The following is a 144,179-nucleotide window of genomic DNA, read 5'->3' as shown; positions in this document are numbered from 1 at the left end:
TCTAGGAAAAGGAGACACTTGGAGGAAAGTTTCTAAAACTATCTTTTCATGTAACCTCCAACTGCTAAAAATATCTCCCTAAAATCTAGGGATGTTTTTTGCATGTTTCTTTTTTCTATTTTGAGAAAAAGCAGCCCATGCATGTAAGTCAAGTTTTCTCGGTCCCGGGTGGAACCGGTCAACCTGAAGGCACATGCAACAACCTGCTTGACTGAGGGAGATTTTTGCGCAATTTCTGGGAGGAAGTTGGGCTAGTTGTCCAGGGGGATTGTGCAATTTTTGGGAGGAGATGTTGACTGCTGCCCAGAATTGCGCAATTTATGGGCTGAGATGCACTGCTAAGCTAAATTGTACAATTTTCCAGAAGAAGGTTGTTTGACAGGATTGCGCAGTTCCTGGGCCAAGAAGGCTGCCAGTCAGATTTGCACAATTTATGGAGGGAAGGATGGTTCCCCTCTAGAATTGCAAAGTTTTTTGAGGGAGCTACTCAGCTAGCAGTTGACCCAAGTCTAGGATGGAAGCCTGTGAGGGGAGTGAAGAAAACAATCATGCATAGGCTAGCAAGCTACTAAAGGACTACTGAAGCTGATGTACTTGATAGTGCAAGCCATGTTGCTAGGATGGTTGGTAGGGAGGCTCCAAAATGAAGCTAAGGCAAAATTTTGGAGGGTGGTTGTAGCTGTTACAACACTTGGCAACACACTGGTATAACTCCAGCTCTCCAAATGGACCTTGTTCATGAAAAGCTAGTCTAACACCTCTGGAAGTATTGTCCAATTCTCTGTTCATCATGGTTTCCACACTTTCTTGATTGTAAGATGTAGCATCTACCAAGCCCTTGGTCGGTTGACACACATTCCAAGCCAAGTCAAAAGAGTTGTTTCGATTGGGGATGAGGGTATATTGGTACACAAACTTTATAGTCGTCAGAGTTTTAGTTTCATCTCTGGTGTTGCTCCGCTGCCAGTAGGCCTGGACAGTACCCCGACGGAGTCACGCTAGAACACAAGCATCGTTCCGCTGCCAGTGAGCCTAGTCAATGCCCCGACAGAGTTACTTGTATCACCTCTCTATGCAGGAAGCCTTTCTCTTCTTTTGCCCTATTCATTTTCATTTTTTTGAAATTTTTCACTTTTCATTTTTTTTGAAATTTTTCATAATTGTGCATAGCACTTATTCATTTTAGAGGTGGAAGAGGGATCCCAACTTATTGAAAGCAGAAGAGGTTGTTCCTTTAGAGAAGTAGTTTATATATACCTCTAACGTGCTTGTTAAGGTTTCCCCCCTCACCTTACTCTACTTGACTGAGTTGACAAGGGTTAACCCAAAACAACCGACTAGAGTAGGTGACACTAGTTAGCGCACGAGCATTGTGTTTTCACCAAGGTTCACTTTGAACAGTACGTATTTTCCATTGGCGTATCATGGACTAAAGATAACAAGTTCTTCATACAGAGGCAAGACAATAGATAACCAAGTATTGATAACTGCACAAGTCCTCTTGTACTTTACCAAGCTTGTTTCAAGAGTCACACATGGTTTCATGCAAAACTAACCTACGGACACAAACAAGAAAAAGAACAACAAAACAAAGAAAAAGCAGAAGTGATTGCGTAAGAAAAGTGAATAAGAAAACTAGCATGCAAACAAACAAACATGCAAGGTAAGAAGCAAACATGCATGCAATCAAACAAACCAAAATAAAACACTACTCCTACTCCTAAGCTAACGGTGCATGGGTCTTCTCACATGAAGCGATACTTCCAATGTAGCCACCTGTGCATTGGTCAAGCCATGTTGGTGAAGACATGGTTCACGAACAACACAACTATGCAAACTATCAAGCATGAAAGATATAACAATGAATACAAACAAACTCCAAGTTTAAATGTGTCCACAAAACATAAGTGAGTGCAAGTGCATGACATGCAATCCGTGGACTTATCATGGTGTTGTGTGACACTGCGTGTAGCTGTTAAGCATACACATACTCTTGACTGTGACATGCAATAAAATGAAATAAACAAACACAACTTGCGTCATGCACGTGTGCTTGATATGTACGATTCCTCCAATGCATGAGTGATGGGATTTTGTAGTTTGAGTGGAGGAAGCATAATCTGTGTGTGAAATTGATATTTAATGCATATAGATGAGTGATGAAGAGCCTTGGGTGTTTCAACAATTTCCTGATCATAAGTGAAACCAACCTTAGGATAGTGAGGGCCTGACATAACCATCAACTCGGGTTAAAGTGCTTCGACAGTTTGTGAGGTTTCGATTTCATTGACAGATAGATCATCATAAACAGGTGGTTTGGAAAAATCAACTACGATGGAACCATCATCATGATTGCATACATGGGTAAATAGATCACGATAGTTACGATCAAAAATCAATGATTTCATCAGCATCCTCATGATCTGATGAATCAATCAGAGGGGTAGATGAGAAGTGGAAAAATTCACCCTCTGTGTTTCCAGAAAAAGCAGATGAAAAATCAAGTGGATTTTCAATGAATAATTTATCCTCTCCGTTGTCAGCTGATGGACTATCGGTGTGTTCTGTGAATGATCAACAATGGGTGCATTCGTAGACGGAGATACACATGAGAAATCATGGATGGCAGGATCACCAAAGATGTCAGGAAAAAACATAGGAGGCTTGGATAGAAGAAAGTCATCCTTCACCAAGAATTGATGCTCAAGCTCCCAGTCATACTCTTCATGAATAACAACATAGGTTGGTTGTGCAACACCAACTTCGTCGATATCTTGATCCTCGATCACAACAAGTGTAGAGTCTGAAATGGAAGAAAACAAGGCAATGCAATCCGGAGGATCAGAAGAACACAAAGACAAAGGTTGAGGTAAAACATACATGTGACAACCCATGGGCTTCACAACCAAATCTGCGCGAAAATTTAGAGAAGTGATGTTGGGAGGATGTGAGAGTTGAATGGGTGTATGTTCCTATTTTCCCACATCACTCTGTAGTGATGGAGCTATTTTATGAGGGAATGACAAAAAGTCACTTGTGACAATGACCGTGTCTGTCTGTGATTGCGCAGCTCCATCACCAAAGTATGCTGAGCAGGGCTTGGGCTTGAACTTTATTTTAGGATTAACAGATTTGGTAAGACAATACTCAAATATTTTCATGAGATACTGGAATTTCATCTAAATTTTTGGAGCTTAAAACTGCAACACACGTAAATGGTCCAAAAATTCAATAGGAGATTCATGCGGGGTCTTCCATTGTTGTAACAGTTTTTTCTCAAGAGGTTTTGGATCAAAATGATGGAAAGTAAATTCAATGAGATAACAAAACTGGTCAAGTGAGTGCATGCTGCCAAGAGGTAGACTCTAGCACCACTGTTGTGGGGATTCACGAAGTGTGTATGAGGTTAGTAGGCTGATGTCTTCTACATAAAACTCATCTGCATTCTCAAGGAATACATAGAATACTTCTAAGTACTCAGACCAGGCTGCTTCGCCTTCACCATCATACGTGAATTCAGACAAGAGATCAAAAAAATCCCTCATGATGTTGAGAGGTTTGACATGCGAAAGACATCATGGAGGGATGAGTATGATAGAATCCATGATAGATGTGCAAAGGTTCAAAATAGGATGAGAGGACACATCTTGTCATCTGGACCTCCTTCTAGCACCAGAAATGTTGACGGTGCTGGACCCGCCAACATGTCAGGGGATCTCCCCAGTAAGAAGTCCCAACTAGACCTCAGACCGTTTGGTGTAGGAGTCCCAGCAGTGGGTTGTATGGTATCACCTTGACCGCGGTTGCGCATAGAGGCAAGTAAGATATCCCTGTTGGTAGCAAGGGTGTGACATATGAAGCAAGTCAAGGAAGGTGCATGAACGGTTCTAACACACAGAGGGTGATGTGAGTGCCCCCCTTGGAAACTTGTGAAAGCACATGGCTAAGAAGGGAACACACGAGAAAATATGCATCAAAAAGTGGAAAGAAAGTAAGCTAACAATCCAAAGTGATGGTTAAACCAACAACACATCTCAATAAGATTCATACATACTTATACAAAAAAGTCCATATATGCATGCGTAAGCAAACAGATACATATATCATTAGAGTAAACAAGTTAACTGAAACACAATAAAAACATATGCATGAAACATGATGGCTCTGTTATATTAAGAAGTGAAAGTTCCAATCATACAATACAACCATGACCAACCACTAGTCCCGATAGCGGAATTTTACAGTCACTGTTGTGTGCTACTCCAAGGAGATGTACTAGCTCTGCACAGTGGAGAAGCCAAGGCTCATTACAATACTCTCCAATATTTCTCTAAGATACTCCTATCGAAAGCTTGGCTGACCAAAAACCTATACAATGAGTTATGAGGGACTATGTATAGCAAAGGGTGGGGTGACCCTTGACATTCCCCTTTGTGAATGTTCATATACCCTCGTGAATCTTCAACTACTCTATGACTGTTACATTCAACTATCGACACTTGAACTTCCACTTGAAAAGACATTACATACAATCTACACATGTACCCATGTGAGACCAAATAGGCTTGAGCAAGCCATGCAAGACATCAAGATGACTCGGACAACTATGGTAAGAACATCTTTTCGACATCCTCACGATGGTCGATGGTGGCGAACTGATGCCAAGCCTGATAGTCTGCAATGGTGTCCATGTACTCTGTGGTGACATGTTTCTGGAAACGAACTCTTGCCTTCATTGCATCTGGGTACACTTCTCTCGCTCCTCTGTCCAACTCATATAATAACATGTGCATCATTGTCTTGAGTGTAGTCAGACCAGCGACATATTGATGCATGGTGTCTGCACTAATCGCTAAGTCTACATTGGTGGCTATGTGCATCAACTCGTCAAAGTACGAGTCAAGCTCCAGTCGGACGTGTGCCTTTGTCTTTGCCTTGGTGAGTGTCCCAATAGATGGGATTGCATGTGTGTGTACAACAACATCCTTTCTTATGAATACCCGTGCAAGGGAACCTTGTAAACTAGTGATGAGCTGTGGGAGTTATTCATAGTTCTGGATTTGACTCCGGATGCGTGCCTTCAACTCAACCACTCTGGGCTTCATCATCTTGGGCAAGTGTAACGGGGATCCCTTGTATCTCATTGTCCATGTTTGCATATAGTCAACAACAGTATGCATGTTTGAAAATATACGCTCTCTCCTAGCACATCACTGCTGCCAACCGTTGAGATGGACAACTACCTTATGCACGATACCAAAATTGGAATACAACACCTGCATGACTATCTCAAGGGACAATACTTCATCCAGTATAGCCTTCTTCAACTCTGCTTGGGTGGATGCTTAACCATTCCTTCATTCTCAGCTATCAAGAAGTGAACACTCGAGCTAGTGGCTTCAGCATATGCTCTGGTAGCATCAGCCAATGCTGCTGGATGCTTGTGCACGTCAGACACGATCACTCATTCTTCAAACTACGCAGGATATATGTTGTCATTCAGAGTAGACACTTTGCGTGATTTCACAACTCTATGCTACGACTCATCGAATGATATGTTGTGCATCTCTTCTTCTGGATTGTCTCCAAGGATCTCAGTGTCTCCTTGGTCGCTTGGGACTTGCTCTGCTTTTGTATTCGGTGAAGCTGGTGGGTCGACCTCTTGGTGGTAAGGCATGAGGTCAATGTCTTGCTCTAACTCTTGCTCCTCCATATCTGTATCCATCTGCTTAAGTGCTCATTCAATCTCTTGAGCGAAGTCTTGCTCTTGCGACTGCTCACCCTGTCTGCTTTGTGCTAGATGCTCGGATGAGTCTACTACATGTACGAGTGCAATTTCATCTGTCTATGCATGTTGCGTGCCCTAATGTTCCTGTCCTTGCTGTGCTTCATTCTCCTATTTGCACAACTCCTGTTCCTTCCAGAGTTACTCCTTCAACTCATGCAACTCCTTCATTGTTTCCTCCATCCTCTATTTTTCTCTCTGCGTTTTGCAGCCTTCCCGTCGCAATGTTGCCTATTTGCCTCTATTGCTAAAGCTTCTTTCTACACAAGTGGGTCTACTCTGAACTTGTAGCTTTGTTTTGCCTCACCGTTGTCCACAATATTTACTTGCCTTTGTCATGCACTGGTATGTTTACCTCTGTTGTTGGTGCTCTCCTGGATGCTACTTTGCTAGCCATTCCACAACAATGTCGATCACTTCATTGGGCCTGGAGAATCTGTGACAATATCTCCATGGGTCTTCCTCTGCCTAGTGACATGCCCCGTGGATCCACAAAACTGTACTCTTGTGTAGTGATCCTTCACCAAACAATGCAAGCCATATGGATTAAAGCTTCGGGGGTCAAAAGGATATTTCTTGATCCCTTCTGTTTCGACATCCACATGCTTGAGGTTCTGTATATCGTACAACCCTATCGACAATGGAAGAGTGGGAAAAGGTGCCTTCTTCTTTCAGTGCATCCCAGCTGACAGTCCTACTAAGATGTGGTATGATACTTCTTGCATGACGAGCTTGTCCATGGAAAAATTCAGCAAAACATGCAGAGGCTTCTTCGTGAAGTACATCCATATGAAGGTGCTAGATGGTGAGGCATACCAATATGCTATGTCGATCAGTGCCTCCATTTCTGCCTTCAACATGCAAGGTGGATCCTGCTCAAATATCATCTTGTACACCAAGGTGACAAAATGATCTGATAACTATGTGATAACTCCTCTGAAGCTGCATTTGGAAAATAGTTTACAATAAGTATTGACAGAGGTTTCTGCTGGTGTCCATGCCCACTTCAAGCCCAAGGACTCCTGATGGGCACAGATTGCATCCAAGATGTAGGAGGACATGTAGATTTCTATTTTCTAAGGTTTGGGTAGTTGCCGAGCTTCTGTTACATGTTCCTTCAGCCTATGATCCAACATGTCAGACCAGTTGCATGCTTTTCCTTCACTGGCCAGTTGGTCCAACACGATCACCCAACTCTGTGGGAAGGTCTCGGTGTTCTCTTAGCCATACAAGTGACATGAAAATATGACCAAGTACTGATACACCTTCCGCAGTATCTTCATCTTATAAATATGGTTGGGTGTCATCCTGAATTTTGCTGGCTGCTTCACCCCGTTCTCCACGACATCCCTAGATTTGGAATTGTTGTTAGGTATGTTGAAGGGTATCTCCATGGTGATCACTGGATTCAGAAAGTGGTACATCTGCTGATAATCTTGCGCCTTGAAGGTAGAAATCTATTTCCCGCTGACACTTCTCAATGTCATCATCTCGAGATCAGTGTGCGAGAATATCCAATGTATCAAGTCCGCGCATGGGAACACAGGTTACCTACATGCAATCTGGTACAAGCCAGACTTGTGAATGTTCACATAGACTTGGTGGTCTTCGAGATCTTCCCCAAATGTGCTTGAGAATGCATCGTTGACCTCTTGCCATTTCAGCTTGATGTCTTTTTCTACAATCAACTTGGTGTCTTCATAGATCGGCAAACTCGTAGACACTTACTCAACTGTTGCTCCAGTTGCGCTTCCGTCAGTGTCCTTTCATCCTGCTCTCTTGGAGGCCATTGATCCTGAACCGTTGAGAGATAGACAAACACCTACTATAAACTCGTAGACACTTACTCAACTGTTGCTCCAGTTGCGCTTCCGTCAGTGTCCTTTGACCCTGCTCTCTTGGAGGCCATTGATCTTGAACCGTTGAGAGATAGACAAACACCTACTATATATGGAGACATGGTGACATGCATGGCAAGAAATCTATTAATGAAAAACAAAGAAAACTTTAGGGTTGACATGCAAGATACCTAGAGAACTGCTGGCAAGGATTGCACAATTTTCACTGGGAGGCCAAGAGACTGACTATCGGAACTGTGCAAAAGGCAGTCCAGACTATCGGGAGGCTGCTTGACTGCTAGAATTGCATAATGTGCAATCTAGACTGGCTTGTTGGGTGCTGAGATTACGCAATGCGCAATTTTAGCTGGCAAGTGATGCAAGCCCATGGGACTGCATTGTTCAATTTTCTGGGCTAGCAGTCACTGCCTCTCATAATTGTGTAAAGCAAGACCAGAGGGCACTGATTGGCTAGATTTTCACATTTTCTGGGAGGAAGGCAGAGCCTTCCCCCTCAGAATTGCACAATGTTGTCTGGGTAAGGCAGAGTCGGGGCCAAGGTTGCCCATACCTGCCGACGGGAAACTAAAAGCAAATGAAGATGTGAATGCATGGCGATATTGAGTGGAAGTAGGAATGAATGATCATGCATGCAAACAGTGAATGCAATATTTATAAAATGGAACAACATGCATGTGTGTGAAATGAGTCGCCGAAATGGTGATCGTTCGTGCAAAACAGTGTCATGCATGCAATATCAGTGAGATGCAAACAAAAACTGAAACAGTGCTTTTATAATCTAACATGCATGCAAACGATAATAAGAGTTCATAAAAATCAAGTAGACAACACTCACACAACCTAAAACACAAAAGGTGATAGAAATGTTGCAAAAGACAAGTAAAGCAGACTTACCTGAAAATAGTTGAGCTAGATGTGTCGAACACTATTAGATGTGTTGTGGGATTTCAAAGCTCCAATATCGATGTAAAGAATGAGTTCTAAAGCATTGAATAAATAAGTTTGATGCTCATGACGTGCATGCCACAAATCTAGGAAAAGGTGACACTTGGAGGAAAGTTTCTAAAATGATCTTTGCATGTAACCTCCAATTGCTAAAAATAGATCCCTAAAATCTAGGGATGTTTTTTTCATGTTTTGTTTTTCTATTTCGGGGAAAATCAACCCGTGCATGCAAGTCAAGTTTTCTTGGTCCCGGTTGGAACCGGTCAACCTAAAGGCACATGCAACAGCTTGCTTAACTGAGAGAGATGTTTGCGCAATTTCAGGGAGGAAGTTAGGCTAGTTGTCTAGAGGGATTGCACAATTTCTGGGAGGAGCAACTGACTGTTGCCTAGAATTGTGCAATTTCTGGGCTAAGCTCCACTGTTGGGCCAGATTGCGTAATTTTCTAGAGGAAGGTTGTTTGACAGGATTGCGCAGTTTCTGAGCCATGCAGGCTGCCATTAAGATTTTCGCAATTTATGGAGGGAAGGCTAGTTCCTCACCAGAATTACACAATTTTCTGAGGGAGATGCTCAGCCAATAGCTAACCCAAGTCTAGGGTGGCAGCATGTTAAAGGAGTGAAGCAAATAATCATGCACAGGTTCGCAAGTTGCTAAAAGAGAAATGAAGCTGATTTACTTGACAGTGCAAGACATGCTGCTAGGATGGTTGGTAGGGAGGCTCCAAAACGAAGCTAAGGCAAAATTTTGGAGGGTGGTGTTGTGCTATTCAAAAAACCTCCATTTATTAATATAATAGCTAATATTCTATCAATAAATGGGGACCCTTAAAAATCCTTCCAAAAAACAAATTTAGCATTTAGACACTTTCTTTTAAATTTTTGGAATAAACCAAGATATCAAGTCAAAACCCTTTGGAAGCTAACAATACTCGCCTTTTCGCATACCGCTGAACCTAGTGTGTCATTAGGCTTTTTAACAAGAAAAACTTGCAAAATGCGATCTAAAGGAATCACTGCGCTTAACCTAGCTATCATTAGGATTTTCATTAAAAACTAGGTCCTAAGGAATTTCCTATTAAAACAAAAACCTATATCGCAATTCACAAAGGGCGCACTCTCACAAAGCATGTTGAAACATGCGAAATGCGATATTGTGATGAGGCAGTCAACCTTATCGCATCGCGTTGGAAATACTTAAGAAAGGTTTGAAATCTTACAAACCACGTGATGTTGTGAAATGCGATAAAATCCCAGACCTGATTGAAACCTATGTTATAAAGTAACACTTAAGTCCGCTACGCAAATGAAAAATTCTTTATAAGGTAAAATCCTGTTAAACAAGCTACGCTTTAAAAGACAAATAAAGAATGTCCCGCATCTCACATCCCGCAGAAACAAAAGAAAATTTAAAGAAAACGCACAACCAAAATGTGATAATGTGATTTGTGATATTGCATCACAATCGCAAAATCGACATTTTCGCAAATCAAAGCTCGTAACTTTAAAATGTTTTCTTCCCATTTTAAGATGTGGAACATTAATTAGCAATAAAGGTAGTGACTACAAAGCATTAGTGGGCATTTAGTATGGGTTAATGGCATTTATGTTTGAAAAGTGACTCGATGTGATACACTATCTTGTCATCTGCGTTTAACTAAAACTCCTTTCTTTTCACCTTTTTAAGGTTATCTGTATCATTCATTCTTATTTTCATTCTCGCTTGTGTTTATTTGATAGCTTCCACTTTTCTCCATTTAAGAAAAAATGCAGAGGAAGAGTAGTTAGGAGCAATGGTGAAGAAGGGAAAGGAAGCCACGTCTGAAAAGTCAGAAATGATCCCTCTATTCTCTGATACTACCTGCAGTAGATACGGAGGAACTTCAACATGGGAATCCATGTATGATTTTTTAGAAGAGGTGAAACCAAGGCCTCTAGTAGCAAAGGCCACAATCGATGCTAATGTTTCCTCTGATGTCCTACTTCGAGATAGCATGCTCATTTCTACACCGCATATCCGCAAGGCTGAAGATAATCCCATACACAGATATGGTCAAGTGGATAATTGATGGGGTGGACATTTCAGACAGAGAGTTCAAGAATAACAGGTAGGAGGTTATGGGATCTTTTTTAGCAAATAGCCTACATCTTATGTACAAACTACCAGAGCCACAAAATCTCTACAATAAACAGTTCCTAGAGAAATTTGCTAAGAATAATGAAGAATGAGCAAACATTATGTGGACCTAGATGGAAAACGAAAGCAATATCAAATGGGATAACATGGGTATGTATTCTACGACATCTATTTCTCCCCCTTATAGTTTTGCAGCATCCATGCTATGTAGATTGTTTGGTAAGCCCGATAGTACCAAATTTTCCTTGGAGTGGCTACCATTAATAGATGCAGCTGTGAACGCAACAATAATGAATTGGGCTCAAATTTTGTCTGATAATTTAGCAAAGGCCATTATGGATTATAGGAGAAAGAGGAGTCCCTCTTTAAGGGTTTATCCCCCATTTTTCATGAGTGCCTTTGTAATGGACGCAATCTGTTTTAGCTCTAAATTTCCTATTATGGGATGGAAGTGACTGTGAAAGACCCGCTTCCTATCCATTTGTCCCATAAGAGTTTGTGGGAGTCTCAGTTTTACCCCAATATTTACAATATTTGTCAAGGCATTATGCTGCCCATCCATAAACAAGTCTACAACACAACTACCCCTATGTTTTCCAAAGAAGTTGAAGTGGATATTTTACCTGTAGCCAGATGGTTTGGGGAGGATACATTTACCTATATCAGAGTATTTGGGAGCATTGCTTCACTGCATGTCCTCCCATACTATGTCCCCAACAAGTTAATGGCAAGGGAGATAGCCTACCAAACGATAGGGGAAGGTGGGTTGAGTAGAGAGTTGAAAGAATAGAAAAAGGCCATTTGGCCTACATCTCCATTACAATGTGGTGCATTTGCACTACATGATTTTGGACATGAGGTAGAGATTATGAAATCTCTCAGATTAGCTACATTCACGGGAAGGAAATATGACCCAAATGGCACTATCAAGGACTTCACTACTATGGTGAAAGTGAAACCATTCCTACAAAAAGAAACGTTTTCATATGTGATGCATGTGGCATCACTACTTTTTGCCCCAAATGATGTTGAAGTTTTCCATGTGTACAGAAAGAGGAAATTATTGAAGGTCCCATTGGACCTACTACAAATTGAACCAATAAGGGAGCCAAATCCCAGTGTAAGCTTGGAGGACAGCTCTAAAGAAAATTCTGAAGCAGAGACCCAAGAAAGATCTACTCATGAGTCAAAGCACTCAGAGCAACAGTCTCAAAATGGGGGAGGCAATAAAAATAAAGAGTCTAAAAGGGACACAGCCGAAACTACAGAAGAAACAGCTGAGAAAACCTCGGCAAAGAAACAGGCAGAAATTCACTCTACTTCCACTCAGTCAGCAAAAACCCCAGTTATTGATTTGGAAAAGGAATGGGAGCATTTCAACAAGAAGCTTCATACAGATGAACAAACATCTGAGATACAGACTCCACAGCACAAGTCAACTCAAGAAATAACAGTGGAGAAAATTGTAGGCACTCAGGATGTTGAGCTCATTCCTGCCACCCCCACTTCAAAAATTATTTTGAGAATTGAGGAAATTCCTCCATTATATGTGTTTTATAGTCCTACCCATAATGTTTTCGTTAAGAGACAGAGGAAGAAGAGGAAGCTATATTTTTTAGCTCTTACGACTCCTGACAATGAACCAATGGACATTGTATGGAAAGACTCGCCCATGGACCCATCTGAAAACCTCACAAGACTGTCAAAATTTGTAGGAGCCTATGCTACAACAACTATTGACAAAGCGACAGAAGTCCAAATGCTGCTTAGAGATAAGGAACAAAAGATTCTGATGTTGGAACAACAATTAGCTCAGGAGAAATCCAATCAACAAGCAGAGTTACAAGTAGCCCAGCTCCAGCAGGAATTTGAACAGATGCAAATACAACATTAGGCCAGCCTAGCGGAAAGAGATGCACAAATACAAGCCATGATAGATAAGTATAAATACAATCCGCAAATCGATGAGTTCATAAAGGAAGCACTCAGTCTTAACTCCCAAATAATACAACAAAAGGAATTTTTATGCCATAAAATCTCGCAAATAAGTCCTTATTGCGAGATCAATGATAAGCTAACAAGCCAAGTTGTCGACATGAGACTTGAGTATGACGAAATCCATAAAACGATTTATGAGTTTATCACTTGGCAAGAATCAAAAGAAGGGAGAAAGGTTGATTTTCCAAAGCTGGAGGAATCACATAAATACATCTTTTTCACATATTGGGATTCTCGGCTCAAACAAGCAGAAAGGGAAACGATGGTCGCGGTAGCAGCAGCAAAAAACAACATCATAGAATCCATCAATGAAAATCTGCATGGCGCCAACCTAGTTGCAGAGTCTATACCAGGATTTCTTCCAAATGCCAAACAGTTAGAGCAGCAGTGGAGGCAGGAGGCAAAAGAAAAGGAGGTGATCAGACAAATGGGCAAGCTAAATTGGGAAGCATACTGGAAGTTCTTAGTGAAACAATACAGCCAATGGATGACCTTGCAACATTTAACTACCTCCACACAAAAAATGGTGCTAGCGCTGACAAACACTATATTTGTTGGGCAATTGAAATCAACGATCGGCCAATGATATATATTTGGATATCTCAAAGATTGAATGAAAAGGAGTTAGTCACTTAGTTTTATTTTTATTTTAGTTTTATTTTTTCATAATCTGAGGCAAGTCGTTTAAACCTGCTCAACTATTTTTGTAATAATCTATTTTAGGACCTATTGTTTGTATTTAAACCCCTCTCATGCATTTAGAGAGGGGTCCATAAATTTTATCAGAAACATTCTTCAAAACATGCACTTATGTAACTTTGAGGAGGTTATGATTGAATGGATGGAATAGGATCTATTTTCTCTTAAATGTTTAACATGCTCTACTGAAATGCATTTTTGTACTCTTATAATATGTTGGATTGATTGGAATTAGTTCAATATTGCTGAAGCACATGAGCAAGACTCGTCATATATGGTATTTTTATCTTATGTTCTTGTTTTATTTATGTATCAGGCAATAGTTCTTCTTTCAATTGTTTTATGTGTGAAAGTCTGAATTATAGTTAGCATTATTGCACTTTTGTATGATGTTGGCTTTGACTTTATTCTGAATACATGAACGATTTATATGCGATATATCTTTCACAATCGTTTTGGCTAACTATTTATCCAAAACGATTATTGTTAAACGATTTCACTTCTTATTGCAGTTGAATGATATTTATTACCAATTTCTATAGGACATTATTGTAGATCACATACTTTATTTAATTCTCGAGTATATTTATATTCAAATAGTGTTTAAACTAGGATATATGCATGTGTTTAGTAGTTTAGATTAGATTACACTTAGCTTAATCATTCCCCTGTTACATCATATATCACCCCATCAACACTATCAAAATCTCTTTTGGGAAACTGGTCCCATTATCCCCAGTCAGAGCCACTACACCAAACGAAAAAGGAGCTGCTAACCAAGGTACGGACCGAGTGGTTTTCCCCCATGTTGTAGCAACGATTTTCAAGGCTTCAATATTTTGGCACTAGAAGGAGGGCATAACTATGAATAGCAAGTAAATTCAAATCACTAGGCCATTCTAAGAGTAAAACTCCCTCACCCTCACCTCCAACTTCTCGATCGCATTCTAAATCTCCGAATCCTAAGCGAGAAGTTGTAAAGAACCCTTTAGAATCCACTACTGTGATTTCAAAAAATTCAGATCAATATTCTTCTATAGAGACTCCTGAATTCTAGTCTTTGATCCATAAGCTACAGGGAATTTCAATATATCAAGAAGAATTTGAGTTATCCAAAGCTAGTGTTACTTCTTAGTTCCCCTCATCTCAAAGGTTAACTAGAGCATAGTGTGAAAATCTTGGGATCCCCCATTTTAATTTCCTCTACCAAACTGTAAGAGAGCTAAGAAGACACAATCTAAATCCCATAGTGAGGTTCTCTCATCATCACCTCAAACATCTTCATTCATTCCATCCATTTCATCACAAAATCAACCATCCACCTCACAACTCCAGATCGTGGTTTACACAGGTACTGGAGCACAAGCCTCCTCTACCCAATCACCTTCAACCACTGGAACATCTTCCTCTACACAGATACCTATGATGGCTCAAAACCCTCAAAGGCCATGGACAAATCTAGGAGTTGTACAGATGGCAGGACCCTTACATCAATTGCCAGCCCATCCGGAAAAATGGTTACCAAAGTTCAATCCTGATGATGGCCTACCAGCTGAGGAACACATAAACAATTTTATGTTGTCCATAAACCTAAACGAAGTGGTGGAAGAAGATGCAGTTGTAAGATTATTCCCTTATACCTTACAAGGATCAGCAGGATCATGGTACTTTTCATTACCATCAGGTTCTATTAATAGTTGGGATGCCTTTCAAGAGCAGTTCCTAACCAAGTTCGGAGATGATAGATCAACGGCTACTCTTATCAATGATCTCTCCAACTTGAAAGCCGAACCTAGAGAACCGATAAAAGACTTCAATTCTCGTTTCAATAAGTTATTGAATAAAATTCCAATGGCATCCAAGCCCAACGATGAAGTCCAAAATGAATGGTACATTTATGCTCTCCCTTCAAACACAACTATTTTCATCAATAGAGCTGCCAAACCAACTTTGGCAGAAAACATGAAAGAAGCCATAGCTGTAGAAAAATTAATTCTATCCTTAGATAAGAAAAATGCATTAGAAGAATGAAAATCCAAGAAAGTGACTTTTAAGGACGAACCTAAGAAAAAACCACCTAAAGATCCTTTTGATCTTGAAGGTTTAAAAAAAGTCCTTAAAACCATGTCCAATGAAATGGTTGATATTAAGAAATAGGTAGCAGAGACCATAGAAAATTTTAGGGGCGAATGTTCGCCCTTTGGCTAAATTAAGGGGTTTTAAATTTTTAGTGGGCGAATATCTTGTATCATAGTACATTTTTACAAATCACCTAAAATAGCCCACCTTATTTTAAGGGAGAGGGTAAAAAAGGTAAATTTAGCCCTTGAAATTAGGAGTTACAACCTTCCATTCGCCCATTTTCAAGAATAGGTTTTATTTAAGTGAATCCTATGGGCCATAGGCCCAAATACCATATTTATAAAAGAGGTATGGTAAATAAATAAAACATTTTTTATATTTACTCCATAAGTCACCTTATATACATGCAAGGGTGTAAACAAATAAAAATATAAGTAAAGTGGAGGTATGGTAAATAAATAAAACGTCTTTTTATACTTACTCAAAAGGTATGGTAAATAAATAAAAAAAATATATAAACTAGATGCATGGTAAATAAATAAAACATTTTTTTATATTTAGTCCATAACCCTCGTTCTATTTATGAAGGCTCAAGAAAGAGGTTTTATTTAAGTGAATCCTATGGGCCAAATACCATATTTGTAAAAGAGGAATGGTAAATTAATAAAAATATAAATAAACAAGGGGTATGGTAAACAAATAAAACATTTTTTTATATTTACTCCATAAGTCACCTTATATTTACGAAAACTCAAAAAATGCGTTATATTTAGGTGAAACCTATGGGAAAAATACTATGGGACAAATACCATGGACTAGATTGTTATTAATACCATGCAAAAAAACATTATTAACCCTAATATTAGTATTAATAAAAATAAAAATGGCACATGGTATTGACCCATGGTATTCACCAAAATGGCACATGGTATTGACCCATGGTATTCACCTCGAATGTAGCCTATTTAAATGGGGGAATTAAACCAGCATAGATTCATCTTCACTCTGGATCTACTAACCCCCGAGAGGTATCAAATATCGTGATATGCAAACTAGCATAGAGTGAAAAAATATTTGATCCGATCAAGAGTAAAAATGGATGTTGTAATTTAATGTATGTTAAACATTTTAGCTTGGTTAAAATAAAAAATAAAATAAAAATCAACTATTAATTTTATTAATTTTTATAAATTACTAATAGCAATTTTTAAGCTTCAGGTTTATGATAACCCATGGCATTGACCCATGGTAATACCATGGTATTCATGTGAGCATAGACTATTTAAAGGGAAATTCTATCATCTTAGATCCATCTTAATTCTGGGTCTACCGAGTGCTCAGAGGGATAAATAGATTTCATCCCCCCAAGAGTGGTAGATGTGGAGTTAAGATGGATATAGGTTGGTTTTTATGATAATGAAGATATTAAATAGACTTAGGAAATTATATTGTAAAAACATCTTAAGGTGAATGGTTAAAGCATAGACATTGGACAAGTATATTTATATACTTCTGTTTTAAACTGAAACAAATCCAGGGCTAAAAGGAATGGATTGATTGCACTAGTAATCCTTCTATAACTTTCCAACATATGCTGGAGTAAACAGATTGTAATTTGGGTAATTTTTCTAATTGCAAACAGGAACATACTTGTGTATTGGCAGGGTGGTTACGAGGTCCCTAGAAGTGATGAATTTGAATTCTTCTTGGTTTTATATATAGTATTAGGTTTTTTTCTCATGCTTTTTGTGAATGGCACGGGTGAATTTTATCCTACACCCACTAGGTTGGTAATTTTGATTTCAAAAGATATTTTAAAGAAATGCAATGATTTCATTTGTGTATTCAATAAACACAAGATTTTATAATTGAGTAAAATATTCGCTATGCCTGGTGAGAGATTCGCCAAAAAATTATATATACATATCATATTATTGATAAAATCGCCCTCCATTTTTCCTATATACCATGGAGATTCGCCCATTTATTATACATGTAAATTTAGGGGGGGTTCTTAAAATTTTCCCTGGCAGAGACTTCCTCAAAGAAACCTTTCATACCATACAAAGAAATCCCCCCTCTTATACTAAGCCTCCAAGCACCATATCAAATGCTGAATCGGACGTGGAAAAAGATGAAGTCTCAAAAGCTGAAGAGAAAAGAGATGATGAAGAGGTAGTCGAGTTACAAGGAATGTGGGATTTTATCCTCCCCAATGAAGAAACACAAGAAGCATTACCTGTTGCAACCAGGAGTAGAAGCCTTGTTGATTTTCCACAAACAAATTCAAAGCAGAAGGTATCAACTCTAGCTCCCAAAGACAAAACAATAGGTAAGAAATCTTCATCTAAATCCACTCAAATCGCTCCTCCTCAATCAAATGCTCCATCTCTAGCTAAAACCCTGATAGTCTCCGATGAAATGGAATATAACATAGTGGAAGATATGAAAAAGACTAGGGCGAACATTACCTTTCATGAGCTTAGCAAGCTGAAACATCAGCAAAAGCTATTACTCAAAGAACTAAAAGCAGTCCCTACTTCTCCTCTTCCTGCTGTTGTAATCTCGCAAGCTGCCCAAGAGATGGGAAGGCCTCCTAATACCTCATTAGACAGAATCGATCCTATCGATATTGCTCTAATTGGAGGAAGATCTAAATCCCATACTCCTCCATTTATTTTGACTTTTGAAGTTTTCAACAAAAATCTACACAACTATTTAGTTGACTCTGGAGCTTCATCTAACATTCTACCACAAATAGTTTGTGCCAAATTGAATGTTGAACCCCAAAAATCTATTGTACGCATTGTGCAATTAGACCGATCCCAAGTCGAAGTTATAGGAGAGCTCAATCAAGTCACTATCAGACTCTCATCAAACCCTAAAGTCTGTCAAGTCATTGACATTCTTGTGGCTGATATCCCCGAGTTCTACGGTTTAATCCTTAGCAGAGACTGGTCGGAAAAGCTTCATGGCTATTTTGCAACTGACTAGTCCCACATGTGGCTTCCCTATAATGGCAAGCCAAATCAAATAAGGGTTGACCATGAAAAACATCAAAAGTACATTGTTACAGAACTAGAAGGAGAGAATGAGCCAGTTGTGTATAGCAGCAATATCATCGGAAACTACTTAGTTGAATCATTTCTAGGAAATTTTAATGCAAATACTTCACCTTTCTTGGAAAATTCTGTTGTATCCCAAGTTGAAATTTTTTCTCAAACAGATACTTCTAAGTGTGTAAATTTTGTAGATAAGCTTGTAGTTAGCTCTTTATTTTGGAAATTATTTTTTGATGGATCCAAATCTAACGGTGGAGCCATAGCAAGATGCATATTAGTTAGCCCAGAAGGGGAAAAATCTATGTTAGCATGCAGACTTGAATTCAAATGCACGAACAACACTTCCAAATATGAAGCATTGGTTCAAGGGTTGTATAAGGCTATCGACCTTAATATCAAACATCTGCAAGTGTTTGGAGATTCGGAAATTGTGATAAAATAGGTAAGAAATACCATACACTGTTTGTCTAGACATTTGAAACATTATCAATCATTAGTCCAGGACCTTACTTCTCACTTTACAACGTTTAATATTTCCCCTATCCCAAGACTCCAAAATGTGAGTGTCGATCTGCTGGCTAATGTTGCATCCAATCTTATTCCACTAGGAGGTTATAGTCCCTATCACTTTTCTATTAAATTAATTTTGAGGCCTTCCATTCCTGACAATATCACCAAATGGTGAGTCTTTAATAATGATCCGGATATCATAAGTTTTCTGACATCTGAAGGCTCGTATGATGACCAGATAATTGATGAAGATCAGCATGACAGCTAGCTTAAGCAAGAAGCAACTATAAATTCCATACCTAAGTTTGTGGTTAAGTTAGAAGACTTATATAATCTTAAGGACAGATTCAAGAAGCCCACCAACTCAAAACTTCAAAGTTCAACTTTGAGATTTGAATTAGTTAATCTTGGAACTGACCTTAAACCTAAAAATATCAATCTAGGTCTAGATCTTACTCCGAATGAAAAATCAACCTTCATTCATTTGTTGAAGAAATACAAGAATATTTTTGCTTGGAACTATGAAGATCTGAATACATATGACACTTCTATAATTCAACATACCATCCCCATTATATCTGATGAAAAACCCGTGCAGTAGAAGCTAAGAAAGATTCACCCAAATCTAGAAAATCAGGTCAAATCTAAATTGAATAAGCTACTTAAAGCCAAGATAATTTTCCCTGTCAAACATTCAAGGTGGGTCTCCAACCTTGTCCCAGTTAGAAGAAAGAATGGTGATATTCAAATATGTATAGACTTTCGCAATCTCAACAAAGCTTGTTAGAAGGACAACTTTCCATTACCTCCTATGGAACAGATACTACAATCAGTTGGAGGCTCAGAACTAATATCTTTTCTGGATGTGTTGTGGGGGAAAGTATCCAACTCGGAATGACCCTAACCCACTCTAAGGGTGACAGTTCCTTAGCAACAGCTGAAAGCAAAGCTATCTAAAGTTTCTTCTTTATGACATGCAAGAGATAAAAGGAAGAGATCCACTTACCGATGTCTTGCGCAAATGGTCGATCCAATCTCCTTTGATTGCCGCTTGCTCCCAGCTCCAAGTCTTTTCACGGGCCCAGCTACACGAGATCCTGCAAACAAGACAAAGAAAGGAAACTACAAGAAGCATGCATTCATAATCGATTCAAGGATTAGCATAAATCAAAGACGCAAGTAAGACAATACACCATTGAAACACATGCGAATAGAAGAACCTCAAAAGCTTTATTAATATATGGAAGTAAGGTTCAGGCGGTGATACAACCATGAGAGGTCCAATCCAGCATCACCTTCCCGACGGAGAGAAATCTCTTCTTCACCTCCCTCAAGCAATCACCCAATGCTCACAACTGTAAACCAACAGCAATTCTTTGCACTAAATTCCGGCCTCCTAGATCCCATGGGATGAGATCCTTATATAGAGTTTTGGAGTGAAGATAAGTCAGCTTGATGTGTGACTTGTTGTCCTCTTCAACTCCAGTTGTTCTTCAGTTCTTCACTTGGAGTTTCTGTCTTCCACTTGGAGTTTTAGAAGCTCTTAACTCATCATTAGGCGAATCTTATCATCAAGTGTCTTTTTAGAAGCTTCCTGGGCACTGGCACTTTGAGAAAAAGATTCCTCCACATGTCCAAGTACGCCCAACGCAGGTAGCCTTTGTTCTACTTGCTATGCAACGCAGGTAGCCTTTGTTGTACCTGCTATGCAGCGCAAATGCCTAGTGGAGCAGCTGCAATGATCCAAAACTGACCTGTTTTTGAGTGTTTTTCAGTGGAGAACTGACTTGCAGTGCTGTGGTTTGCTGACCTTGTTCCTCTAAGGGTAAGAACAACTTGTTTAGGGACTTTGGATCCCTTAGATTATTGACATTTCATGCTCTATGCTGTAAGGCACAAAAATGTCTATAACAGTTGCCCCCTAAAGTATGAGGTCGTTTATCGGGTGAAATGCTTTATTAGGAGGATCCGAAGTTCATTCAATCACCGGGAGGTGACCTGTAACAAAATACAATACAATACATTATCTTTTCATACTTTCTTTTCATGATCTAGCTGATGTGGGCATTTCCCATGCTCAGCTTTATAAATACATTTGTTGTACATAAACAGACGATCGTCTGATAGTAGACTGATAATTCTCTGCTTTTAATTATCATCCTTTTAGTAGGATGATCATCTGCTGCACATGTCTATGTTTTTATCTCCTGAATATATATCGCAGCCCGGATGGATGAAACTAGATCCGGGGTCTTCAAACTTCCGATCTTCACACTAAGTACAAGTCGATCCATGTGAGAATTTCTTGGAGTCGAACATGGAAAGACATCGCTTGATTACCAGTCAATAATGTAAACTGTTAACAAGCGCGAGAGGAATCACCGATAATGATGATGACCCTCAAGGTACTGCAGCACAATTCACGTGGCGTGAATATAGGATCTGATGTCGAACACCACGCAAAGTCTCCCAGTCGAAGGTCATTAATGTATACCTATCGCCGGAAGTGAGAAACTTGCCATTGAGGCATGCAAGCTTCAAAGTACTGAGGGGGTGTTCCTAGATCAACTTCTTGGATAGTGAGCTGATGTCGACAAGAAGCGATTCGTCAAAGGAGGGCCTTAATGGATCCCACATCAGTGACACGGAACGGAACTAGTGATGATGGTGAAAACGATCTGTGAAATATGATCCAGGGTGGCGGTCATGGAAGGATGAAAGATGATGTATGGTAGTGGATGGGACCCGGTTGACACTTTCTGAATGACATCTCTTGAACATATCTCGACACTGATGTGATGGATCGGTAGCATTACCCCATTTGGATGGTATGGCGAGACCATGGTGAAGGGACCGATGAATGATAATAACCCAACCCGATATTTACGGAGGCAAAAGTGTCATGTTCAAGAGCGACTTGCTACCATTAAGCTTTGAGGTTCTTCCCAATTTTCCCCAGTCATTTCTGACCAGTACCTCTTTATTTTTGTCAAGCTTGAGGAGGATAACATATGCTTGTTCTATAACCTGCCCTTCGGGCAAGCCCATCGCTATGTTTTAACGAGCCTAACGATGGGGAAACTCGTTCTCGTCTAAAGACAAGTTTGTCGCTATCTAATATTTTTAACGAGCCCAGCGACAAAGACAACTCGGTCCTTTTCATTTTTAGAGAGTCTGAAAAGGGTACATAAAGTGGACTCCAGGGGTCCTTTTTCGTCATCTAATCCCTTAAGTCCGAAAAAGTATAAAACAATACAGAAGGGATGAATATTCGATATCTTTATCGAGCCGAACTTGACAAGCGCTCGATCTTTTTGTGCAATAATCCCTCAGGTCCAAAAAGATTAAAATCTAGAGGAGGGATAGCTCTTCCGGTCCTTTTAACGAGCTGGAAGGCCAAAACTCGGCAAACTTTTCATTTTTTACGAGTCAGTGAAAGGAGCTCAAAGAAGACTCGTATTTTGAGGAACGAGTGATAAACAGGGATAGCAGCAGATTCCAGGTACAGGTTGGAATTTTCCAATCACAGCAGTATTACAAGGATGGCTAAGTGGGATCACTCTTCGCAGCTGTTCCTCAAAATAGGTAAACAATCAAGTGGATGTGAATGATCGGCCAAATGAAAAGTGGAGGTGACGGTACACAAACACGACCAAGGCTTTTATGGCTGATGAATTTACGGTCTCAAATGGTTATTTACCGGTTCATTTTTTCTGAATGAGCTTGAACACTGGGGGAAGCCTGCTCACAAGCTTATGTTTATTTTTTAACGAGCATGAATTTCCGCATCAAAACTGCTCGGATCTTGCGTTTATTTTTTAACGAGCATGAACTTTGCCAAAACTGCTCGTTCTTTTGCATGCCCCCAGCATCATAATAACGCATGTCAAAGGAGGGTGCCCCCCAAGCTTCATTGCATTCAACTTGGTGGTTGGAATGAAGGTTTACCTTTGAATTTTGAAAAGGGGATTTGTTTCATTTTTTAATGAGGTTGACATAGTAAAAGAACTATCCTCGTGACTCCTTGTTTCATTTTTTAACGAGGTTGACATGAGATAAGAACCGTCCTCGGAGCCCACTGTATTTACAGTATTTCCATTAGGGCGATGATCCATGCTGACAAAATATTTAGGAATCTTCTGAATCCGTTGGATATAGAAGATTTCATATTGTAGGTTTCCACTGTGGCTACTTCCGCCAGATTACTCGCCGGCGGTAGGGCAAAAGTACCCATTAAGGCAGGGTCTTTTAGGAGACCTACTCCAATATTTTGGAGCGATTGATTACTTTCATGGATCATTGTGTTGCTTCCCGTAACTTGAGAACTGTTGGGGAGAAATGTTTTTTGGTCGACGATTGTAATTTTTCCTTGGAAAGGAAATACAATCCTCCTGAAGTAGGTCGACACAACTGCAGCCATGGCATATATCCAAGGCCTTCCCAGTAGGATGTTGTAATCGATGTTTCCGTCGATTACTTCAACATCAACTTCTACTGTTTTGCCCCCCAGTTCAACTTGCAAGTTACTTAAAATCCCGTATGGAGTGTATGATCGTCCATCAAATGCTTTTAAGGTCGTTGACGATTTCGACAAGGGTGGTGAGCCTAAATTTTTCCAGCAACTCATCGACATAAGACATGTAGATGCCCCCTCATCAATAATTGTTCGATGAAAAGTTTTGTTGAGGGCTTTCATTGAATAAGGAAAGCTAGTTGAGCTGGTATCTGAGGGTCACATCCTTTATGATCAAAGGCCACAAGATTGGAATCCATTGGGCCAATCCCACCTATGGCTGATAATAAAGCTTGCTCTTGGGAGGTGCAACTTTGCGCTACCTCAAGTGTCGACATAGCGGACGATGATTGGGTCAGGTCCTCTATTATATTATAATCCTGTGTTATTTTTTCACGAGGATTAAATGTCGATTTGTGTACTACTCCCTTTGGTGACTTTATCATTGGTTTAGGAACAATGGGTGGCACAACTTTGGTCAAAGTTGTTGTTGAACTACTAGGTTGTTTATTTGCCTTGTTGTTCAACTGCTTTGGATTCCTGTAATCTTCATTCCTTGTCAAAGCATTATTCTGCTGCTTTGAGGTAGACAACATAAGCACTTGGGATCGGGAAGCATTTCGATTAGCAACCAGATTTTGACCTGGGTTAGGAAACGGATCAGTCAATACTACTGGGGTTTTTGAACTCTTGAAGAGTTTCTTAACTTCAGCTATATGTGGACAATCTTTCGTCCAATGATCCTCATCGCATATATGACACCCCGTCGGGGGTCTCCCTTTCCTTTTCTTTTTCTTCTTGCCCCCTGGTTGCTTCAGTTGTTTGCCCTTGTCGGTCGACATGGCATTTACTTCTGATGCAAGAAGTTCCTCATTTGCATTTTGACTAGAAATTTTGCGTTTGCCAGTCACGCCATTACTGGCGTGAGAGTCAGTATTCGATTTAGGAGGGGGAGGAATTGAAAATTCAGGTCTGGGGGCGTCAGGTATTTTGTCGTAGAGCGTGCCAGACTGAGTATATACTAAGTCCAGATATTGAGCACGAGCAATGACCTGCTCCTCTGTTACGACTCCCCCCTTGGCCACATCTTCCGTTATAGCCGGAAGTAACGACTTTATAAACCATTCAGCTAACAGCTGATCGGGAACGTAAGTTTTCACCATCCTACGACGACGTCGCCACTCATGTATATGATCAGATATGTGAGTGGCCGTTGTCTGTTTGAAGTTGGTAAGGAGTTCTGTTCCCGTTTCATACCTTATCGGTAATTGAAAATGGGTTAAGAAAGTCGTGGCTAAGGAGCTGAAATTGTCGAAAGAGGCTCTTGGCAATTCAATGTACCATTTAGCCGCTGGACCTGTCAATGTCCTCTGGAAGAGGCGAAGTCTTATCGAATCATCGTTTAGAGTGTTCGATGAACACCACAGATGAAAAGTCATGACGTGATTCGACGGGTCTTCACCTGGATTTCCATTGAATTTAGGAATGTCCGATGGAAGTTTATGCGGAATCGGTGGCCACCAAGGGGCATAAGCAATTGGATCATTCGTCAGCCGGTTTAGATCTGGCAATTCCAGAGTTGCTACAAAGGGCAACTGTTGGTTCAGGTTAGGCGAAGCATATCCAGGATAAGATGGTATCGCCTGAGCAATGGGTCTTTGCAGACCAGCATAGTGCTGACAACTTTGACAAAGTTGATGGGCATAACCATTATAGCATGGTTGCCCATTAATTACAAAGACTTGTTGCTCAGGTCCTTGATATGATTGCTGGAATGGCGGTTGTTGAGATTGAACCAGCTCTGGTTGTTGGACCATTTGCTGTTGACCAATACCGGATGATTGACCAAGATGAGGAGTCACAGTACTTGTTCGAGCCTGAGTCGCTCCAGATAAGGAGGCACTACCCTGAGATTGTGATTGAGCCACCGAGACAAGAGGTTGTTGTATTACAACAGGTAGCGCTTGTACTTGCGACGCATTCGCCGTAGCAGGTGTGGTGGGAATATTCGACACAGGGTGTACTGGTTGCATTGAATATGCAACTCCTGATTGTTGAGGCAGTATTGGTACCCAACCGCTAGATGTGATTCCAGTTTGACCTGAACTTTGTTGTAAACTCCCACATGGTTGTTCTCCGGGAGGGAACAATGAAAGAGCATACTGCCCTCCACATGGTGGAAATCCAATACTTAAAGGGTAAATTGGCCTTTGAAGACACATTGGATCAATTTGTTGAGTTTCAACATAAGAAGTACCAGATGATAATCCGGATGAAGAAATAGGAACTAACCATATTGTTGTCCCTGATGGGACTCCGGCTTGTTGTTGGCAATTTGCCGGGACAGATGGTATACCAGCAAACATCGTTGGAGTGGCAGCAGGAGGTTCTGCTGTTGCTGTGTCGGACGACACAGTCCTAGATGTTGACGGTTGTTCAGACATTTTGAGTCTATCCAAAAGATTTTAGCGATTCTACAAGAACTTACGATGCCAAAAGACTAACTTCGAAGATCAACGCAGGAATAGGAGGTGATTATGTTCCGTTTAAAATGAATTTTATTATGACGACGCTTTAGACACAACTTTCTTTTTCACTTTTTAAGAGTCGAGAAAAAGCTAAAGATGACTCTAGTCTCCTTCGATGTATTAACGAGCCCGAAGTGACAAATGCTCGGATGGAATTTTTCAGTTATAGAGTTTGAAAAAGGCCAAAAGAAACTACTCTGGAGTTCTAGGCAAGGGTGTGCCAAACCTTTCGCGAAACCACAGAATACGTTTTATGGTACGAGTGGTCGATCTTCGTGAATGCTGTGTTCACTGCATCGCGATCAGTAGGGCGGCCGACACGGCTTCCTATGGATAAAGGCTTTGTTCCTATAGGGGTCCCCCAATATACGCGACGGTACGCGGGGGCACAAGTCCGTTTTAGTGCTATCGTCCCTCAGGAGGAATCACCCACCTTCGTAGAGATCAACAGTCACTATGTTTAACGACGTCGGTTCACGTCTCTACCTAGACCTCTACTGTGTTTCATTATGTTTCAAAGCGTTGTTAGATAAATTCAGTTCTTTTTAGGTTGATCTTGCTTAGCAGTTTGCCTTTACGGATCACCACGTGATGTATGATACAACTCCTAAATGCAGTCTAAGAATGATAAGCAAGCTTTTTCAATTCTTTCAACTTATGAAAACCTTAACTACTGAAGGAAAAGAAAGACATCATCTTTTCAAACAGATCATAGAGCACTCACTGATGCACTTTTCCTAAATCGGCATGCAAACTGTCAAAATGCACATGCACAATGCAAGTATTTCTTTTCTTCTTCCTTAATGTTGATGTATTACAAAAAGAAAGCTGTTGTATGATTTCGAATTCAATTTCAAGCGAAAGCAACAAGTGTTTGTCCAATTATCAAAAGAACACCTTAAGATTCACTCGTTTCAACACAAGAAATACTGAAATTCGAACCATATAACGAAAGCAAATGCTCAAGCAGCTATGAACAGCAATAAACTAGCTCTCAGAATCACAACGACACTTTCTCACAGGTCTAGATTCAAGAGGTCATAGCAAGACTAGTTCACTTTCGCTATGGGAAACTGTGAATGACAGCAAGAAATACAATAAGAACAATCACGGTTTCTTCATACAACTGAGGCAGAATGAAGGCAAAGAGAAGTGGTTTCAGCTGGGTATACAGGTTGACAACAGGCTGCAAAAACAATACTGAAAACTGGGCAACAGACAGTGGGGAATCCCAGTTGCACAAGGCAAAATTGGATCAGCGCAGGTGTTGCACTGTCAATCTGAGATGCAGCGCAGGTAGCCCCTTCGGGACCTGCGTTGCAGTGCAGGTAGCCTTTGTGGCAGCTGCACTGATGAGACAAGTCACGTCTCTCTCAGATTCCGGGTCACAGTTTGCTCAAAAATGAGCGGTTTTTGGCCAAATCAGAGGTTGTCAGTCAAGTATACACTAGAGGATGATTAAAGGAGGATGAACACTATCACAAAGAGCTAAAAAGAGTCCTTGTGGATCTGCTCTTCGAATCATAAACAGGCCCAGCACTGGGCTAGAGTAGCTGCCCTCTACTTTGCATTCGAAGAATTCGAATGCAGTTCGATTTGGTACTCCTTTGTTTAAGAAATGAATAGCAAGAAACACAAGCTACCAACAAGACACGATCCCCAGTGGAGTCGCCAGTCTGTTGTGGGGGAAAGTATCCAACTCGGAATGACCCTAACCCACTCTAAGGGTGACAGTTCCTTAGCAACAGCTGAAAGCAAAGCTATCTAAAGTTTCTTCTTTATGACATGCAAGAGATAAAAGGAAGAGATCCACTTACCGATGTCTTGCGCAAATGGTCGATCCAATCTCCTTTGATTGCTGCTTGCTCCCAGCTCCAAGTCTTTTCACGGGCCCAGCTACACGAGATCCTGCAAACAAGACAAAGAAAGGAAACTACAAGAAGCATGCATTCATAATCGATTCAAGGATTAGCATAAATCAAAGACGCAAGTAAGACAATACACCATTGAAACACATGCGAATAGAAGAACCTCAAAAGCTTTATTAATATATGGAAGTAAGGTTCAGGCGGTGATACAACCATGAGAGGTCCAATCCAGCATCACCTTCCCGACGGAGAGAAATCTCTTCTTCACCTCCCTCAAGCAATCACCCAATGCTCACAACTGTAAACCAACAGCAATTCTTTGCACTAAATTCCGGCCTCCTAGATCCCATGGGATGAGATCCTTATATAGAGTTTTGGAGTGAAGATAAGTCAGCTTGATGTGTGACTTGTTGTCCTCTTCAACTCCAGTTTTTCTTCAGTTCTTCTGTTGGAGTTTCTGTCTTCCACTTGGAGTTTTAGAAGCTCTTAACTCATCATTAGGCGAATCTTATCATCAAGTGTCTTTTTAGAAGCTTCCTGGGCATTGGCACTTTGAGAAAAAGATTCCTCCACATGTCCAAGTACGCCCAACGCAGGTAGCCTTTGTTCTACTTGCTATGCAATGCAGGTAGCCTTTGTTGTACCTGCTATGCAGCGCAGATGCCTAGTGGAGCAGCTGCAATGATCCAAAACTGACCTGTTTTTGAGTGTTTTTCAGTGGAGAACTGACTTGCAGTGCTGTGGTTTGCTGACCTTGTTCCTCTAAGGGTAAGAACAACTTGTTTAGGGACTTTGGATCCCTTAGATTATTGACATTTCATGCTCTATGCTGTAAGGCACAAAAATTTCTATAACAGGATGGATTCTCAAGTTACAATCAGATTCTAGTACATCCAGATGAGCAGCTGAAGACCACCTTTTGAACCAAATAGGGCAATTATGCCTATCAAAATATGCCACTCAAGTTAATCAATGTTGGTGTCACATTTCAGAGAGACATGGACATATCTTTCAATGGCTTGGTTAATAAATCGGTGGTAATCTATTTAGATGATATAGCTGTGTACTCAAAAAGGCGTGGTAATCATTTAAAGGATTTAAAACAAATATTTGAGCATTGTTAGAGGTATGGAATTTTTCTCAATCCTAAGAAATCTTTCTTTGCTCTAAGTGAAGGAAAGTTTCTTGGATTTATTGTATCCAAAGAAGGGACATATAGAGCATGAAGCCTTTAATCTGATAAAATAAGCAATATTAAATGCTTCCTCACTAGCAACCCCAAAAATTTCTAATCATTTCATTTTATATACCTTTGCTTCTGAGAAATCATATGTAGCCATATTAACATAGGTCAATGATGAGAAAGTCAAAGCACCGATTTCTTTCTTTAGTTCCAATTTGCAGGGGGTTGAATTAAACTATTCAGATGTTGAAAAACAAGCTTTCGATGTTTTCAAATCAATAAAGCATTTCAGACCCTTTCTCCTCAAAACCCACACCAAGGTAGTAGTCTCATTCTCAGCAATGAGAAATATGTTAATACAAAGGGATGTAGGAGAGAAAAGGGAAAATTGGGTAACAACACTGCAAGAATATGACATAGAGATTAGACCAGCCAAAATTGTAAAAGGTCAAGGTTTTTGCAGAATGTTAGTAGGAGCATCCAACTTACCAACACTACAAGATTTAGGTGATGATATACAAGTATATGAGGTAAGCCTCAATGACACTGAATCCAAATATGTTGATATCATTTTTTATTTGAGAAATGGGTATGCCCCTACGCAACTAAGTTACAAAAGAAAAAGGGCTTTGAGGCTAAAATCTAGACAGTACCAAATCATCAATGATGTGTTGTTTAGAATAAATTATGATTCTGTTTTGCTTAGATGTCTTGAAAAATCTGAGGCAGAAAAGGTTTTGCAGGAAATCCATGATGGACTAGCTAGTGGACATTTTGGAGGGGACACAACCGCACATAAAATCCTGCATGCTGGCTATTATTGGCCAACCTTATTTAAATATGCACACGATTATGTAAGGAAATGTAAAGTTTGTCAAACAGCTGCTGGGAGACAGAGGAAACCCGCATTACCATTGCAGCCATTCAACATTGAACAACCATTTGAACAATGGGGACTGGACATAATATGTGAGATCGTTCCTCACTCTTCAAAACATCATAAATATATCCTTACAACAACTGATTACTTCACAAAGTGGGTCGCATCAATTCCACTTAAGGTAGCCAATTCTAAAACCATCATTGAATTTATTAATAAGTTTATTATTACCAGATTTGGTCTGCCATCTTCCCTCACGTTTGATAATGCATATTATTTTTCAGATAATGCTATGACAAAATTTGCTCTTAAAAGAGGTTTTAAACTTAAAATACTCTGCTAACTATTATTCTCAGAGAAATGGCTTGGCCAAATTTACAAACAAAAATATCATAAGAATTATTAAACGAACCATTGATTAAAGTCAGAAAAAGTGGCAAAAATCTTTAATATCTACTCTATGGGCAGATCAAATAACACAGAAGGTCTCAATAGGCACTTCTCCTTTCAATTTGGTCTATGGGAAAGAAGTTGTCCTCCCTACAAATGTAGCTATTCCCTCTCTAGCCCTAGTTCAATTTATTGAAGAAACCCCTTCCTCTTCTATGCAAGTGAGACAATCACAAATCCTTAAGCTCGAAGAAGAAAGGGAAAAGGCCAAAATCACACATGCACATCATCAACAGTTAGTCAAATATTCTTTTGATGCAAATTCTGTAAGTTCAAAATCCTTCCAGCTCAGAGACTTGGTATTGAAATGGGATAAAGCACACAAGGAAAAAGGTAAGCATACCAAATTCCAAAGAATGTGGCTTGGACCGTTTCAGATTGTGGAACAAATAGGCCCATCAACCTTTTTATTGCAAGATCTATCAGGCAAGAGAGATTCTCTGCCTGTTAATGGGCAGATCCTGAAAAATATTTTTCATAGAAGATAATCTCTTCTATTCATTCAATATTATTGCTTTTACTTTTTAGGAAAACAAAAGTTTAGTAGCATTTAATTTTGGCCTTGATAATAATAGTCTCTTTTATATTTTGACTTTTTGCTTGTATAAGTAGAGATTGTTAAGAAGATATTTTTTACATTTGAAACAAAAGCTAAGTTCTATCTCTCTGAAATTTCTTGTCCTCTACCAAAATTAGTTATCCTTTGATGAAACTGAACTTTGTGAAAGAACCTTTGTTCTACCATTAGTTAAGAAAAGTATCTATAACAAAGCAAGGACTCTCTACAGAAAATCATCTTTAACTCTATAATTGTCATCCAGAACATCTTAAGAAGTCAATGATTCTTCCCATCAAAACAAGGTAATGGCTTGAGATTTTATCAATCAAAAGACAAGGGGCCTCATCAAGATACAACTTGTTCGGTTAAGTTACAACCAATGAGTGGCATTGTCAATTTTGGTCACCAAACCAAGACAATGGCCTTTAAGGAGAAAAATGAAAATTTTAAAGAAAAGAGAATTGTTTAGAGAAAAAAAAGTATATGAATATGAACTTATCTTTAAAATTTGCATTCTTATCTAGATGGGACATTGAATCATTGCTGGTAAAAAGGTAACCCTGTCAAGGCTATGGACGCTTGCTAGCAGTAGAGGCTCTACCTATGACAACCAAGTACATCTAAAAGCTGATTTGTGAGAGTCCCTTGTTTTTATCTTTAAAACCCACTAATGATTGATGTAGACAAAGTAATTTTCATATTGAAGAGGATAATAAAAAGGATAATAGTTAGGTAGATTTTGTTTTTTATTATTCAAAGAAATGTTACTTATCTTATATTTCATGTATTCTTATTTTTTGAACTACCTTTATTTTGGAAGTTTTTAGAAATTTCAAAAAATTGTCAGAGATAACTGGTTCTTCGAGCGAATCACCAATTGTTTTCTATTCAACAACCCCCCCATTTATTAATATAATAGTTAATATTCTATCAATAAATGGGGACCCTTAAAAAATCCTTCCAAAAAAAAAAATTAGCATTTAGAAACTTTGTTTTAAATTTTTGGAATAAACCAAGATATCATGTCAAAACCCTTTGAAAGCTAACAATAATCACCTTTTCGCATACCGTTGAACCTAGTGTGTCATTAGAATTTTTAACAAGAAAAACTTGCGAAATGCGATCTAAAGGAAGCACCACACTTAACCTAGCTATCTTTAGGCTTTTCATTAAAAACTAGGTCCTAAGGCATTTCCTATTAAAATAAAAGCCCATATCGGATATCACAATTCACAAAGGGCGCACTCTCACGAAGCATGCGAAATGCGATATTGAGATATGTTGGTCAATCTTATCACATCGCGTCAGAAATACTTAAGAAAGGTTTGGAATCTTACAAACCACATGATGTTGCAAAATGCGATAAAAACCCGGACCCTATTGACACCTAGGTTATAAAGTAACATTTAAGTCTACTACGCAAATGAAAAACACGTTATAAGGTAAAATTTCGTTAAACAAGTTACGCTTTAAAAAACAAATAAAGAACGTCCTGCATCCCGCAGAAACCAAAGGAACTTCAAATAAAGTGCATAATCAAAATGCGATAATGCGATTTGCGATATTACATCACAATCTCAAAATCGACATTTTTGGAAATCAAAGCTCGTAACCTTAAAAAAGTTTCTTCCCGTTTTACAATTCATAACATTAATGAGCAATAAAAGTAGCAATAACAAACCATTAGTGGGCATTTAGTATGGCTTAATGACATTTATGTTTGAAAAGCGACTCGACATGATACGATATCTTTTCATCTGCGTTTAACTAAAACTCCTTTATTTTCACCTTTTCAAGGTTATCTGTATCATTCATTATTATTTTCATTCTCTCTTGTGTCTATCTGATAGCTTCCGCTTTTCTCCATTTCAGGAAAAATCCGGAGCAAGAGTCGTTAGGAGCAATGGCGAAGAAGGGAAAGGTAGCCGCGTCTGAAAAGTCAGAAATGATCCCTCTATTCTTTGATACTACGTGCAGTAGAGATGAAGGAACTTCAACATGGGAAGCCATGTATGATTTGTTAGAAGAAGAGAAACCAAGGCCTTTGGTAGCAAAGGCCACAACTGATGCTCATGTTTCCTCTGATGCCTCCTACTTTGAGACAACATGCTCGTTTCTACACCGCATAGTTGCAAGGCTCAAGATAATCCCATATATAGATATGGTCAAGTGGATAATTGATGTGGTGGATGTCTCAAATAGAGAGTTCAAGAATAGTAGGCATAAGGTTATGGGATATTTTTCAACAGACAGCCTACGACTTATGTACAATCTACCAGAGCCTCAAAAGCTCTACAATAAACAATTCCTCAAGAAAATTTCTAAGGAGAATGAAGACCTAACAGATGTTACGCAGGCCTGGACAGAAAATGAAAGCAAGATCAAATGGGATAAGATAGGTATGTATTCTATGACATCTATTTCTCCCCCTTATAGTTTTGCAGCAGCCATGCTATGTAGATTTTTTGGTAAGCCCGATAGTACCAAATTTTCCTTGGAGTGGCTACCATTAATAGATGCAACTGTGAATGCAACAATAATGAATTGGGCTCAAATTTTGTCTGATAATTTGGCAAAGGCCATTATGGAGTATAGGAGAAAGAGGAGTCCCTATTTAAGGTTTTATCCCCCATTTTTCATGAGTGCCTTTGTAATGGACGCAATCTGTTTTAGCTCTAAATTTCCTATTATGGGATGGAAGTGGACTGTGCAAGACCCGCTTCCTATCCATGTGTACCATAAGAGTTTGTGGGAGTCTTAGTTTCACCCCCATTTTTACAATATTTGTCAAGGAGTTATGCTTCCCATCCATAAACAAGTCTACAACACAACCGCCCCTAGGTTTTCCAAAGAAGCTGAAGTGGATATTTTACCTGTAGCCAGATGGTTTGGGGAGGAGACATTTACCTATATCAGAGTATTTGGGAGCATTTCTTCACCGCATGTCCTCCCATACTATGTCCCTGACAAGTTAATGGCTAGGGAGATAGCCTACCAAATGACAGGGGAAGGTGGGTTGAGCAGAGGGTTGAAAGAATAGAAAAAGGCCATTTGGCCTACATTTCTATTGCAATGTGGTGCATTTTCACTACATGATTTTGGAAATGCATGCAAAGAGGTAGAGATTATGAAATCTCTTAGATTAGCTACATTTTCGGGAAGGCAGTATGACCCAACTGGCATTGTCAAGGACTTCACTACTACGGTGAAAGTGAATTTGTGAAACCATTCACCCATGAGGAAGATGCCTTCGATGACCTCTTCCTACAAAAAGAAACATTTTTAGATGTGACGCATATGGCATCACTACTTTTTTCCCCAGATGATGTTGAAGCTTTCCATGTGTACAGAAAGAGGAGATTATTGAAGGTCCCATTAGACCTACTACAGATTGAACCAATAAGGGAGCCAACTCCCAGTGTAAGCTTGGAGGATAGCTCCAAAGAAAATTCTGAAGCAGAGACCCAGGAGAGATCTACTCATGAGTTAGAGCACTCAGAACAATAGTCTCAAAATTGGGGAGGCAATTAAAATAAAGAGTCTAAAAGGGAAACAACAAGAACTACAGAAGAAACAACAAAGAAAACCTCGACAAAGAAACAAGCAGAAATTCACTCTACTTCCACTCAGTCAGCAAAACCCCCAGTTATTGATTTGGAAAAGGAATGGGAGCATTTCAACAAGAAGCTTCATACAAATGAACAAACATTTGAGATACAAACTCCACAACACAAGTCAACTCAAGAAATAATAGTGGAGAAAACTGTAGGCACTCAAGATGTTGAGCTCATTCCTGCTACCCCCACTTCAAAAATTATTTTGAGAATTGAGGAAATTCCTCCATTAGATGTGTTTTATAGTCCTACCCACAAAGCTGTCGTTAAGAGACAGAGGAAGAAGAGGAAGCTAGATGTTGCAGCTATTACGACTCCCGACAATGAACCAATGGACATTGTATGGAAAGACTCACCCATGGACCCATCTGAAAACCTCACAAGACTGTCACAATTTGCAGGAGCCTATGCTACGACAACTATTGACAAAGAAATAGAAGTCCAAATGCTGCTTAGAGATAAGGAACAAAAGATTCTGATGTTGGAACAACAATTAGCTCAGGAGAAATCCAATCAACAAGTAGAGCTACAAGTAGCCCAACTCCAGCAAGAATTTGAACAGATGCAAATACAACATTAGGCCATCCTAGCTTAAATAGATGCGCTGATACAAACCATGATAGATAAGTATAAATACAATCCACAAATCGATGAGTTCATAAAGGAAGCACTTAATCTTAACTCCCAACTAATACAACAAAAGGAAGTTCTATGCTTGAAAATCTCGCAAATAAGTCCTTATTGCAAGATCAACGATAAGTTAACAAGCCAAGTTGTCGACATGAGACTTGAGTATGATGAAATCCATAAAAATATTTTTGACTTTATCACCTGGAATGAATCAGAAGAAGGGAGAAAGGTTGATTTTCCAAAGCTGAAGGAATTGCATAAAGGCATCTTGTTCACAAATTGTGATTCTCGGCTCAAGCAAGTAGAAAGGGAAACAATAGCCGCAGCAGTAGTAGCAAATAGCATCATAGAAGCCATTGATGAAAATCTGCATGGCACCAACTTGGTTGCAGAGTCTATACCAGGATTTCTTCCAAATGCCAAACAGTTAGAGCAACAATGTAGGTAGGTAGCAAAAGAAAAGGAGGACGTGATCAAACAAATGGGCAAGCTAAACTGGGAAGCATACTGGCAGTTCTTAGTGAAACCATATAGCCAGTGGATGACCTTGCGATGTTTAACTACCTCCACACAAAAATGGTGCCAGTGCTGACAGATGCTATATTTGCTAGCAGTTGAAATCAGCGATCGGCCAACCGACGCAGCTCAAGCCAATGATAGATATTTGCGATCTCAAAGATCGAATGCAAAGGAGTTAGTCACTTAGTTTTATTTTTATTTTAGTTTTATTTTTGCATAATCTGAGGTAGTTTGTTTAAACCTCCTCATCTATTTTTGTAATAATCTATTTAAGGACCTATAGTTTAGTATTTAAACCCCTCTCATGCATATAGAGAGGAGTCCATAAATTTTATCAAAAACATTCTTCAAAACATGAACTTCTATACCTTTGAGGAGGTTCTGATGGAATGAATGGAACATGATCTATTTTCTCTTAAATGTTTAGCATGCTCTACTGAAATGCACTTTTGTACTCTTAGAATATGTTGGATTGATTGGAATTAGGTCAATATTGCTGAAGCACATGAGTAGGACTCGTCATATATGGTACTTTTATCTTATGATCTTGTTTTATTTATGTATCAGGCAATAATTCTTCTTTCAATTGTTTTATGTGTGAAAGTCTGAATTACAGTTAGCATTATTGCACTTTTGTATGATGTTGGCTTTGACTTTATTCTGAATACATGAATGATTTATATGCGATATATCTTTCACAATCGTTTTGGCTAACTATTTATCCAAAACAATTATTGTTAAATGATTTCACTTCTTATTGCAGTTGAATGATCTTTATTACCAATTGCTATAGGACATTATTGTAGATTGCATACTTTATTTAATTCTCGAGTGTATTTATATTCTAATAATGTTTAAATTAGGATATATGTGTATGTTTAGTAGTTTAGATTAGATTACACTTAGCTTAATCATTCCCCCATTACATCATATATCGCCCCATCAACACTATCAAAATCTCCTTTGTCCCAATTTCCCATCGGAACCACTACACCAAACGAAAAAGGAGCTGCTAACCAAGGTCTGGACCGGGTGGTTTTCCCCCATGTTGTAGCAATGATTTTCGAGGCTTCAACAGGTGGTTGTAGCCACTACAAAAGACTGACAACTCATATGAGACTTGACAAGAAGGATCACCGCCCTCTTCCCTTAACTGTTTTTACATTAGTTAGGTCTTACACCTATTATCCTTTCAGTTACAAGTAAATACATGAAATAACCACGACTATAACTAGTCATATAACCATGCTTATAACCAACATTAAACCATGTAAATAACAATGAGATAACGAAAATTAATGCCACATAATAACAAGTACAAAAGTAAGAGAACTTCATTTTTTATTAAACATAGGCAAGAGCCAACCAGGTTCAGGACTTCCACGTACCACCCGACCATAGACATGGCCAAACCAAATATTTATTTCAGTCAGTCACCCTCATGCCATATTCCAAGCATGAATGTGGGATCTCATGGATAAACCAATCCAAAAACAACCAATGGAATCCAGAGGTTAAACCACCTCCACCCTCACCAAACTATGATCTCACCAAAACTGACACCAAGATCAAAAAACCAAATCGAGGTTGGAATTCCTTCAGACTCCATCACTATCCTTGAGGAATTTTCTATCTCCTTGTCTCTCAAGCTTTACAGCAATCCACACCGGATCACTAGGACCTAAACCAAGACTCCACCCTTAGGATTTATCATTTATCTCGCCAAAAATAGTCAAGGGATTCCTAGGCCTTTAATAATTTTCCTGACACCACCTCCGCCCTAGATTCTGAAACCATCTGACAATTCCAAAGCTTAAAAATGAGAAAAAATCCCATCAAACCATGGCTATCCAAAAAATGCAAGGCAAGGATGAAAACCACTCTCATAACCCAGCAAGACCATGCCACCGATAGCCAGAGAACCAAATACCAACATGCAAATCCATGCATGTTGAAACTAGCTAGGAAATCACACATGCAATATGTTACCTGCAAGTATTCCTACTGAAGCTGCTTGATCATGCTCTTCCTTTGCGTTCCTTTATTTTCCTTGTCCATCCTTTGCTTGGTTTTCCCTTCCTTGCTCCAAATCTAGAATGCTCCAAGAAAACTCTAAGTGTCCAAGAGTGTGAGAGAGCTCCAAAATTGAACTAACAAAAGGTTACACTTAACAAGCCTGAGAAAAATCTTCCAAGAAAACTCGATGTCTAAGAGTGAGAGAGAGAGAATAGAAGAGAGCTCCACCCAAACCTTTCAAAAGCTTTCCAATTGATCCTCAGAAGCCTTTTTTATTAATGAGGCCTCTATTTTCTTCATTTTCCATTATTTTCCTTCATTTTCCTCCTCACATGCAACCTGTGACCCGCTTTCACCTTCCTTTTCACCGAATTTCCATTATTTTCATATAAATTTCAATTGGTGCCTTTTTTTTCTTTTCTGAGCCTTTGCCAATTTCCCTTATCCATAAACACATCCAGTGATTCCTACTAGGGTATCTTTTCCCAATATTCAGCTTGGAATAAGTGTCGCTTAACCGTAGTCTTATTTTGCCTTTATTAACTTTTATTACATGAAATTTTAACCAAGCGATGTTAAAGACCCTTCCCCCTTGGGGAACACCATCCTCGGTGTTAAACCACACCAAGACCTTAGCAAAACTACTAAAAATAAAATGTAATTCGCATGGAGCTTTATAACTTAGTTCGTTGTAGTATTTACAATGAATGACCCTGTTGAAATATTACAAACATACTATTACTAGAGCTTTATAACATAGCTCATTACAACATTTACAATGGAAACCCATATACACGTATACACATTTTCTAAACCAACAAATAAAATGATACGATGCCCGTATCAATCAACAAGGGAATCCAAAGGCTCACACCTCCACCCTCAAAAGTAGTACCAGGATTCACCTCCTTCCTAATAAGTCCAGAATCCATTTTCAAAGTCAAAGCTACATCCAATTCCAACGCTACAATTCTGCGCCACTTGTCCTCTCAGTGAACAGTTACCATCTCATTGTTCCAGGGTGCACTCCTAATGTGCATATGATTACATCTGGCAATGATAATGACCAAAACAAATCCATCCCCGACCTTCCCTTCTATGCTACATAGTCCCTCGGGAAATCTGGTCACCCCTTCTATGTAGTCACTCACCTTCCAATTTTCCCGACATCCCCTATATTTATTAATACATCTCATGGCAAGGCTTCCTTGCATCGAAATTTCAACAACCAAGGCATATACCTGCCTCAAAACCATCATATCAATCATAGCATGCTCATGGCAATCAATGCACATTGTTGGGTACCATTGTCCTGTAAGGCCCTCCTCTTGAAGTGCTTTACCAACATATTGTTGCCTATTTCAATTCCCTTCACTGATGCTGCTAATTATTGTAGTTAGTTTTAACCATCCAACCAGGCATTTCATGCTTTCCTGTACCAAGCATATAATTTCCATTAGATTCAAAATAAACTAAAATAACTTCAAATCATACCTCATTGGTGGCATGTCAACAAGGTACACTTGCAATTTTTTTCGCTTCCCGTCACAATAAGTAAAACTAGCATCTTTGACCAAATCACATGTAACCATCATAAACCAGAATAATAGATCACATGTAATCATCAGAGACTAGAATCATAAATGCCATGCATAATAAAACTAAAATAAAATAGTGATACTTATCTTTGATCAATCCTTAGATTCTACCTTCATCCTTATTCCTTATGCACATCAGATCGATCGCCACACATGAAAAACATTTAGTGCCTTCTCCTCAACCATGTGTACACACACATAGTGTGCTTCACACACATACAACCACACACGACATACAACACCATGCAATACATTCACCTACCCCTGACATACCACACATACACCACACCTAGTGTACAACACAACACAATACATACTCCTACATCCAGTGTACAGTACAACACAATACATACACCTACACCCAATGTACAACACAACACAAATACGTACACAAAGTACAACACAATGAATACATATGTCACAATACCATGACTACACAATGTGCATACATAGTATCGCATGGCCGCAACACAACATGTACGACACACGCACAATACCACATGTACACCAATACAATATATACAACATGTATAGAGTACCGCTTGTACACAACACCACGTGCACAACATCACATGTACATGTTACCACTTGCACAATGCGTACACAATGCCACATGTACACTGCACCACCTATATAATGTGTACACAATACCACATGTACACAGTACCACATGCACAACATGTACACAACACCACATGTACACAACATCACATGCAGGACATGTACACAACACCCCCTTCACACAACACCACAAGTACAACATGTACACAACACCACATGCACAAAACACCACATGTACAATCATGCACACAACACCATATGTACATAGTACTACTTTTACAACATGCACACAACACCATATGTACATAGCACTGCATATACAACATGTAAATAGCATCATATGCACACAACACTGCATATCCAACATGCGCACAATACCATATGCACACAACATCACATATCCATCATGCGCACAATAGGATATGTACACAACACCGCATATCCAACATGTAAATAGCTGAAGATATCTATTTTGGTGCATCTTGTAGGTGTTGGATCTGTGTTTTGTGGATCAATTTGGATCAGTTTTTTTAGTAGCCAGTGGGTGCCATTTTGGAGGACTTTGGTGGAGGTCAAAATTCTATCCTAGGAGCAAAACTTGCAGTGAATAATTGAGAGCCATTGATCTAGCGGAGGGCAGTGTGTTGGCTACCCAAAGTCCTTAGAGTAGCAGTCTTGAAGTGACGAAGATAGATAAATATTGGGTGAATTTTGTAGCCTTATGAGTAGTTCTTTGATGGACGAAAGAGGCTACTAGAAGGAAAATTGGAGCTCAAGTGTTGGCCAACCTAGAGAGTGGATTAAATCAGCTCATGTTCATTGTAGCAAAAGAAACTTGTAGCAGTGTTAGGTGGTAGCCCTCCTAGAGTCTCTATGTGTTTTCCTTTGAAAGACTAAGGGGTAGCTAGAGAGTAATACAGAAATGAAGGATCGGCAGGACAAGATACCACATAGAAGTTGTAGCGAATATTGTCATTGTGTCTTGTATTCCATAGACTATACTATTATTTAGAATGGTTTAATATAACGAAGATTTGGTTGCATATTATTGTACAATATTTTTTTTAAATTGTGTATACTTGTGCATATGTGATTTACTGCTTTATATTTTCCATTGTGCAAAGTATTTCTTGTTGAGATTCTTGGTTTGGTAGCATCAAAGATTTTAATATTCTAACCTAGACCCAAGATCATGGAAATTCAACATGGTATTAGAGTGTATCTGAGCTAATTTGGAAGTCAGTGAATCAGAGTTGTGCACAACGAAGTACAACTTAAGAGGGAGTTGGTCACATTGTTGGTGACAATGTCAAAGTTGTAGGCTAGTATCTGGTATGAGGACAGGTTGGAGGGGTTGTCCAACTATAGTCCATGGAAGGAAAGGATCAAGTTGGTCTTGCAGATCAACAGGATCTGGGAATTCGCCAAGAAATCCATCAGGAAGCCAACTAACCTGAAGGAGCTTGAAGTGTACAAGGATTTGGATATGAGAGTGAGATTGATCATCCTTGATCATGTGAAGGATTCGCTAGTACCTCATTTTTATGGGAAGAACACTGCTCATGAGATGTGGATGACTCTTTAGAATTTGTTCCAGAATAAGAACGAGAAGTGGGTATTAGTATTGGAGGATAAGTTGAATTCCACCAAGACGATACAGGGTGAAGGAGTGACTTCGTATCTGACGAGATTGTCTCAGGTCAGAGATGAGCTTGCTGTCGTCAATGTGACTATTTCAGATTATGATATGATGAGGATTGTGTTGAAAGGGTTCATCAAGGAATGGAAGCCCTTCATTAAAGCGATGTTGCCAGAGAGAAGTTATCAGACTAGAATAGGCTATGGGATGACTTCATTTAGGAAGAATTGCGGGAAGAATATCTTCATCCAAAGAAGAAGACTTTCAATGTTGACATGGCGATTGCAGCATGAATGAAGGGTAAGCAAAAGAAGGACTTGAGTAAAGTCAAGTGTTTCAACTGTGGCGAGATGGGTCATTTTTCGTCAAGATGTCAGATGAAGAAGAAGGGAGATGACAAGAAGAAGAAAGGAAAGAAGTTCGTTGGTGTTACCACTTATGCTGAGATAGATGCTCTCAAGAGGAGGTTGGAGGAGGAGGACTTTTCTATGATCTCTCATTTCTCACAGGGTATTATTGATGAGGATGGATGGTACATGGGTAGTTGTGCGACGAAACATATGATAGGGTCATAGGAGGTTTTTGAGAATCTAGTTGAATGGGACTCGAAATTGCACATGGTGTTGGGCAATAAGAGTTAGAAGGAGATCTAAGGATTGGGATTTGTGCCATTCAAAATGGAGACAGGACAAGTGATGCGGGTCCAATATGTATTATTTGTACCAAGACTTATATATAGTGTGATTTCTATCTCGATGATCAAGAATAAGGGGTTTGAGGTCTTGTTCTAGGATGGGAAGGAAAGCCTCAAACCTAGAGGCTCTAACTCTGAGGGGATTGTGCTTGGAGTTAGAATGCATGGTCTATATAGGATGATGAACAAGCCTATGGATCATGGGAAGAAGTAGGTGGAGCAGGTGACGATTCCAGAGAAGCAGTTGTAGGTGCAGGCTTCATAGGTACATGTACAAGTGCTCAAGAAGAAGGTTCAGGTTCCAAAGGCTTAGAGGGAGTCGAGTTCTAGTGGGAGATTTTAGATTCAGAGGGAGACTTTGCAGCCCAAGAAGAGCACGTGGTCAGTGGAAAGTAAGGGTGCTTCCACATCTGGCAAGAGTAATCATGTAGGGATTGGAAAGTGATGCAAGAGAAGAAGAAGAAGCAGAATGCTTCCAGTGGAAGTGACACTGCTGAGAGAGGCGTAGCTCATAGAACATGGATTTATGCAATTGTGAGCACCAAGAGTTGGGAAAGTGTTGCGAGTAGAGATGATGATGATGAGTTACTTCCTAGTCTTGGAAGTACCTCCCTCACTAAGAGGGAGCATTTATTTTTTAGTAGCTTTGGAGGTATTCCAAGCCGTAGAGTTTGGGGTTTGGAGGGAAAAGTGCCACAAGAGTCACATGTGAGCTTGGAACCCAAGGTTGTGGTTTTGCACCAATCGTGTTTGGGGAATATCCATGGGGCACTTTGGAAATGTGATGGCATGAGATGGTAGAGGGCGGAAAGAAGAATCCAATGCTTCGAGAATCACCTAATTCCAAGTTGTCCTTAGTGAGATATGAATTTTTGAAGTCAAAGTGTGGGTTTGCACAAGAAGTGTCAAGGTCAACTTAATGCTATTTAGCTTTGTGAGAGTTGTACAAGACCCAAGTATGACATTTTGGAGGAGCACTCTTATGTGTGTAAATAAGAAGTGAGCAGGAGGCATTTGAGCATCCATTTATGAAACACATTACAAGTGACAACTCATTGGAGGAGAGATTTATTCTTTGTTTTGGGCCGCAACAAAGGAGGGCATAATAGCATGGGAACAAGATACTATTTTAGGGCCATGTTAGGGTGACCAAGTTGCTAGAAGGAGGGACAAGGATCTTTTCTAGAGGGTCGAGTCTAGGAAGGATTGTTTGAGGGTTGTTTGGAGGTGGCATATTTGCTGGATATGTGAGCTGCAAATCTTGTGGTTATTGTAGAGGTAACGTAGGTATATATTAGGCTTGTTGGAGGGGTTGTAAGGCCTATTTCCTACAACAGATCTAAGGGACAACCAGTGTAGGGGAGAAACTCTAAGGTGAAAGCAAGCCGCATCTAATAAAGGGATTGTTGTATGATTTTGTGAGGGATGTTAGGTATTGTGTTTTGTGCCCTAACTAGACCCAAATTGCAACAGTCAAGGAGACCTCAAACAATGAGCCGAAGGTATGTATTTTGGTGCATATTTTAGGTGTTGGATTTGTGTTTTGTGGATCAGTTTGGATCAGTTTGTTTAGCAACCTATGGGTTCCATTTTGGTGGACTTTCCATGGAGGTCAAAAGTCTATCCTAGGAGCACAACTTGTAGTGAAGAATTGAGAGCCATTGATCTGGTGGAGGGTAGTGTGTTGGTTACCCAAATTAGCCCTAGAGTAACAACCTGGAAGTGACGAAGATAACTGAAGATTGGGTGATTTTTTTAGCCTTATGAATAGCTATTTGATGGACGAAAGAGGCTATTAGAAGGTAGATTGGAGCTCAAGTATTGGCCAACCTAGAGAGTAGATTAGATCAACCCATTTTCAATGCAGCAGAAGCGAGTTGCAGCAATTTTAAGTGTTAACCCTCCTGGAGTCTCTATGTTGTCCTTTGAAGGACTAAGGGGCATCTAGAGAGCATTACAGAAGTGAAGGACGAAAAAGACAAGAAATGGCATAGAAGTTGCATCGAAGATTGTCATTGTATCTTGTATTCCATAGATTTTTGTATTATTTAGACTGGTTTAATATAATGAAGATTGGGTTGTACATTATTGTACAGTATTTGTTAAAAATTGTGTATACTTGTGCATATGTGATTTACTGTTTTATATTTTCCATTGTGCAAAGTAGTTCTTGCTAAGATTATTGATTTGGTAGCGTCAGAGATTTTAAGATTCTAACCTAGACCCAAGATCATGGAAATTCAACACCCTTCTTATACCTGAGTATGCCTCTAACAATATTTATCCCATACACTCTCCAAAATAGGTCATTATATAATATTGTTTTACATAACATTTATCTAAAAATATTCTAAAAAAAAGACTACATTCTTGGAGACCCACTTATTGTTGTTGCATTGCCATTTTCTTCCACTGCTTGCATTGTAAGATCTGGGTTCGACTGCTCCTCGAGCTCACCTAATGGTTCTGCTCCACTAGGGGGAGGAACTTGAAGTCCAAATACCTCCTTGATAACACCCATGACCGTGACATCAACTATCACTTATATCCCTTCTACCTTTGAACTAAGGTTGTCAACCCTCATGGCCAGATTGACCACTGTTAGTCTGAGTCTCTCTACGTCCTCTCTCAGTGCCTTGATATCCCGCATTAATAAGGAGAAATGTGAACGTGATTCCACCACAATTTGATCCCCAACTCTATCTAATTTGGACAGGTTATCCTCTAGTGAGACCACCACCTGAACCGACCAAATGGAGATGCCATACTTAACAACAAACTAAAATTCACTGAGATTTTGAGTAACTCCAACTTCATCACTCGCCATTTATAGCCCTGGATGCTCCCAATTCCAATCCCCATCTGCATTGAATTACATTGAATGTCTCTGAAGCACATTTTCCTATTGATATCGTTAATGTCCTGCAACTTATCTTTCACCCAATGATCATACATTCCACATTTAATCCACAGGTAAGGGAATGTGGTACTGACCTAGGATATGATATATCCCAAGGTGGGTTTGCATGTCGAATGACATTTGTAGTCCTTGAAAGTGATGAAAACCATATCCAATATCCACTTGGAGAGGAAATGTGAATATATTTCTGAGATCGAGGACCATCGCTTTAGAATTGTCATTAAATATTTAACTATATTAATAATTATCATCAAGACAGGTCTCGGCACCCGTTCACTCCATTTTACCTTGCTAATTAAATTATTCCCAACCTCTAATTTATTCTTCCATTTAGGCTTCATGATATATAATTAAATGTGGGATCTCCTTGATCTAGGAGAAGAATGCCTTGATCAAGACAGGTGTCTTTATTGGCTTTCTCATTTGCAATTTTATTATTCTCTCTTTTTATATCAAAAAAAGATATAGAATCAATTTTTTGAATTTGACTTCTAATCCATGTATCCAAGGGCAACAAATCTTCCTCTCTGTGATTTTTAACCTTGTGGAATTTTTGAATAATTAGCATCGAATCACCCAATACGGTTATTTGACGAATGCCTCTTGTCAGAGCTAGTTTTAGTCCTTGCCATAGTGTTAGTGCCTCTGCCTAGTTATTAGAGAATTCCCCCAACCCCCATGCAAATTTGAGGTCTATTTTTTCTTCGGGGTAGAAAATTACCCCTCCCACTCCTACCTCCCCTGAGGTGGCTTCCATGTTATTGCCAATAATCACTTGTAAAAAATTTTTTGGTGATGGAAGAGTTTTCATAATTGAGTTTATTCTTCTATTTGTAGGGTTTCAATATTGTTTAGGATGAAATAGGTTTTGGCATCCCCGCCATTAAAAGGTAACCATTCAATCACAAGTTATGGTTGATCGAATCAAAGAGTCATAATGAAATCAAGCTTGAGGACTCAACCACTTGCAATAGATTAATTACTGCAACTAATAAATGGAAAATCAACATAATTTCATAAGTTTTTAATTTTGTATTAGAAGTCAGTGACGATTATACTAGTAATATTAATCTTTATGGATATTAATCTTCATTTTCAATGTATTAATGAAGATTTTTGGCTGAATTTAAATGGGAATTGGGAATTTGGAATATGTTCGTGGGAATAATTATATATTAATTAATATTAATATTAATATTAAATCTTTATGGTAGTCCATGAGGCATAGAACACACGGGGATGGGGTGTACTCTTAAGCCACTTCATGATGTGAAAGTCATAGGTTCAAAACTTCGTGGGAAAACATCCAACCATCTTAAGAGTTTGTGTGGTCGAGGTCGAGTATGATCCCTGAGTGATATTGATGGTATAGATTCCCCTATATCATGGTTTCTCAAGCCATAAGTAATCTCTAGAAAACTCATTCAACTTCTATATATATAGTACACATCTATCGATTTATATCAAATTTAATTTAATTAATTAATTTATTATTATAATTTAAAAAATCTATAAAATAAAATATTCTCACATTTTTGTAAATATATTCCTTTCCTGTGTAGCACCCCTCCGCCCGCCTAGGCCCTCGGCCAACGACCAAAGGGCCGTAGGCGGATTCCTTTTATATTGAAAATATAAAGGGGAAAAAATAAATCTGAGTGATTTTTCACCCAAAACTTTATTGATATCAACTAAATATCCTTAACCTTATTTAGAAATTAAAGGTTTTAAATATTAGTGATAGATTTTTAACCATTTTAATGTTATTACATATCAAAAACACATATAATTTTAAATAAATAAAGAAATTATATATATATATATATATATATATATATATATATATATATAATTATTAAAATTAATTTAAATAACCATTTTTTATATAAAAAAAATAATATTAATCAAATTAATAATTTATAAATGAATAAATATAATTAAATTATAACATAAATTTAGATGTATATATTTTTTATATAAAAATATATTGTTAATAAAAAAATTAAGTTTCTTATTTTATAAATTAACTAAAAATGAAATATAACTTCAATTTCAATTTCAATATTCTGTCCACATACAATCATCATTATTTCATTGCAATATGAAATTTGCATTCTTGTGTAACTTGAATTTTTACAATGTTCTGTCCACATATCACCATCATTATTGGATTGCATTCTGAAATATGTATTTTGTGTAATTTGAGTTCTGAACATGAGCGTTAATAATTTTTGGATGAGTATAAATTTGTTTTTAGGTATGACATGAACCATCGGCGTCTAGAAAAGTGTAGACGGTGACATTGGAGAATGCGAAAAGTGTGTTTTTTGTCAACACCCACGTGCCGTTTTAAAATATTAAAAGTCATCATTCCATTTAGTGATTAAATTCGAAGGATTGTCTTAATTTTATTCAAAATATAATGAAATGAAATGAAATCTTAACGTCTATGAGATTAGATATAGTCTATGAGACTACTAGCTTCCCTGCTTTTTGCCTTTTGCAATTCAATCCTCTTATTATTCAAATTAATGATGAGATGACTCAACCTTCTAACAGTCCCCTCACTGAAAAGACAATGCCAAGGAACTAACGTTAACATATTGTTGTAACTGTCTCTGATGTCTTTGAAAGCATCACATTCCAAAATGAAAAGTTTTTTTGATTCCACTGCCCCAGAAGTACAAAAAGTACACACCCATTCTTCCCAAGCTTCTTTAAGTCTTTTCCACCAACATGTTTCGTATTATAGTTGATGCGAGTTATTTCTTAATTGAGGAATAAGAATCTTTTCTCCCCATGGGATGCTAGCTCCAATGTACTCTTTTTGTTGGAGATTATAAGTGGGGTTGAATTCTTGAACGTAATACTTCTTCTTTCTACCCAACTCTTTTCCCCATATACTCTTACGAAACTTCCCCATAAAAAAACTCTTTAAATCCTTGCTATTTGTGGGACATGCACTGAGGTAAATATTCCAGTTTTGCATCAATTTGTTGTTTTGTCTTATCCATGATTTCTTTCTTTCACTCATTCCTTCATTGAAGATAACTCTAGGCCATCTGCCTTCTCCCATTTTCTCAATTCTTTATAGATACCTTATGAGATGCACCATAGCAATTTCTTAGATGGAAGTTGCTCTTGTTTCACTTAGCATTACCTCATAAGAAACTGAGCTTTTTATTTTAAACTTGCTCATGATCAAGCATTTTTGGATTTTCTCAACTTGCTTCCATTTTGAGACAGGGATGCTTCTAGCCCACACGTCACACCCATATAATATCACTGGACAAACTAGAAGCCCAAAAATCATTTTAATTGTTTTCCAACCCCATAACTATGCCTCTCTACATCTGTTTTGAAGAGCATATAGTGCTTTCCACCCTCCTAAAATTCCCTTCTTTTTGCAATGCTCCCAATTAATCTTATCGTTGAAATCAATCCCGCAGTACTTGTATTCATTTACTTCTTCAATAATGTTGCCTTCACAGAAGAACGTATGCTGGCTCTACTTCTTTTTATTGAGAAAATTATTATTTTCGTCTTGTTGGTATTGACTTGCATCCTCACTTCTTTAAAAAATTGCTCAAGGTCATATAGGTGCATCTACAATCCCTGGGATGATTTAGCAATAAATACAAGGTCATCAACATATAAAAAAGGTTTTATCACAAACTCCTCCAACCGAACACCATTCCCACCTTGTAGATTTAGCCACTCTTTCAATTTATCAATATAAAAACCAAAAAGAGTAGGGGATAAAGGCAAACCTTGCTTGACTTCGATGTCACTTCTAAAGATTTCTAAAATTCCTGCAGAAGTTCTAATTTTGACTTTCATCTCTTCATAGAGCCTATGGACAACAACTCTATAATGCAAAGGAATTTCAAGTTCTTCCATTCTACTCCACAGCTTATGTCAAGGGGCGGTGTCAAATGCCTTTTTGAAGTCAACAAAGCAGCAAAAAACTTATTCTTTACCCTCCCAAACCTTTTCAATAATGTGTCTCAACGTGATACCATGATCTACTATAGAATGTTTCAGCCTAAAACCTGCTTTCCCTTTTTCCCACTTTTTTTTACTTCTGCCCACTTACTGATTCTATTTTCTACCATGCCACTGAAGAGCTTTGTAAACAAAGGATTGATCATAATGGTTCGATAGTTGGAAGGATTATTAATGTCTCCACTTTTAAAATGGGGTATTGCTAGACTAGTTGTCAAATCTCTTGGGAATCCTTGTCGAATGATGTTGTTGAATATTTCCATGATGTATGGTACAAGAATGTTCATTCCTCACTTTAGATATTCTGCTTGAAGTTCAACTAAGTCCTTTTCCTTTCCTATTTTCAACTTCTTAATTCCTATCTCTACTTCCTGTAATGCGAAAAGCTTTGTAGTTGTGTTGATCCTGGGAGGAGGCTCCTCCTCTGATTTTTTGTCATAAAGTTGTCTTGCATAATCAAACCATTGATTGGTTGTAATATTATTTTCAATTTGCTTCTTGCTTTGTTGAAGGTCTTGCCAAAAAATCTTTGGGTTATTCTTTCCTAGATATATTTACTCTTCTCGCCTTGTTTGCATGAACTCATCTTTTTTCCTTTTTAAAATCTGCTTATATAACTTTACATTCATCTTCTCCTTGCTTGCCTTTTTCAAAGTTTTCCTTGCCATTTTGCATTCCTCATCAAACCAAGCATTTACAGGAAAACAATTTGATTCAAATTTCCTATTTTTTGCTCTTTTTCACTTCTCAAGTGCACTCTGAATTATATTTGTTAACTCATGACTATTGAGACTTTGGGAACCCCTCTTCCCCTTCTGAATTGATCTCTCCAACATTGTTTCGAAGATAGTGCAATTTTCTTGTGTTAGAAGAATTTTGCCCCTTGATATTGATTGTCGAGAACATTGGGTTTTCCTTCTATGTTGTCTTTCTTCTAACCAAGATAGCTTTATATAAATTGGATTATGGTATGATTTTAAGTCCCACATATGCTCTCCAATCTTAACTTCATCTATCCTTCCTATCAAGCTTTGTGAACAAATAACGTAGTCAACAACACTTTCCCCATTGTATGTGTTGCAAGTGAAATTACCATACCTGTTCCATTTATATAGACCATTGCAAATAATTAAATTGAAAGCACCACACATCATGAGCAACTCCTCTCCAAAATGATTGCTAACTATGTGATATTCTGAACATCTCAACCATTGGGGATTCTCCTCTTCAATGAGCTAGATAGGATTGTGATCCTATTTGCAACAAAACATACTCGCTTGTTGATTTGTTGTTCTAGAATTGAAATATCCCACTAAATGAACTTCTCCATGCTAAGAATATACAAAAATATCCTTCTTTAAACGTGCATATGGTTCTTTTCTATCTAGCCCCTTATTTTTGTAAGTTTTTGAGACTTGAGGTGCAAAATAACATGTTGCAATTCTTATGTGGTTCGCATTCTCTGTTATTTTGAGCCATAAATATTGTTTATTTGAATTTTCTTTCATAAATTCTATGTGGTGGCCTTCTTTTTCTTTCACTAAAACCGTTATTCCTTCATACCCTTTTCCATTTTCTGTTGCCTCGTTCCAAACTGCTAATTTCAAATAACCATCAAACATAAGAGTTTTACTACCATCATGTTCATGAGTTTCAGTGAGACAAATTATGTCTCTACCTTCTGCAATAGGCCCTATCCCAGGTCCCCTCCTCTAAGGGTAACCTCTACAATTCCAACAAACTAGTCTTAGGTATACTTGGATAGGATTTGATTATTATGTGGCTTGGCACACAAGACTCAACATTGAGTCTTCACCCCTTTTCATCCATGTTGATCCTATTGTTTTCCTCCCTATTATAGAATTAACTGATTTTTCTTTACTGCCAAATTGCTGCCTTTCTTTGTCATGAGGCTCAAACCTTGCAATAACTTCTTTACCATTGTACAACCATGCTCTTTTCCCTTCGTTTCTTGCTGCTCTAATTTTCTCCACTTCTTCTCTTCTCTCCTCTTGTTGTTTGCTAGTTAGATCTTCATCTAGGAAGAAATGTGAGCCTTTCAAGAGTTTCTTTTTGCTTAAGAGATAGTGTTTGTCTTGCACACTTGCCATGATGACTTTTATGGGTCAAGGCCTCTCTTCACATATTTTTCCCATCCTTCTTGCTTGAAAAATTTTCCCTCTCCAATGTAATTTATCTTTCAAAATGGTTGTTGTCAAATTGAGCATGTTTTCCTTCTTTCCATGGTCTCTTATTCCCCTTATAATAAAATTTGTTTCCCTATATTTTATGTCTCTGTGTTCTCTTTCCTATACTCTACAAGAACTTACATCTTCTTTTTCCTCCATCCTTATGTAACCATTAGTGTCCTCACCTATGGTTTTGATTTCTTTTGGAATGTTTGCCCTCTTGATCTCTTTTTCCTTTTTTCCGAAAATGACTGCCTGCTGAGATATTTGTGTATCCAACTGAGCTTGTTTAGACATTATCACTTCCTTGTTTGCTACCATTGATTCTTTCATGGTTTTCCATGTTGTCTTCATGTTTTCCCATTCTCTTTTTTTTGTCTATAACGCCTCTTGTAGCATTGTTACTTTCTCTTTTAGAATCCCATTACCTTCCATTAAAGATTGATTTGCAAGTATAATATATGAAATTTTATGGTCCCCTTCCTCTTCTTTGGCTTCCAAAATTTCCAGCCTTGCCTTGGCCTTCATCAGTTCCTGAACATAGAGATCTAACGACCAAGTAAGTGGTGTAGATGTGGGATTGTAAATGGTTGAATCTTATTTATTTTTGCTGCTCTTATTTGTTTTCTTTTTATGGGCTGTTTTCTTCTTCTTTGTTGCCATTTAAAGTGAGCAAGGTTATGCTTTAGAATGCCCTGATATTGTTTTTCATTTACCCAAATCCACTTCCCTGTTTTGTTTGTTGAAGCAATTTTGACTTGGCCTAAGTGATTTGTTTCCACAAAATCTAAGATTTCCTTGCCATTGTTTTCATTATTGCCATTGTTTTCCATTTTGGAATGAAAATTTAATTGAAGGTTCACCGAAATAAGGGACACTGATACTGAAATTTAACTTCAATGTACAGTGTTTTGAAGCTGGGACTTTAAATCTTGTGTGAGCATAAAAAAACCTAAAATTATTCACAAACGTGTGCGCAGAACATGAAAATAAATTGAATAAACATAAGATCATTTGAACTTATTGGTCCAAGAAAATTCCAGAAAGAAGCAAAGTGAAGAAAATGCCAAAACTCCCTTTCAAACAGTCACAAAGGCCTGAACTGTTAGCCTCTGTGTATGGAGCTTGCGGGGAGCATTTCAGTGCTAGTTTTACTGCAACGAGGTCACTCAAGAGGTATGTGGAGCCCTAGTTCGGTGTACATATATTCAGAATGCTCGTTGAGGTGTACATCAAGGTGCTCATGACAACGTACAAGAAGTCGTGCTTGTTCTACTATAACAAGTGTATTATGTTGTAAACTTGTGTATAAGTTATCGAAGGCCTTGATTACACATTAGCCTTGATATATATTCATTACACAGATAGAAGGTTATAAAAAAATTATACTTTTTTATTTACAAGTGTATATTAAATAAGATTTTTATAAAAGAAATGTCAAAATAAAGTAGTGCCTTTCTCAATTTTTAAAATCTTTAAAATTTGAAAAGACATTACATTAAACCCCTATAAAATATTAATAGAACTTAGTAAATAATCAAACATTTTTCTCAAATTCCATTAAATAAAGGTAAACATACATTTCTTCTATTTATTATATGATATTCAGAAGTATTTGGACTCACATCATTGAAAATATAAATATATTTGCACAATGGAAATTTTTTTCTAGTTTTCATTTGTTTCTAGTTTATACTTTGTATTTTGACTTGAAGTAAAGCCATAAAAAAATTATATTTTAACTCTCATTTTTAAATAAATAATTAGTTTTTAAATTATTTCAATTTATTTTGAGAGACGATGACGTTTCTGAGGCGATCTAGGGTTTATGGTGTCTACAAAAGTTTGACAAACACCACCACCAATTTCAGGATAGCCTTTGGCAGTGTCAACAAGCCATAACATGGTTGAGGCGAATACGAGGAGGACTTTCATATGAGAATGTAGTGATATGCGTAGAAGGTAGGAGCTCAGAGACCTGGGACAACATAGAGTTGAAGGCATGGATAGATTATGATTGCCATGGCAAGATTTTTTAGAGGCTAGAAGGATGGATCAAGGTTTTTCTGGTTGAGCATACACTAATTTATGACTTCCATAGTAGATATATATAAAATGGATATATGCATAATGGAGGTGGTGTATTTATTGTCATGGGAGGCCACTCGAACTCTAAAAAGGAATGGATATGATTGATAGTATAACCTTGCTTGTTTGCATCTAGATCTTTTTTCCTACCTTGTGGAGATCAGGGTTATCAGAATTGCAAATAGCCACCACATGTTGTCAGTTATAGCTAGTGACTCTTCAGATTTGGATGTGAATGAGGACATAATGGGCTTGTGGTTGATGAAGGTTGCAGTAACTGTCTTTGAGGCTATGCGATTCATTTTTCTCCATAGCCAGATTTTTAGGTCTCCATAATTATGTTTTTTGAAGGAGGAATACTCAATAGATATGATTCTCAATGGCCCTTTTTCTTCTTGATTCTATTTTGCCTTAGATCTGGATGTTTCAAAAATAGATTTGGATATGGAGGAGCCTTTCCAAATCTTTTTGAAAACCCGAAATGGGAAATCTATCCTCATTAGTTTTGGGCCGTGGATTTCATAAAATACTTGAAGTAGAATATTCAAGATATTTTGGGAATACAACTTAATTTACGAAGTTTGATCTACAAGGGTAAATCACAGCAAGATGTCAAGTGGTTGAATAATTATTGCATCAATTACAATTCCTCCATTATCATACATTTGAGGTTGTGGGTTGGCTCTCTAGGAACTAATAACCCTAAGAGAACTTTTTTGTATAGGGATGCTGTGAAAAGCAAGGGTGAGACACAAGATCCAACTGCTTAGGATAAAAAAATTACCTCTTCCCAAGTTGCAATAAAAGGGAAATTGCATAGTATAGTTATTCAAAGCCAAAATATTTTGGGCCCTTATATTCTTGAACAGATGAAACATGCTCCAACTATGGCAGTCAATCTACTAGAGGTAAATGATCTTTTCAATGTCCTCCAATATCATGCTATTGTATGCAGATTTAATGGATTTTGGCTCAAATAAGAGGATCTACATCAATGGGTATCTCTAATTGGACTCTTAATTGTGACATATACTTGTGTTCAAAATGATTTTTTATGGTACAATTTGACACACAGAAGGACTTGGAATTTTCTTTAAACAAGAGGTCATGGTTTTTCAGCAAAGAAGTTATTTTTATAACGCCATGGTTTCCTAGTTTCAATGCCAACACAATAGCAGTTTCCCAAATGCCGGTGTAGGTGACACTGCATAACCTTCCTCTTCATTTTTGGTACCACTAAGTATTAGAGGGAATTCTAAATACATTGGGTAAGTTCATAAAGACGAATCTAAAAAGACCTGAAAAAAGAAGTTTTTACTTTTGCCATAATATGTGTGAAGGTTTACCTAATCACATTCACTTGATTCATAATAGTTTTCATTGGACCCAGCCATTATAATTTGAGAACACAACATTCAGGTGTCGCTTGTGGTTTGAAATAGGGCATTTACAAAACATGTGTCCTTAGGCAAAGAAAGCTCCAAATAGGAAAAATAAACAACCTCAAAAGCCAAAAGGATAGCAGATTCTAGATTCACACCTCTTAGAAGAAGAGGATGATGAAGTAGAGGAGAATCATATAAATGTGCAGGTTCAACAACAACAAGGAACACTTTTGAATGGAGGGGAAGAGAAGGCAGGAACAATGGTCCAAATTCAGGGGAATTCTAAAAAAGCAGATATTATAGTGCAACAAACATTATATAAATTTTGAGGTTTAAAACTGGCATCAAAACAAAAATGTACAACCAAAATCAAGTTTATAAGAACCAATAGGATTCAAGATGATGATGTCAACCATGGGGGATGATTAACCATATTTGGATTAAAATGTAAAAAGATTAAAAAATTAAAAAACTATTTTTTCAAATCGTATTTTCAACTTATCACCCTACATTTTACTCAAATTTCAAGCAAGATAGCTCAATGGATGTGGAATTCAATTCATAATCCAAGGATTACCCATGTTGAATACTTTTGATAGACCCTGCTACATGAAAAATGAAAAATACATGAAAAACATGATTGCAATCACAATATTCCATGTATTTCTCATTTTTCTTGTAGCACGGTCCATAAAAAATATGCAACATGGGTATTCCTTGGATGAAGAATTAAATTTTTCATCCAATAAGTGTTCCCACTCAAAATTTGAGTAAAACTGTAGGGAGATAAGTTGAAAATATGAGTTGATATTTTTTTCATATTTCCCTCTAAAATTTGATGATGTAATCTAATTTTATTTTATCATTTTCATTATTATTTTATAATATTCCTTATGAGGTCCATGTTAGACCTCAAAATTTCTCTAATGAGGAGGAAACACCCCCTCAATTGGAGGTGAGAGGTGTTAAAAAATCCCACATCTCTGATTGTTTGGACTCTAAAAAAAACCTTTATGAAGGCAGATAAAAATCATTTAGCAATTGTAATTGTTGCTCCCATCCAACGAGTTTGGCAAAAATTTGAGAAAAATAAATGTAGAAAAAGATAGCTAAGTAACCTTTATTACACTTAGACCCAAAATTTTTAGTTTGATTTTCTTATTCGGCTCCAAGGTTTGGCTGACATGATCAAATGGCTTTAGCATCTTCAAAAATGTGTTTTTGTTTCTTGAATAAAATTAAGATTGTTCTAGGAAAAAATTTCAATTTATTTTAAAAAATAAAAAATACAAATTCAAACAAAATCTCTTCATATCAACTATTTCCATAAAATCTTCGCATTTAACTATATCTATAATTGAAAATTTTAATTAGCATTAAAATCCCAAATCACCAAACAAAATGTTTGTTTATTTGTTAATTAAAACTTTTCATATTTTATCATCTTAAATCAAATTTCAAACCAAATATTTTATGTCGCATATTTAAAGTTTCTATGATTTTTATTTGACATGTGAAATAGATTGTATTTTTAATATTTAGAGAATCTTCCAAAATACATAAAGCACATTTTTTTTCTGAATAATTAGATTGCTTCTCCCACACGCGTGAAGTCTATGGGGAGCTAACCCTAACCATCCATTTGAATAAAGAAATAGGTACCATTAAAACCCCTAGTACAATGATATCACATCCTATTAAACCCCCCAGATCAACGATGCCACGTCCCATTAACACTATTAGTTCAATGATACCATTATCAGTTCTCTCTGTCCAACTCATTTTAGCAAATTCTCCTCTAAACTCTTTGTCCAACTCATTTTAGGAAATTCTCCTCTAAAATACCTAGAGTGAGCATTATCACTATCCTCTTAGATATCTATTTCACAAACAAGAAATAGGTGATTGGCAATATGTTAAAAGGCTTATTATCATGCAATATCTTAAATGACTTGATGCATTCTTAGTTTCCCCCAAAAAAAAACAACCAAGGCAATGTTACATCTCTAAGTGAGACGTGATAATGTTGTCCTTAGACATTTCATAATCTATTTTATCTATCAATAGACTACTTCAAGTAATTAATATTACACTAACCTATATCTCAAATGACTTATACATTCATAGTTTCTCAAAAAAAAAAAAAAAAACCAGAGCAATGTTACATCTCTAAGAGAAACTAATAATGTTGTTGCTAGACATTTCATAATCTATTTTAGCTATCAATAAATTGCCTGCCATCAATGTTACACTAACTTTTAAGTCACTAAAAAAACCTCACAACACAAGCTCTCTAGTAACCCCTTTTTCAAAGAGTAACCTCACAACACAAGATCTCTAGTAACCCCCTTTTTCAAAGAGTAATTGCTTGCTTCATTGTGGAATAAAATATGCTAGACCTCACACTTCTAGGATGTGCTAGACTCCTGTTGAAGGATTGTGACGTGTTCAATTTTAAGCAGTTTCCCATCTCTTTCAACGTTAAGACACCTACGCCGTCAACTCAACATGCTCACCAGATTTATGCACAGTTGACCAAGCCAAACTGCCTCCTCCACCGCCTCCCAGCTCCGAAAACACATTACTTTTTTGTTTGTCCATAATCTGGTGGACGCCATTAATGAGCACGTGCGAAATACGCTGCGGTCAGATGCAGGTGGTAAGACTTAATTTATATAAAAATTCAACATGACATTGGCAGGGCTTAGCTTTTTTCCGATCGCAACTGTGCATGTTATGACCTTCAGTGGCACATTTGTGAAGAAGACTAAGACCAACCAAACAACCAAATAAATTCGACTTTTCTTGGTCGGGTCTGGTGGGTTCTGTCAACGTGTTGTCATCAGTTTTGGGCGGTGTTGAAAACTTGGGGGTTGGTGTTCACCAGGCGAGGGGTGCATGTTATGACCTTCAGTGGCGTATTTGTGAAGAAGACTAAGACCAACCAAACAACCAAATAAATTCGACTTTTCTTGCTCGGGTCTGTTGGGTTCTGTCAACGTGTCGTCATCAGTTTTGGGTGGTGTTGAAAACTTGGGGGTTGGTGTTCACCAGGCGAGTGTTGAAAACTTGGGGGTTGGTGTTCACCGGGCGAGGGGTGATGGAAACAACTCTAGGTTGAAGAAACTCCAACCAGAAGTGGCAGTGAGAGGTGCACTTTCTCAACGCATAGTTTAAGGAGGCGGAGGAGGATTTGTCTAGAAAGTTATGGAAAGTCTGGTCATATTTAGAGAAAATTTGGCAAAGATTTTTGTCAATCTAAGTTATAGTTGTTAAACTTCAAAATTTTAGGTGTCCTAGATGTTTTTGATGGTGCTGAATCTATTTCCATCATCAAAAACAAAAACACGATTCAAACACTATTTTACAAGATTTTTTGAAATTTTTTTACCCAGATTTCAACCACTTTTAACCGTCCAAACAATTCTACACTTTTTCACAAGTCCAGACACTATGGTTAATGCAATCTAAATAATTAAGACAAACAGAACAATCACCATTGGTGTCCTAAAGTTGAATTCTGATATTAATGCACTGTTGACTTTAATTCAAACCAATCCACCCACAAACAGAACAATCATCATTGGTGTCCTAAAGTTGAATTCTGATATTAATGCACTGTTGACTTTAATTCAAACCAATCCACCCACAGATGATATGGTTGATTGAAATGGATTGATACAAACAGAACAATCATTGGTTTCTCAAAGTCGAATTCTGCTATTAATGCAGTGTTGACTTTAAATCAAACGAATCGAATGGCAGATTATATGGTTGAAATGGACTGGATTAATGGAATATGTTTCACTCTACTCATATCTTATTTATTCATAATGCATTTGATTGAATTTTTATAAGGGAATATGTTTCATTATTTTTTTTATTTATTCACAATGTAAGGTTGGAATTTTCAGTCATAGAAATGAATAAAATCAAACTCAAATGTTTCATTAACTTTTTTTTTATTGGTTCACAATGCAAACTTGGATTTTTCAATCAGAGAAATGAATAAAATCAAACTCAAACTTCATATTGGGAATTATTTTCATTATTATACCTAATTTCCAAAAAATAAAACTTCCCACTATTCACCATTTTCAATTTAGAAGTCTAACTACATTTTATTTTGTAATTTTGTGATTTAAAAAATACATTGAAAACAACTTTGATCCATAAAGATAAAACTTTCCATGGACATTATTATTTAAGTAGAATGAAGATGATTGTAATTTTAATTTTTTAAGCAACTTTAAATCTTTTTTTATCTTTTTCATTATTTTTTTGGTTGGTATTGGAAAATAAATTTTTAATATAAATTTTTGATTTTAATAATTTTAAATTAAGTTGTTTTCCACCATTTGTTTTAATTTGTTTTCGTTATAAATTTTGTATATATATATTTTATAAATTTTGTAATTAACTTATTAGTGCATGTTATGTGTTAGTTTTTATAATTTTATATTAATTTAAATTAAGATTGAAATTTTTTTATATTTTTTTATAATTTTATAATTTTTCCAGATAATTTTAATTTTGCACAGTAGTGTTTTTCTTTATATCACAATGATTTAAACATGGTATTTTTTTTAATTTAAAGCAATCTAATAAATCTATTGTTTCAGTATTGTTTACTTTAATTGTTTTTATAGATAACATTGATATCTAATTATCACATTTTATTTTAAAATTATAAATTTAAAATATTTTTAGATTTGAATCAACTTTCTTTATTATTCTTTAAAATTTTTTAACTATTATAATTATTTTAAGTTATACATAATTTATTTTTTATTTTTATAGTTAAGAAAGTAATTCCCATCCTTAAACTTGGAATCGAAGATTGAAATTGCTTATGCTAAATCAACACACAATATGTTTATAAGTAGATATATATATCATTTTTAAAATTCAATTTTAACATGACTAAGGAAATGGGAAGGTTAATAGTAGTGGATAATATAAATATTATCATTTTTAAAATTCAATTTTAACAGGACTAAGGAAGTGAGAAGGTTAATCGTAGTGAATAATATATTTATAAAACTAGACAAATTACTTTTTAGTGCGATTTATTTTATAATTAAAGTGTATTGTTTTTCCCGTATTATCAAATTATATTCGACGTTTAAAAAAATAAGTTTACTCAATTATATTCTTTTTTTTTTCAGAGAGAAATCATCATATGGCCGAAGCCCGCAGATTTTTACAATCAATATGGCCGAAGCCAGCAGAATTTTTTACGGCCGAAGCCAGCAGAATTTTTTACGGCATAGCCGTTACAAATATCGCCGTAACGAGGGGGGCCTCAATGAACGCCTCCGCAGGAATCGAACACGGCTGGGGGTGCGAAAGCCATCCGCCCCAGCCGTCATATCATGCACGTCATGTGCATAATTATATTCAAAGTTTAAATAATAGGTTAATGAAAGTTAATAATATTTTGATTAGAGAAATTACTTATAAGTGCAATTAAAAAAATAGGTTCACCCAATTTTATTCAAGGTTTAAATAATAGATTAATCAAACTTTATAATACTTTGATTAGAGAAATTAATTATAAGTGAAATTTAAATTTTAATTAAAGTGAATTTTATTTTTTATTATCCACAACATCAAATTATATCAAAAACATTAAATTATAGTGGAGGTTTAACAAAAATTATAGGTATATTTTTTGACATAAATGCTTGTGTAGAGTAATGTTTTTTAGTAGTTATTTTTGAAGTGTATATTAGTTGGTTTAAATGGGTCATGTAAATTAGTTGGTCTATAGGGTTTGCTCATTACCAACTCTCAAGTTCAAACTTTATGGGGAGGGGTTGAGCATGGAAATTATTTTTAGTGAATTAAACTATCCCAAGGGATGTCTAAACTTGATCAACCTTCACATAATCTTGATGAGAGCATCCCAATAGGGATCAATTGTTCTTCCATTAAATAGACGGACTAGCTGAAATCTGATGGATGTTATATAAAACCTTACAATATTGACTGCATAATGATAGTTAGACTCTTATCTTTCTCATGATATTCGATCAACTCATGTGAATGTATATAATGGTGGCTAGACCTTATGTAACTATAAACATACCTTTTAACGAGACCATAGGAATCATCTTAAAGTACATACTTGCATATTCTTTGAAGATGTCAATTATTATGGAAGATCTTCCAAGTATGAGCGACACATACTATGCAACCAAATTTTCCACAAGATTTTGAAGTCTCAACTCTCGAGAATATCCTTCAAACGTTCTAAAGAAATTTGATCTTCACCTATTTTTTGCAGTTATTCTAAATCTATCGGATTATCTAAATAGTATTTGTAAAGGATACTTTTGAGGCATATTTTCTGCATCCATCAATAACCAATCATTCTTTCATCCAAAGGCAACTCTGCTTTAGGTTGCATACTACAATATCACTAGAGTTTTCTCTAAAGTTTTTGAAAGCAGGTCGGTTTATGAATACAATTACACATGACTCACCTTTATTGGAGATAACATACACTTAATTATACTTCAGTTAGACTAGTGAGTGGAGTCATGTGTGAAAACCTCGTTATTATCACCAAGATGACGCCCCACAAGTGAATGCATGAGTTATACTAATATGTAATTATATGAGATAGTTAATTAATGATTGCATGGCTAGTTAACTAGGACTAGGTGTCAGTTTTCTTTAATGCATGTTCACATCTCTCTAGATTCACTACTAGACTCACTACTATATTATTTTATCCATGTAGAATATATTGCATTGAATTGTATTCTTTTATAATTTTTCCTTTCTATGCATGAATAAAATTCATTAATTCTTTTCTTTATCAATTTTCTTTCATCTTTCCTTGCAAGTTTTGTTTATTGTTTTCTGGCTAGATTCATTTTGTGTAGGTTCAACTACCATTTTACATGGTATTTGAGTCCAAAAGAGCTAAGAAGAAGCAACATAAGAAATCTATTTATAGGTACTAAATATTAGATCTATTAGAGAGAAGGGAGTTCCCACCTTCTATAATTCTAATGCCATATAACTATTTCAAATAGAATCTAAATATTCTACTTCAGCTCAAAAGTAGAAGCTTGTATTAGATAGCCATGACAACAAATATCAAAGAAATTTTCATAGTTGAAAAATCCAAATATTTTGACATCCTTGACAAGGTCTTTGGTCTCATATGCTTATCATTTTCTCCATTATTATTTTTTCATGTTGAAGCACGATCCACTCCAAATCAAGTTTGGACCACTTTGGAGACACTCTTTTGGAAGCAGGATGAGATGTGGGGTCACATCCTTGAAAATGAGCTCAACTCATTAGATCCAAGTAATTTAAAAAATATTAAATATTTCTTTACAAGGTTCAAAGCTTTGTTACTCCATTTGAAAAAAATTGAGATAAAAAAATCCAAGAAAGAAAGCCAATTAATTATTGCCATTTTATTAAAAATAGGTCCAAAGTATGTTATATTTGCCTCCACTTTTCACATGGTCATGATTGCAATAGGATAAACCTAGCATTAGGGGAGTTTTAAGGTATAAAATGGGAATCATGATGAAAATAATGAAAAAATAGTAAAAATAATAAATTAAGGGTTATGGATTTTTAAAAGAAAAGAAAGAAAATTACTTTTAAACTAGATTTTTGACTTATATCCTTATATATTTACTCAAATTTCAAGTGCATGCACTTGTAGAATGAAAAATTCAATTATGCATCTGATGAGTACCCACTCAACATACTTTTGAATAGACCCACATTGAGAAAAAATCAAAATACATGAAAAAACAGTATTTTGATTTTTTCTCGGTGTGAGCCTACTCAAAAGTATGTTGAGTAGGTATTTGTCAGATGCCTAATCGAATTCAACATCCAACGAGTACCCACACTTGAAATTTTAGTAAACCTATAAGGATATAAGTAAAATATATGGTTAAAAAAATAGTCTTCTTCTTTTCTCTCCAAAATATATATTCCTAGGGATGACAACATCATCTTGAATCCTACTGGTTCTTTTAAAGTTGATTTTATTAGTACATATTTTATTTTGAGGCTCATTTTTTAACTCAAAATGTTCATAATGGAAGATGCTCATACTTGATGCTTTTATTAAGTCCCTGATACATGAGGGGGATAAGCTCATAAAAATAGGCATATTGAAAACTTCTAATGTCTATGCACTTTTTGTGCACAAAAGAGGCAAGGTCAAACTAAAATTCAATTATAAATCCAAAGGAAAAGGAAAGGAAAAATAACCATAACCAACACAGGGAGGAAAATCCCAAACCTCCATATGAATCTATTAGCTCAAAGGAAAAGAAGGGTAGGAAGGGGAAATCAAAATGTAGTTATTACAACCATGGTTACCAACTGAAATAACCATGCATGAAGAAGATAATTGATCTCATGACCTAGAACCTTCGATGAAACAATGTTGGTGACTATATTTAAAGAATGCTAAGAAGAAGTAGTGAGAAAGAGCACTTGAAATAAGAAGGGATGCACATGTATTATTTGTTATTCATTCTTCTAGTTCTAATGCATGGATCATATTTTTGGAGCTTCACCTCACATGGAAGCCACAAAAACTAATCTCTCATCTTTAAAACCATACCTTGGTCCTCCTATTCTCATGGGAAATGATTCTCTAATAGAGGAAACTACATGAGGGTAGATCTTGGAGATGGAAGTTGAGAATGTCATGTGTATTCTAAATCATTTAATAAATCTTTTCTCCATGTATTAAATGACACATACTATAACCGAAAGGAGAGTTGTATTCACCTAAGATTTAGTGAGCATATATGACATGTGGAATAAATCCAAAATTGCAGTTGGTAAGGTAATTTATCAGTCTTGTCTGCATATTTTTTCTGAATCTTTTCCTCAATCAGATATTGCTTTACTACTAATGCATGCAAACCATGAAAGAATAATCTGGCATGAAAGGTTTGTGTTACACTAAAATTTGTCACCATGACTATTTACAGTTAGTATGGCTCCATCAACTATCATACTATCGTCCTTGGAAGGCCTCATACCTCTGCTCTCCATGTCAAACTTCAAGAAAGAGAGAAAGTCATTAAAAATTTATATATCTCTGGGTACGCAGTTTCTCTTAGCCTTACCTGCGTGTACGCACTCCAAGTTCACAATACCTGCGTACTTGTACGCTCTGTGTGTAAAGCAATGGGTGCGTACTCCTGTAAAGGTCAAAAGGCGCAAGTTTCACTCCAAAAAAGTTACTTGTGGTCATTTCTAGAGTCTTCTAGAAGCTTGTTTGACGTGTATGAAGCGCCTCCAGATGGTTCATGTATCCCTACCAAAGAGGAACTTATCCCATCAAGAGGGGAGCTATCCCATCCAAAGAGGGGCTTATCCCATTGATGGTGGACCTGAATAACTTCCTCTAGAGCACTATAAATACAGGCATTGGGCCAGAGGGAGAGGAGGTTGAAAGCTGAACATTCCTAAGGGTAGATGCTACTGGAATTAGGACTCCCTTGTAAATCTTGAGAGGAGAGATTCCCATCCTTTCCTAGCCTTATTTGAGAGTGGGTGAGCTGATCAAAGTAAAGGAAAACTCTTGCTAGACCCTAGGAGGAACTTGCACAACACCAAGGCTCAGGTTGTAATGGTTCCTTTTGTTACCTTTTAATGCAAATGAACTTATTTTTCTCAACAGATTGTTATTCATGGTTTGTTTCATATACTCCTTGGTCTATATGATAGATATGTATTGTTTTATGAGTTTATCAGGTGCTATTTAATCTTTTGGCTTGTTAGTGAATGCAGGTTTCGAAGAGAAGGAGGAGCTCATCCGGATCGGCGAGGCTGGACTACTACAAAGCGTTGGACTAAAGGTATGTTAAAGATCCCCTGATTACTTGTATTTGCAATGCATGTTTAGAGAAAGGTAGCTTTATTTGTCTTGTTTGTCACTAGAAAGCTTTTGCTTCTAGGGAGGTCGGTTGTGTCCGCACTAACGACTCTTTCCGCATGACAAAATGGCGACTCCACTGGGGAATCCATTAATGTGAATGTTTTTTCCTTTGTATGAACTTTTGATCTGAGAAAAGTTATTTGTTTTCTGGTTTTTCGCTGTCTGACTGTGTGTTTGGGTGGGCTAGCTTAGGGTTAAGTTAGATTTTAGTTTTTCTTTGTTTTGCTTGAAGTACGCAGCCTCTGAGTGGAGCACAGTGCGTACCTGTATGCATTGTCGCTTTGTGCACAGAGCGTACCCGCACCTGTGCAAACAGGTCGCCTGCGTACCCCTATCAAAACTAAGAAAATTTCATTTTCCTTCTTTTCTGCCTTTTACATTTTGTTTTTAATTTGTTTTTCTGCCCAGATCCACTAGTTTTCTGCCATAAATCTTCACCTAAGCTTGTTTCGTCAGTGTCGAGGGTTTTAGTGAAATTCATAGGGATTTTGCCTTAGGGTTTGATTTTTAACTGGTCCTGTAGTGACTTTGGCGTTAGAGGTTGTCAAACTTTGGATCTCCTTGGTTTTGCTCAGTCCTCTTAGGAGTCGGGCCTGTCATAGAAGTCACCCTTGTGAGAGACCTACCTTTGTGTCTTCTCTTTGCAAATCTCGAAAAGTTTGTTGTTTGAACTTTGAATTTTATTCTTGAGAAAAAGAACAAAAAGAGTTTGATTTTGTTTTTGACTAGTTTTTGGTTCTGCATTAACTAGTCCTTCGTTACATTTTGACTGAGTAAAACATCCAAGAATCATCTTTAGTAAGCTTTTGACTCGTTAGATTTAATTTTATATTTATTTCTCTTAGATTTTCTTTTGAGTGAAATTGAGTTGATTTGATTGCCATAGCTTTTTTAACTTTGATTTTTGTTAAAATAAGTTTTACATGCTTTATTAATTAGGAAAAAATACAAAAATATCTTTTGAAGGAAAGTTTGCTTTGGTAGCATTTGTGTCTTTGAAAGAAAAAGGAATTTTCATGAAGTGAATAGTGGTCATGTGTCGTATGTTTTAAAAAGATAAAGAGTTTGTTTCTTTGTTTTTCATTGCCAAGAAAGTTGTCTTTATTTCGAATTTGCATTCTCCAACTCTCTTAGCTAGGAAATTCATTGAAAAAGAAAAATTAGTGTAAATCATCCTAAGTGCATCTTTTTAGTGGATTTCGGTCGAGTCTACACACCATCAGTTTCATCTCCACTACCTTTTTGTCTTTAAGAAAAACCATAAAATTAACGCTTAAAGTAAAATCAACTTAGTAACTTTTATTTACTAGGGCTCTGAAACACCAATATAGATCAGGCTAGTGTCTTGGAGTAGGAGAGTAATTAACTCTCCAAGACAGCAAAACCAAACAAGTAGCTCATCTTGTGGTAGGATAAATCCAATTGTTTCATTTGTACTCTGGGAAAGCTCCTCTTAAAGGAGAAGCACGAGCTCGTGTCCGAACCAGTGAGGGGATCAATCCTCCCTTGTTGGGAACGACGCCAGACACGCACGTATTACAAACGGTAAACCTCGGATTAACCATTGTCGAGGAGCCAGGGGTCACTTGTCGGTAAACCTTGGATTATTGTCAAGGAGCCGGCAAGGGGATTGAGCTTGATACTGTGCCCTTGCGTGCTGTCGGAGTGTAGACTGTTCCCCCAGGTGCATTTGTTGCTGTTGGTAACCTTAGTGACCATTATCTTTAGGATTCTACCGAGGTGACGGTGGAGGGAAGATTCCACTGTACCTGGAGCAAACGTCGGCTAGACTCACTTGGATTTTCCAGGGGGTTCACTTCACTCGAGACGGTTAAAGTGGAGGAACTTGTGCCGGTCTATTCATTAAGCAGGTTGTCGGGGTAACTGTTCCGCCCACCACTTCTGTACTGAATTCGGCGATGTTGGGTTTCATCTCCAACTAGTGTTTTTGGTCCGGAAGGCTACTATTTGTGCATGGTTTGACGCCCTAGATTCTTTAGGCGTATGATTCAAATTTGCTTGGTCCTTTAGAGACTTTAGGTGGTTTGTTTTGAGATTTTACTTTTTTTGCGTGTGCAGTAGTTAAAAGTTTTTAACTGTGGCTGAATTACCGAGACAGTCCCGTAGACTTCGGGGCAAGTCTCCTGAGATTGTTGCCATGGCCGATTTGTTGAAGAAGTCCCGTAGATTGCGGGGCGAACCTCCTGAAGAGGTCCTGAGTCATTACGAAGGTTTAAAGGTCCTTGTAAATCCTAGTGGCAGTAAAGTAGGTTCACCTGAAGAAGGAGAATCGTCATTGGTAGTCCATCCAGATTACCAATGTCTAGAAACAGGTTATAATCCTGAAGCAGTTGCGGTTTCCGAGCTTGCTGGTAGTTTTTCATCTACTAGTGATATAGGCGAAGAACCTGAAGTATCTGAACCTGTTACTCCAACTTCTAACGCACCTGATTCACCTAGGGTAGAAAGAGTCATCACCGAAAATCTTCCTGCTGGTTTGATAGCTATTGAAGAACTTGCTCCAGAGGAAGAATTAGGCGTATCTATCCTTGAACATCAACCTAATATTGATCTAAGAGAGCGTGAATCTATCTTTTACAGTCCTCCTAGAAGTACTACTTGGTACCTTTCGTTAACCAATTATTTAGACAACTCAGGGATAAGTTTTTCTCCACCTCGAACTCCTTTTCCACCTGGAGGTATTTATACTCCTGTAAATATGTCTGGTCAGTCGTCCGTGTTCACTCAATCTCCTGAATATTTCTTGTACAGTGGTCCTTCTGTTCCTTCCGGGTATCAGTCACTTTCTGGTACTTTTGCGGGAGCATCTCCTCAACCCATTGAACATGGGTTATTAGCTGGAAAAAATGGTAATAAACCGTTGGGTGTAGGGGACATTTACATGATGTCAGGTTCAGTTCCCGGTTCTCCACCTCAAGGTGGCCAATTACCGCTTGGGGGGCAGCCTCAATTAACACCTGGGGGGCAACCTCAAGGTACACAAATTGTGTCTGGGGGGCAACCTCAAGGACAGTATGTACCCATAGTACAATACATTCCTCAAGGTCAACCCCAGCCTCAATATGTACCCCAGGGTCAACCCCAGTATCAGTATTTACCCCAAGGTTATCAACCTCAAGGTAAATACTCGAGTCAAGGTTATCAACCACCTCAAGGTCAATCATATGTTCAAGGTACGGGAACTGTGCCTTTCAGTTATCAATCCTATCCCTAATCCGGTTATGGATCTCAATATCCTCAACCTGTCATGGGTCAATACCCCGGAATGAACATAGTGTGGGATCCATCGCAAGTTCAACAGGTATTGCAGCCAAGTATACAGTTGTCATCTCAAGCTGGACAACCCTTAGTTGCTGGTCCATCCCAGCAACCGGTCCAGTCTAATGTTCAAACTTCTGTAACTTCGGTAGTTACTCAGCCGCCAATCACACCTAGTACTCCATCTCAAACAACGGCTGCTGCAACTACCGCAACATCTGCTCCTTCCACCACACTTGCTTCTGGAGTATCGACAGCTCCGGTTTCTATTGTCTCTGCAACTACTCCTCAGACATCTTTACCATTGTCTGGAGCTACGATTCAAACTACGGTTCAGATGCCTGTAGGACAACCTGGTTTAAGTATGGTTGTCACTAGTCAACCAAAATTCGCTTATCAACCGTACCAGGGACAGTACCAATACGGGCCTGCTGTCCAATAGCCGGTTTACCAGTATCAACCGTATCTTCAGGAATTCAGCGACGTGTTTGCCTGGCCCTATGAGGAAATGCCAGGAATTGATCCCTCCATTGTTGTTCATGAGATCAAGACTTACCCGGACGCTAAACCCGTTCGGCAACGTCTGCGTCAGATACACCCTCGGAAAGCGGCTGCAATCAAAGCAGAAGTTGAGAAGCTGTTGAAAGCAGGTTTCATTTATCCGATCCCGTTAACGGATTGGGTATCGAATATTGTTCCGGTTAATAAAAAGCAGGGAACAATAAGAATATGTATCGACTATAGGGATATCAATCGTGCTTGTCCCAAGGACAACTATCCAACGCCCTATATCGATCAAATAATTTATGATTGTGCCGGCAGTGAAATATTTTCCTTTATGGACGGTTTTTCCGATTACAACCAAATCAATATTCTACCTGCCGATCAACCAAAAACGGCTTTCATTTGTCCATGGGGGACATTTGCTTATTGCAAACTACCTTTTGGGCTTAAGAATGCCGGAGCCACTTTTCAAAGGGCGATGTCTTATGCATTTCATGACATCAAGCACATTGTGCAACCGTATCTCGATGATTTGCCCGCTCACTCCTTACGTCGAGCTGATCACCTTGTCCATTTACGAGAAATTTTTATGAGGTGTAGGCATTATCGTATACGGTTGAACCCACACAAATGTGTCTTCTGCATCGAAGTGGGACGATTGCTGGGATTTGTAGTTTCAAAAGCCGGCATTCGCGTCAATCCCTCGAAGGTCGAAGCTATCATCAAATTTCCTCCTCCTTCGAGTTTGCGCCAACTCCAAAGTTTGCAAGGGAAAGCAAAATTTTTACACCGATTCATTCCTAACTACGCCGAGATTACCAAGGGTTTTACCCGGTTGTTGAAACAAAATGCTCAATTTTCTTTGGATGAGATAGCTCAGAAATCTTTCGATGCGCTAAAGCACGCGTTGACCCATGCACCGTTGCTGCATCCTCCCAACTACAACCAGGATTACTTTTTGTACCTCGCCGCCGCTCATTCCACCATTGGAATGGTCTTAGTACAAGAAGATGAATTCGAAACGGAACATGTAATATATTATCTTAGTAGGACGTTAAATCCCACTGAGCTAAAATATTCGCATGTGGAGAAATTGACCCTGGCAGCTGTTCAGGCTGTCCAGCGTTTTCGTCATTACATTCTTCTCCGTAAAACTACAGTCATTTCGGATTGCAACCCTATGATCTATATTTTGACTAAACAATTGCTAGGGGGCAAGTACTCTAAATGGATTGTTATCTTGCAAGAGTTCGACTTGGAGTTTGAAAAATCTAAGTCTAAGAAATCTTTAGTTTTTGCGGAATTGATGTGTGACTTCCCGCGTGCTGACACGGAAACTGTGGTAGAGGAACCCATTGCGGACGAATCTCTGTTTCTCATCAGCACTTTAGATCCGTGGTATGGGGATATAATTGTCTATCTCCAAACCCAATCCTTTCGGCCCGAAGCTTCAAAGTCGGAACGCCGAAAAATTCGATTCCAGTCCCAACAGTACAAAATTATTGGAGATACTCTTTATCGTCGTGGGGCGGACTTGGTTTTTCGTCGTTGCTTAACTCATGAAGAGGCAGAAAGGGTTATGAATGACTGTCATTCTGGAGCGTGTGGCGGTCATATGTCTGGGTATGCCATAGCTCAGAAGGTGTTGCGTGTTGGCTACTTCTGGCCGTCCATGTTTAAAGATTGTATCATTGCGGTCCGAAAATGCCACAACTGTCAAGTGTTTGATCGCAAGATGCGCGCACCACCTGCTCCTCTCCACCCTATAATTGTCGTTGGTCCTTTTGCTAAATGGGGTATCGACTTTATTACATGTAACCCTCACTCGGCCGGGGGGCATGCGTATATCATCCTTGCGGTTGATTATTTTACTAAGTGGGCCAAGGCAATGCCTACATTCGAGGCTGACGGCAAGACAACTACGATTTTCGTATTCAATCATATTATTGCTAGGTTTGGTGTCCCACAAGCGATAATCACTGACCATGGGCGCCATTTTCGAAACATTATGATGACAGAACTTACAAGCTAGCTTGGTTTGCGTCATGATAGTTCTACTCCTTATTATCCCCAAGCAAACGGTTTGGTTGAGTCCATCAAAAAAGTTCTAGTTATCATGATCCGACGAATCATTGGTATTCATCGGTCAAATTGGCACAACATGTTATTTTCAGCGCTTTGGGCGTACCGAACCTCAGTGAAAACATCAACAGGGTTCACTCCTTTCCAACTAGTTTATGGTTTGGAAGCAGTGTTGCCCATTGAATGCGAAATCCCATCACTTCAAATGGCTGTCGAATTTCTTCCAGCTACTTCCGAAGAGGAGAAGCGTCTATTATACTTAGCTAAATTAGATGAGACTCGACGTGATGCTGCATTGGCAATCGAGACTCACGCAAAAAGGATGAAAGCTCAGTATGATCGCAACGTGACCCCTCGTAATTTTTCGGAAGGAGACCTAGTGCTATTATATGATCAAGCTAACGATAAATTAGGTGTTGGAAAATTCGTTCCTATGTGGCATGGGCCCTACATTGTCAAGCGAAAGCTAGCAAAAGGGGCCTATGAGTTGGTAGATTTTGATGGGGACTCTTTGGGTAAGCCCAGAAATGGACTTTACCTAAAGAGGTATTATGCTTAAATGGTGGGTATGGAGATTCAGTTAGGTTAGTTAGGTTAATTTTTCTTTCTAGCTGGTGTGTTTGTTAGTTTAGACAGTGTGCTTAGCTTAGAGAGTGTGTTTTTCGTCGTTATTCTGGCTTATCTTGGTTTTACTCTTGATATTGCAGATGTCGACGCCTCTCCAAACGTACATTGGATTTGCTGATGGTGCTTGTCGTAGTACATGGAATATCTCTTCCGCAGCTTGGGTTATCTATTCACCCTCTGACGAGTTAGTTTCTATGCATGGGGTGAGCCTCGGTCAAACAACAAAAAACATTGCAGAATACAGTGCAGTGATTGAGTTATTATCTGAATCTATTTCGTTTGGGATTCGGAGTTTGATAGTGAGGTTAGATTCTGAACTCGTTGTATAACAACTTAATAGAGTATATGCCAATAGAAATCCAGTGTTATTAAGGTTATTTTTGAGAGTGCGCCTCTTGGAACGTGAATTTGATTACATTGAATATCAACATATTCCAAGGTCATTAAATACATTAGCAGATGCAATTGCCTCTCGAATGTTAGACAGACATTTGCGATAATCATAAATGTAAATTTAAAAAACATTTCATCATACATGTTTAACAAGATAAGCCGGTAATAATGATAATATATAGATAGGAGTGTGTCAAAAAATATACATCGTCTTCGATCATAGGTTGAAAAACACCTTATGATCGGCAAAAATGATAAGTACAAAAAACCAAAAATGTCACATGTGTCTACAAAAAGTGACTAGCCAATCACTGGTGGTGCTCTCTATACGAGACCACTGCCCGCGCTACCCTACACAGGAACCTCCTGAAAGGTCCTGGGACTGCGACCACATAGCGCTGAAGTCGGATAGGAATATCGTCTATAGTCGTCTCTGGTATGTCCGCCGTGAGACGCTCTAGGTCCTGTTCCAGCTCGGCTAAGGTCTCTGCGGCCGCATCCTGTGGGGCCGGTGCTGGTGCAACTGGTACTCTTCTCTCGAATGGCCGGAGATTGGCCGGACGCTGTGGACCTACATCTGCATTTTGAAATTTGTCACTGTCAGTTCTGAGACGATATAAAAACAAACAAAAAAGTAAATAATTTTAAAAACTTGTGAAAAATGAAGTACCTCTGTCGTCCCATTGTTATCCCTGTGGAAGAACAATGTCCGGATCATCGCGAAAATCTACTCCGGCATAAGGAAAGTCCTAAATCGCAAAGACCTGGTCCTCCAACCAGTGAAAGTAACCCGCAGGAAATCGAACAACTCCCGCTCCCTCGTCAGGATGCCGGGCCATCACCGCAACCCATCGCATCAACTTTGGCTCCCAAGGAGGCCCAGCTGGAACAGTGAGATGCTGTGGGATCAGCATCGGAACCCTCTCTAGGGCAAAGCTCACAACTAGAGGCCCATACCCAAAGGTCTTTAATTTTCTGTTCTTTGCCCTAGTCAGTTGGCCCTTCATATTGGCCAACACAGCGTCACACCAATTGAAAATGGTGCCTCGGTAGCAATCTATCGCCATCCGCATTTGGGACCCGGTGGCAATGTGCAAGGCGGCTGCGCCGCAGAGTCTGGTAACTGTAAAGGCAATTACCATAAGTTCAGGCAGGGATATGTATTTGATTTCTATCCCTTTCTCCTGGTTCTGATTGTTGCACCACTCTAGCCGGAGGCTAGCAAGGGATTGGCCACCCGGCCTAGTCTCGGACAGAGTCAGTTGCTCGCCCCTATTAGCAAACCAGTGAGAAAATATATGTCAAAGGGCTCTATCTCAAGCTGGTGCCCTCCGATATAGAAGCATTGATCCTGGACGTTCCACCTTTCAACCAGCCATTCTAAGAATCGCACCTGGGCCCTCATGCCAGGTATGGCCCAGTATTTGTAGAGACCGCATGCATTCAAAGCATCAATGGAGGGTTGATGATCTATTGCGGCCAAATCGACATCTTCATGTTCTCTTTCGCGCCAATCAAGCATGGTGGGCAATCTACACACCAGAAAACATTCATTAGAATTCATTAAATCAAAATTTGATGGTTTTGTTTTGAGTTTTAGGGTTTTGAAATTGATTTGCGCGGAGTACGCACCCCGCGTTCAGAAACAGAGCGTATGGACGCAGCTGTTCTAAAGGTAGGCTGCGTACTCCAGCCATTTTCCCATTAACGAAAATGTCGAGGTACGCAGGTCGCCCGTTGGGCACCTGCGTACCCTGAAAGGCGGATCCTAAAACCCCAAAGCCCTCAAAAAATCAAACTAGGGCTTAAAATGAAATTCTAAATGGATGAAAACAAAGAGGAGGATGTTGTGAAATACCTGAAAGAGACGGCACTTTATTCCGACGGTCGGATTCTCCGCAAAGTCCACGGGAAGTTTCTTGCCAAAAGCCCTTTTCTCTCCCTCAACAGTAAAATGGTAAAAATGACATGGTAAAAGGTCTTTTTATAGGTTTTTTGGATAAATAAATGCTAAATTTGTTTATTTTTCACCATGGAAGGATATTTCTCAATGCATTTTTGCTTATCTTAAACAGGTATGAGTAATGTGTCGTTTTTGTGCAAGACAATAGGACTTTCAAGGAAAAGTATCATTTTTCACGAACCAAAATGTCAGAGTCATCTTTTAAGCCCTTTTCTGACTCCTAAAATATGAAAAGATCACCGAGCGTTTCTTTTACACTCGTTAAAACGGAATTAAAAGACGGCCCCCTTATAGCTCTTTTCTGACCGTAAAAACAGGAAAAGATTGTCGGGTTTTTGTCGTTTCAAACTCGATACGGAAATAAAACGACGTGTCCTTGATCGCTTTTTACTTTTCAGGTCAGAGGCACTAATCATGAAAGTACTCCTTGGTCACAAGACTAAGCGGTTCTCTCAGGTATTATTTTATACTTTTTCGTGCTTGGGAGACACAACTTTACGAAAAAGTTCAACCTGGAGTCTTCTTTAGTTTTTTCAGACTCTCTAAAAATGAAAAACGCCGAGTTTCTCCTATACTGGACTCGTTAAAATTTCACAGTAAAGGACCTGTTCGATTACAAACAGGAACAGACCACTCCTTCTTAGGGTTCGAATCAAAACTAAGTTGGACTCATCCGAAGGGTGAGCTTATAATCAAGCATATGTTATCCTCCTCAAGCTTGTAAAAAATAAAGAGGTACTTGCCAGAAATGGTGGGGGAAAAGAAAGAAAAATAAGCCCATTTGTTATCCTTTGTCTCAGAAGAAGCCTTATTACCACTCTTGAACACGACACTTTCATTCACCTGGGTTGGGAAATCCTTTACCTCACAGTTGATCAAGCCACATTGAAAGTCTTTAGCCGGGTATTAACTTTGGGTCAAATGTCACCAAGCCATCTGTCGTGTCGTTATGTGTTCAAGAGGTCTCTGCAATAAACATTCATCTACAAAATACCCGTCATCCATTTTGACCATCCCTGAGTCAGTCCTTACAGCTACATTTCTTCAACTTGATCTATGATTTCGTGTTGTGGGCTTGCCTGCAACGGGTCGCTTTCTATCGACATCAGCATATTATCTAGAAAGATGACCTAGGAATCGTCAGTACCTTGAAGTCTGCATGCATCAATGGCAGGTTTCTCGCCTTTGACGACAGTTTACATCATTGACTTTCGATCAAAGGATTCTGTGAAATGTTCGACATCAACTCATTCATTCACATCTCATGGATTGTACTGAGTACTTTGAGAACCATTGACATCACTGGTGGTCTCTCTCACACTTGTTAACAGTTTACATCATTGACTGGTAATCAAGTGGTTTCTACCATGTTCGACATCAACTCATTTATTCGCATGGATAGAATCGTACCTGTTCGGGAAGTAGAAATGAAGACCCTGGATCTAGTTTCCACCATCCAGGCTGCGAGGAGTTTTGTATTCATTATACAGTAGACTAATCATAAACAGATGGTTGCATCCATACTGTGTCTACAAAAGTCTATGATTATGATGTACTGCAGAATCATTCCTGTATCAGAGCAGTAGATAGTCAATTAGTTAAAGTTTTCAATCTGAGTATGGGAATGCCTACCTCAGCGATGATATGATCATATATATGTATTTTGTGTTGAATACTTGCAGGTTCCGACTGGGCTCTCCACAAGATAATCCTTGAAATGATAAAGTACTTCACCCTTCCTAGATGATATGAAACCCTTATCTACTACAGGCTTCGCACTTTAGAGGGCAATCTGTTACACTAAAATTTTTCACCATGACTATTTACAGTTAGTATGGCTCCATCAACTGTCATACTATCCTCCTTGGCAAGCCTCATACCTCTGCTCTCCATGTCAAACTTCAAGAAAGAGAGAAAGTCATTAAAAATCTATATATCTCTGGGTACGCAGTTTCTCTTAGCCTTACCTGCGTGTACACACTCCAAGTTCACAATACCTGCGTACTTGTACGCTCTGTGTGTAAAGCAATGGGTGCGTACTTCTGTAAAGGTCAAAAGGCGCAAGTTTCACTCCAAAAAAGTTACTTGTGGTCATTTCTAGAGTCTTCTAGAAGCTTGTTTGACGTGTATGAAGCGCCTCCAGATGGTTCATGTATCCCTACCAAAGAGGAACTTATCCCATCAAGAGGGGAGCTATCCCATCCAAAGAGGGGCTTATCCCATTGATGGTGGACCTGAATAACTTCCTCTAGAGCACTATAAATACAGGCATTGGGCCAGAGGGAGAGGAGGTTGAAAGCTGAACATTCCTAAGGGTAGATGCTGCTGGAATTAGGACTCCCTTGTAAAGCTTGAGAGGAGAGATTCCCATCCTTTCCTAGCCTTATTTGAGAGTGGGTGAGCTGATCAAAGTAAAGGAAAACTCTTGCTGGACCCTAGGAGGAACTTGCACAACACCAAGGCTCAGGTTGTAATGGTTCCTTTTGTTACCTTTTAATGCAAATGAACTTATTTTTCTCAACAGATTGTTATTCATGGTTTGTTTCATATACTCCTTGGTCTATATGATAGATATGTATTGTTTTATGAGTTTATCGGGTGCTATTTAATCTTTTGGCTTGTTAGTGAATGCAGGTTTCGAAGAGAAGGAGGAGCTCATCCGGATCGGCGAGGCTGGACTACTACAAAGCGTTGGACTAAAGGTATGTTAAAGATCCCCTGATTACTTGTATTTGCAATGCATGTTTAGAGAAAGGTAGCTTTATTTGTCTTGTTTGTCACTAGAAAGCTTTTGCTTCTAGGGAGGTCGGTTTGTCCGCACTAACGACTCTTTCCGCATGACAGTTTGGAAACTTGAATTTCGAATACATGTAATAGCTTAGAAAACAGGGATGGTGAACAAGCTTATGGAAGGATATGGAAATGGCCCCATAAGATCACCTAACAACTACACCTTTCTTATGAGCTGTACACCTTAAGGATGGAAAGGATACACCATTGGTTGATTGTTCCATGTATAGATAGCTTGTGGGGAGTCTCCTCTATCTCACTCACTCTTGTCTATATCTCTCATATGTAGTAGGTGTAGCTTCCAAATACATATACGAGATGCAGGAGATGCATTGGAAGGAAGCCAATTGCATAATTAGATATTTCCAAGGCAACATCAACTATAGGATTCATTATGAATTAGGGTATACTTTTGATCTCATTGGACACATTGATTTAGGTTGGGTTTCCCATAACATTGATTGTAAGACTACTTCAGGATATGTTCTCAATCTGGGTTCTAACCCCATTTATTTGTCAAGTAAAAAGTAATTTGTGATTGCATTACCATTGGTGCAAGGTCAAACATAAAGGTTTAGTCAACATTTTCATTTAGGCCATTTGGTTGTAGAACTTCCTCACCGATCTTGGTATCCTATTTCATCATTCTAATGTATTTGGTGCAACAATCAAAGCACACAAAATTTATGCAAGGATCCAATGCAGAAGAAAAGGAAAGAACACATCAATATCCACATCTACTACATCCAGGAATTGGTACATGACAAGGTCATCGACTTGTGGTATTGTCCCACTTCTAAACATACTTTGAAATCTTCATGAAGGATTTCACTAACCAATAGTTTCACTTTCTATGAGACCACCTTGGGGTGAAGGACACAACTAGCTAGTAGTTGTATTTCTTTTTCAATATTGTATTTTGAGAGGTGGGGGTGGGGGGGTGTTCCCATTTTTGTTCCATATCTCCTCTTCTTGTATTGTTTTATGTTACTTAGATGCATTGTAAAATGGGTACTTATTGATATTTTTAATTGTCAAGAAAAAATTCAATCTCATAGGGTTTGGATAAAGGTCTCGTTATGTTTTTAAAGAGGTGGTACTCCTCTTTCAATGCACACTCAAATTTTCAACACATTATAAGAAATAATATAGCATTCATATAGTGCACATATGAGTGGACTAGGTGTGGAAAAAAAGGAATTTATAACAAAAATAGATACACTAATTTCAATTGATCATTTCCATTCTATTCATCCCTGTGAAGTAAGCATCATTGAAGCTAAAAGATAGACAAATATAAAGGCATAATGGTCCAAACATTTAGAGATATATAGAATAATTTCATTAATATAATTCATAAAGGGAATATTAGGAAAAAATTAATGAGATTCGTACTACTTTAAAATAAGTCTCAGAATCACAAATGAATCACTTTCCTGAAAGGGAGGTCTCTATGAGAGTCAAACAACAGTTTTACAAATTCAAAGTTTTAGAAAAGTCAATTTCCCTAAGCACTCTTCAAAATCCTAATACTTGAAATTGTAAAAGTAAATGCATTTGTCCCATAAGGGTATCAGGATTGGGCTTCCATGGAACAATAAATATTAAGGCACAAAATTGATGTAGAAGAACCTCCCTCTCTGATGTTGAAATAGATACTTATTTATATGGTTGAAAGGATGTCATTAATCTAACTGTTTTATAGTTGTTGAGGATTAAAAAATTCTTTTAGTGTTTTCTTCAACCATTATTTGATGTATTCTTTCATCGTAGGAACTATTATTTCCTATTTGACATGTAGGTCAAATATTTCCTCGATATCTTGGGAATCCACTTGTAGTTGTGCATTTGTATATTATTGGTTTTCATTATTATTAAGAAATGTAACCAACCATTTTTTAATTTTATATTCAAGGAGATTGGTTAAGTTATCGAATTCAGAACACATTTCTATCTTGATAACCCCTAGCTTTTGTTTTAGTATATCCTTGGAGATTAGCATAAAGTCTTTAATCATTTGTGGGCCTTGAAGGTATTTGACAACTTTAACAGCGTCAAGAAAGAACTGCTCCTTTTACCACCAATATTTGAATAGTTTCCAATAGCATCTTCCAATATTTTTATTATGGCATACCAACCAGCTTTGATATGCTTAAGTCTTTTAGGCCCTGCAAGACATTGTTGTGTTCTATAAAATTTGCTGAGTGAGTTAATCCCATGTCTAAAAGTTGATAATTTATTATCAACAAGTTGTTGATTGATCCAGGTGGATGTTGGTGGCCACCCACCTATCCCATTTGGACCCCAACAACTGTCTCTTTCAGTTTTTCAGTTTTCGTATTTGTAGCACAATTTACTATTTTTAGCAGTTTTTCAAGTCTTGAACTTTTGGAGCCGTTTTGAGGCCCTAAACGATGTTTTTTGGGAAATCTGGGAGTAGCATGGGTCCATGGACCGATGTTGCTCTTCCCAAAGTTATAGTTCTCGGATAGATCTTTCTAACGAGCTATTGTACGCGTCAAATGGAGATCGGGTGCCAAAGTTACGACCTCAGGAAATTGATGTACTAATTTACCCAAACAGGGCCCACAATTTGGTGTTTCATCTTCTAGGGTTAGGTTTTGGGATGTTAAGGGTTTTCCATTGTTTCTCAACAATAAATAGGCCTTCGAGCCTCATTGTAACAGAGTTCAGAGACATGTAGCCGCCACATCTCTTCTCAGAGATAAGCTACCATCACCCTAGCTGGTTTACTTCCATCTTTGTTTGTAAGCATATTTTAGTATTTTACATTAATGAAATGAAGTATTATTTCTGTTGCATCTTTGTGTATATGGTTATCTCTATATTTTTTTGCGTTCCTATTTAAATCCGAATCAGTGGTATCAGAGCGGTTTGCTTTTTCTCTGTTTTTCTTTGCATGTCCCCAACGAGGTCAGGATATAAGGAGTTAGGGCTTGAAATGGCCGAACCTTTGCAAGACCAGCCTTGCAAATCCCGACGGCTTCCCATGGTGGATGAGAAAAAAGACGAGGGGGTAAGAGATCCTATCAAAATCTTGCTCGAAGAAGCCCTTAAGCGACAAAGGAACGCGATGATGGACAGCTTTGCCCAGATCCTTCAGCGGCTACCCAGAGGTGATGCATCAACTTCCAGCAGCTACTCTAGAAATGGCACACCGTTTAAGGTACAAGTTAATTTTGAAATACCCATATTCGAGGGTCAGATAGACACAGATGTCGTAGATAAATGGTTAAATATGCTAGAAGGGTATTTTCTGTTCATGAATTTTCGAGTTGGGAAAAGATTGTTTTCGATCTTCTCAAAGCAACCCCCCACATTAAGGGCTAGTGGGAAACCTACTGTGAGAAGAAGGATGAAAGTATAGGCTCACTACTTTTAGCCACACCCACTTGGAATTCATTTCGAGATGCCATCAAGGAGCAGTACTACCCTGTCGGAAGCTATGAGGATCAATGCATAAAGTGGACCACGCTACGGCAGGGAAGGGACCAAGATGTGTCGGAGTTCACAAACATTTTTCATACCCTTCGCACACAGTTGGGTATCAAAGATTCTGAGCTACATCTAGTACTCAAATACCGAGGTTGCCTACACAGATACATCCAGGAAGAGATGGAGTTCCTCAACATCTCCTCGCTTGGCATGACGTATCGATACGTTGTCAAAATCGAGCAAAAGTTCAAACAGAAGAAGCGAGACTTTGGATCCGCAAACCCGAAGACCAAAGGACAAAGCCAAGGAGGGGTGACCCAAGGCAACCCGTCGAAACCACAAGAAAATAACAACACCACGAAGTCAAAGAAGAACACGAGAAAGTGATGTGAGTTCCACAAGAGTCCCACTCATAACACAAGTGAGTGTCAGCCCAAGTAGTCACTGGTGGCTGAGTTGAAGGCTTCTGAATCAGATGCATGTTCAGACCCTGAGTCAAAACCTGACTAGGGTAATGGCAAAGGGAAGCAGATCATTGATGTGGAGCCTAGCATCATTGTTGCCACCACCAAGATCCAGAAGAATGAGCCCGAAGATCCAAAGGAGGGGGAGCGTCTTTTCCACTCACAGATGTGGGTGAAGGGTTTTCCGCTGCAATTCATTGTTGACAGTGGGAGCCAGAAGAACCTCATTTCAGCAGAGGTCGTGAAGCAATTGGGCCTACTGACTACACCACACTTGCAACCGTACAGTATCAGGTGGCTTCATGAAGGACGAGATCTCAAAGTTCACCAGCAGTGCTGCCTTCCCTACAGCATCAAGCCCTTCATAGACGAGGTATTGTGTGATGTTACACCTCTGAATATTTGTGATGTACTATTAGGCCAACCATGCTTGTGGAGGCAACATGCTGTGTATGAGTCAAGGCCTCGCGCTATCATTATTTCTTTGGATAATTCATTATACAGGATACCAGAGGTAGCCCCATCTATTGCCACCTCTTTGATCGCTGCTAAGAAAGGTAGAAAGCTTATCTCACAGACTAGGAAATTTATTTTCTGTTTGGTTCGCTCCTAAAGTAAGGGGAAGATTGTTGCCACATCCATGACCCCTGCGAAGGGTTCCTCCACGCAGCAGCAGCAGCAGAAGCATACGGTCATGAAAGAACACAGGAACAACTTCTCCTCACCCATAGGGGTACCACACAAGCTTCAGGTGGGAAACAAAGTTTGGTTGCATCTACAGAAAGAACGCCTTACAAGAGCCCATCAGAAGCTTCGACCACGACGACATGGTCCTTACACCATTACCAAGGTTTTGGGAAATAACACTTTGAAGCACATCATTCCCCCATTCCTTCACTTGCACCGAGTGTTCAATATGGACCGGCGTCAACCATGCTTCCCACCATTACTGGACACATCAGAGATTGCAGAACAAGTTCAACAGATAGAGGAACCCAATGCAATGGGGACCATTGCTTCCTAAGGGGGGAGGAATGATCCAGGTGGATTTTGGTGGTCACCCACCTATCCCATTTGGACCCCAACAACTGTCTCTTTTAGTTTTTCAGTTTCCGTGTTTGTAACACAATTTACTATTTTTAGCAGTTTTTCGGGTCTTGAACTTCTGGAGCCATTTTGAGGCCCTAAAAGATGTTTTTTGGGAAATCTGGGAGCAACATGGGTCCATGGACCGATGTTGCTCTTCCCAAAGTTATTTTTCTTAGATAGATCTTTCTAACGAGCTATTGTACGTGTTAAACGAATATCGGGTGCCAAAGTTACGACCCCAGGAAATTGATGTACCAATTTACCCAAACGGGGCCCACAATTTGGCATTTCATCTTCTAGGGTTAGGTTTTGGGATGCTAAGGGTTTTCCGTTGTTTCTCAACAATAAATAGGCCTTCGGGCCTCATTGTAATAGTGTTCAGAGGCATGTACCCGCCACATCTCTTCTCAGAGATAAGCTACCATCGCCCTCGTTGGTTTATTTCCATCTCTGTTTGTAAGCATATTTCAGTATTTTACATTAATGAAATGAAGTATTATTTCCACTGCATCTTTGTGTATATGGTTATCTCTGTATTTTGTTGCGTTCCTGTTTAAATCCGGATCATTGATCATTTTTAAGATTATATTTTGAGATACTTAACAAATGAGTGAATCCTTTGTGCGAAATTTCTTAATTGCGAGTGCAATCTCCCATAATTCCTCAACAATTTCGATTATTTTATTAATATTAGTTACAATATAGGACTTGATTCTAGTTAGAAGGTGTGCCACTTTTTGTACTTGATGGAGTGTGTTGGGTTTAATTTACATTTCCTTGGGTGCTTGGATAGCTAAAGGGGTCATGAACAAAGGATTTGGATTGAAATCTTCTTTGAGCTCATTTATTCTCTTTTCTAGTATCAAAATCCCTGCCTCATACTCTATAAGAGAGTGCGTTAGAGCTTCACTAGTAGTTTTGTGTAGCTTTAAGAGTCTAATAGATCCAACTTCAACAATGTTCACTTATGTTCTTTATTGATTAATAACCATTTTATTTTAAACATTTACCCTTTCCACCCCCAGCTTCTTATTACTCCTATCATAGTGTTCATCTTGTATAGTTAGTGATGGTCATCAAGGGTGATCGATTCCTCTATAATTTCTTCAATCATTCTTTGGGTTTCAACGATTCAAGATGCAACCCAGTTAGGTAGCATGGTTCCATCAACTTCCATGTCAATTGGATCTTTCTCAAGTTGATCCTCTTTAGAATTTTTTGTTCTTGAAGGAATTAACAATGTGCGACCTTTCTAGGATCACATGGGGAGGTGTCTCATCTCCATCTCCTACTTATGAGGACTATAATTACTTGTTCTTCCAATAACATTGATATCTCTCTTCCTATGAATTGCAGACAAACTCTGGCATTCTTGTGGTGTTAAAGCTAGAGGTGAATTTACAAACATTTTACATCTTTCTCTATTTGTACTCCCAAAATAATGTCAGTTTATTCAATAACTTATTCAACGGAGGTAGGCATTTCCTTTTCTCTTAATGGGTTGTTGTGACTTTCTCCACTTTCCTCAATAATTCTTGTAAATAAATTTGCATATCTAACTATGGTTAGGTGCCTTGAAAATATACCCTCTAGGTGAAATCCTTGAATGGATTCAGCTTCAATTAAATTAAAAAGATTTAATGATTCAAAAAATTTAGCTAGGTGGTTCATATTTATTGCGATTACTTCTCCCATAGTAAAAGGTAAAGAAATAAACTATTTGTTTTTCTTTCAAATGAAAAAATTAACCATGGTTGGTATTTCCTGCAAACTTCACCAATGGAGTACTATAACACCCTCCTCCCACATTTACCCAGGTTAACCTGTATAACGGGGTAAACATGTGACGAGATGCTACTATGATCTGATTCAACTCCCCATGTATAGTTAAGGAAGTGGAACTGAAAAAACACAACCAATCTGACCTTCTACACATGCTACAGAACCTTCAAGAGCCAATCAACCCATCCAGGTGACCAACCCCTGAGATAACTTGACATTTTATTGACCTAGAGCCTCAGTCACTCCCATGAGATTGGCATGCATGAGACTAGGACCCTGTAGTCATTCCCATAGCAAGGGCATGCTAGTGATTAGGGAATTTTTCAGCTAGTTCTAACCCATCGACCCCAGATTTTGTGCCACTTTTTCAGGGCCAAGACTCAAGCCACTTCCCAAAACTCCATGAAACCTTCAAGAATAATAAATAACATAGAAAAAAAGGTGTTAACGCAAATATTTGATCAATTAATTGACTAGACCCCTACTAGACACGACAAGCATTTTGTCAAACATGTCACAAATATGTATTCTACAGGTCACAAAAATAGATCTGAGCATAGAGGTATCATACTTAACCGATAATCGCTAAGAAGCATTGATGCCTTGTCACATTAGCTGAATTATCAACTATTAGGTCATATACTCATTGTTCATTCATTTTCAAATCAAAACATGATGAGAGCCATGCATCATCACTGTCATAAAACGTACTCATAACCAAAACATAACTAATCACCGAAGGTTAAAAACAATTAAAACAGTCACATATTTCAAGGTACCATTTGAGTTTGTTTGCAACATTAACAATCAATTTTAGAACCTCAACTTATAGGTTTAGATCTCAAACTTGTGTGATAGGGCTTTGGATTAGGCATATTAACCCAGTAACATATATCAGTTCTTGTCCTTGATTTATAAAACTATTGAAGCTCCAAGACCTCGGCTTCCAATAATAGGCCACTACAGGACCACGACCTCTCAAAACGGTGACCTTCTGAACCATAAAGGAAGGATATCTCTCCTTCTTGCTACCCTAAATCACTAGCGGCTAGGGAATCCTTCTAGGCACATTAGTAGTATTAAAACAAAAGTTTCTTATTATATTTTCCTTTTGGTTTATGTGATTCGCTTGGGCATCTTTGAAATTGTTGATATAGGATTTATTAGGGCACTCTAAAGATCACTCTCAAACTGATAAAGTCACTACAATAGTAGGCCTAGCAGGAGCATGAAAATTTTGTTGAAGAAGTAGGGAATTATGATAACCTTTGTGGCTACTTAATAGGATTTGACCTCTCCAAGTATATCTAAAAGACATCTCTAACTGTATTCCTCAGAAATATCTTAGTAGCTTTTGAAGAATTCAATGTAGTCTATATGCATGAGCCTATCATCTCCATATCAAGCAAACTTCACTATAATTTAAGCTATAGTACAACTAGTCTATTCAAGAGTTATCCTTGTTAGCAAAGAACACTAATATACATGACTGTGATTTTGTAACAATGATCTTGAAATTACATTGCATGGCCTAGACTTGATTTGTGTTGCTATAGCAGTGAGACTAACTTAAAGGCCATTGTATGTAAGCTAATGATAATACACTAATAGAAGTCATCAAAAAGTTTCATCTTTATACAATGATAAGCATAGGAACTTGAAGTGATCTATTATATAGTATGAAATAGTATTGATGTCTTCAACAATGATAATATTGATGTGACTTGACATGACATTAAGTTTGTGACAACATCCTTGAACAGTGATATTACATGACAACAGTAGATGATGGGACAACATTGACCTCACAGGGCATCGGGAATTTGATCTAATCAATCATAAGACATATGCTAGCAACCCTCCTTGGGTAGATTTTGAGAGCATTACAAGCAGGTCATAGGGATGAGCTAAGGCATCTCGGTTTGAGAAATAATCATAAAGTAGTACCTAACATTTGCAGTAGTATAAGTAGTTTGGTACAATGATTTGGTTGACTTTCTCGTGAGCCTTTGAACACATATTCATTCATGAGCAGTGTAGTATAGTAACATTGACCATTGGAGGTTGCATGAGTACAATATTGATTGATACAGAGATCAAATTATCAATTATTGCAGAGCGGTGATTTGTTGTGGTTTTGGTACAACTAGTATTGATAGTACATTTGATGAAAAAGCAAATTGTTAGTTTTATGTGCAGATTGAGTAGTGGTTTGATTGGAATTGTGATTGAGAAAATGTTGGTTTAGTGAACAATGGTTGAAGTACGACAATGCAATGGTCAGATGGTGAATTTTTTATCATTGTGGCTTCCAATACTTATTAGTGATATCCTTACTAAGAAGAGTAGCATACTATTTATTAAACCTTTATTATATTGATTCAGAGCAGAGGGGGATCTAGTCTGAAAATTATGAAACGTGGTCCGCTTGTTGATCAGGGTGGTAGGTTGGTGCAAGGTAGGTGATTGGAGTGACCTTCAATTTGGAGCCTGAGAACACTTTAGGGTGGCAGGGTAGTGCTAAGGAAGGTTGTAGCCTGCATAGGGCATTGAAGCATTTGTCGAGTTGTAGCTAGTACACAGGGTGTTGGAGCATCCGTTAGGTTGGGGCCTGAGATCTAGGGAGTTGGAGCACCTTCCTAGTTGTAGTTGCTATATGGATTTGTGTTTGGTAGGACAAACATAAACCCCTCTTAGGTTCTCCCAGAAACCTAGGGTAGACAAGGTAAGGGAAAGATGGTTCTAGGGCTTGAGATTTTCAGTAAGGTAAGAAGTAGAGTAGAGATTAAGAAGATGAGAATAAAGTGAGCCTGTCAATATTTGCATACAGATCTATTGGAGTAGTTAGTGTAGCTAGAAAGCGCCCCTATCTAGCTCCAAAGCCTGGTCCTACACATAAAAATAAACAAGCAAAATATCACAACATAATAATCATGATAATCAAAACTATAATGAATGAACAACTATGCATTATTCAATAAAACAATTCAAGACAAACTTCCAAGCATTCAATAGTTAGAATGAGAATAGGAAGCAAGAATCATCGATATATCTTTATTGAATAAGAAGGAGATTACAATCATAATGTATAGTTGCAGCAACACCTCCTCCAATTCCTAGCTCCTCAAACTCTCCCTCTCAAGTTATATCTCAACAGCATAATAATGTAAGAATTCTCATCCTTTTCTCAATGTCCAAGCCTCCATTTATATAGGAAAGTGGAGGCTATGAATATTTCCAAATTCCAATTTAGTTCAAATTGGGCAGAAGCTTTGGGTGAATATTGTTTCCTCATTCAAAATGGCTTTATGGATTTTTTTGGCTTTTTCCCACTTTTAAGAGCTTTAATTCTTTTATCCATTTTAAAGAGATTTTTTGTTTTAGGAAAAATATTTAGATAAGGATAAAGAGATCACATTCCACCATATGAGTTTCCTTAAGTGAACAAGAGTGTCAAAGTTTAGTTAACTCGAGCTTTTTGCCTTGAGTGAGAATTTGGTAACACAAGTTATATGAAGGGGACAAAGTGTTATAGGCTAGGATAATGTTGTCGTCATAGTACAACTTGTGAGAATTTTAGTTAACTCGAGCTTTTTGCCTCGTGACTGAGTGAGAATTTGGTAACACAAGTTATATGAAGGGGACAAAGTGTTATAGGCTAGGATAATGTTGTCGTCATAGTACAACTTGTGTTATAGGCTTAAATAGCTCAAGGTGTAAAGGGGTGTATTTCAACAAAAAGCATGGTAATCTCCTCTGAGTTGATGAGGAGGTATTTTCATGGATAATAGATGCCCCCTAAAGTGTGAGGTTAGAGAAGAAGGTGATAGTTGAAATACTTAATAAAACAACCAAGGAAAGAGATATTCAAAGTTTGAAATGAAAGAAGGCATGCAAACAGCATAAAACATGTCATATATAAATTATGTCCTAAGTCAGGAATTCCCATGCTCATTAGCTAAACAATACATTTTGGATCCATGAAGAAGATGACAGATCATGTCCATTAGTGAGTACATTGTGGAACTTTTTCGCAGTGTATTCAGAATGAGATAAGTTATCTCCATAAAAAAAATACACAACTTGGGAGAGGAAACAAGGCTAAGTTATGTAAGCCTCTTCCCAAGGTCTTCGTCACCGTCATAAAATGGCATAATTCTACACATGTGAATAAACGAGTTAATGTTGAACATGCGATAATTCATCTGATTTCTTATCAATGATGAAAACTATTAACAAACAAGAGGATGGCCACTAATACAGGATGATGTTCTCTAAGATGTGTAATACAATATAGCAAGTGTGAATAAAGGAGTTGAAGTTGAACATTCGTAGAATCGTTCAAGTGGGAGCCAATAATGAAAATCCCAATAAAAAACATGGAAACCTTCCACTAAGGATTGCAAGCTCCATCATACTATGATGTTTCTCAACGACTTCATAAATATTTTTTTGAAGTTGATAGGAAGGGATCTATCGAAGGTGGGCAATAAGGAGCCCCACATCAATTGACACGAAACGGTAAAAAATGATTGATTTTTAAATGATTTGGAAAAATATGGTAAACTGAATCATGACAAATAGACACATGATATAGTGGTTGATAAGGTCAAAAAATAATAGAAAATCCCTTGAACAATACAAGGCATGACACCAAGGAGACCAATTAAATTAGACTCAAGAACACCAAAGAGTGCTAGAATACAAGGATGAAGGGACATTAGGGTATGAAGGAAAAATTCATAAGATTGTAGGGCTCAAAGAGAACCTGACAAAAGAAGAATATGTTGGATAAGTTCCACGGATGGAAAGTAGACTACTACCATAAAAATTCTGACTCAGATAGATAGAAATGACTATTATTTCTTCAAAAAATTTCCTAATTTTCTTAGGTTTAAAAACTCTAGAAAGGGTAAACTCAACGGTATTTTCACATTTAAAGAGTCTAAAAAGAGCTTAAAGAAGACCCCAAGGGGGTGTCTTTGTCATGATTGATAACCAGGTGTGAAAAAGGGTTAATATTATACCTAGCACAATTCATTTTCCGTAGTTAGTCCATTGAGTCCCAAAGTGATAAACCTATGCTCAATAGATGTCCACCTCATTTTGTTAGAAGTACGAGGGGATGAAGTGAACTCGATATTCTTCATAAAAAATTTAAACGAGTTTGATGAAGAAAACTCGTAGTATCATTTTCAGTTTAAAGAGCGAGAAAAAGAATTGCTCAAATCTATTTCATAGAATTTTTACAAGCCCAAAATAGGTAACTCGAGGTTTTTTCTATTTAATGAACAAGAAAAAGTCCATAATTTTTTTTTTTCTCTTATTTGTGGGAGTTTCATGGGCCTAAAAAAGGAATCTAAAGGATTTTTCAGATTAATGACTAAGAAAAATGCCATAAAAATAATGCTCTAGATTCTTTGTGGGAGTTTAACAAACCCGAAGAAGGAAACTCGAGTTTTTTTAGATTAACGAGTAAGAAAATTACCATAAAAATAACACTCGAGTAAAATTTCTTGGCTTTTGACAATTATGTAGTTTTTTTGGTTGGATGCAACAAACCAAGCATCCAAGTTTTGGGATTTTTGATGAGCTTAAAACTTAAGAAAAACAAGAAAAAGAGAAAGCAATACATCAAAAGAAACATAAATTTGTACATAAATTTACAAAGCACAAGCTAGTGAGGTGCTAGACATAGTACCTTTTTGATTGGGTTCCCATCATAGTCCATAAGTTCATAGGCCCTTTTAGCAAGAGCCAAGTGATAGTGTAAGGACTAAGATAGATGGGTGGAAAGGTTCTTTGCCCCAAGAAATTTCCTAAGTTTCCTTCCAAGTAAAACTCTTGAACAGGTGTCAAAGAGGAAGGAAGAAGGTCATATTCATTAAGGGACAATATTTCCATATGATTCGTGTTTAGTGCAGATGGAAAGGGGACTGGGACATGAGGTTGGAACCCATTCGAAGGCCGCTTCGCTAGACATGTGATATTCTTAATAGCCTCATCGGAGGGGAGGACATGGGTGATAATATTAGTAAAGGGAGTGTCAATGGAAGAGTTCACAGGATCATGGACCCTAACCAAGGAAAGATGAGATTCATATGTAGACTAAATAGCTTGACCAACCAGTTTTGCTTGTGAAAGTGACATGTGATCTCCACGGGAATCGAAAGTGGAAGGGATCAAGATGATCCCTGGATCTATAGATCCATTAGGTATCATAGAGACCATAGAAATGGCCATAGGAACCTCTAGTGGTGGTAGAGGGAAAACCACAGAAGAGAGGAGTCTTTTAGCAGACTAGTACCAATACCAACAAAAGGTTCAGGAGTAACATCCACTAAAGGAACATTGCTAGAAGTCAACGATTAAAGTTTTAAGGTGAAGAAATATAGTTGGTCCACTGGCACAATTTTTCCTTAGTGAGAAAACCAAATAAGTCAGAATACCGATGCAAAAATGGTTGTCATGGCACAGATCCAACTACGCCCCAACAGAAGGTTGTAATAGAGCGGGCAATCTAAAAATTCAATATCAACTATAATCATTTTCCCTCCAATAGTGATGAGGAAAGTAGAAAGATAACCCTTAAGGATGAAATTTTGGCCATATAAAGATTTAAGGGAGTTCGATAACAGAGTGAGAGTGGGCAAACCCAGGGTGAGCCAATAGGAAGTAGTCATCACACAAGTAGATGTGCCTTCATAAATGACAGTGATGTGAATATCTTTTCCTTCCGCCATATCTTGCACTTGGAATGAAAGTTGATAGGAGAGGCGAGGTGTACTTTTCTTCATGTAAAAAATCGCTAGATTGGAATCCTAAGCATCAATCCCACCTATGGCCAAAAGAAAATATTTTGGTTGTGCTAGGAAACTTTGTAATACATTGAGTGTCGACATAGCACATGGTGCCTAGGACAGATCCTCTACAATATTGTTGTTCTGGGCAACACGAGCAGATGGATTATGTGTCGTACATTGAAGTGTCCCTTTTGAGGGATGAATCACAGGGTCAAAAATAGGCCTTTTGATATGCATATCATTAGGTGGCAGTGGAATGGAGCTCGAGGCAGTCTCCAATGCATTTGGGATAGGATCCCCATAATTTTTGGCTCGTGTTTGCAAATAAACTATTTCAAAGGTGTAAACAGTTGATGATCCTTCTCCAAGGGGAGGGGGATGCGAACTTCCATGTCCCCCTTGTGGAGGTGATGGTGGATTCAATACAAGATGTTGTTATTGTTGTTGAGTAGGAAAAGTGTTATTAAGGACCACAGGGGTTTGAATAGTGTCCTTTTGCGCAAGGAATTTTGTGCACTCTTGGAGACGAGGAAATTTATAGGTTAAATGGTCCTCATCACATATATTTCATGGGAACTTGAAAACTTTTTCCTTTCCTTTATCAAATTGAGCAATAGAAGGTGCTTGGACTTGGGTGTTTCGAACAAGTATTTACTCCTCAGATGGGGAGGTCTTGTTTTGGTTCTTCCTTTTATTTCCATTAGATTGTTGTGTATACTGCAAAAGTTGATCGCATCGGATGGAGGAGGAATAGTGTGATCATATTTAGTTGAGGCAAGGGTAATAGTAAAGAATAACTAGGCAATTTTCTCGCTCAACTGTGTGAGAATGGTCCCAGTTGTAGCACTGATGAGACTGCTGGTATGAGGATCAAGTTGTTGTGCAACGAGAGTATCAGAAGTTAGGGGAGCATGAGAGATCAAGTCATAAAGCATGCCAGATTGTGAATAGATAAGATTTATATGACGGTCACAATAGATGACCTGGTCTTCCATAACAACTCTAAACATGGAAACATCATGCGCAATGGGAGTTAGAAGGGACTTGCAAAACCAATTAGATAATAGGTGACCCAGAATGGGAACCTTTACTAAACTCTACCTACATCTCCATTCATGGATGCAATCAAAGATGTGGGTGGAAGTAATCTGGAACACGGTTGTCAAGAGTTTTGTTCCAATTTCATAATGGATTGGTCACTGGAAGTGCTTCAAGAATTCCATTGCCAGGGTATTAAAGTTGTTAACAGAGGCGCGTGGTAGTTCAATATACCACTTAGTAGAGTTTCTAGTCAAGGTGCACAGGAAGAGTCTGAGTCGAATACTATCGTCAAAGATAGAATTGGAAACACACCGAAGATGGTATGTAGTGGCAAGTGTTGTCTGGTCATTTCCCTGCGTTCCCTCAAACTTAAGAATGTCCGCAAGAATTTTGTGTGGGGTTGGAGGCTATACAAACTTTTAATTGATGGGATCATTTGTTAACTTTTATAGATTTGGGATGTCCAGTGTAGCTAAGAAGGGTAATGGATTAGGTGTAGCCAAATGAGACCATGTTATGAAACCAGCTCACAAAAGATAGAAAAGAAAGATCAATGCCTTAGAAATCAGCCTCTTTGACGGGGCAACCTCCTTTACATCACACAAATGAACAATTCTTTGATAAAAGAAATGACATGACCTCCTTTCTATATATAGGATTCTAAGCGGTCCCAATACAATCAGAGCCTACATAACAATAATATTGTAGGGGCACAACAATAACAATAGTGGGCTTCTATGGGGTACAATAATAACAACATGGGGACTATATGGGCACAAAAATATAATAAGGGTTGCACTAATAAGAATAAGTGGTTACACTAGTAGTATAGGGACCTAACATGCCCTCTCCTTCAAAAAGTGTTGTCCTCAACACTTGAGTAGTTTTGGATGCTTCTGTATAAAATTATCACCCTTCCATGTGGAATCTTCAACGGGTAAGTTCTTCCACTTGATGAGATATTCTGAAATTAATTGATTTCATAGGTGTTGATTTCTCGGTTCTATGACTGCTTCAGGTTCCAATACGATTTTTCCTTCCTTGTCAAGTTCTGGAAATATTGTTTGAACTAGGATCTTCTACAAATTTTGAATGAGTTCCCACCCTACTTCATCATTCTTCCATTCATCCCTTTCTTCATTTATCAAATTTGGTTAGATAATTATATTGACCTCTAGCATTTTAGCAACCATACGTTCAATTTCACTCTTTTGGGGATATGCATATCTATAAGGCCTGATGTTTGGAGGAACACTTCCTGGAATCAAATGAATAGAATGATCAAGATCACGAGTAGGTGGGAGGCCTTTGGGAGTCTCAAATACCTTGGAATGATTGTCCAAGACTTTTTGGAGATCTGGATAAATAGACGACTTCGATATGGGAACCTCTGGCAAACATAATTGTGCAATTACGCCTCATTTTTCTTTCTTTAGAAGCTTTGTCATTCCGTTAGAGCTGATTATCTTTCCTAGTTTCCATGTGATACCCCTTAATTCAACTTCCTTTCCTTTCAAAGAAAATTTCATGAAAAGTTCTTGAAAACTAAAAGCTATTGTACCCAAGGATTGTAGCCATTGAAATTTTAGTACAACATCAACACCACCTGTTGGAATGGAAAGCATTGGGGTATTCAATACATATTCTCCCATGGATAGCTTGATATTATGGCACTTTCCAGAGAAATTTATGGTTCCACCACTTGCAACCATCACTTGACACTCTGGTGTTGGATATAGGAAATAATTCAATTCCTTGGCTATCTTACAATGAATAAAATTATGGGTACTTCCCAAATCAATCAACACTATTACCTTTTTCTTCTTGATATGTCCTTCTATCTTGATAATTTGAGGAGTGGTAATTCTGGCCAACGCATTACAAGATATGGTTGGATTCATTTCTTCTTTCTCAATGTGATCTTTCACTTCTTGAACATTTTTCTTCTTGTTATGTCCTTCTATCTTGAGAGTTTTAGGAGTGGTAATTCTTGCCAATGCTTTACAAGATATGGCAAGATTAATTTCTTCTTTCTCTGTGGTTGGTTCCTGATGTATATCCTCTTCTTTGATGTTTCTTGATCCTTTTCTTCCTCCTCTTCACAATCTATGTAAAATAATTTCTTCTCAGCACACTTATGACCTTTAGTGTATTTGCTATCACAAATGTAACAAAGCCCTTTTTATCTTTTTTCTTCCAATTGTTGTGGTGTAATCCTTGTAGGTTGTGGAAGGCTAGGAGAAAAAACATTTCCATATTTATAGTTGTGAGTGGTGGGATTCCTTGTTTCCATAATTCCACTTTCAATTTTTCTTGACAACTTGAATGCCCTCTCTAATGAATCAGGTTCCCAAAGACGAACCTCATGTTGAATGTTATCCTTTAAAGTCCCTATGAAGACATCAATCCTTTGCTTCTCTGGAATATCATTTACCCTTATATTCAATTTTTGGAAGTCCTCAATGTGCTCTTCGATTGAACCCTTTTGTTTGAAATTTATTAATTGGCTAAAGAAGGTGTTTCTCTTTGTATCCCCATAATGTGATATCATTTTCCTTCGTGAGAATTGACGAGGTGAAAAGTGGTTTACGAGAACAAAGCCCTCTATACCATAGAAACTAATATGGTTCTAAATATAAAGATGAAATATGTACTTTTTGTAACAGTTGTACATCATTTAGATCAAAATATTGCTCCATTTGTAGTATCCAATTTATCAGATCCTTGCCATCAAACTTCCTCATATCGCCTTTTCGTGATTTTAGGAGCTCGATCTTGAAATGACTGTAACTGTGTAATTTCGGATCTCCCAGTTCTGAAATTGAGATTTGCGGTAGCCCTCTGGGTCCTCTTTCCAATGCCACTAGTCTGATCAAAATTGGATTCTTCAAGAACGAGTTATACCCAGTCTCCCAAGATGACCTGATTAAATACTTTTTCAGTAGAGCGAACTTGTACGAAGTTCCACAGGTCACGTTTTCGACCTTCGGACTCGAAACTAATACATAGAAAACTACAGGTTGTCCTCTTTCTATAACTTCTTATGAAATTTCAATTTGATGTTCAGAAAGAAAGTTATAACAATTTTCCCAAGGTCACCTGTTTGGGATGTAATTCAGGAGCCTGCAAAAACCCTAAATGTCTTGGACCATATCTCCTAAAATATAGTGAAACAAGATCTAAAATTTGGTCTGGATATTCACCACAATTTCAGCTCAAATGGGTTTTAATTTTAGAGTCTAAAGATTCGTAGAAACAAAGTTATAGTTAAAATTCCATGATGACCTATTTGAGATGAAATTTTGGATCTTGCAAAAACCCTAACTTCCTCAGATCATATCTCCAAAAATATAGTGAGACAATATCTGACATTTAGATGTGAGGTTTAAAATGATTTTGGCTCGAATGATTTTTTTTTTAGCTTCTAAAACTTCATAGAGAAAACTTTATAGCGAAAATTCCACGATGACCTGTTTGGAGCAGAGAAACCCTAGAATCCAAAGCTCTGATACCAAATGTTATCAAACTAGCTCACAAAAGGTAGAAAAGAAAGATGAACACCTTAGAAATCAGCATCTTCAAGGGGGAAACCTCCTTTACATTACACAAATGAACAATTCTTCGATAATAGAAATGACATGACCTCCTTTCTATATATAGGAGTCTAAGCGGTCCCAATACAATCAGAGCCTACATAACAATAATATTGTAGGGGCACAACAATAACAATAGTGGGCTTATATGGGGTACAATAATAACGAAATGGGGACTATATGGGCACAAAAATATAATAAGGGGGTTGCACTAATAAGAATAAGGGGTTACACTAGTAGCATAGGGACCTAACAGGCCAAAGAAGAAAAAGATGACTAAGGGACTAAGAGGTCCTCCCACCAACGGGTTTCCAATAGGGTACATAGGTTGCGATGGATAGTAGTTTCCATGTGGTGGTGGTGGGGGCGTGTAGAGTAACGGGCCATAAGTCATGCCTCCAACCTGAGGAAGGATACTAGTGAACTGTTCACCCCTGAAATAGAGGTTTCCCCCAATAGATGTAGACGGTTGAGTTAGAAGGACCTAAGGAGATACAATTGGTCCAGGGAATGGAAAACCACTGGCCACATAAGACGAGTTAGGTATGGGAATAATATCAATGGGGTAACCATCGATAGGAAAATAATCTACCAAATATGGACTCTGTTGTACCACAGATTTCTTGGGTGCAGGAATGCCCCCAACAGGTCCATAAGTACCAGAAAATTTGCCCCCACTATGTAGTGGTGGCAGTTCTTAACCAAGAAATGGAAATGAAAAATGAAAAACAATATATGGAAGGAAGGACAACCAATCTATATTTATTAAATAAATGAAGGAATATTACAACCATTAGATGTGGTTGCAGCAGTACCTCCTCCAACTCCCAGCTCCAAAAACTTTCTCTCTCAAGTTATATCTCAGCAGCATATTAATGCAAGAATTCTCATCCCTTTCTCTAATATATAGGTAAGTGGAGGCTATGAAGATTTCCAAATTCCACTTTAGTTCAAATTGGGAAATGCTTTGGGTGAATGTTGTTTTCTCATTCAAAATGGCTTTGTGGTTTTTTTTTGACTTTTTCCCACTTTTAAGATCTTTAATGCTTTTATTCACTTTTAAGAGATTTATTTTTTTAGGAAAAGGATTTAGATGAGGATAAAGAGATCACATTCCACCATGTGAGTTTACTTAAGTGACCAAGAGTGTCAAAGTTTAGTTAACGTGAGCTTTTTGCCTCATGACCGAGTGAGAATTTGGTATCACAAGTTAGATCAAGGGGACAAAGTATTATAGGATAGGATAATGTTTTCATCATGGTACAAATTATGTTATAGTCTTAAATAGGTCAAGGTGTAAAGGGGTGTATTTCAACCAAAAGCATAGTAATCTCCTCTGAGTTGATGCGGAGGTATTTTCATGGATAATAGTAGTTGGTAAATAGGGTGTTGGAGAATTCTACGGATTGGAGCCTATAAATCAAGGGGTTCAAGACTCCTTCAGTTGGAACTGAAAACTTGATGTAATTATTATTTTTTGAATAAGTAGGCAAATATTAAGAAGCGTTTGGTGGTTTTTGATTTGGAGGGGGTTTTCCACCTAAACATTTGTGTCCACTATCTTGATTATTGTGCATTGTTGAATGGTGTTGTTTACTTCCTTTTGTTATCTAATTAAATATTGTTGAAGATTAAATAATGATATGAAAATATTAATAAATTTCTAATTTCTAAGAAATATTGGTTCACCACCCTCTCAATATTTCCAACAATTGGTATCAGAGCAGGTTCCTTCAATAACAACTTAATAGATGGAAGGAAGATATCAGAGTACAAACTTACGGTAAAATCAAAGAAGAAAGTTGTCAATCATTCAAAGGAGTCAAAGGAACTTCCAATTATTAAAATTGTTTTAGATCTGATTACTATTGATGAAGATGGTGGTCCAATTCCTATGTTTAGTGAATTAGGTTTTGTATTCTAGAAAGATAGGATGAACTTTTTCTTGACAGTTTAAGCATATGATGTATGGGATTCTATTGTTTCTGGAAATACCTCTATTAATGAATCAATAAAACACAATTCCAAATACACGAATATCATCTTAAGTTCCTTGTCATATTTTATGAAATCCAATGTAGAACAATGCTCGTTTTCCAAACATCTTTGGGAGAAAATTCAAGATCTGTATGAAGGTCAAAATCATGTCAGAAAATAAAAATATGTTGATAATCATGTGGATCTTGATAGAAAAGAATCAAAAAATGAAGCTAAATAAGAAATGGATGAAATTACATTTCAGAACGAGATGATCAATACTGTAAAAGATCTTAAGTTTGAAAACTAAAATGCCAAACTTCTGGAAGTTGAACTAAAGATAGAAAAATAACATGCCAGAAGCCTCAATAAGAAGAATGAAGAATCAAAGGAGATCATCATCAGTATTAAAGTGTAGCTAGAAGAAGCCATAAAAGTTGAAGAATCACTTAAAAGAGAACTTGAAGAAAGTAACAAAGCATGGAAGAACACAAAAAAGGAAAATTGCAAACTCAAGCTCTAAGTGTCGGAAGCAGATAGGAAAGAGAAAGACCTGGCAAGACAACTAAAAGAATCTGATCAAATGTGCACACCTGAAGTTGACCAGAAGAAAAATGAATTGGATACAACTATTGTAGAAATAGACATGTTCAAGAAGGAAAATGACAAGCAGAAAGAACAATTACAAGTCCTCAACAGAGAAGCAGAAAAGGCCACTCTTTTAATGTTACAAATAGGAGTAGAAAGAAGAAGAAAAAACTGGAAAAGTCAGTTTCAAGAAGACCTTTCTCAAAAGCAAGAAGAACTTGACGTGGCTCTTACTAAAATCAACAAGTTGAAGGATTGGAAAGAGGAACACTTACAAGTTATTGGCAAGAAATATCAAGAATTGTATTAGTTGAATTCAAGGGAAAAAAATAAGGTAAACCTCTGTGTGATGAAGGCACAAGATCGAAGACTTCACAAGGTCAGATTGATGGAAAGACTAATCAAACAAAAGGACCAAAGAAGATTAAGAATGTTGTAGCTCCAAAGAATAATCTTGAAACAATCAAGGACAAAGGAAAACAAAAGACTACACCATCGCCTCTAAAGAAGAATGAATACAGAAGGCCATCTAGACAAGATAACTCATCGAGGTACGCTAATTCATTTAATGGTTATTATTTTTCGTGTACTAAATTTTGAAATATGGATAGTGATTGTAAAGTGTTTGACATGTACAATTATCAAGGGTATTATCAAACATTAGAGGAAATTCCTAAAAGTGGCCTCTTAAGGAAAAATAATAAAATAATAGGAAAATAATAATATAAAAGTTATTAATTTTGGAGGGAAAGAAAGAAAACTACCTTTTTTTTTTAATTGTATTTTTGGCTTATCTCCTTATAGGTTTACTCAGATTTCAAATGTAGACACGCATTGGATGCAAAATTAAATTCAGCATCCAACGAGTACCCATTGTGCATACTTTTGAGAAGACCCACATCGATAAAATTTGAAGATACATTTAAAAAGTGTGTTCAACACGATTTTTTTAATGTATATTTATTTTTTATCAATGTGGGTATTCTCAAAAGTATGTGAAATTGGTACTCATTGGATGCATAATTATTTCACATCCAACGAGTGTCTACACTAAGCCAAAAATACAATTGAAAAAGTAGTTTTTTTTATTTTCCCTGCAAAATATTTACATGTACCTCTTTTTTAATTTAAAGGATTTTGATTGGTTTACATATTATGTACATGAAAATTTCATGGGCACTTTTAGGCTAAAATTTCCTCTAATGACCCTAGAAGAAGGTTTCATGATGACTTTGTCAACAGAATGCACATATTAGTTGATCCATCACATGGGCACTAAATGTTTCAAATGTCATAACTATGGACATATAGCTGGTGGTTGTAGATACAAGATGGAATCAACCATGAATGAAAAACTTAACATAAGGTACAAGAAGGTCTGGAGAAGAAAACAAGTAAAAGAAGATCAAGCAGATAAGAAAGTATTAATAGTCATTCTTTAAGGTTTCGTAAAGGCAAAAGGTCATGATCAATCAATAGGTACATTGAATGATGACTTGGTTTAGGATGATCTAGCCATAGATCTGGGTGATACATTATTTTGAAGAATCCAGCATGATGACTCCCTGAATATTGAAGAGAGGGAGTCTAAGCAGTAGCAATTGCACCTTTTAATATCGATCATTGAAAGGTTGTTAGTTGGATGATATGAAGAAGTGCCATGGGTAGTTTCAATGGAATAGTAGTTTTGGAAGGCAAAGTTGATCCATATTGACAGGTAGAGTCAAGCAGTGGAAATATGTATGAATTATAGCATTAAAGGGGGAGACATGTTGTTGCAACAAGAATTAAGAAAAGAATTTTGAATACTGACAGGTATCTTTCAAAAATAAAAAATAAGGATTATCATCACGGGGAGCACATGCAAGGTACAAGTCCATAGGAAGCAGGAAAATTGTTAGGGGGAGTCACCCTTTTCCATTGATGTCAAAGGGGGGGAGAAATCAGGAGAAGGAGATCGAAGCATGAAGTCAGGGGAGTTGTACTCACAGAAGGAGTACATGTGTTTCCATCAATGACAAAGGGGGAGATGGTTGGATGGTGTTTTCATTGATGTCAACCTTGGGGTTTGAATTTGAATAACAGTAGTCATTGATGTCAAACAATTAATGAATGATTCTTATATTTGTTTGGATTACATCAAGTTGGAAGCTCCAATTTTGGATGGTTGAAAACCTTGATTCTAGGGTTTAGGTTCCCTGTTCAATGGATATACCTTGAACTTGTCAGAATATTTTGAAATAGATAATCAATTATTTTACCCAAAATATCATTGATAATTGATTCTCCTCATCAATATGTTTTTGGTGGTATGGGGTACGCCTCGAGAGGCCTCCTGGTTTGAGAGATATTCAAGTTTGAAATTGATGACCCTAGTTTCTGGGCTAAGACCCCAAGGGGTGGTGGCATGGAATACATTTAGTGGTTTTTGGCAATTAGACATCAAGTGTGAGAATTCTTTAGTATATTTTATGGATCAATCATCTTAAGAAAGGCCATCACTGAGTTCAAGGAGGCAAAAGGAGGGCACGAATTTTGAGGTAGTTAATTAACATTTTAATGCAGGAACCATGAAATTTGCAAGAGGGCAAAATTTTCACTTTGTCAGATTTTGACAAATTTTATATGGATTCTACACCTCTCGTTCCCACGAGCACAGTGGTGTTGTCCATTTCTCCATCAGAGTTTTGCATTTTTCAGCCATTTCCAAAATCCACGTGGAACCATGATTTCAGCAAAAATAGGGAGTGGAACCATGAGCCATGAAATTTTCCTAAGGAGGTAAAATTTTGATATGTCAGAATATAGTCAAGTTTATACTTGTTTTTCATGGTTTTCTGCAAGGATCGCAATGGCGAGATCAGATTTTCCATATGAGTTGAAGATTTCTAGTCCATCCATGGAGCGAAATCTTTGAGGAATCCGGGGAATCTAAAAGATTCCTTGAGCCCAGAATTCTCAACTTCTCAGAATTCGGATTTTGGACAGCCAATTCAGCACTACTCGATGCCACAAATCTGATGGTACACTCATATTTTTCATTCTTCTGTTTCTTCTTCTAGTCACTTTTCTAAGTGCCAGTGCAGATGTCCACCTTCATGTGCGAGTAGTGATCTTCATACGATCGATGCCTTGAGATCGATGGTCTGAGCAGCTTCAACAGTGTGACATCCACTTCTTCAGATGGCCCTTGGTTGTGAGGTATATGATGTGTTCATGTACTTCTTCTTTATGCATTATGCTGCACAGATCCTTGATTGATGTTGATGCAGGATCTTGTTTATTACATGTTGTCATGATTCCTTGCTTGATTTGATGTGGAATATTCTATGTGATGTACTTGCTGTCATAACTCATCATGTTATGTTTTGAGATCCCTTGTTGTATGTTGTTGGGATACTCTTGTTTTCATCATGCATGTTTTGCATTGAGATCCCTTTTGTGCCATGTTGGTAGGATACTCATCATGCATGTTTTTGTGTCATACTGATCTAGTCTTTTGATTGAGAGTTCTAGTTGTGGAACATTTCTTAGAGCCACTCTTGCATGAGGGCAGTTTTCCTTGTATGTGTTAGCTTTGCTATGCCAGAGGATCCATGGTGGTTGTTGAAATCCTCAAATTATGGCCAAAAACCTCCCTCCGATCAAAAAACTGCAAGAGGAAAGTCCTTGAAGGGGCGGAAATACATTATCGGGAGGCGCAATTGCTCTAAAATCATTAACAAATTCAAAAAACAGGCTTAAGGATCCGCTGTAATCTCGGTCGTTGGATCTGGCCGATCAACGGTCCAGATCGCGTCGGCATTTCGCAATCGGAGGAGGCAGGCAGCGGCAGCGAGGTGGTATCGCCGATGGGCCAGACCTAACGACAACACAACACTCCATTTCATATTTTTTCAAGTCCGCGCCCTTAGCGTTTTCAATGTATTTTGTGTATTTTCTTTATATAAAGAAAATACAAAAGGAAGCCTTGGCGGGTGCCTGTTGCGAGAAGTCCGGACCCGATATCATTCAGCGCTCCATTTTATAAACTTTCAAGTCCGCGCTGAGGCCATTTTCATTAATTTTGGGTGTGTTTTCTGTGTATTTTTAAAATTTCAAGGAACAGAGGATCGGCCGGATATTATACGCGACTGTGACCCGAGAGGCGACCCGATAGAGGAGTTATGCATGAATGAGCCTTTGGTGCTCAAATGAGGCAAAGGGGGCACAATTTCTCAGCAGCGCGGAATGTGTTAAAGCAAGCATGGGGCAATACAGCGCAGCAGCAGCTGCAATTAATTCACAACATGGCCGCATGGAAAGAGGACATGCCTTGGGCAGATAGCAGCAATTATCAGTCATGGACTTCGTCCATATCACACGCCACCTACTCAAAGAAGAACCGCCGAACTGCAGAAAGGGTCAATTTATTCATTAAAGCATGCAGATCGTAGCAGAGGCGCATTTTTAACTGTAAATGTGGTTGGTGGCCATTTATGGGCTCCTCCACGCATCACCAGCAGAGCAATTTTGTAAACAAATTGTATATATACCCAGAACAGAGATGTAATAGATGGATGAGTGTTAGATGAAGAGAACCCTGTTGTAAGGTTCAACTTCTGGAGACTATAACTACTTTGTAACCTGCAGTGTCTGGTCTTCATTTCCAGCTAATACAAGCTAATTTTGTTGTTTATTGCTCACTTTCCACTTCTCTTTCTTGTTCCAGGCTGTGCTTGTTTGCATTTGTTCTATTGTTGTGAATGTTTAGCATCAGAGGGGTTTTCATCCCACCTCTGTGTTAGGATTTAGCATGTATCATAGAACATGTGTGCAGGTTTCTGTTGTTTAATGCATAGAGAGCTGTCATCCTGTCTGTGCATTAGAAACTAGATTTACAGACCTCTTAACTGGTTGCAGTCGGCCATCACAGGGTCCTGTGCATCTGCTGGTGTGGTCAGCCTTCTCCATTATCACCTTATCCTCAAACTGAGTAATAGGTGGTTAAAATCCTTATAGTCTGGGGGTGTTCACCCATGTCTGGGGTCAATCATAGTAGAAGTGGTTATCTGGCTTGAATATGCAGCATTTGTTCCATTCATCCACCATTTATCCAACTATATTTGGTTGAATTTGTAATGTTCCCGAGCATCACCGATATGCAACCTAGGTGAGTTTCTTGGGGTGATAAAAGTATGATCACGACATCATCTCTTGTGTACATCACCATTATTAACAGCACTTAATGTAGTGGCCTAGACCATCTTAACACTGGGGATCGAAGACATAGTCCCTCCTGGATGAACTCCGTTATCAAAACTTATGTTTTCATGTGCTAATGATTGTTATGACCCTCTTCTTTTCTGCATGCAGATGAATTCATTAATGTTCTTTTAAAATGAAATTTAACACATCACGAAAGTAAAAGGTCTTGGAAGGGTCCTTCGTCACACCTGGACCTGGATCAAGTGGTATCAGAGTGGTCTTTGCGTTGATGTGAATTGCAGTGTGAACAATGACAGAGGATGAAAGAGCGATGTATGTGACCATGGTCAACATTTCCAAGAGAGTGTAAATCTTGTATGAAACTCTACAAAAAGAGACAGAGGAAAAGGAGCGATTGCAGCTGCAGTTACAAGCCACAGAAGAGGCCATGGAAGAACTGAAGCAAAACAAACATAATATTCAAACAGAGAATGATGAATTGAAGATGCGTCTCCATGAAGAGGAGGAAAAACAAAGTTTGCTGCGACAATTGCAAGCAAAGGAAAAGGCCTTGGAGAAGCTGCAGCGAGACCCATGTGAGGTAAAAAGTAGTTCTCCATCTTCATGTATGTTTCCTGATGATGATTTCGTTGTTTTTGAAATCACACCACAGGAATTGGCTCCAAACTGTTGAAGAGAATGGGGTATGAAGGAAAAGGCTTGGGCGTTAATGGCCAAGGCATTATCAATCCCATCAAAGTAGAGGAATTACCCCATCAGGAAGGACTAGGATATGTCAGAAATGAATTTGGCGAATGCGACATGACAGTTAGCGAACCACCAACAACAAATGATGAGTAGCCCTCATCAATTCTTTCCAAATCAAAAGAGGAGGTAAAAGATGTTGATTTCCTTTTGGTTTCATCTTCTCATAGTATGATGTTTGTTGGAGATTTGGATATCCCAATTACAGGGACAAACATGAGGCTCCCTACGAAGACGAGGCACAAGGGGGAAGAAGAACTTGTTGTTAATAACCAAGGCATAATTCCACCTTTAGAGGTTGTGCATGAACATCCATTTGTAGGCTTGAGATACACTAAAGGAGAGTGCTCGAAGGTGTCAGAGTCGTCCGAGACATCGTTGGAATCGTCGAGGAACGATAATAATGGGAGCACATCCCCATCATCCCATGGCAGTTTCCATTGTAGGAAGAGAGCTGAGGCAAGCTCTCATCACCATACTAACATCAAAGACAACAAAATAAGGTATAACCACTTTTGATCTTCGAATGTTCATTTTGATTATGATCATGTTGTTAATGAATGAAGATCAAGGCATAGAAAAACATGTACCTTTTGTGGTTTACCTAACCATACCTTTTCCAAGTGTTGGAAAAGAATGGCAGCACACATGAGGTGTGAAAGACCCTCTCAACAACATGAAAAGAAATAGGTTAAGAAAATATGGAGGAAGAAAGCCTACTGCAATCATTGAGACAGAAATGGCCATTAAAGAGCCACTTATTGGAGGCTCCATCCAGAGCAGTGCCTTAAAGACAAAGCATCGGTGCATGAACCAGGAAGAGCAGTTGTTCGACAAGCAAAGTCGCCACAAGGAGGTGACCCATTCACATTGATAAGTGAAAAATGGTTTCCATACATGTTTTTGTTTCATGGTCATTCTTTTGCAAATCATTTGTTTCATTTTAAAATGTGAAAGTGATGAAGTGTTTCCATCACCTGGTCAGCAACAATGATGTTTGGTCATGTTTTGAGTCATATTTTACACTCTGAAAGTGATTTTATGTTTCCATCACTTGTCAAAACAATAGTGTTTGGCCTTATGTATGTAAATCATGTGTTGCAGTGATGATGTGTTTTCCATCACTTTTTGAAGCAACAATGATAGGTTGGCCTTGTTGTCATAGCTGGGGTATTACGTCCATCTTGTTGTAAACTTGACCACCGAGTATGTGTTATAAACTCATGGCAAGTATGGGACATTTGGGTCATTAGTTGGTCATGTCATTCAAAGCATGTAATTTGAAAAACAATGTACTACAGGTTGCAGAGGTAGCAGGTGTTGGTTCGTCGCTTAAGGCTCCGAAGAACAAAGGTGAAGGAGATGGAAGTGAGACCTTTCCATGACACTTGTGATGCAGACAGGGTAAAGAGAAAGTTGCAGATTATTTTTCATGCTTTTGGAGGACCAAAAGATCCTCAGTGGGGAGGATTGATCCACGTGGCTCTAGAGAGACACACATGACAAAGAGGGCTCAAAAATCAAAGTGCTTAGAATGACTTTGAACCAGGACTAAAGCGTAGATCTCGTCGTCCTGATTGTGGAGGTGTGAATGGTTCATCAAACTGAGCTCGTATGAGGGAGAATGGGCCAGTCAAAGTTTGGTCAAAGTTGGGTTGTGGGCCAGGTTTAAGTGTCCTACAATTTGACCGACCCCGAGGCATAAACCTAGCTCCCAAAATCGGTCGAAATTGTTGCCTTGTTAATTTTCCCAATGACCCTTATTTTCTAAAAGTTTAAAAAAGACATCCCTCCTTATAAAATGAAAAAAAAATAAAAAACAATTATTATGAGGTGGCAGGCCACCACCCCCGACACCCCAAATTTACATAACCAAAATTTTTATAAGGGTGATGGGCAATAACCTCCCGTCGAACCCTCCAACCCTCCATCTCATATATGAAAAATGTATTACGGGGTAGGTGAGCCATCGATGGTGGACCCGGCCCACGCCCCATCGCCCCAACCCTCCAAAATGGCCACTGTAACAGATATATATATATATATCTATATATATATATAGTTGTATGGGGTGGGCAAGCCACCGACGATGGACCTAGCCCACACCCCTAAGCCACCATAATAGTGCCATTAAACACCCCAGAGCCACGTTATACGCCGCCAAATACCATAATATAGCGCCAACAGCTCTTGGTATGGGACCAACCAGGGTCGAACCCGCTCAACCCCCAAGCGGGTGACCCAAAATATATATAACTGCGCTAACAACCAAACCTTAAACCAAAACCTTATGCGCTCAAAATATAATACAATTGTTGCAACTGCAGAGGAGGGTATGGGGGCAAGCCCAACCACCCAAAATTTTTATATTAAAACAAATTTCGTGCAAAAATGGAGGAGGCGAGGTTTGACTGCCCGACCTCCTCCCTATTAACCAATACTCTTATCAATCCTCCTAACCAATTACATTGGTATATCTTCCCAGGATTTTTAATATAAATTCAGTATTTTTTACCATGCGCAGAGTTTGAGGAGGCAGAAGGTGGGCACGGATTTCGAGGTAGTTAATTAATATTATAATGCAGGAACCATGAATTTTGCAGGAGGGCAAAATTTTCACTTTGTTAGATTTTGACAAATTTTATGTGGATTCTACACCTCTTATCGCCACAAGCACAATGGTGTTGTTTGTTTCTCCATCAGAGTTCTGCATTTTTCGGCCATTTCTAGAATGCACGTGGAACCATTGTTAGATGATCCAAAAATACTTTTTTATCATAGGTTATAAAATTAGAATAAAATAATTATTAATTTAAGATATTAAATTAATAATTATTATTCTAGAATGTTTAATTATTTAATGGAGACTTTTAGAATTAGCATATTGTTGTAACTAGATATGACTCTCCAAATGTGTCGTATCTTAGGCTCTATTATAGGAGATTAGTTAGCTAGTTGGTTTGAATAGAATTTATTGTAAATGGACACTTGTTATTTAATAAGTGATCCATAATTAGAGGTAGTTAGGACATGGAGCTTATAAATAGCTCATTGCAAGAGTGTTTGTGTTGTTCGGGTGTAAGCTCTTGCAAATCAATTATGTAATTATTTTTTTTCTGATTAATAAAATTATGTGTCTGAGGACACTTCTGCCATTAACCATGATTTCAACAAAAACAGGGAGCGAAACCATGAGCCATGAAATTTTCCTAAGGAGGTAAAATTTTGATATGTCAGAATATAGTCAAGTTTATACTTGTTTTTCATGGTTTTCCACAGGGATCACAATGTCGAGATTAGATTCACCATTTGAGTTGCATATTTCTAGTCCATCCATGGAGCAAAAACTTTGAGGAATCCCAGGGTAATCTAAAAGATTCCTTGAGCCCAGAATTCTTAACTTCTCAGAATTCAGAATTTGGATAGTCGATTCAGCACTACTCGACGCCACAAATCTAATGGTACACTCATATTTTTCATTCTCCCATTTCTTCTTCTAGTCATGTTTCTAAGTGCAAGTGCAGATGTCCACCTTCATGTGCAAGCAGTCATCTTCATACGATCGATGCATTGAGATCGATGGTCCGAGCAGCTTCAACAGTGTGACATCCACTTCTTCAGATGGCCCTTGGTTGTGAGGTATATGATGTGTTCATATACTTCTTTTTTATGCATTATGCTACACAGATCCTTGATTGATGTTGATGCAGGATCTTGTTTATTACATGTTGTCATGATTCCTTGCTTGGTTTGATGCGGAATCTTCTATGTGATGTACTTGCTATCATAACTCATCATGTTATGTTTTGAGATCCCTTGTTGTATGTTGTTTGGATACTCTTGTTGTCGTCATGCATGTTTTGCACTAAGATCCCTTTTGTGCCATGTTGGCGGGATACTCATCATGCATGTTTTTGAGTCATACTGATAGGAGACTTTTGAATGAGAGTTCTAGTTGTAGAACATCTCTTAGAGCCACTCCTGCGTGAGGGAATTTTTCCTTGTATGATCACAACATCGTCTCTTTTGCACTTCACCGTTATTGATAGAACTTAATGCAGCGACGTACACCATCTTAACACCAGGGCCCGGAGACGTAGTCCCTCCTGGACGAACTCTGTTATTAATGCTTATGTTTTCATGTGCTGATGATTGTTATGTCCCTCTTATTTTCCACATGTAGATGAATTCATTAATGTTCTTTTAAAATGAAATTTAACACATCACGAAAGTAAAAGGTCTTGGAAGGGTCCTTCGTCACACCCGGACCTAGATCATGAATTGTCTTCAAAAGACTACAATTCTGATCATTGAAGGTTAAAAACAATAAAAACAATGAAGTTTTTGTCACATATTTGAGGACATTGCTTGAGCTTGTTTGCAACATTAAAAATCAATTTTATAACCTCGACATCTAGTTCAGATATCGGAATTGTATGACAGGGCTTGTGGAGTAGGCATATTAACCCAACAATATATATCAATGCTTGTCCTTGATTTGTGTATGGCTTGTTTGGTTGCTTATGAGTCCCAAAAACACCTTTTTTGCAGCTAGCTTCTTCCTACAGAGAATATACAAACAAATGAGATGTGTTAGTGGATAAACATGGTAGAACAAAGCATTGAAAGTAATGGAGAAAATACATAAATAAAACTGAATTAGAACTTGATACAAATTGGATCCTAGAACACTCTCTATGTTTTCATGAACTCTTTAAAAATCATGCCAAGGATTAAAAGTCTTATAAAGATCAAGCTTATCGGAGATATCCTCGTAACAGTTGCAATTTGTGATCAGCGTGGAGCAACGAGGACCGTCGGTCAAGCGCGTAGACTGTCGGCCCATGGTAACACATGCTATCACAAATTAGCAAATCCAGAGGCCATTTCGAGAAACGGGGGTAGTTTTCTGATATGCGATTAGCGACAAACCCCTCAAATAAAGAAAGGCTGCAAGTCGCTAATCGCATATCGTAGGGCAAACCCCTCAAAGAAGGAAAGGCCGCAAGCACCCAGACCCGAAAAATTATAAAATGCAATGGATATCATTCTGATTCCGTGGAAGCGGGATTCCACAAAACCGACAGAATATCGGAGGGGCTTCGAGCAGTAAGCAGTTTCAATTGAGTTCCGCTTGATGCCATACAACAAGTGCCACGCATCCAGCGGAAGAGAGAGAAAATCGTTCACATTGGACGGATAAACATCATGCTACTTAGCCGCCCGATATGAACGATGACCGTAGGATCTAGGGCCCCTAGATCAATGGCGGAGACATGTTCCGATGGATGACCGGATTTGACGGGGTCAACAGGTAGAGTTGTATAGGATTTGAAGTCCGATATGGACAATGCATTGGCGGAAGGTCGTGTTTCGTAGGTATTCTTGGAGTTAACGAAAAAAATGATCATTTCAAACATGTCCAAGAGAACTGACACTCATCCGTTATGAAATAGGTGGCCACCTCCCTGTGAGGCATTATACAGTGACTAATTATGCAGGACAGAGGGATTCAAACAGACAAAGGCAGGGGAACCGGAAAGCCGGGAAGTGGAAACAAACAGTCAGGAAGCAGATTGGCTTAAAAGCCACAAACTGACAGAGAGAGAGGCAAGTAAGAGAGTAGTAGGCAGTAAGCCAAAAGCAGTGAGAAGGAGCTGAGTTGACTTACAGAAGCAAAGGCAGCATCGAGCCATAGTTAAGACAGAGACAGAGAGAGTCAGAGAGTCTGTGTACTCCAGAGAAGGCTTGAGAGGTTCAAGTGCACTCCTCTATAATGCCTGTCATGTATAAGTCTCAGATTAGGCTCATACTATTGTGACCAATAGAGGTCGAGAGACCGTAAGGAGAGTCTGTGTACTCCAAAGACTTGGGGGATCCAAGTACCATCTTGCTGATTTATATCTATTGTGTGAGACTCAAATTGAGCTCATTGTTGTAAAAAATATTCTTGAAAACATAATAGAGAGGCCACCACTGAAGGCTGCACCAGGATATGTAGCCCAGGAGTATTGGGTGAACTCCTTATTAAACTTGTTGTGTTTATGTGTTTCCTGTTATGTTTTCTTTAACTGCTTCATTGCCTGTGTATTTCACAATCTTATCTATTCGTTGCATAAAATGACATAGGCACATCCATGCACATGAGTCTATAGTACCTTATTGTTTGTCTTAGATCAATTTTAGATCAAGTGGTATCAGAGCTCTAGGTTGCTAAGGTTAGACAAGCTTGTGCTGGATTCTTTTTTTGTTGAATGATAACTAGATCAAAGCTTAAATTAGGAGAAGGAGTGTTGGTTGAAGCTAATCCAGAAATTGGAAGAGTCTATCAAAATAGGAAAATGTCAGAAGAAAGTCCCTAGGAATCAAACTCCCAGTTCATGTACAGTTTCATGACCATGAGAGCCATGGTAGAAGAAATGTATAGAGAATTTAAGAGAGGTAGAGGTGAAGAGTCATCAACCTCCAAACAAGATAAAGGACTAGAAGAACCTCTTCTAGTTTCCCACCCAGAAGGCAAAGGAAAAGAAGAGAAGCCCTCTCCACCATCTCCCCCATCATCATCTTCTTCACATAAAAAAGCCTTGAAAAGAAAAAGAAGAAACCTTCTTTGATTAAATTAGATGTGAAGTTTGATTTGCCAGTTTATGACGTAGAATTGAATGCAGAAAATCTAGATAACTGGATTAGACAGATTGATGTATATTGTAAAGTGCAGAACATCGATTCAGAAAGGAGAAAGATTTAGCTGGCTAGCCTACACCTTGGAGGAACTACCCTAGTATGGTGGGAAGGCAGGACACAAGCTGATTTGAAGAAGCATGGTAAAATTCTTTCTACCTGGAATGAATTTGTTTCTGCAATTAAAAAACAATTCTATCCACTATCTTATATGCAGCAAGCTATGATGAGTTGGCAAACTCTTCTCCAATTGAAAGGGCAAAGTGTATAAAGTTACACCCAAGAATTTAGAAAAATAGCTTTGATTCTAGGCATTTCTTTAGATTCACCTGAAACTTTGCTGAAGTATATAGGCAGTCTACATAGTTATTTGAGACATACCATTCTCATGTTTGATCCCACTAGCATAGATGAGGTGTCTATTTAGGCTACACATCTAGAGGCTAGAGGCAAGAATGTGAACCCAGAAGTTGGGGGATCATCAAAACCCACTGCAAGCAAGAGCAAGGAAAAGAGAAAGCAAAAATGGAAAGAGAGGAAGAAAAATGCTATACAAAAGACCAAACCTTCATGCACTCACTGCAAGAAGGATGGGCATGATGATGAACACTGCTAGATTCTGCATCCAAAGCTGAAACATAAGAAGTATGATGGCAAAAAGAAGAAGACTACTGTAGCTATTCAGAAGGATTTGGGGTCAGACTCAGGGGATGAAACAACAATCACAGCCACAGGTATAAAAGGTAAAAATTCTGAAGCATCTACTAGTAATTCTGCACAATCTACTGATAATGAAGAAAATGAGAGGAAAAGGCATGAGCTTTTTCATATTAGAGTTGTTTCCAAGCATCAAAAGATTGATACTTTGTTTGATAGCGGTTCCCAAGTAACCTTAATTTCTGAGGCAATTGTAAAGAAACTGGGATTACTAACCACACTTCACAAGAAGCCATATCCATTGGGTTGGTTATGTGATAAAGCAAAGCTACAAGTGACTAGACAATGTAAACTTAGGTTTTCTTTTGGGTCAACATTTGTAGATGAGGTTGAGTTAGATATTGTTCCCTTGGATATATGTGGAATTGTTTTAGGAAGTCCTTACTTGTATGATAGAAAAGCCATTTTCTATAGAGCTGAAAACAAGTATCAACTCGTTAAATATGGAATTGAATATATTGTAAGAGCTCATAAACTCAATAATAACTATACTCTCATAAACTCAGGGTAGATGAAAAGAATTATAAATTCATGCAAACAATTTTTATTGATGGTTGTAAAGGAAAAGAAACCTGATAAAACCAATGTATTTGAAGGCTGTAATGCTAAACAACAAGCTGATTTAGAAAAATTTGTTTCAGAATATGATATGCTATTTCAAGAACCTAAAGGTCTGCCACCCAAAAAGGAAATAGTACATGATAATAATTTGCAGCAAGATGCTACATTGCCTAACATTGGAATGTACAGGTTGTCTACTTTAGCGAATGTAGAAATCAAGAAGCAAGTACAGGAGCTACTCGAGAAAGGGTTCATAAGACCTAGCACATCACCATGTGGGTCTCCAATTGTCTTGGTGAGAAAGAAAGATGGCTCATGGAGAATGTGCATTGATTACCGAGCACTGAATAAGATAATGATAAAAAATTGTTATCCCCTTCCTCGCATAGATGATCTATTAGATCAATTGAAAGAAGTTGTTTATTTTTCCAAGTTGGACTTGCATAGTGGCTACCATCAGGTCAGAGTTGCAGAGCAAGATGCATGGAAGACTGCTTTCAAAACAAAGCAGGGATTGCATGAGTGGTTGGTTATGCCTTTTGGCTTAACTAATGCTCCTGCTACTTTCATGAGAGTAATGAATGATGTACACAGGCCTTTTATTGACGATTTTGTCATTTTATATCTAGATGACATTATTGTACTTAGTAAAACATGGGAAGAACATTTGAAGCATGTAAAGCAGACTCTAGATGTTTTGAAAAGAGAAAATATTTATGTTAAGCTATCAAAATGTGAATTTGGTAAAACATCTTTGAATTATTTGGGTCATATTGTAGGGGGTGGTGAATTGAAGATAGATCCCTCTAAGGTTGCAGTCATTGTAAACTGGCCTAAACCCAAATATGCTACAGAAGTTAGAAGCTTCCTAGGAGCAGCACAGTATTGGAGAAAGTTTATTGCTAACTTTTCCTTGATTGTAGCTCCCTTACATGCTTTAACAGGATTGAACAAGGTGTTTCAGTGGGGAGGCAAATAGCAGAAAGCCTTCGACACCTTAAAAGAAAATATTAGTATAGCACTAGTACTAGCACTGCCCGATCTTCAAAGACCCTTTGAGATTGAAACGGATGCCAGTGACTATGCCATGGGAGCAGTGTTGATGCAGCATGGTAAACCCATATGTTATCATTCTGAGACATTTAATTCTGCAGTAGTTAATTATCCCACATATGATAAAGAATTGTATGCATCAGTGCAGAGTGTGAAAAAGTGGAAACATTATCTAATGACCAAAGAGACAGTTATACATACTGATCATCAACCACTTCAATATTTACACTCACAAACTAAGTTGCAGCAATCAAGACACTATAGGTGGATGGGTTTTCTACAACAGTTTCATCTTGTCATCAGATATAAAAGGGGCATACACAATAAAGTTGCAGATATGTTGTCCAGACCAATCATAAATGCATCTACTATACTTAAGCATAATTCAGTATTGCATGAAAGCTACATTGAACAGTATGCTCAAGATATAGATTTTAAAGATGTATATGCAACTTTAAGTCATGGCAAACAAGTAGAAGAATTGGATTATCATGTTAAGGACCAACTCTTGTATTATTTTGGAAAGTTATGCATTCCTCAAACCGAAAGAGTAAAGATAATTCGAGAAGCATACACTTCTCTAATATCAGGTCACTTTGGTGTAAGTAAAACAATTGCACAATTGCAAAGATTTTGTTATTTGCCAAAAATGAATGAGACAGTTTCTAGATATATAAGAGGGTGTACCATGTGTGCTAAAAGCAAGCCCAACAATAGAAAACTAGGCTTGTACACTCCACTACCAGTTCCTTCTCATCCTTGGGAAAGTATTTCCATGGACTTTGTTGGGGGATTGCCTAAATCTAGAAAAGGTCATGAGTATTTATATGTTGTTGTTGATAGGTTCAGAAAAATGTGTATTTTAATACCTAGTAACAAACAGATTACAACTAGACACACAAAAAAGTTGTTCTTTCAGCATGTATGGGTTCATTTTGGATTACCCACTTCCATTGTATCTGATCGAGATTCTTGCTTTGTTGGGAAGTTTTGGTCAAGTCTATGGGAATTGATGGACACCAGACTAAGGAAGAGCACAACCTTTCATCCACAAACAGATGGCCAAACAAAGGTTGTCAACAAGACAGTGATTCGGTTGCTCAGAGGATATTGCAGCAAGCATCCCAAGCCTTGGGATGAACATTTGTGTTATGTGCAACAAGCTTACAACTGGGCTAAAAATTCTTCTACATAGAGATCTCTTTTTGAGACGTGTTTTGGTTTCATACCAAGGTCTCCCTTGGATTTTGTCTTTGGTAAAGACATAGTGGTTGATGGACACAGTGATGTGGACAAGGCAACCAAGTTCATTGAACAAATCCAAGAGATTCACCAGGCAGTACAGGAACAGCTGGAAAGAGCCAAGCCAGGTACAAGGCAAGGCATGATAAGCATCGGATTGAGCATAGTTTCCAAGTTGGTGATCAAGACTGCATGCAAGGTGAAGGTAAGAAGCTAAAGACGATAAGGTATGGACCTTTCAAGATACTTGAGAAAATCAGTGAGAATTCTTTTCGCCTTGATTTGCTAACTTATATGCACATCTATTCAGTAGTTAATGTAGAAATCTTGAGACTGTTTGAACCTTCATTGATTGAAGATCCCGAAGAGCAGAGTCAATGGCCTTCTATTGATGATCTGTTGCCTGAATATCTCAATGAATTGCAAGAAGATACAGTTCTGGACAAGAAGGTGAGAACTACATGTAGAGGGGATGTTGAGTACCTCAGGATTGGACTCAAAGGTTCAAAACAAAGCAGTGCAAGATGGATAGAAATTGGGCAAGCGAGGAATCTATATCCTCACTTGATTGATGCTTAAAAAAAATCAACTTTTGGTGGTCCAAAAGCTTTTTTAGTGGGAGGGTCGTGATCCAAATTGGATCCTAGAACACTCTCTAAGTTTTCATGAACTCTTTAAAAATCATGCCAAGGATTAAAAGTCTTATAAATATCAAGCTTATTGGAGATATCCTCGTAACAGTTGCAACTTGTGATCAGCGTGGAGCAACGAGGACCGTCGGCCAAGCGCGTAGACTGTCGGCTCATGGTAACGCGCGCTATCGCAAATTAGCAAATCCAGAGGCCATTTCAAGAAATGAGGGTAGTTTTTGATATGTGATTAGTGACAAACCCCTCAAAGAAGGAAACCTCTCAAAGAAGGAAAGGTTTCAAGTCACTAATTGCATATCGCAGGGCAAACCCCTCAAAGAAGGAGAGGTTGCAAGCACCTGAACCCGAAAATTTATAAAATGCAACAGATATCGTTTTGATTCCTTGGAAGTGGGATTCCAGAAAACCGACAGAATATCGAGGGGCTTTGAGTGGTAAGTGGTTTCAACCGAGTTCCGCCTGATGCCATACAGCGACTGCCATGGGTCCGGCGAAAGAGAGAGAAAATTGTTCACATTGGACGAGTAAACATCAAGCTACTTAGCCGACCAATATGAACAATGACTGTTGGCAAGGTAAATCCCCTCTGCGGACAGAGGCGATCCCCACTAGCCCAAAATGGGTCTAGCAACAATCAAACAATGCTAACACGCAGGTTCCTAATTACAAATTAAAGGTAAATGATGAGAGCCTACTTGGATTCCAATGCTAGTGTTGTAGAAGAGTCGACACTCTCGTTCCTTTGCTCCAGCCAGTCACGATCCTCACAATCTCCGTGAATGGACACCTGCACATGCAAAGAACGACACAAATACAAGCATAAAATCCAATATATGCAATTATATATCGGTCAAAAAAGATATAACTCAAACATCATTACAATGAACAACAAGAGTGGAACCATAATGATAGTCATTTATTATTGATAAACAACAAAGAAGAATACAACCATAGTTCTGACGTCAAATCCTCCTTTGGCTGGGTGATCAGCTACATATGCCTTGCAAAGCTTGTCGGGATTGGGAACAAGCCTCTCTCTCTTTGATTATGAATGCAAAGAAGACTCTTACAGCAATCTCTTAGACTTCTGAAAGTATAATTCTCCCTATGCTCGAACTAGCTTGTCAAATGCAACAGAACAAGCTTTTATAGATGGAGGAGGAGGAGATAAGATCAATCACACCATCTATGGGATTGGGTTTATCCTCAAAAAGCCATTATGGATAGAGTAAATGGAGATACGATGAATCAGGACATCCATGGGATTGGTATTATCCTTAAAAAGCTTCATGAGTCGAAAGGAAAAAACCTTCGCGTGTGCGTTTGTTAAAAAGATTTTCCAAACTCGATTGGCGCGGGTATAGTTCTGAGACAGAGCGCCAACTAGCGCGCCCTCTTTGGAGGATTTCCCCCATTGGCACGGATAATAAACTGTGGATCCACGCTAATGGAAAAAGGGGACTTTTTAAGGATATTCTGCAAGAGATTTCTTCAGGGCATATGAAGTCCATACTTAGGGGAACATAATGCAAGTGTTTTCAAGTTATGTCACTTCTCACAGGTCCCGGAATGAGTCCTCCAAAGTGCGGGAAAGGGGTAACATGGACGGTGACAAATGGTGACAAATTACTGTGTAACAATGACTGTAGGATCTGGGGCCTCCAGATCAACGGCGGAGACGTGTTCCAATGGATGACCGGATTGGACAGGGTCAACAGGCAGAGTTGTATAGGATTTGAAGTCCGATATGGATAATGCGTTGGCGGAAGGTCGTGTTTCGCGGGTATTCTTGGAGTTAACGGAAAAAACGATCGTTTCAAACATGTCCAAGAGAACTGACACTCATCCATTATGAAATAGGTGGCCACCTCCCTATGAGGCATTATACAATGACTGATTATGCATGACAGAGGGATTCAAATGGATAGAGGTAGGGGAACTAGAAAGCTAGGAAGCAGAAACGAATAGGCAAGAAGCAGATTAGCTTAAAAGCCACAAACTGGTAGAGAGAGATGCAAGTAAGAGAATAGTAGGCAGTAAGCCGAAAGAAAGAGAAGGAGCCAAGTTGACCTTTAGAAGCAAAGGCAACATCGAGCCAGAGTTAATACAGAGACAAGAGAGTCAAAGTGTCTGTGTACTCCAAAGAAGGCTTGAGAGGTTCAAGCACACTCCTCTGTAATGCCTGTCATGTATGAGTCTCAGATTGGGCTCATACTATTGTGACCAATAGAGGTCGAGAGTCAATAAGGAGAGTCTGTGTACTCCAGAGACTTGGGGGATCCAAGTACTATCTTGCTGATTTATATCTGTTGTGTGAGACTCAAATTGAGCTCATTGTTGTAAAAACTCTGCTTGAAAACATAATAGAGAGGCCACCACTGAAGGCTGGACCAGGAGACATAGCCCAGGAGTATTGGGTGAACTCCTTATTAAACTTGTTATGTTTATATGTGTTGCCTATTATGTTTTCTTTAATTGCTTCATTGCCTGTGTATTTCGCAATCTTATCGATCCATTGCATAAAATAACATAGGCACATCCATGCACATGAGTTTGTAATACCTTATTGTTTGTATTAGATCAATTTCAGATCATAAATACACTAAATAACACACAAATAATCTTGTGAAGCAAAACAAATCAACAAAAGTATAGGAAAAAATTCCTCTTTATTGATTGTTGGTGGTGGAAGAGTTACAATAAAAATATCAAAGACACTTTAAGGGATTTTTTGAGAAATAATTCTTAAAATATCTGAACAAGGATTTCCCTTTCTCAACCTCTTTTACAAGTGCTTTCTCTCTCAACGAAGTATAGAAAACTCTCTACAATGATGGAATTCTCCTCACAATGCTATGCTAGATTGCTTGGGAGCTATTTTGGAAGAATAACAATGCACAACTTATTCTTATTTTTGGCTCTCCATGAACTTGTATTTATAGAATTTTTGGACACTCCCCTCCTTTGGCTCATCAATCTGGTTGCTTTCCTCATAAATGAGATGAGAGCTACCATATTCTTTCCATTAAGGCTTCTTGGGGCTCAAGGTTTAAATGGTCAGCCCATCATTTCAATGCATGGAGTGTTTCTTAAGCAAGTATGCATCCTGAGCAACTGGCTAGGATTTTTCATGACCCTTGTAGCTATTAAAGGAAAAATCACAAGGAAGTTAACTTCTAGCAGTGGTGCACCTGTGAGGGTCAAATTTTAACTGAACCTTAAGAAAGATTTTGATTTTTGGGTCTTCATGATGTTTCTAGCTAAAAATGTTCCCTCTATTTATGTTGTTCACTAACTTTGAGTGTATTTTTCTGCGTACAAATCACTGTACAATATTCTCATGACAATAGTTTCCCCCTGATGTGTGACATTATGAGAAAGTGTATAGTCGAAATACATCATGTTTTGTTGATTTGACTGAGAGTCTTACTAACTTCTTGACTAATAACTAAAGAAAACCATGATCTGAATACTTACTGATACAAAAGTGTCTGTACAAGGTGGGAATATCCCATGCTCATTATGATGACTATGACTAAGTATTAAAATCATACAGGAAAGGTCATGTCATGTCAATATTGATGTGACTGACATGGTGATGGTTGAAGAAGATAACTGATTTCACCCTCAAGGGTGTCTTTTACAAATAGGCTAAACTGGGTGCTCCCATGAATCAAAGATAAAGCATTATTGAATGAGGTGTTATTAGATGCATAGGTCTTCAACTAAATGAGAGAATTGCAATGGTCATAACTTTACAATACTAATATGACATGAGAAACTTATGTTGATGTTGAATGTCAAGGAGACCGATGACATCAATAAGCAATAATGGTTCCCATTATGCCATTTGAGGTTGTCCCTCAAGGGGGGAGAAACCAAAGTACTAATTCAATCCTAGAAGATGAGTGTTGATGTCGACAGTAAATGGGTGCCAACCACCTGAAAATTGGTTTCGGGGAATCTATGTGAAATTGAAGTAAATGGTTATAATATGATGGGTCAAAAAGGCATGATAGAGAGAGCTGGTAGCATGAGTGGATATGAAAAAGTGCCCAAGGTTGGAGTTGTAATGCGAGTGGCGGCAATGAAAACAACATGTCTAGGGTGAATTCTCCTGGAGTCGATAAGACATCTAGGGGGATGGGGATGAGTCTATTCTAACTACCATGGTAGGTAATGAGTGAATGATGAGAAATGGTGTATATAACAAAAGTGAGCTCCAACTGAGGGCAACTAAGGACTATTGCTAGGTAACTTACACAAAAATATAGATGAGAATCCTTTTCCTTAAAAAATATTTGTATGCTTTGCAAAAGAATGTAAAGGTGGTTTTGGATGTACAAACATAGAGACGAGTGCCCCAAGAAAATGGTGGCCTGTGTGATGATGCAGGTGGGTTTTTTGCTGAGCATGGGGCCCCCATTATTTGGTCTTGGTGTGAGGTGGATGAGGCAACTGGATTAACGAAAATGGTTTACTGCAATGTGGATGAATGGTAAGCCAAATGTAGAATTTGGAGTTGTACTCGGTCTGATCTGAGGTGGATGAGGCAACTGGATTGACGCAAATGGTTTACTGCAATGTGGATGAATGGTAAGTCAAATGTAGAATGTGGAGGTGTACTCGGTCTAATCCGACAATAAGTAAGAATTTCTAAATTCAGGGTTCTGTGATGCATATTGAATTAAGAACACAAATTTTCAGTAGAAATCACATAGGATAATTTTTCCAACGCATTTTGAACCATGCAATGTGGTTCATCGTCTGGACAAGACGAAGAGGTAGATAATGACACCATCATAAATAGAGATCAATGTAGAGACCCTTAGTTGCTTTAACAATCATTTATTATAGTCGTTATATCAACTAAGGGTCTCTACATTGATCTCTATTTAATTTGGTGCCATGATCTTCCTCTTCATCTTGTCCTGATAATGAACCACATTGGATGGTTCAAAACGCATCGGGAAAATTATCCTATGTGATTTCTACCAGATTTTTTTTCTTAATAATTAATAATGTTGGACTGGGAGTGGGGTTGGTAAGAAATGAGAAAGGAAGAGAAATATGAGGTTGATTGTCTAGTCATGTGTATGAAATGGCTCCCAATCCATGGGGGAATGGTCATAGATACCAATAATGTGAAGGGAAATTTGAACTAGGGTAATCCATGTGGGTGAAGTGCTATCAACTGCCATGGACCTTTACCATGTGCAAGTGGAGGGTGGTGGTAAACAAGGTTTAGAGGGTGGACCCTATGGTTTATTTCAAATAAATGAGTTTGGGATATGCAAAGTTTCTGACAAAACCTATTATCATGTTGAGAGGGAAACAATACCTTAATTGTCGATTTCCATCGGGAGGGGGGGGATTTATTGTGAAACTGATGATAACCTGCAAATTCAAAATCTAATACCCCTAGTGAAAACATCTGTGTATAACAAAATGATAACAATAATGTAATGAACGAGATATATCAAAAGTATAGTAAGTTGGACCTAAATTGGTCTGTGAAATGTGAAAAGGGCTTGAAAATGAAAACTTTGAGTGAATCAATAGGAGGGTGCCATGGTGTAGATGAAGATGTCTTGATCCCAATGCCTCTGATGGTTTTATAAAAGGATCTTGTGGGCTCCCAAACAGGCCTCTGAAAAATGACAGAAATTATATATAAGGACATGGAGCCCATTTTCTACCTCATTTGTACTTGCCTATGTGTACTTTGGTGTAGAGCCCACAAGGTTATTTTGTCGTTGTGGTCATCCATTGTACCCGGGTTGTGCGCGAGCAGAGCCATGGGAGTCATCATGAAACCCTCTTTGTCCATACAATAGCCTAGGGTAGGAAGGACATATAAGAGGTCTTGTAAAGGAATTTTTTAGGAAAATTCCCACTACCCACACGAGTGACTGGATGAAAGCCACGCGATGTCATGTGGGAGGGGGATAATCAGTCGCAATAGACTTGTGGTTAAGGGAAAAACATTCGAGCGTGATGTGCGATTGTGGGGAAAATAGGCGCAAGGCCTCGTTTAGTGAGGCCTCATGGGAAAAGGGTGAATAGTCACATGGTGGGCATGAATATGATGGTGAAAGGTGTGAGGATTTCATGCACCTTTAGAAAAAAGGCACGAGGCCCATGCGTCTGTTTTACGAATGGTTGCGCAAGTCGCCAAAACTTAAAATTTTGGTGGATGTAGCATTTTTTAGATCTTTTGTTAGTTTTCTTCTTTGATTGACCTCATGGGGGTCATTGTAGGATGGTATAGTGGAGATAGAGGGATTGGTTCAATCTAGAGGGGGAGATTGAAGCCAACACTCAGGTTCAGGTGCAAATTATTCAATGGGGACTTTTGAAGTTCCTACAAAATTCGTTGCTATGGTCGCAAGAGGAGTTCCTTCAATTTGTGGTTAGTTGGTGGCAACCTATGAGGCAGGTTTTTGATATCAAGGGTACCAAATTTCCATTCACCACTAAGGTGGATGTGTACTTCGTGACATGATTATTGCCTCAAGTTGACGTGCTATTGATAGAGTTTCCCCATGGAGGGTTGGGATTATAAGTGTGGACATGAAAACACTACATAGGGGATGTCTTTAATGCTAGAGGCATCCATATAGCGTTGATCACTGACTTTGATATGTGAGCAATGAAATTGATGATCATGCGCTTTATTGGGATAGTAACCTGACATCATATCACAGGTATTAATCTAGCCATCTTAGAGAGGGTGCAGGCAAGATCCTTCTTAAATTGGGAAATTTTTCTGTAGCGGAGGATGGTGGCACATCTATTGCAGGTGGTGTGAGGGAGGTCTGGGGCTTCCACTTTGGGAGTGTCCTTTGCAGCATCCTGTATGAGAGGGTAGTGATGTTGTGACCATTATTTTTGGTGGACCCTAGCCCAACAAGGGAGCCACAAATGAGGAGATAGGCTCCTTTGATGCCTCGAGTCGGAGGAGGAGAGGTGAGTTGGTATTGGACCGACATGGCAGAGGGTTGTTTCATATCCAAACCTCAGTTGATAGTGGAGTTCTCATACGTGAAAATGGACTTCAAAGGTGACCCACAGATGGAGTTGCTCCCAAGTGATGCATGGGGGCTCGCAAGTATGTATGCATTTTGATGTTAACCTGCTTTCCATATTTTTCATTTTATATGTGATACTTATGATGTACCATGCATTTGATACTTGATATGTTTCCTTTGTAGATATGGTTCCTCGTTGGCATGCCTAGACTCGGTTGGTGGGTGTAGATGATGATCAATAGCAAGCCAAAAAGAGAGGTGATTTGTTGGGTAACATTGCCAAAGAGAGGGTGGAGTTCTAGTGAGTGGAGTTCTAGTGATAGAGGGTGCGCCTGGTGATAGGTGCTCCCCCAAACAGGGGAGAGGTGGCAGACCTCAAAGTTGAGATCGAGAGGCTACAAGTTCGAGCAGAGGGAGTTGGATGTGAGACAACAAATTTCAAACTTGTTATGCTACATTCCTGAGGCTCGGTGGGTGATTTTGGGTGAGGATGTTATTGAGAGGATAATGACACCTAAAAAATCTTGGTTCCCAATCTTCCATAGGGTAGCAGTCACTGCAGCCACAACAGGGTCAATTTTGGGATTAGGACCGATGGAGGCATGAGGGCTTCTAATGAGAGATGTAGAGGGAAATGTGCTCAAGCCCTAAATGTTGTATATAGGTACCAGGGGAAGCACTCATTATGAGGATGCTCCTCTTTCTTACACATGACTATTTTTATGGCGATATATTTGAGATCATGTTTTTTGGTGGCTATCATGATGTGTCTTCCATATCTTTTATGGTTATATACAGGTGTTATTCATGCATTTTTATTGATGTGATGGATTATTTCTATGCTTTATATGTTTCAACAATGTCTTCTATGTGATGCTTGCTAGTTTAGTATTTGATTAGCAATGCGGTCAACAACATGATTTTGACTTCTTGATATGTGTGAAAATGTGACATGGTCAAAACCCCATGCTAATAATTTTGCATGTAGGTATTTCTGGAAAAGGCAAGGGTCACAAACGTTAAAGGTGTGGTTCAACTGTAGCATAAAAAGTTGGGAAACAAGGAACACATGCAGGTGAATGATGCCTAAGTGAGAGGCATCAACTGATAGCCCTATGAGAGCATCATATTTAGCTTGATTATTGATGACTCACCCAATGCAAATTCCATTCTAGTGGAGAATCATCTGATTCAGGGAGTATATGACCACTACAACAAAACAGGAAATTTGTGCCAAATTAAGCACTAAATTTAGTGCATTTTTTTCTCAATTGGGATGAGAAGTCTGGCGCTAAATTTGGCTCTATTGTACAATTTTTAAAGCGTCCTTTTTTGCACCAAATTTTTCATATTTTTTTATGCCAAATTTTGCATCATATTTTGCACCAACATTTGCATTTGGTTTTACAAGAAGTTTTGCTTCTAGTTTTGTGCCATTTTTTGCATCATTTTTTGCTTCCTGTTTTGTGCCATTCTTTGCTTCTAGTTTTTTGTCATAATTTACATCAAGTTTTACACCATCTTTTGCATCTGATTTAGTGCCTTTTTTGTATCCAGTTTGTTCCAGTTTTTTCATCTAGTCCTATGCCACTTTTTGCATCTAATTTTGTACTTATTTTTACATCTATTTTTGTGCCAGTTTTTCTGCCTTTTTTACAACATTTTTTGCATCCAATTTTGCAGCATATGTTGAATCTGATTTAGTGCCGAATTTTGCATCCATTTTTGCACCATTTTTTGCATCCACTTTTGTGTTTTATTTGTATCCATTTTTTGCATCCTATTTTGCACCATATTTTGCATCATTTGTTGGATCCAATTTAGCATAATTTTTAACACCATTTCTTACATCCAATTTTGCATCCTTTTGAGCATTTAAATTTGCATCCTATGTTTAACCGTGTTGTGTCCACCTTTTTATCCCATTTTGTGTCTAATGTTACGTTCAATTTTGAGCCATTTTTTTCGTTTACTTTTTCATTTGTTTTTGCACCAAGTTTTGAATAATTTATTGCACCTCATTTTGCATCCAATGTCGCATCTCAATTTGCATCCAAATTTGATCCATTTTTATGCCTATTTTTGCACCATTTCTTCTACTATTGTGTCGAATTTTGCACCATTTTTTATGTCCAATTTTGCATCCTTTTTGGTGTCTAATTTTGCATCATTTTTGGCATCCAAATTTGCATCCTTTTTTTCTGCCACATTTTGTGTCCACATTTTCATCTCATTTTGCACCTAGATTTTAGTTTGAATTTTCATCTAGTTATGCATCATTTTTGGCATCCTTGGTTTCACCCTGTTTTAGTCCCATTTTGCATCTCATTTTGAGTCTTTTCTTACATCCTTTTTGCACCCAATTTTTCATCCAAATTTTACACCATTCTTTGCATCCTCATTTTGGTTTCTATTTTTGCGTCCTTGTTTGCACCCAATTTGGTATCCTTTTCTATGCCTTATTGTTTTCCCTTCTTTGTGTCTAGTGTTGCACCCTTTTTTAATTCTACTTTAAAACCCTTTTTGTTTCATTGTTTGCATCTTGTTTTCATGGCTAGTTTAACATCTAACTCTACTCCCAATTTTGCATCCATGGTTCCATCCAATTTTGGCTTCTTGTTTAGAGTTTTACTGTTATTTCCATTTATGACCCCCTTGATGGGTTCATTTTACTAATTTCAATTACATAGTGAAATATATTAGAGTTTCTAAATATCATTTTGCTATAGGATTTAATGCATGGTTAGATGAACATAAAACCCTCTCAGTTTATCCCGGAAACCTAAGACAGATCGATTAAGAGAAAGGTTGTTCTAAGGATTAGGATTCTTAGTAGATCAAGATGTAGAGTATATGTTAAGGGAAAGAGAAGGAATTTTTGTGAGTTATTGCATGCAAGTCGTTGGTGAGCACCAGTATTACAGACTCCTGGGGCTTCCTACTTTAATTTTATCAACCCGATAGTTCGTAACAAACTTGGAAGTGACAGTGTTGTATGCACAAGTACTAGCTCTTACTGCAGGCTTTCACTTGATCAGCTGGTGCAAGTTTGCTAAGAGCTTAAGCCAACTTCTATGAGTTCTCAGAAGAATATTTGACTGTGATGAAAGAAAACTAACTCTACAGGGGCTAATCTGTTTGTAGAAAGAGAAGAAGAACTGAAATGTAATGCAAACCCTAGCAAACCCTAATTTACCCATTAACCCTACTTTTGCAAGAAAAGAGATGAAAACTGAAGAAATGAATGCCATTGACTACTGAAAAGGTAAATTGCATTTATTCAAGCTACTTCTGAAAAGAAATGAGAAGAAAACATCTTTTTGTGCTTTTGAGTGTTTTTATGTGGAATTATTATGCTTGTGATTTATCTGGTTGTGATTGTGCAGAGGTTTGGTGGCAAAGGAAGATGGATTTGGTTGTTGCAGAGGTGGAGGAAGGTGTGGAGAGGTCCTAAGAAGCCCCTAGTACCCTTCTGAAGACTTCCATAGTGATCGGACTTTGAAAAATCACTCACAGGAAGTTCTACAGGAGGCTGCAGGGGATCTACAAGAGGATCTACAAGAGGAGGTTGAGAGCTATTTTTGGAGGTTTGAAGGCGGGAAAATGATAGGAAAGGGGAACTGAAGGCTAGATGAAGGTGTTGAGGTGTCTAGAACTTGTCAAGGAAGATCAAGAATGAATGTAATGGTTGGATTTGTTCAAATGGCAAGAAAGCAACTTTATGGAAGAAACGCATAAATTAGGGCAGATGGGTGAAATGTTGCGAATGAGCTGGGAAATCTATGAGAAGTGAGATGGTACTAGCTATTTTATGGAGGGATGGTGAGCTGAGATGTCCTGCAAGAGATCTGCACATTTACTTATCAAAACTGACCAAAGAAAGAACTAAAAACAGAACTTTGTCTAGCTTGACCTAATTTCTGACCTATAAACACAAAATGTTGAACAGTACCCTATGAACGGAAAATCATGTGAGGGAACTATGGTAAAAGAACAAGAAATGATCTAAGCAAATGATTCTGAACCAATATAAACCTTTCCAACTCAAAGTATCAGACTAGCAGTTGCATGGAAGAGAAAAAACTGTGTTTTTGGTGGCAGCAATAGTGCTCTGACCTCAAATCATGGTCCCAGGAAGGGAGAAAGGAGATAAGGGCCTACTGTTAGCCTTTTTGAATCTTGTTCCATCACTACAGTAACTTCTTTAAGCAACTTGAAACAAAAACAACTATACTAAGCATCAAAAGCAACCTAATCTAACAAAGTAAAATGAATCTATGCAACAAAAATTTAACTCATGAATTGAAGCAAAAACATATAAGTACACAGTAGGAGGTGCTAGGTGCTTGGGTTGGGCCCTAACCCAAGAGCTTTAGCCCTCTGAAAGAGATCAGTGCTGGCTCAAAAATTGCTTCATTTTCATCATAAAATTTATCAGTTACATTACATAAACTGTTCTATAAAAGGAGCTCGAAAATGAGCTGAACACAATGCTGCACAAAAGTGAAAAAATATACTAATCATTGGCTAAACTACTGAGGCTCTAAGCCTCCTTATTTATACAAATGGGGACCTCCAACAGTCCTCCTAAAATCAAGGAACTTGGCTTCCTAGAACTGAAGATAAACAACAGTCCTACTTTACTTGCTCGGCTGCCCCATGGAATCATCAATGTGGACCTTTCCGCTCTGATTTGTTGATGGAGGATTTGAGGGAAGGGGTCATAAATGAAGGAGACACCCCCCCTAAAAATCCTCTTCCCTATTTTCCTCGAGTTTTGGCTGCCATTTGCTCATAAATTCCTTGACTTTGTCCAAAATTGTCCAAAAATCTGCATAAAACATTCATTAGACTACATGGCAAAGTGACTACCCTAATTCACTCTATTAGCATAAATATATTAAAAAACATGCAACAAACTAATGAGAATGGTGGATTAAGTCGAAATAAGAGGCGAATGAGCCCATATAGTTACCCATTTCTGGGGCTCATCATCACCCCCCTGCTAAATGGGTTGCTCATCCTCTGAGCAACTAATCTAACTCTTCATCTTTAATGGCTCTGACAGATTCCCTGACATCCCAAGCCTTTGATGTGATGTCTTCCTCTTTATCATGGAAACCTGCTTTCCTATCCACTTCTTCCCATTGTTTCTGTTCTTCCTCCTCCTTTACCCCTTCCAGCAGTAATAGCAACAGTGGAGGACTAAATTTAAGGCCAATCCAGTTTTCCTTCAAGCTTTTCATTGAGTGCTTATGTAGGGGCACTCTCCTCATGTATTACATCATCATGATTGGGGAGTGATACTCCCTGATCCTTAGGCTATGTGGCAATGTATTCCACCTTCTCATGCAAGCATGAATGCAGTCATCGCCAAACAATCTTTCCATATCCTCGAAATGAGCAATAGCCTGGGCTTGCTTGTCAACATAGTCAGGGACAACTTGAGGATTGGTTGCAAGGTGTTGGTGGGCATAGATGAGAGCCAAGGGTTCTATTGGTTCTGCTCTAATCATCAGGGGCTCACTCAGCTCTTTTGTCATCATTTTCTAGATTTCCACTGCCCTCTTCTCTTCATGGCTCATCCAAGAAGCCATAGCCATTAGCTGCAAATCTCCCAATGCAGCATTTGGATCCCATAAATTCATGTCAGTAAGTGCCATGTTGTGTAGGTAAAATTCTGTTAGCTTTGCTTTATCCTCAGCTGAACTGTGATCACACAAATGCATAAATTGGCCATAATCCTGAAAAGGTATTGTGCCCTTCTGGGCCTGTGTTTTAATCTGAAATTGGAGCCACTGATCTTTGAGGTACAATGCATATGACTTGGCTGGTTGTCTACACTGTAATGCCTCCATTGCCCAGCTGGCCATGTTGGCTAACTGGGCTTCCTTTTCCTGTAGCTGCCTTTTCAAAATCAATAATTCATTTTTTGCCTTGGATTCTTTTTCCTGTTTCTGTTTCATCAAAGTCTCATTGTCTGTCTGGAGTTCCTCTTCTTGTTGTTGTCTATTTGTTGCCTCACTGTCTGCCAGGGGTTCCTCTTTCTGTTGTTTTCCTTTTAAGATTGACAGCTCATTTCCTCCTTGAGGTTCCCTTTCTTGTAGATGCCTTTTCAACATTACATTTTCTTCGTGTAATTGAGCTCTTCTAATTCTTTTTGTATGCCTGACCATGCTCAATTCTTTGCCCATCTCTCTCAACCTGTTCTCCATGTGCCCAATGTCTTCTACCCCTTTTGATTTTTCAATCTGCATCCATGTATGGGTTCAGACTCTTTCCTTTTCCAGCTCGAAGAAAAGAGGCACTACAAATTTTTGTGGAAGGATCTTCCCACCTTCCAGAAGGTTGTAGTAGGAGCCTAAATTAGGCTGGAGTCTAGGCTCTAGTATTTCCTTTTCCTTATCTTCCTCCTGGGTCTGTTCTTCTGCCTTCTTTCCAAGTTTTTTAGTTTCTTTGAGCTTTGCTAATGTCTCCTTTAGAGAGGTTTGTGCCTCTTGTAGGACTACTTTAGAGTTCATTAATTTGATCATTTCCTTCCATGTAGAGGTCTTAGGACTTCCTCTCTCATAAGTGATGGAGATTTTGGAGGGAGATTCCTCCTTTGTTATAGTAGGTGCATCCTCAATGATGATGGGTTCTTTCGAAGGTGGCTGAGGCTTCCCCATCTTGATTTTGGTGCTTTTTCTAGTTTTGAAGTACATAGATGGCTGTTTTTTCCTTTTCCCTTTTTGCTTAGCTAGAGTACTAAGTGCAGCAAGAAAATCTACTGCTTCCTTGCTAGTGTCTCAAGAGACACTTCTTCTTGCTATTTTTCTTCTTCTTCTTTTGTTGTTTTTCCTATGTCTGTTGTCTCTGATTTTGTTTCTGCTATCTCTAGTGTTGTTTTCTCCTCTACTTGCTGAGTTTCTCCCTTTCCTGTGGTAGTCTTTTTCTGAGTTGTCTTGGGCTTCTTCTTTTTAGTTCTTGTCCTTTTCCTTTTCTCTGATGTGGTCTTCCCTTTTTCTGCTTTTGATGTTGTTTTCTTTTCTGCTTCAGGTCCAACTGTGGTTGTGTCAGGTTTCTCTTCTCCTCTCTATTTTTCTTCTTTTTCTTCTTCTAATTGAATATTCTGTGCTTCCTCATGGATTTCCCTCTTAAGTTCCTCTTTCTTCTCCTCCTCTTCACTGTCAGATGGACTAAGGTCATCATTGAGAGTTTTTATGTCATCTTCTTTAGTCATGTTCCTAAAAATCTCCCAGGCTATAGGGATTATGTATGTGTGTAGGGCATCCTCCACCAGCAATTTAATGAGCCCATGGTGAGCCAGTTGTTCTCGAACCCCTGCATTTAATTTGGTGCTACACTCTATCAAGGATTGGAGGAGAAAATATGGAAGACTGTGTTTCCTAGATGCAGGTAGATCCATTCCATATCTTAGTTCATGTAACAATCTGAAATGATAACCATAGACTATACTATATCTTCCTTCACAGGAGATATATTTCATGATCTAGTAGCTAACCTCACCCCATGGATAAGGTATACTTGTCCTTATGATCCCATTATTATCCTCCATAGGATGTTCATCAGGCTGGAAAAAGGTCTTTTTAGCAACTTGTCCTAGTGGTTTTTCTTCTTTGCTCCGGGGGAGCCCAAGTGGAAGACCTGTGATTCTGTTGATAAATTCTAGTGTAAGTTCTATGGTCATACCCCTGAAACTTATTGTAGCATGGGTTTTTGAATGGGGTCTTAAAGATAATAAAAATTTCTTTGTAATTTCCTCATCATACCCATGAAATTTCTCAAAGAAAGACATCCAATTTTCCCTAGTAAAGAGGGCTACCACTTCTAGGTGTTCATGCAATTTGGTGGAATTCAGAGGCTCTTTTCTCATAAAACCCCCTGTCATGATGTTCAATGACTGCTGAAAATTATCAGGTGAGGAGGAAGGCAACAAATTTTCAAACTCGAGAAAAGAGGAACAACTGAGGTTTTTTCTAGAATCAGGGAAAGTTTTTTCGTGTTTCCTCTTTTTAACAAAAACAAATTGTAATTTCCCTGCCTTTCAAACTCTGTCTTCAACCTTAATTTACTTTTCAAGTTGTTTGAGGAAATCAATATCTTTTTCTTTTAGAAAAACACAGAGAGCAAGACAATGTTTTTCTTTCACACAGTAAGAAGACCACCCAGTGCAAATTCACTATTTTACAAGCTTAATTTCCCACGGTTGCATCACTTCTTCATACAGGAGAATACCATGGAGGAGAAAAAGACAAACTTTTAGTGCAAAGAGTAAAATGGAGAGACTGTATATATTTCAAAAAAGCAGAGGCAGACTTTTGTTCTCACTTTCCCTTTATTTTTCAAATCCACCACCTTTTGAAGATAATTAACATGCAGAGTGGGTTGTCTGAGCCTACCTTCTTTCAAGCTCGAATTTGGCACAAAATCCCAAATTTCCCTTTGCAAAGCTGCTCACTGGTCTTCCTGTAGAAAGGCTCCTGTAGACTGTGTTTCCGTTCTTGTAGAGTGCGATAATGCTCTTGTAGAGCCCGATAAGCGGAAGGGTTTTGAAACTAGTAGAGAGCGATTGTTTTGAGGTTCTGAAGGTGGTAGGTGAGTTGTTGCAGCCGAGAACTCGTCGATGCAAATGAAAACAAAGGTGGTGGAGGCTTCGACTACAACGTACTTAAGCTTATGGCGTGTTCTGCGGTGACGAGGTGAGGTGGCAAGAAGGGTACGTTATCCCCATCTGGACCATTGGTCCCTACTTCAGTGCCATTATGATACTTCATGCCACCTGCCCGCAATCACTTCCATCATTCCCATTATATGCTACCACCACTACCTGTTTTGAGTTTTCTTCCCGAGTTGACTGAACACACGTGTCGATTGCATCCACTGAATGTTGTTTGAATTGGACGAGGCTTGTTCGAACTGGACGAGGGTGGCCAGTTAGCTAGCCACCAATTTCGTTTAATCGTGACCATCTCAATGGTTCATGTAGTTTCTAAATCATATTCATGCAACAGAGGAACGAGTTTAGCCACTTACCTGTTATTCGCTACCATGCTTTGCATGTTCAGAATTTGGCACTTTGTTCTTGGATTGCTGCTGTTATTGGCGCTTGTGGCTTCTGAATTGGTGGCTTGGCTATCTCATGTTGGTGATATTCTTACTCAAGAATGACTCCTTTCGCGTTGTATACACCTGTGGCTGCACTGACCCTGCCTCTGCAGCTTGTTTTTTTAAAGGGATTAGCTATTATAGGAATCCTGCAGGATTTCCTGTAACTGCTTCTCCCTCTAAAATTTCTGGCTGAGGTTTGAGAAGGGACTGAAAAGATAGCGAGGAAGGTTCTGAAGGAAAAACAACTGGTATGCACTAGGTAAGAAACAAGTTAAGAATGTTGTTGTTTTATTCTTCATTTTTTTTTTTTTTAACAAAAGAAACATAATTTCTGTGTTTTCTGTGCAGGAAGAAAGAAGCGAGTGGAAATGTAGTGTTGCAGGGATGGAATGGAGGGTTAGGAGGATGAATGGTGGCAGTGAGGTTCACAGGTATTTTGGAAAAATTTCTAGCCCTCTGACTCTTTTCTGGAGGGGTCCCTAGCACCCTTCCAGAGAGTTTCATAGTGATCGGATCTCAAGAAACTACTTTCGTGAGCTTCTACAGGAAGTCTGCAAGGGTTCTACAGGATGTTCTATAATTTCTACAGGATGTTCTGAAAGGAGGATTTTGGAGGGTTGATGGAGGAAAAACGGTGGGAAAGTGGACATGGAGGTTGGATAAGGATGTTAAGGGGTCTAGGACCTGGCGCATGAGGCTAAGGAGCGATTGGATTTGGTTCAAGGATGGAGGGAGCAATGATGCACAAGAATGTAGAACTTACGGCAAAGGGAGAAAACGTAGCAAATGAGAGGCAAGAATCTAAGTTGGAGGATGAAGCAGGTTGCATGGATGGGGTAAGGGTAGGAGAGGAGGCTTCACAAGCGCTCTGCACGTGATTTTTCAAAACTAACCAACAAAGACTAAGAAAACCAAAGATCTAGCTATTTTAACCTAATCTTACCTAAATAACAACAGTTTATTTGCAATGCAATCATGTGAAATAACTATGCAAACTAAGCAATCATGAACCTGAGCATGTAACCACAACTGGTATCAACTTCTGCAAATGAGAATCTAACACTAATAATTGCATGATGAAGCAAAGACAGTGTTTTTTGTGGCAGCAAGGGCACCTTGGTCCCAGCTCATGGTCCCACTAAGGGAGAGGTGAGATCAGAAGTGCTTGATAGCCTTTTTTTGAAGATATTTTCCATTACCAACCTATTAAATCAACTTAAAACATAAGCAACTATTTCTATCAGTAAAAATGAACTAAATGACCAAACAAGATTGTAACCAACTAGCAGAAAAACATATAACAGTGCACAGATTGAGATGAGCTCCTGGCACTTGGGTTGGGCCCAACCCCAAGAGCTACAGGCTCCCAAAAAGAAGCTCAGAACTGAGGCAAAATACAACGGATTTCCATTATTCAGAAAATAACCATATCACAGAAATGTTTACAGCAAAGGATCCAGAAATGAGCAAAAATAGAGCAGCACTAGAGTGCTAACCTACTGACTAAGAAATGACTAAAAAAAATGACTTAAATCGAACTGCAAACTAGCTAACTTCTGCCTACAAAGTGACTAACTGAAATGAGGCCCTAAGCCTTCTTATTTATACAAATTGAGGACCCCAACAACCCTCCTAAACTTTAGGAACTCGGCTGCCAAAACTTGTAGTTAACATCACCTTTACTAGCCCTTGCTCGGCTGCCCTTGTGATAATTGATGTGGTGGCCCTTGAACTCCGAGCTGATGGTGGAGAATTCGAGGTAAGGACCCATAAATGAAGGGGACACCTTCCTAAAAATCATCTCCACGAATTTCGCTGCCAAGTGCTCATTTAAACCTTTGATTTTGTCTCGAAATTGACTAAAAATCTGCACAAAGCACCCATTAGACTTGTTGGCATAATGACTAACCCAATTCACTCTATTAGCATAAATATAATCAAAAACATGCAATAAACTAATGAGAATGGTGGATTAGGTTGAATTAGGAGGTTGAATGAGACCATATAATTATCCATTTTTGGGGCTCATCATCACCCCCCTACTGAAAGTGTTGCTCATCCTCTGAGGAACTAATCTATCTCCTCATCTTTGATGGCCCTGGTGGCCTCCCTTTCATGCCAAGCTTCTGAAGTGATGTCCTCTTCTCGGTCATGAAACCATGCTTTTCTCTCTGCTTCTTCCCACTGCCTGTGCTCCTTTTCTTGTAGCAATTTTGTTAGCACCTCAACCTCAACCTGCAGCTTGTCCTCTCTTTGTTGTTCATCAAATGTTTCCTTGTCTTTCCTTCTTCCTGTGATTGTTTGGCCGCCTTTTCCTCCAATTGCTCGGTCTGTCTTAGCTTAGCCCGAGTTTCCTGTAGAGAATTCTTAGCTTCCTGTAGAACTGTCTCAGCTTCCTATAGAGCTGTCTTTGAGTCCATCATCTGAATTCTCTCTCTTCAAGTGAAGGTTTGTGGCTTCCTCATTCATAGGTGATGGATATCTTTGAAGGAGGCTCCTCCTTTTGTTTAGCTGTTGTGTCCTTAATGACAATTTGCTCCTTTGACTGTGGCTAGGGTCTGCCTACTTTGATCTGTGTGCTCCTCCTCGCTTTAAAGTACATGGAGGTTTGCCTCTTTCTCTTCCTTTTTGGTTTTGGAGGTGTGCTTAAGGTGGCAAGCACGGCTGCTGCCTCCCTTGCCAATATTTCAGGTGATTTCTCCTTTTGCTGTTCTGTTTTCATGCTTCCTGTAGAAACTATTTTCATGCTTCCTGTAGAAGTTGTTTCGGTCTGCTGTCACTGATATCTCATGGTGTGTCTCTTCCTCCTTTTTTCCTCTTCTTTGGTCTTCTCTGCCTCTATTAGCTTGCTTCCTCATGCTCTATTTTGGCTTTCTTCTCATCTTGTTTAGTTTCTGCCTTCTCTGCTTTAGTCTTTTTCTTTTCTGTTCTGGATCTTCCTTCTCATCTTCTGTTTTGATTCCCTCCTTTGTTTCAAGTTCTTCTTTCTCCATTTTGGTCTTTTCCTCTTTTTCTATTTCCTCCTCATCTTCCCCTGCCATATTTCTAAAAATCTCCCTATCATGATGTGTGGTGACTACTGGAAATGTTCAGGTGAGGAGGGAGGAAACAAACTTTCAAAACCGGAAATAGAGAAATGGCTGAGGTTTGTCTTTCTGGAGTCAGGAATTTCTCATGTTCTTCTTTTTCACAACATCAATTTGCCATTTTTTCTTTGAATTGTTTCCATCTTGAATTTGCTTCTCGTTTTTTTAGAAAAATCAATACCTTTGACAAAACAGAGAATATTTATAACACAAGGTTTTGCTTCAGAGAGTGGACAGTCTTGCAAATTTGGTTTCTCATAGGTTGGCTTCTATGGTTGCATCCTTTTTCAAAAGAATGTGAGAAAGAAAAATACATATTTTGGATGAAGAGCATGAAAACGGAGAGACCGTGTATAACCCAAAGAAGGAAAAAAAAAAACACACAGGCAGTCTTTTAAGCTTCACTTTCCTTTCTTTCAACCCAATATTGTGTTTTTAATCCTCCACCTTATATAAATATATCATATGCAGAGCAGTTTCCTGAGCCTACCTCTTTTCAAGCTCCAAATTTGACGTGGAAAAGTCCAGGCTTCCCTGCTCTGGAAGGCTGTGTCGTACTTCCTGTAGAAGTCCCCCCCTGGTTCCTGTAGAATGCCACTGGGCCTCTGAGCGAGCCCGATACGCAACAAAATCTCAAATACAGGTAGAAAAACCAGTGGAGGACGACTAGTTAATCATTTTGTGGCAGCGGAGGATGCATACTTCAGTTGAGGATGTTACAAGTGCACATGAACAGCAGGTGGTTTCAGCCGAGCATTTTTTAATTGCGGCATGATTCGTGGTGAGGGAGTGAAGTGGCCAGGTGTACATGGCCATATGCAGACTGCAGTGCTATTATGGGACTGGATGTTTTCTGCCTGGAATCCCTTACCATTAGTTGCGCAGGAGTTCAAAATCTCTACCACTGTCTGTTTTTTTTTTATTTCCCGTGAATGACTACACTGTTATAGACATTTTTGGGCACTGCAACCCCAATCATAAATGTCCATAAACCAAGGGCTCCTAAGTCCCTAAAAGTGTTGTTCCGACCCCTAAAAGAACAAGGTTAGCTGATTACATCATCTCCCAGAAGTTCTCCATGAAAAACTACTCAAAACTGGTCAAAACAAGACCATCTCACCTGCTCCATGGTCAAAGTGCACTGCATCCCACCTAAATGCACACAGGATGTGTGATGCATACTGAAAAACCCTTCTATGGGGTGTGATGGGCGAGAGTGGACAAATGGCAGGGTCAATCTGCAAGGTGGAAGATCATGGAATCTTCCAGAAACTTCTCCTGTGACACTTGCCTCTCTGCATTCGCCCATGGATGAGTAAGATATCATCAATCTCCAAGTGGAATCAAGAACTATCAAAGAGAGGACACTAATCAAATCTCAAAAGCTGACTCACCCCCCTTACAAACATCTATATATGAATCCCTCATCCCAGAGATCCAAAGGGCTGGAATTTTGTATCTTGTAAGGAAGTGCTGTTGGTTTCTTGGTGCAACGTCATAGTGTTGGGTGATCTAAGCTTTTCATGAGGTGAAGAAGGGCTTTCTTGCTGAGAGGATGACACTGGGTCAGAACAATTGGTTGTAATCCTCTTTGCTATTCTTGATTATTAACAAAGCTATTCAAGTTTTCCTCCACATTCTTGCATGATTGATGATATATGAATGTGTGTGGTCAATATATATCTGGTCCTATATTGTTTATGATAGTAGATCTCTGTTCTTGTATAGTGTTATGCTGCTTTGATTCCACAGGTGCTCTTTGAAGCTAAGTAGACGAGGAAGCGAGTGGAAAAGACCTATCAGAAGGGAGAGGAATCAAGCAAGGAACCAAGCGCAAGACAGAGGTTGGTCTCATTTTTTCCCCTCTTATCTACTTCTCATAAAGGAAAACGAAAGTGGTTTTAGTTTTTTTGTTTCTAAGGTAGATACCAGCCTTAGTGGGACTAGCAGCTCTGCATAGACACTAGATTTCCTGATAACAAAATGGCGACTCCGCTGGGGAGCGAATAAATTGTTTGTTTGTCTATATTTGTTTGCTTTATAAACTTACAGACGGAGCCTGAAGTCAAGCCAGCTAGCCTTCGAACTGCATTTGCTATGCAAATGCAAAGTAGATCAATGCTGCTTCAGTCTATCTCTGGGTTTTGTTTATGAACTGAACAATCGATTTACAAACTCTCTAATTGCCCTTGTGGTGGCTCTAGTAACCTCTTTATATCTACCCCTATGATTTATTTACTGATTACCACTTGCTCGGCCTAAATCCCTGAACTGTGCTACAAACTGTGATCAAGAACTGGATCAAAAGTCTCGCACTGTACCATCGCACCCTCTCTTCAAGGATATCAGTATGCATCGCACTTCCCATGTGCTGTAGGTGGGATGCATACTGGAATCCCTGTGTAACAGGTGCGCTGATCAGAAAGGGCTAATTTTGCCTTCAGACTTTGGTTTTTTCACTCTTTTCAGCTCTATTCAGGAGTTTTGTTGTCTGTAGTCAGTATACCTCTGTTGGAAACCCCCTTCCTTGCCATTATTCCGCCTCCATTGTGCAAAGAACTGTAAATGTTTTTATGTATTGTGAGCCATTTTCAGTTCTCTTTTACAAAGAAGTAGCGTAATTGAACTGTCGTTTCTTGATTTGGAAGTGTCGCAAGTGTCGTTTTCAGTCATAGAAGAGAATCTGATTGTTCTTGATAGTCAATTACATTGTTACTCTTGTATTTGATTTGAATTAGTAGTTTTTCAAGTGTCGAAAGCAAGTTTTCAATTCCAAATCGCAAAGTGTCGTCGTTGTCTTCATTTTGTCTTGAAAAGAAACTTGTTAGTAATGTCGCTTTGAAAAGTAATTCAGATTTGCGCTTAGCTTTCTTTTTATCATTCACACATTAAGAAGGCTGAAAACAAATACATGCATGTGCATTTGCATTTAGACTATTTGTTGGTTTGACTTAGGACAGTGCATATAGTGTGTGCTCTCTGCTCTATGTTGAAATAATATCGTCTCTCTTTCCTTAGTAGATAGGATTTTCATTGCAAAAAGAAGATTAAACAATTGTTTATCATCTTAGATTACATTTTAGGAATTGTATATCTACATCACGCGGTGAACCTGAAAGGCAAATTTCTTAAGTAAGATCAACTGTAAAATAAATTTAATGAATCTAAAAACGCTTTGGAACCTAACGCACAACATTTAGAAGTCTAGGCTAGAGACATATTCTGGCGTCGTAAAGCCTGGTAACTGTTGTTTTCATTGCTGGTTGGGTGATTCCTCCACTTTGAGACGATAAGTGCCAGTACAGACTTGTTCTCCCACGTACCGTCGAGTATATATTGGGAGACCACAATAGGCTTTATCCTTTATCCATAGGAGGTCGTGCCTACCGCCCTATCGATCGCAATGCACTAAACACAGCATTCAGGAAGATTGATTGTCGTACCGTAAAAAGTATTCTGCAGTTTTGCGATTGGTTTGGTAATCCCTCTATCTAGATTTCAAGAGTAGTCTCTTTCTTTCCTTTTCAGACTCCTTAAAGGAAAAGGTCCATCTGAGCAATTGTCACTTCAAGCTCATTAAAAATCGAAGGCGACTAGAGTCATCTTTTGTTTTTTCCCGACTCTTAAAAATTGAAAAAACAAGTTGTGTCAATGCATCTAAAATTTATTTTAATCGGAATAAACATCACCTTTCCTACGTTGGTCTTAGGTTGAGAAAAATGGAGTCCACCAACTAAGGATTTCCCCTTGGAGGAAATCCTAGTCCTTTCTCCTCTTGGGGATATGTTGGTGCACCCCATATGGCCACATTGTCGCTTCCAGGATTGACAATCGGCTTGCCCGTATGGCTCTTCTCGACCTCTGTCGTTCAGAACACCGTGATTCCTGAATAATCAAGTCAGCAACTAAATGATACCAGGGTTACCCCCCAACCTTCTACTTTGTCCAATTCTCTCTCTCCTCCTTTCTCTTCACTTGATGAAGCTGGTAAAGCCAAAAATCAAGTAACTGAGAAGAAGAAGGAGAAGAAGAAGAAGGAGCCAAAGGCGAAAAGGGGCAACCAGGCATCGTCTAGCGAAAATCCACACACTGCACAATCCAGGCCTAAATCGCCATGTGTCATTTACAAAGGAGACCAATATCATCGAGATTGTCCTTGCATCCCTCGAATCCTAAGGGACTGGTCTCCTCATTTGCACGATCCGGTGTCATCAACCTCTGACGATCATGTTGAGAATACACCGTCAACTAGTGAAAGTGAAGCCCCTGGACAAAAAGGAAAATGTAAATTTCCTTGTAAACTGTGTGAAGGCGATCACGCCATCCACCGTTGTCCCTTCTTAGACGAGGCTAAAAGAGTCTTGGATGACCATCCGGTTTCACCGTTATGGCTTCCTCCTGGATATAAGAAACTCTTGCCGAGTCCGTCACTAGTTGAAAACCGACTGACACGCCATTGTGGTCGGCTGAAGCGTCTATCATTGAAGATGAACCCTCTGAATCCACACCAGACGAAAGTCAAAAGGTCGAGGCGGCAGTTGACCCGGTCTTGCCTTCAGAAGGTCCATCTTCAGATGATACAGTCACCGGAGAGAACAAGAATGACACCATTCAAATTCTCTTCGTAAGCACAGACTCCGATGAACATGGGGGCAGTCTACCCGTTCCTTTACCGCAGGAAGGAAGTTCATCAGAGTCATATCCAGCCGTCTATTCGGTCCCACCTCCAAGCAACCTAGTTGTTTCCTTCGATTGGAATCTACTAGGCAGACCCCGTTTACCGGCCAATGTACCATTTCGAATCATTGCTCAAATATATAGAATGGTCATGGCCGGTACCATCATAGATGAAGGGGCTTCTGTGAGTATCCTTTCCTCAACTGCTTGGAAATCGCTTGGTTCGCCATCGCTTTTGCCTAAAATGAGAAATCTAACAGGCTTTGACAAAGGAACCAGTCGACCGTTAGGGATCCTTCCAATGTGCCGATAACATTGAGAAGGAAAATCGTTCACATGAACGTAATGGTAGTCCAAGTACCCCTGGATTATAATCTACTCCTTGGACGCGACTATATTTATTGCATGAGAGCCATTGTCTCCTCACTCTTTACAGTAATGTGTTTTCCGCATGAAGGAAGAGTGGTCAAGCTCGTAGACCAGCTTTCATTCCCCGGTTCACACATAGCAAATAGTCAAATACCATCCCTGAATGGTCTTTTCGCGCAAGGAATGTCTCATCAATCCCCAGTCCATCCACCTGATGAGCGCGAGTGATTCGAGGGATATGACTGAAACCCAGGGGGCATGCACCCTGGTCTGTTTCGACAGGAAAACCTTGGGTATAGGGTAGGTTTCCGCGAAGGATATATGATTGGTTTATGAGATTAGACTGGAATAAGATTCCTTCGTCAAAGTTATGTGAGTGGAGCCAGTTGCACCACTCACCTTTGTTTATTTCGGTAGACATCGTCGAGGAAGTGTTTTGTCCGCAGTGCGGATAGAACAATCTTTGGTAACTTGGAAATTTTTCGCTATACCTGGGGGCATGCAAACCTTTTGGCATGCAAGCGAAGAGCGACCATTTATTTTTTAAATTTGTAGGTCCTCTAACCCTTTAAACTCATAGGATTGGTCGTTTCCTAACTTGCATAAAGAAAGGATGCGGGGCAAAGCTTTGAAAAAATGCCATTTTAAATGAGACATCCTTATTATACAACTGGATCGAGTAGTTTTAACGCGGAATTCAAGCTCGTTAAAAAATAAACATAAGCAATGAGAAAACGTTCCCCCAAATTTTAAACTCATTAAAAAATGAACCAATTTCCGGTAAATAACCATCGTGAATGAATTATCATCAGCCTTTGAAACCTTGGACGTGTTCTCATCATCACCTCCACTCTATCTTGGCCAATCATTCACCTCCATTTGATTTACCCTTTTGAGGAACAGCTGCGAAGAGTGATCCTGTTAGCCATCCTTGTGACACTGCCGTGATTGGAAAAGTCCAAACCTTACCTGGAATTAGCTGCTACCCGAATTTATCACTCGTTCCTTGAAAAACGAGTCTCCTTTAAGCTCTTTTCATTTGACTCGTAAAATATGAAAAGATTGTCGAGCAATTGGCCTCTCTAGCTCGTTAAAGTGACCGGAAGTGCTATCCCTCCTTTAGATTTTAATATTTTTGGACCTGAGGGATTATTAAACAAAAAGATCGAGCGCTTGTTTTGTTCGGCTCGTTAAAATTACCGAAAATTCATCCCTTTTGTATTATTTTATACTTTTTCAGACTCAAGGGATTATATGACGAAAAAGGATTATTGGATTTTTCTTTACGTCCCTTTTTAGACTCTCTAAAATTGAAAAGGACTGAGTTATCTTTGTCGTTAAACTCGTTAAAACCGAATAGCGACAAACTTGTCCATACAGACAAGAACGAGTTTCACTATCGCTAGGCTCGTTAAAACATAGTGATGGGTTTGCCCGAAGGGCAAATTATAGAACAAGCATATGTTATCCTCCTCAAGCTTGACAAAATTAAAGAGGTACTGGTCAACAATGACTGGGGAAAAATTGGGAAGAAAACTTGAAGAAACTTTACTCGTAGCAAGTCGCTCTTGAACATGACACTTTCACTCCGCATCCGAGTCGGGTTGGGTTGTTCCGTTCACTGGTCATATCACCATTGGTCCATCACACCATTAATATTTGGGGTTAACGCTACCAATCCATCATGTCAGTGTCGTCGATATTTTCAAGAAAAGTCGCTCAGAGAATTCACCTGTGTCTCATCCACTGCAATACATTTACGCTCCATTCTTTCATGACCGCCACCCTGAACCTTATGTCATCAAATCATTTTCACCTCCATTAAAATCATTTGCTCCGTTCCGTGTCATTGATGTGGGATTCACTAAGGCCCTCCTATGACGGATCGCTTCTTTTCGACATCAGCTCATTATCCAAGAAGTCGATTTAGGAACAACCCTTTCAGTACTTTGAAGCTTGCATGCCTCAATGGAAAGTTTCTCACTTCCGGCGACAGGTTTACATCAATGGCCTTCGACCGAAAGATTTTGCGTGGTGTTCGACGCCAAGTCCCTTATTCACACCATGTGAATTGTACTGTAGTACCTTGAGGGTCATCATTATTATCGGTGATTCCTCTCGCACCTGTTAACAGCTTACATCATTGGCTAGTAATCAGGTGATGTCTTTCCATGTTCGACTCCAGAACATCTCTCACATGGATCAACTTGTACTTTGAGTGAAGATCGAACGATATTGAAGACCCCAGATCTAGTTTCATCCATCCAGGCTGCGATATATATTCAGGAAAATAAAGACATCAAATGTACATTATTACTGCACAAATAATCATCCAACCTAAGGGATGATGGCTCTACCAGAATCATCAGTCTGCACACAGACGATTGTCTGTCTTATGTACATGAAAATGAATTTATAAAGCTGAGCATGGGAATGCCCGCCTCAGCTAGATCGTGAAAATATTATGAAGATAATGTATTGTATTGTATCTTATTACAGGTTTCCTTACAGCTCGAAAAAACTTCGGATCCTCATGATAAAGCATTTCACCCAACATCAAAAGATTAACGACCTCATGCTTTAGGGGGCAACTGTTATAGACATTTTTGGGCATTGCAACCCCAACCATAAATGTCCATAAACCAAGGGCTCCTAAGTCCCTAAAAGTGTTGTTCCGACCCCTAAAAGAACAAGGTCAGCTGATTAAATCATCTCCCAGAAGTTCTCCATGAAAAACTACTCAGAACTAGTCAAAACTAGACCATCTCACCTGCTCCATGGTCAAAGTGCGCTGCATCCCACCTAAATGCACAAGAGAGGTGCGATGCATACTGAAAATCCCTTCTATGGGGTGCGATGGTCGAGAGTGGACAAATGGCAGGGTCAATCTGCAAGGTGGAAGATCATGGAATCTTCCAGAAACTTCTCCTGTGACACTTGCCTCTCTGCATTCGCCCAGGGATGAGTAAGAGATCATCAATCTCCAAGTGGAATCAAGAACTATAAGAGAGAGGACACTAATCAAATCTCAAAAGCTGACTCACCCCCCTTACAAACATCTATATATGGATCCCTCATCCCAGAGATCCAGAGGGCTGGAATTTTGTATCTTGTAAGGAAGTGTTGTTGGTTTCTTGGTGCAACATCATAGTGTTGGGTGATCTAAGCTTTTCATGAGGTGAAGAAGGGCTTTCTTGCTGAGAGGATGACGCTGGGTCAGAGCAATTGGTTGTAATCCTCTTTTTTATTCTTGATTATTAACAAAGCTATTCAAGTTTTCCTCCACATTCTTGCATGATTGATGATATATGCATTTGTGTGGTCAATATATATCTGGTCCTATATTGTTTATGATAGTAGATATTTGTTCTTGTATAGTGTTATGCTGCTTTAATTCCACAGGTGCTCTTTGAAGCTGGGTGGGATGCAGCGCACTTTCACCATGGGGCAAGTGAGATGGTCCAGTTTTGACCAGTTCTGAGTAGTTTTTCATGGAGAACTTCTGGGAGATGATGTAATCAGCTGACCTTGTTCTTTTAGGGGTTGTTCCAACCCCAATCATAAATGTCCAAAAACTAAGGGCTCATAAGTCCCTAAAAGTGTTGTTCCAACCCCTAAAAGAACAAGGTCGGCTGATTACATCATCTCCCAGAAGTTCTCCATGAAAAACTACTCAGAACTGGTCAAAACTAGACCATCTCACCTACTCCATGGTCAAAGTGAATTGCATCCCACCTAAATGCACACGGGAGGTGCGATGCATACTGAATAGCCCTTCTATGGGGTGCGATGGGCGAGAGTGGACAAATGGCAGGGTCAATCTACAAGGTGGAAGATCATGGAATCTTCCAGAAACTTCTCCTGTGACACTTGCCTCTCTACATTCGCCCAGGGATGAGTAAGAGATCATCAATCTCCAAGTGGAATCAAGAACTATCAGAGAGAGGACAAAAATCAAATCTCAAAAGCTCACTCACCCCCCTTACAAACATCTATATATGGATCCCTGATCCCAGAGATCCAGAAGGCTGGAATTTTGTATCTTGTAAGGAAGTGCTGTTGGTTTCTTGGTGCAACGACATAGTGTTGGGTGATTTAAGCTTTTCATGAGGTGAAGAAGGGCTTTCTTGCTGAGAGGATGACGTTGGGTCAGAACAATTGGTTGTAATCCTCTTTGCTATTCTTGATTATTAATAAAGCTATTCAAGTTTTCCTCCACATTCTTGTATGATTGATAATATATGAATTTGTGTGGTCAATATATATCTGGTCCTATATTGTTTATGATAGTAGATCTCTGTTTTAGTATAGTGTTATGCTGCTTTGATTCCACAGGTGCTCTTTGAAGTTGGGTAGACGAGGAAGCGAGTGGCAAAGACCTATCAGAAGGGAGAGGAATCAAGTAAGGAACCAAGCGCAAGACAGAGGTTGCTCTCCTTTTTCCCCTCTTATCTACCTCTCATAAAGAAAAACGAAAGTGGTTTTAGTTTGTTTGTTTCTAAGGTAGCTACCAGCCTTAGTGGGACTAGGAGCTCTGCATAGACACTAGATTTCCCGATAACATACACACGTGCGTTGGTGATCCCTGGATGAGTGCAATCGAACTGGCTAGCTTTCTAGCTGAATCCCACCATTTCATTCGTTCATGCAGTTCTTAAATAAGATTCATGCAACAGAGGAACGAGGTTAGTCACGTACCTGGAAGTCGATCGTGGCTGCTGTGAGGTGTTGTGGCCTTTCATTTGTTGCATGCATTGGTTTCTCTGATTGCATGATAGCTTGGTTGTTGATTCATGGTTGTTTTACTTGTGCAAGTTTCCTCTAGCCAGATCTAAGCTGCAGGAGTTTGTTTCCATGTTCAGACTTGCACCCTCAAGCTGCTGATGTTGAATTTTTACATGGCAGCGACTTATTTTCTCCATTGCTCCTGAACGATAGACCGGATCGATCTGAAAATTTCTGAGTATGTTCTTATCATCATTATGCACCTCCCATAGCAAAATTGCGATCAATGGATACACAGATTTCGAGAAAAACGGAAAATGGTTGAAGATCACAGAGATCAATTTCTCAGAAACCGTGCATCGGAATCGGCTGAAACTTCTTGGGTAGGTTACTATCACCCATATGCATCTCCCCATGAAATAGGTTTTGAAACGGATGCACGGATATAGAGAAAATGCAAAAATGGCTGAAGGTGATAGGCGCTGATTTCTTGGAAACCGTGCACCGGAATTAGCTGAAATTGCTCGAGCATGTTGCCATCATTCCTATACAACTCCCCATAAAACTGTTTTGTAAATGGATGCACGGTTTTCACGTGAGAGAAAAAACAAATTTCGGCACTATATATTTTTGCTTCCAAGCATTCTGCAGTTTTTTGCATGGTAATAAAAAATGAGCTTGGGTTGTGATGCAGGCATGGAAATGATGGAGGAGGAGTTTGAAGATTGTAGGAGGACTTATGAACCCTTGAGGAAGCTATCATGTTTGCCAAACTACCTTTTTGAAATCCATTTCTAGCTTCCTGTAGAAATCTTGTAATGTCTACAGGAACTTCCTGTAGAATACACAGTTTTTAGGAAAGAAGCACAATGAGATGAAAAAATGATGGAGAAGGGTGAGGGATGGAAACATGGATGTTTGCAGGCCTCATGGACATATTCCTAGCCTTCTGGTCCTTTCGGAGATCAATTTTGGCTTGTTTGTAGGCTTCCTGTAGAAGACATAGAACTTCCTCTACAAGGCACAGAACTTCCT

The sequence above is a fragment of the Pinus tabuliformis genome, chromosome 8 (assembly GCF_031772625.1).
Source record: "Pinus tabuliformis cultivar Carrire ecotype Pingquan chromosome 8, CPIR1, whole genome shotgun sequence".
Lineage (NCBI taxonomy): Eukaryota > Viridiplantae > Streptophyta > Pinopsida > Pinales > Pinaceae > Pinus > Pinus tabuliformis.
Note: the sequence above shows the minus strand (reverse complement) of the source record.